This window comes from Suncus etruscus, chromosome 3 (assembly GCF_024139225.1).
Source record: "Suncus etruscus isolate mSunEtr1 chromosome 3, mSunEtr1.pri.cur, whole genome shotgun sequence".
Taxonomy (NCBI): domain Eukaryota; kingdom Metazoa; phylum Chordata; class Mammalia; order Eulipotyphla; family Soricidae; genus Suncus; species Suncus etruscus.
The window spans coordinates 70,137,882-70,249,674 of NC_064850.1; the positions used below are offsets into that span (position 1 = coordinate 70,137,882).

At 39.3% G+C, this 111,793-nt stretch overlaps 1 protein-coding gene and 2 non-coding genes across 3 annotated transcripts; 1 reads left to right on the top strand and 2 right to left on the bottom strand.

The window, feature by feature from the left end:
- Positions 1–18,178: 18,178 nt before the first annotated feature.
- GKAP1 (G kinase anchoring protein 1) lies at positions 18,179–91,569 on the bottom strand. The gene is made up of 11 exons (XM_049770704.1): positions 91,325–91,569; positions 81,236–81,379; positions 72,890–72,967; positions 59,451–59,574; positions 55,828–55,850; positions 47,245–47,397; positions 36,270–36,371; positions 30,489–30,552; positions 24,764–24,834; positions 24,043–24,120; positions 18,179–18,494 (listed from the first exon to the last, which is right to left on the bottom strand). Exons 1-11 carry the CDS (start codon positions 91,532–91,534, stop codon positions 18,447–18,449), a joined length of 1,095 nt encoding a protein of 364 aa, XP_049626661.1. The 5' UTR covers positions 91,535–91,569; the 3' UTR covers positions 18,179–18,446.
- Positions 61,371–61,477, top strand: LOC126005755 (U6 spliceosomal RNA). Its single transcript, XR_007494791.1, has one exon. It is a non-coding gene; the product is annotated as a U6 spliceosomal RNA (small nuclear RNA).
- A 3,465-nt stretch (positions 91,570–95,034) lies between the features above and the next one.
- LOC126005195 (U1 spliceosomal RNA) lies at positions 95,035–95,199 on the bottom strand. Its single transcript, XR_007494366.1, has one exon. It is a non-coding gene; the product is annotated as a U1 spliceosomal RNA (small nuclear RNA).
- Between the last annotated feature and the right edge of the window lie 16,594 nt (positions 95,200–111,793).

Here is a 111,793-nt window from a genome sequence, read left to right on the forward strand (position 1 = left end):
TCATCTCATCTTCATATTCTCCTCATATCCCATATCCCATAGAAGTTATCTTTAGCTTCTTCATTGATCTTTGCATTTATTGGTTTGGAGTGCTGGAGTATCATTGGGGTGTTTAAGAAAGTGACATATTGAGGGGCTGGAGAGATAGCACAAAAGTAAGGCGTCTGCCTTTCATACAGAAGGTCATTGGTTCGAATCCCGGCATCCCATATGGTCCCCTGAGCCTGCCAGGAGTGATTTCTGAGCATAGAGCCAGAAGTAACCCCTGAGCACTGCCGGGTGTAACCCCCAAACCCCCCCCCAAAAAAAAAGAAAGAAAAAAAAAGAAAGGTGACGTATTGAATTGTTTGTATGAAATGTGACTCAAGGTATATCTTCTTAGAGGTTATTTTTCTAAACTAGCAAGGTTGTCTAAGTATGGTAAAATATTGCATACTACTTTATTGATTTGTTCAGATGGTCTTTGAGCTGTATATTTTCTAAGAGAAAAAAGTGCTAAATCCAATCTTCCATGAAGTCTATAATATAAATTGAATTTGAAATGACTAGTGTCTGGTTTAGGAAGAGGATTGAGATGAAGGAAGGGGTTTCAGTAATGACCCAGAAGGAGACTGGGAAAAGACCCAAAAGCACAGCCCGTTTGCATTTGGTGGTAGGGATTAAGGTATGCGGTTCCATATTCCCTTCCTGATATAAACCTGGCTGGCCCCAAAGGGCAGGTCACTATGGCACAGGAACCTAGAAGGAGGCTGAGGGGAAGGATGAGAAAAATGCTTGGTGGAGGGAATTAGGACAGGAACCTCCCTGTTCCCACCCTGACCCAGGCCTGACTGTCCCCAAGGAACAAAGATTAGGCAATGGCACTGGGACCCGAAATGAGGGTGGGAAAAGACCCAAAAAAACAGTCCTGTTTGCGTTTGGTGGAAGGGATTAAGACGTTCCACTTGGTTTCTTTCCTTTTCCTTGCTATACTCTAGAGCCAAGGGTGTTTGAGGCAACTCCCATTTAGGTCATTGAATTTTTGTAAGCAGTTATTCTAAATACCACATATAAGTGATATTATTCTATATCCTCCTTCTTCTGGCTTACTTCATTTAACATACTATCTTCAAGTTCCATCCATGTTGCTGCATACTGCATGATTCCATCATTCCTTACAGCTATGTAGTATTCTATTGTACATATGTACTACATCTTCATGATGTACTGATCTGTTGTTGGACATATAGGTTGATTCAGTACAATTGGCTATTGTACTGAGTACTACACTGAATAACAGTGTGCATACATTCTTTGGGATGAATGTTTTTCTGACCTGAGGTAGATACCAAAAGAGGGATTGCTGGGTTGTATGACAGCTAATTTTGCATTTATCGAGAACCTTCAATACTATTTTCCATAGGGGTTGGACCAGGAAGCATTCCCACCCATAGTGGATGAGATTTCCATTCTCACATATCGCCAATAGAGATTGCTCCCAGTACCTGAATGTTTTTTTTCTTTTTAAACCACTGAGATTGATACTGGCTATGGGTTTGTTTTAGATGACTATTACTACTGGATCTACAGTCTGGGATTATTCCTGGTTTGGCTCTGCGTCCATATGTGTAACTGGGGATTGAACTTGGGTTGGTCATGTATAAAACAAATGCCCTACTCACTGTTCTATGCCTCTGGCACAGCCATTACTTTCTTGAAGAAAATTCCTTCCATTCCTATTTTGTTGAGGGTCTTTGCCCCTCCCCTTTTTTAGGCCACCCTTGGCAATGCTTGGATTACTCCTGCATCTGTCCTCCAGAAATTATTCCTGGTAAGCTTCGGTGATCATTAGAATGCTGGGGATAAAACCCAGATTGGCTGTGTTCAAGGCAAACACTCTACCTGCTATGATATATGGTTCTGGCCCCAGGTTTTTTGCCCTTTCTTTTCATCAATTGATATGATAATATAATTTTCATCTTGCCTTTTACTGATGTATTTAATTTTAATTGATTTGTATATGTTGAATTATCCTTGGATCCTTGAGGTGTCCCATTTGAATGTGGTACATTCTAGCCCATCCCCCCATCCTTCTGTGTAACTTGATCTTACCTGCAAGACCCATTCCTGGGAGGGGTCTTGCTACCTGTAACTTTACAGTTAGACCTCCCATTTCTGGGAGGGGTCTTGGAAGGTTATAAAAGGTTTTGCCTAAGGGGCAAAAGGGGATTAAGGAATTTGCCTGGTTGGAGGTCAGAGGAGAGATGGCTAAGAAACAAGGTACTATGCAGGGCTGAATAAGAATTCAGCATAAATGGTTATGTTAGACCACACACATGTGGTGGCTAGGGCATGAATAAAGCTGATACTTCCTGGAGCCTGCGTGTGAGTGAGATTTCTGCCTGCTGTCCTCCTGAACCTGATGACCCGCAAGTTAATGGGGGATGGAGCCACGTGGCGGGGGCTTAAGGACAAAGGCCTCCATCTCCATCCAGCTCCATCATAAGGGCCTTCTTTATATTTTAAACAACAGTACATGATTTAAAATATATATATATATATATATATATATATATATATATATATACTGTTTAAATTTTCCTCAGGATATTTGAATCATTGTTCATCCATAAGATTGGTATTAACTTTTCTTTTCAAATGGGATAGTTTGGAAAAGTCACAAGGACATATTCGTGTCCATGTGGTTCTGAGTTTCAGTGCAGCCAATGGGACCATCAGTACACTTAACTGGATTTAGAGATGACTTTAACTGTATGAATCTCTAGGGCTGACTGAAGGGTGAAGGGTAGGGCTATAGATAACGTCCAGAGACTGGGGAATGGGTCCTAAGGGCTGGTTGTGGTGGGAAGGGTAAGATTCACATTCTCGATGCACCTGACTGGATATGGATATGACCTTAGCTCATACAGATTCCTAAGGGCAGGCTGCAGGGCCCATCATGCACCCATTTTAAGAGTGAAAGTCCCTTTAAATTATTTTCTTTAGGGGATGAAATGATAATACAGCATGTAGAGCACTTGCCTTGCATGTGCCTAACCTGGGTTAGAACTCTGACATGCCAATGTTCCCCTGAGGCCACCAGGAATGATCCTTGAGCACAGAGGACTTCCTAAGCACAAAGCCCAGAGTAATCTCTGAGCATTATCAGGTATGGCCCAAGAATCAAAAATAAACTAAATACCAAAGAAAAGAAAAATCATGGTGCAGTAACAGAAAAAATTTAAGTTGTGGGGCCGGAGAGATAGCATGGAGGTAAGGCGTTTGCCTTGCATGCAAAAGGTTGGTGATTCGAATCCCGGCATCCCATATGGTCCCCTGAACATGCCAGGAGCGACTTCTGTGCATAGAGCATAGAGCCAGGAGTAACCCTGAGCGTGACCGGGTGTGACCCAAAAACCAAAATAAATAAATAAATAAATGTAAGTTGTAATATACATACAAAATGGAATACTTTAGCTTTATGAAAGGACAAAAATATTGTTTGCCAGGACATGGATGGAATATCATGCTGAGTAAAGTCAATAGGAAGGGGATAGATGCTGAATTATTTCATATGTGGATTTTAAAGATAGTAGGGAAGCAACAAATGACCATAGGCAACAGAACTGGAGAATTAGTCCATAGAACTGAATATGCAGGGTGTGAATATGGGAAGATAAATCTAAGGATCTTAGGGACTTTGGTAGAGGGAAATGGTGGGGGTATGGCGGTGTTATAATGATCACACTTCAACCTTGGTCCATAGATCATTTCCAGTCTATTTCCTATGACCACTTCATATTTTCTCCCTGTTTGGCACTCAGTTCTGATGGCAGAATGTAAAAATTTGTTTTTATTGACCGGTTTTTAGTTTGGTTTTTGATGATGCTCTGGGGTTACTTTTAGTTCTGCATTCATAAATTACTCCTGGCAGTGCACAGGAGACCACATGGGCTGCCAGGAATTGAACCTCTGTCAGTCACATGCAAGGCTAGTAGCCATCCTGCTATATTATCTCTCCAAATCCCTATCAACCAGTATTGATTCCATTATTTTGTTTCTTTATACTTCAATAGTGACAGCTATCAGTATTAGTTTCTTCTACTCACTTTGCTTAACAGCAGACCCTCTAGTTCCAATTTATATTAAAATGTAAGATTTCACCTTGTTGCTGAGTAGTATTCTATTGTGTATATACAGAACTATTTTTTAATCCATCATATCTTCTTGGACTTGAGTTGTATCTAGATTTTGGCTATTATAGTGCTGGAATCAACATACCATTTAAAATTAGGAAGTTTGTGTTATTTGTATAGTGCCAAGGAGTGCAATCACTGAATCATATGATCTACTTTCAATTTTTTGAGATGTCTTCATACTTTTTTCCACTGAGTCAGAACCAGATTAGCAATCCAAGTGAATGAGTGTTCTGTTTTCACCGTACACCCACCAGACTTTTTGACATGTCATTTTCACTGGTGTAAAGTGGTATATCATTGTTTTGATTGCATTTCCCTAAAGGTTGAACACTTTAATATGCATGTTGGTCATCCATCTTTTTGAGGAAGTGTCAGATCTTCCCATCTTGTGATGGGGATTATCTGTTGTTGAGTACGGTGAGTGGTTTATATAATTGCATATTATTCCTTTTATAGATGAATGATATGTAAACAGTTTCTCCCAGTGAGTTGTCTTTTTACTTCAGCCATTGTTTCTTTGGTAGTAAAGGATGTTGGAACACACCCAGCTGTATCCAGGGCTTATTCCTAGATTAAAAATCACTCCTGGCAGTGCTTAAGGGATCATGTTTCTGGGTGTGGAACTGGCATTGGCATATGCTAGGCAAGCACCTTAACTCCTATTTTCTCTCGTCCTACTCACTGTTTTCTAGTATGGTAATTTAAGATTTTTATGTAATTTCATCTATTTATACATTTTTTTTTGTTTTTGGGCCACACCCAGCGTTGCTCAGGGGTGACTCCTGGCTGTCTGCTCAGAAATAGCTCCTGGCAGGCATGGGGGACCATATGGGACACCGGGATTCGAACCAACCACCTTTGGTCCTGGATCGGCTGCTTGCAAGGCAAATGCCGCTGTGCTATCTCTCCGGGCCCCTACATTTTTTTCTTTACTAATGGAATTTAATCATTTGGACCCTCTCAAAGCCAGTATAGTATCTTGAAGAATTCTGCCTGTACCAGTCTCTGTTGCTGTATTTAAGAGGATTAGTCAGACAGCCTTTAGGGGGTGATAGCATCTCACCCCACCTGACAGCTGGATTCCCCCAGACCTTGCCGCCTTGCAGTTTTTGAATTCCTCAGTGTATTTTATGGACTTGGTTCTAATATTCAATGCTTTAATCCATTCTGATTAAATAACCCTAACTTTTGTGTAAGGTTTGGATAGGAGTCCAATTTCGTTTTTTTTTTATGTGGCAAATCAGTTTTCAGTAAGTACCACTTACTGAATATTCTTTAGCTTATTTAGGCTATTATAATAAATATTGTAACTACTTGAACAATACATTGACTTCTCATATTTCTGAGGGCTAGAATTTCCTCCACTATTGTATCTACTTCATTAGCCATATATATATATATATATATATATATATATATATATATATATATATATATATATACACACACACACACATACATACAGTATAATACATTTTAAATTGAATGTATAAAAACAAAAAACAAAGTTTTTCTTTAAAAGAAAACAAAAAAGTCAGGGACTATAATGTTTCCAAACTTCTTTATTTTCAGCAATGCTTTGGCCTTTGAAATTTTATGGTTCCAACAACCTTAAGTAGTATTTGCATTCTGTCCTTACAGAATGGACGTTCTGATAAGAGATTACACTTAGTCTTTATAATACTCAGGTAAAATGGTCATTTCAACAATGTTGCTACTTCTAATACATGAATACGGGATATATTATATTTATATGTCTTCTATTTTTTAGGGGCAGAAGAGGTATTTGGCCACATATACCAGTACTTAGGCCTTACTCCTAGTTTTGTGCTCAATGTTCAATTTACTCCTAGAGGTCATTGAAGAACCATAGTCCATGCCAGAGATCAAACTTAAATTTGCCAACATGCAAGGCAAATTGCCTATTCTGCTGCACTATGTTCAGACCTATCTTCTATTTCTTAGATAGAAGAGATAATATAATGCTTTATAGTCTTCAATAAATGTTTGAGTCCTTTTCTCATGAAACAAGAAACTTATTTAGAAAGAAGCGAGGGGAGAAAAAGGGAGAAGTACATGTTTGAGAGAATGAAGACTTACCCAGAGTGGAAAAAGGTGAAGATGCGTTGAGACAAGCAAGCAAGATATAATTCCCCAAAGCAGAACAGTGGCTTGAAAAGAAAATCTCAATGTTTACTGATTTCTATGCACTTGATTTTGTTTTTAACATTTAGGACACTCCCAGAAGTGTTCAGAGATCACTTAATGTAGTTCCTGAGATCAAATCAGGGTTAAAATATTATTAACAGATACCGTAACTTCTTTATTTATGCATCCATAATTGAAAATTTGGGTTGTTTCCATCTTGGCTGTCATACTAATAATGGTAATAACAATAGTGTACATATATCCATTAATTAAACAAATACTCTTTCTGTGTTTGGTGGGTGTCAAGAAGCAGTATTGCTTGGTTATATGAGAATTTTATTACTTTTTTGGAGAGATCTCCAGGTTGCTTTCTATAGAAGCTGACCTGGAAGGCATTCCCACTAGCAGAGAATGAGAATTTCATTTCACCCCAACCCTTCTGATATTGGTTGCTTCCATACTTTCTGATTTCTGTCATTCTTACTGACATTAGATGGTTTCTCATTGTGATTTTGATTACATTTTCCTGGTTAGGGGTGTGTGTGTCTTATGGTTTCAGAAGTGAGTTGTTTGCTCTAAGTCTTTGAAAAGTCTTTGGACTTTTTTGTTTTGTTGTTTTCCGGTCACACCCTGCAGCGCTCAGGGGTTACTCCGGGCTCTGGGCTCAGAAATCGCTCCAGGCAGGCTCAGGGGACCATATGGGATGCCGGGATTTAAACTACCACCGTCCTTCTGCATGAAAGGCAAACACCCTACCTCCATATTATCTCTCCGGCCCTGTCTTTGGACTTTTAATAGGTATTGCATTGAACCTTTAAGTCTAACAAAGTTGAATCTTCCAGTTTATGAGCAGGTAATGTCTTTCAAATTCCTAGTGTCATTTTCTTCTCTTTCTCCTTCCTTCCTTCCTTCCTTCCTTCCTTCCTTCCTTCCTTCCTTCCTTCCTTCCTTCCTTCCTTCCTTCCTTCCCTTCCTCCCTCTCTCCCTTCCTCCCTCCCTCCCTCCTTCCTTCTTCCTTCCTTTCCTTCCTCCCTCTCTCCCTTCCTTCCTCCCTCCCTCCCTCCTTCCCTCCTCCCTCCCTCCTTCCCTCCCTCCCTCCTTCCTTCCTTTCTTCCTTTTCTTTCTCTCCCCCCTCCCCTCTCTCTCTGGCCACACACGGTGATGCTCAGGGGTCATACCTGGCTATGTGCTCAGAAATCACTCCTGGCTTGGGGGACCATGTGGGACGCCGGGGATATCAAACCTCGGTCTGTCCTAGGCTAGCGCTGGCAAGGCAGCCTTACTGCTTTACGCCACCGCTCTGGCCCCCTTGTGTCATTTTCTGTATCTTTTAACACTGACGTTTAATTTTTTCTTCCAGTTAATTATTTGCATGCAGAAATGTCAGCTTTTTATAATCTACTACTATCTAATACATAGTGTATTGTTTTATTCTTTGAGTTTTTTGGTAGAGCTCGTAGTTTTCAATGTATATCATCTCTAATAGTGGGAATTTAAACTTCTTTTACAATTTGATCTGGGATCCCATTTCTTAACTTCCCTGTTATATGCTTCTCTTCACTATTCATCTGTGGATGAATAGCTAGGTTCTCTAGAATTTTGCATTGAGGCCCATGCATCTTATTTTGCTTTTCTTTTCCTAAAATTTTGTTGAGATTCCCAGAATTCTCAGCTTGCTCCCCTTTTGTCTTCATGGCTGCACCTTACTCTAACTTCTCTTTACTATTTTCCAAATCTGTATTCAGCAATACTGTCTCCAAAAATTTTTCCTTATCAGCTGTCATAAAATTGTATATAGATGCCAATTTTTAATTCTGGCTTTTCTTAAAAATCAAGATGTATTTTCATTTTGGTAACTCTTTAAATATTCTTGAGCAAATCTAATTTAACAAATCAAAAGCCAACTCAGTCTATCTCACAATAGTACTTCATCATCAACCTTACTAATGGTATTCTCATACTTATCTTATTAGTTTTGAGATCTTGTTTTCACTTGATGTCCTTTCTTTTTCTCACTATGTGTAAGTTTGTTGGATTCCACTCAAAATTTTTTATGCCATGTTCTGGATCTGACTCTTTAGATCAGGTGTTCTTTACTTCCTTTTTTTTTTTTTTAATTTTTGGCTTTTTGGGCCACACCTGTTTGATGCTCAGGGGTTACTCCTGGCTAAGCGCTCAGAAATTGCCCCTGGCTTGGGGGAACCATATGGAACGCCGGGGATCGAACCATGGTCGTTTCTTAGATAGCCCTTGCAAGACAGACACCTTACCTCTAGAGCTACCTCGCCGGCCCCACTTAAAAAAAAAAAAAGCTTCCTAGAAAAACTTCTACAATTTTCTACTAGTCATTTTAACTTTTTTTTTTTGTTTGTTTTTTTTGTCTTTTGTTTTTTTGGTCACACCTGGCAGCGCTCAGGGGTTATTTCTGGCTCTATGCTCAGAAATCGCCCCTGGCAGGCACAGGGGACCATATGGGCTGCCAGGATTCGAACCACAGTCCTTCCATGCTATCTCTCCGGCCCATTTTTAACTCCTTTTAAAGGAAAAATTTGATTCTTTTGATTATGTTTTTTGCTGATGCTGTGATAGTGTTCTTGCAGGAAAGTGGGTATGAGTGTGGTAAGGCTCATACATGCAAAGAATGCACTTTACCACTTGAACCATACCCATGCCACTTGCCATAAAGTTTGAAGGCTTTCTCATACCCACCAAACTATATATTTACAAAATTTGATTTAAAGCACTGTGAATTATATTATTCACAATTGATATGTAGATATGTAGTATTTAAGCATCAATCCCACCATCATTATCAACCTCCCTCCACCAACATTCCAGAGTCTATACCGTATCTCTCCCACTCTCAGCCGTTTTAAGTTTGGTTGTGAGAGTTTAGGTCTCATTTAGTCTGTCCTTCCTTAACACCACCAAAGTACTTGAATCCCCTTGACCACTGTCCTTTATTTCACATCTATTTTTCTCCCTCTCCACTGTATTTCTTTCCTTCTCCAAATGCCAAATATGTTTTAGACAACCCCAATTTAAACCACTGCATTCCATCATGCCGTTATTCTAAATATGGTATATAAATATACCATCCTGTATTTATCCTTCTTCTGGCTTACTTCATTTAACGTATTTTCCAGTTGCATCCATGCTGCAGTGAATTGTATGACTGCACCATTCTTTTTTTTTTTTTTTTTTTTGGTTTTTGGGCCACACCCTGTGACGCTCAGGGGTTACTCCTGGCTATGCGCTCAGAAGTTGCTCCTGGCTTCTTGGGGGACCATATGGGACGCCGGGGGATCGAACCGAGGTCCGTCCTAGGCTAGCGCAGGCAAGGCAGGCACCTTACCTCCAGCGCCACCGCCCGGCCCCATGCACCATTCTTTGTTATTGTTTTTGGGCCATATCCAGAAATTCTCAGGAATTACTTATGGCTCTATGCCCAGGAATCACTCCTGGTGGGCTTGGGGGATGATATATGATGCTAGGGATCAAACACAGGCCAGCCATGTACAAGGCAAATGCCCTACCCACTGTGTTACCACTCTGGCCCTAATTACACCATTCACTCATCTGTAGTTGGAAATCTAGGCTGATTCCAACTCTTACCTATTATACCAAGTGCTGCAATAAATAATGGTGTGAATTTGGCCTTTAGAATGAATATTTTTCTATCCTAGGGGAACCCCAAAGTGGAATTGCTAGTCAGATGTCAGCTTAATTCTGAGTTCACTGAGAACTGTAAGGTTTTTCATAGGGGTTGAAGTAGAATACATTCCTACCAGCAGTGGAAGAGAGCTCCTTTTTCACCACATTTCAGTCAGTATTTTCCCAGTATTTTTGTTTGTTTGTTTTTGGGTCACACCTGGCAGAGCTCAGGGGTTAGTTACTCCTAGCTCTATGCTCAGAAATCGGTCCTGGCAGGCTCGGGAATGCCCGATTCGAACCAATGACCTTCTGCATGAAAGGCAAATGCCTTACCTCCATGCTATCTCTCTGACCCCATTTTCCCGGTATTTTTGGTATGTGCCATTCTCACTGATTCAAGATGATATCTCATTGGTATGTTAATATGAATTTCCCTAATGGTAAGTGATGAGCATTTTTTTCATGAGTCTGTTGGCCTTCTGTTGATTTTCTTTGGAGAAGTATCTGTTTATTTCCTCTCCCCATTTTTTGATGGGCTTTTTAGATTTTGGGGAGTAATCTTGTATTTTGTTCTTGGTTATCAACCATGTGTTCAGTGCAAACATTTTCTCCCACTCAGTTAGCTGTCTATTAGCTTTAGCCTATGTTTCTTTTGCCATATAGAAACTAGTTTGATGAAGTCCCATTTGTTTAGTTTTGCTTCTGAAGCCTTTGCCATTGGCATATTATCATTGAAGACTCCTTTGAAGTCTAGGTCTTGGAGCATTCTGCCTTTGTGTTCTTCAGATCTGATCTCAAGGTCTTTGATCCACTTTGAGTTGCCTTTTGTATAGGTGTGCAATATGAATCCATCTTTCTTACATGTGGTTATCCGATTGTCCCAACACCATTTATTGAAGAGGCTGTCTTTATTCCATTTCATATTCTCAACTCTTTTGTCAAAAATAAGTTGACTTTAATCTTGGGGTTTGTCTGGAAAAATATTTTCTGACCTCTTGGTCAGATAATCTTTATTCCAACACCATTTTGTTTTAATCACTATGTCTTTATAATACAGTTTCAAACTAGGTAGGTAGAGATGTCTCCCAGCTTATCAATCAGTATTGTTTTGGCTATCTGAGTACTTTTGTGATGCTATACAAATTTTATAATTGACTTTTCTAAGTCCTTGAAGAGTGTTGCCTGAATTTAGATAAGGATTGCATTGGATCTATGTAGGTTAGGTAAGATGGTCATTTTGGTAATACTGATTCTTCCAAGCCACAGCATGGAATTTTTTCCATTTTCTTAGGTCTTCTTTGATTTTTTTCCCTGTGTTCTGAATTTTCTCATATGATAGAGGTCTTTTTCACCTCTTTCGTTGATTCCTAGGTACCTGATGTTTTTTGACACTATATAATAATATATAATATATAACATAATACATTATATAAAATACATACAAATACATATATATTTTTTGGTTTTTGGGCCACACCTGGTGATGCTCAGGGGTTACTCCTGGCTATGTGCTCAGAAATAACTCCTGTCTTGGGGGACCATATGGGACGCTGGGAGATCAAACCAAGGTCCATCCTTGGTCAGTTGTGTGCAAGGCAAATGCCTGCTCTGGTCCTGACACTATTTTTAATGGAATTGACTTCTGAATTTTTCTTCTGATTATATTTTTAAAGGAATGCAATGGGGGCCAAAGAGATAGCACAGCGGTAGGGTGTTTGCCTTCCATGCAGCTGACCTGGAAGGGACTTGGTTTAATTCCCGGAATCCCATATGGTCACCCAGCCTGCCAGGGGGGATTTTTTTCTGACTGCAGAGCCAGAAATGATCCTCTGAGGGCTGCTGGGTATAGTCCCCAAACCAATCAATCAATAAATAAAGCTTAAAAAAAAAAAAAGAAATGCAACTTATTTTGTGTATTGACTTTTTTTTTTTTTTTTTTTGGTTTTTTGGGTCACACCCGGCATTGCTCAGGGGTTACTCCTGGCTGTCTGCTCAGGAATAGCTCCTGGCAGGCACGGGGGACCATATGGGACACCGGGATTCGAACCAACCACCTTAGGTCCTGGATCGGCTGCTTGCAAGGCAAATGCCGCTGTGCTATCTCTCTGGGCTTGTGTATTGACTTTGAAGCCAGCCTCTCAGCTGTGGTTTATTGTTTTATTGTTTTTAGGAAATTTTGTGGACTTTTTTTTTTCTTTTTGAGATCATTTGACTTCCTCATTTCCAATTTGGATCCTTTTGAGTTCCTTCTCTTGTCTAATTCCTATTGCTAGGACTTCTAAGACAATTAAGAGTGCAGACAGTGAACATACTTACTTGCCTTATGTCTGATCTTAGAATGCTTTCAGTTTTCCAACATTAAGAATAATTTTGGGGCCCGGAGAGATAGCACAGCGGCGTTTGCCTTGCAAGCAGCCGATCCAGGACCAAAGGTGGTTGGTTCGAATCCCAGTGTCCCATGTGGTCCCCCGGGCCTGCCGGGAGCTGTTTCTGAGCAGACAGCCAGGAGTCACCCCTGAGCATCGCCGGGTGTGGCCCAAAAACCAAAAAAAAAAAAAAAAAAAGAATAATTTTGGTTGGGCTGTTGTTTCATCCCCACATCCCTTGAGCACTGTTAAGAGTCAGATGTGGCCCTAAAACCAAATAAATAAATAAAATATTGGCCATGGGCTTTTTACTATCTTGAGGAAGACTCCTTCCGCCCCTATTTTGTTAAGAGGTTTTTTTTTTTTTGGTTTTTGGGCCACACTCGGTGACGCTCAGGGGTTACTCCTGGCTATGTGCTCAGAAATCATTCCTAGCTTGGGGGACCATATGGGACGCAGGGGGATCAAACTGTGGTTCGTCCTAGGCTAGCATGGGCAAGGCAGATGCCTTACTGCTTGCACCATTGCTCTGGCCCTACTAAAAATTTTAACCATGAGTAGGTGTTTGGATCAAGTCAAAAGCTTTCTCTGCATTAATAATGGTTAAATGATTTTTATATTTTACTGATGTGGTGTATGATGTTAAATTGATGTATGTATACTGAATCATCCTGCATGTCCAGGATGAAACTCACCTGATCAAGATGCATGATTTTATTTTTATGTGCTGCTGGATTTGGTTTGCTAAGAATTTCTTGAGGATCTCTGCTTCACTGTTCATCAGGGAAACTGGTTTGAAATGTTCTCTCTTGCAGCACTCAAGGGACCAGACACATTGGATGACAGAGATCAAATCTGGTTCAGTTGCTGTGTACAAGGCAAGTGCCCTACCTGCTGTACTATTGCTCCCACCCTTACACAACTTTTCTAGCTGTTACTTTTTTTTTTTTTTTTTTTTTGGTTTTTGGGTCACACCCAGGAGCGCTCAGGGGTCACTCCTGGCTCTACGCTCAGAAATTGCTCCTGGCAGGCTCTGGGGACCACACGGGACGCCGGGATTTGAACCACCGTCCTTCAGGATCCAAGGCAAAAGCCCCACAGCTGTGCTATATTTCCGGTTCCTTTTCTAGCTGTTTCATTATTGTATGTCTAAGCCTCAGGCAAAATGAAGACATTATTTCTTCATTATACTCTTAGACCATTCATTGCATTTCTTTCCTATTTTTGTTTGTTTTTGGGCCACACCCAGTGACGCTCAGGGGTTACTCCTGGCTATACGCTCAGAAATCACTCCTGGCTTGGGGGACCATATGGGACACTGGGGGATCGAACCACGGTCCGTCGTAGGTCAGCTGCATGCAAGGCAAATGCCCTACCGCTTGCACCACCACTCCAGCCCCTTTCCCGTTCTTTATTGTTCCTTTTTTCTTGAATGTCTTCTATTCTCTAAAATTTTGTGGAAAAGCTGGTTCTCCTTTACTAAAGTACTCTTTAGTTAGTAACTTTACTAAGTAATTCTAAACATTAGTTATTCTTGTTTTTTTTTTGTTTGTTTGTTTTAGTTTTAGGGTCACACCTGGCAGGACTAAAGGATTACTCCTGGGGTTGGGGTGGGGTCAGGGAAGCTGATAAGGTGCTGGAATTGAACCCAGGCCAAAGCAAGCACCTTACCCACTGTACTTTTTTTCCAGTCCCTCTCCACTCTTATTAACTGTTTTGTTATGCTATTCTTTTTTTTTTTTTTTTTTGTGGTTTTTGGGTCACACCCGGCTGTGCTCAGGGGTTTTTCCTGGCTCTGTGCTCAGAAACTGCTCCTGACAGGCACGGGGGACCATATGGGACGCCGGGATTTGAACCGATGACCTTCTGCATGAAAGGTAAACGCCTTACCTCCATGCCATCTCTCCGGCCCCTGTTATGCTATTCTTTATTATATTCTTAATCCTTTGAAAGTAATTGGAAAAGTTTTCACTTTACACTTTAGGGGGGTTCATAGCTGGTAGTGCCCAAAGGTAGAAACTTGGGTTACTCCTGGCTCTGTACTCAGAAATCCTGGCAGGCTCTTTGGCACCATATGGGATGGTGAAGATTGAAATTGGGTCAGCCATGTGCTAGGCAAACGACCTACCAGCTGTGCTATTGCTCCAAGCCCCACAATTTGTATTTTACTCAATATTTTCACTAGCTTTGGTACCCAATTTCAATCTGCTTGTTTGTTTTTGGGCCACATCCAGTGATACTCATAGGTTATTCCTCACTATGCACTCATGAATTACACCTAACTTTACTTAGGGAACGATATTGGATACCAGGGATCAAACCTAGACCAGCACTGTGCAAGGTACATGCCCTCTGTACCATCTTTCCAGTCCCCAATCTGTTCATTTATTAAAAATCTATTGAGTTTGGGGCCAGAGAAATAGCACAGTGGTACGTATTTGCCTTGTACACAGCTGATTCAAGGACCCATGGTGGTTCAATTTCTGTCATCCCACATGATCCCCTGAACTTGTGAGGGGTGATTTCTGAGCACAGAGCCAGGAGTAAGCTGAGTGTCACCAGATGTGACCAAAACAAACAAACAATCTATTGAGGGGGCGGAGTGGTGGTGCAGGTGGTAGGGCATCTGCCTGGCGTTCACTAACCTAGGACAGACCAAGGTTCGATCCTCCGGCATCCCATATGGTCCCCCAAGCCAGGAGCAATTTCTGAGCTCATAGCCAGGAGTAACCACTGAGAGTCACCAGGTGTGGGCCAAAACAAACAAACAAATCTACTGAGTTAATAAATAATAAAAGGAACTTTACTACACCCAAGTTTCTGTCTTTAAAACACTCTACCAAAAATGTCAAAAATATTTTAATTTACTTAATTGGCTAAACTGCCAGCAGATGACTTACAAGCATTTTTTTTTTTGGTTTTTGGGCCACACCCTGTGACGCTCAGGGGTTACTCCTGGCTATGCGCTCAGAAGTTGCTCCTGGCTTCTTGGGGGACCATATGGGACGCCGGGGGATCGAACCGCGGTCCGTCCTAGGCTAGCGAAGGCAAGGCAGGCACCTTACCTCCAGCGCCACCGCCCGGCCCCAAGCATTTTTAAAGACAGTTCAAATGAAATAATAATTCAAGATACTCCTTTGAAATAGTCTGTTATTTCTGTTGTTGTTGTTGTTTTGGGGGGGGGCACAATCAGTGGTGCTCAGGAGTTATTCCTAGCTCTGTACTCAGGAATGACTCCTGGCAGGCTTGAAGGACCATATGGGATGCTGGAGGTTGAACCTGAGTTGGCTGCATGGAAGGCAAGCACCCTACCCAATGTATTATCTCTCAGGCCACTGATGTCTCTTGTTCTTGTCATCTCCAGCAGATAGTGTGATTATTTCTTTACATTTGTTTTCTTCTAATCAACTGTGGATGTACTTCTGACAATACCTGACAGTAAGTAAGCTATCAATACTTTTCATTAAACATTCAAAAAACTAAAAGAATCAAAGTGACACTTAATAAAGAGAATACCTAAGAAATCAATTTAACATACTTTAAAAATGTATTTAATAAACTGGAAGAAATCACCAACTGATCACTATGTCTAATTTTTCCTGTTGAATCCAATACATTGATCTATAAATGATAGGTTAGTTCACAGGAGTGAATATATCAACAAAAGGAAAGAACATTGAAGAGAAGAAAACAGAACTCCGAACAATGTATTTCAGAAGAGATGATCAATGAGGTAATTGTACCCAGGTGATTTTAAGTGAATGTATGCTAGCTAGAAATAGTTATCTTTTGAGTGTTTGCTAGACCCATGCTAGATGCTATACAACCTATTAAAAGGATAATGTATAGGAAAATAACTAAAAGTTGATAATATGAACTGCCTTGAGAAGTCAATTAACTATTAAAGTAATTCAGTTATCCTGAAATTACTTTTTTTTTTTTTTTTTTGGTGCCACACCTGGCAGTGCTCAGGGGTCACTCCTGGCTGTCTGCTCAGAAATGGCTCCTGGCAGGCACAGGGGACCATATGGGACACCGGGATTTGAACCAACCACCTTTGGTCCTGGATAGGTTGCTTGCAAGGCAAACGCCGCTGTGCTATTCTCTCTGGGCCCCTGAAATTACTCTTAAGTTCTGATAACTTGTTATATATTATTCTGTATTCTCTTAATGTTGCTCTGGTGAATGGGGGGGTGTCCTTTACATGACTGAAACCCAATTACAATCATATTTGTAATCAAGTTGTTTAAATAAAGGTATTAATTTAAAAAACCAAATCTGATTGTTTTCTCATTGTGTGATGAAAACTACATCATCCATAATAAAAATAAAATCAAAATATTAGGATATATTTAATAAATTAAGCTTCCATGTAACTTACTCTTGATTAAAAGAATATAGAGGCTAAGGAAAAATTATATCTAAAAATATGTAACACTAAATTAAAAAGCTATTTAGTGGACCTTAATGGTAGCACAGCTGTAGGGCATTTGTCTTGCACATGGCTGATCCAGGACAGATCTGAGTTTGATTCCTGGCATTCCATATGGTACCATGAGCCAGGCGCGATTTCTGAGTACAGAACCAGGAGTTTAATCCCTGAGCACTGCTGGGTGTACCCCAAATACCAAAAAAAAGTTATTTAGCACCTTTACTATGATATATAAAATATTAAGCACTGGGAAAAAGAGACACCATTCTTCACCATGTTAACATAATCTAATGGGAGACATAAGCATGATGATAATGAGACACATAAGCATGGTAATATTAAATACATTTTCTCTGAAGTGGGACTTTTCATGTAGTGAGTTTTGTTTTTGTTTTTTTTTTGGTTTTTGGGCCACACCCAGTAATGCTCAGGGGTAACTCCTGGCTATGCGCTCAGAAGTCGCTCCTGGCTTGGGGGACCATATGGGACACCGGGGGATCGAACCGAGGTTCATCCAAGGCTAGCGCAGGCAAGGCAGGCACCTTACCTCCAGCGCCACCGCCCGGCCCCCATGTAGTGAGTTTTGAAGGCCACGATCATTCATTATTTGTAGTTCATTTTTTTTTTTTTTTTTGGTTTTTGGGCCACACCCGGCGGTGCTCAGGGATTACTCCTGGCTGTCTGTTTAGATATAGCTCCTGGCAGGCACGGGGGACCATATGGGACACCGGGATTCGAACCAACCATCTTTGGTCCTGGATCAGCTGCTTGCAAGGCAAACGCCACTGTGCTATCTCTCCGGGCCCTCATCTTGTATTTTAATGAATACTACTATATTATACTAAAAAAAGGCCATAAGTTTTCTAGTATTTGATTACACCATTGAAAAATTTGTTATTCATTTCTTCCCAAACTTCTATTCTCAGTGTGTCACAATTCAGAACTCAAGCCTGACTATTGTTTATTTTAGTGCAGATTTTATTCCTTTTGCCTTGAATGCCTCTCAAGGAATTTACAGAAAAAGCTTCTACCCTTCCAAAAGATCTCATCCCCTGAGTTACTCTAAAGAATCAACCAATTTTCATTCATCTTGTATATCCCACGGAGTTTAACATGCAGAAAGTGCAGAGTAAATATATTCACTTGAACTCAATCCAATTAATGCTAGTGCTTTCTTGAAAAACACTACTTTTTTTTTTCTTGTTTTTGTTTTTGTTTTGGGGCCAACCTGGCATGTTTCAGAGGATACTCCTGGTTCTGACTCAGGAGTTACTCTTGGTAGGCTCAGGGAACGATATGAAATGCTGAGAATTGAAACCAGGTCAGCTGTGTGCAAGGCTGCCCTACCCACTCCAATACTACTTTCATTTTGTTTCTGAAACAACAAAATCAAAAATTAATGAAAGAGTAAATTAATTTTATTGACTGATGAAAAACTATAGTGATATGATGTAAGAATAGTAAACAATAAACACTGAATTCTTCTAGAGTTCTATTTTTTCACTTTAAGCCAAAAAGAACATAAAATTACAGACTTAGAGAACTAACATTTTTAAATTTCTAGAACAAAAACTGCAGTCTAGCAGTTACAAAGCATTAACTATATACATCTTTTTTAAAAACCCTGAAAGTTTAAATTTTTTGTATTGACCTCAAAGACTAATGTAATCACCTACATTGGTCAGATTCAGAGTTTCGTTTCCCTTTTCTGCCACCCTGTAAAGAAAAACAAGGCCCATTATTCATGTAGTACCATCTTGGGTGCATTTTCATATTAATCATGCATGAGAACAATAGAATTTTTGTCTCCTATAAGAAGGAAGCCTGAGGGTCTTTTTAACTCTACAGAAAATATGTACAACATTTAAGTGCTTTTAGTGATGAAAATCATTAAAGTACTTTAAATAGCTCTTTTTACAAATGGTTAAAGCAGGCAGTAGAAAATTTCTATTATAATTAGCATACACTTCATAACATAGCCAATATATTTTTATAGAGCTCGATTATACTGTCCAATATACATATATTTTGGGAGAGCCATAGCCAGCAGTGATCAGGGGCTACACCCAAATCTGCTCAGGGTTAGCTCTTGGGATCCTTAGAAAACTGTAACTCAGGGCCTCCTGCATATAGAGCATGCACTTTGACCTCCCAACCCCCAAAATATATTTGTTTAGATTTGGAGTCCAAATTTGGCAGTGGCTCTGTGGTTAGGGATCATTTCTGTGGTGCTCAGAGGGACATATGTGGTACTAGAGATCAAACCCTGGTGGTCATCCACATGTAAGGCAAGTGCCTTGACCCCAGGACTTTCTCTTAGTTTCATAATACTCTGTTTTTGGACCACACCTGATAGTGTTCAAGACTTATTCCTGGTTCTGTGCTCAGGGTTTGCTCCTGGTGGAGTTCTATGTATCAAGCTGGAGTCAGTCACATGCAAGGCAAGCATCTTACCCCGTACTATCTCTCAGGCCCACAAGAGTTAAAAAAAAATTTTTTTTTTGGTCATACTCCATGACACTAAGAGGTTACTCCTCGCTATGCAGTCAGAAATTGCTCCTGACTCAGGGGACCATATGCGACACCGCGGATAGAATTCAGGTCCAGCCTGGGCAGATGTGTGCAAGGCAGATGTGTGCAAGCCTTACCGCTGTGCTATCACTCTGGTCCCTGAACTATTTTTTAATTTTAAAAAAATTTTAGGGGCCAGAGAGATAGCACAGCGGTAAGACATTTGCCTTGCACGCAGCCGACCTGGGACACACCTGGGTTTAAGTCCCAGAATCCCATATGGTCCCCCGAGCCTGCCAGGAGAGCAGAGCTGGGAGTAACCCCTGAACACTGTGGGGTGTGGCCCCACCAAAAAATTTTAAAATATCTGGCACTGTGATTTACAAAAGGGCTCATTGTAGGATTTCATACACAAAACATTACAGCACTATATCCTCCACCATTGTCCAGGGATTTTTCTGTTTATTTGTTTTTTGGGCTACACCTGGTGACACTCGGGTTACTCCTGGCTTTGTGCTCAGAAATCACTCCTGGCTTGGGGGACCATATGGGACATTGGTAAATTAAACCGAGGTCCGTCCTAGGTCAGTGGCATGCAAGGCAAACACCCTACAGCTGCATCGCCATTCTGGCCCCTCCCGGTACATTTTTTAAAAACAAAAAATAGTCTAATCAAAGCTGGAGAAATAGCAAAACAGGTAGGGTTCTTGCCTTGCAGGAGGCTAACCTGGATTTGATCCCTGGCATCCAACATGGTCCCCCAAGCACTGACTACAGTGCTAAAAATAGCCCCGAGCATGCTGGGTGTGGCCCAAAAACAAAACAAAAAAAATTGATACTAATAATTATATCAATATGGTCAACACATCTGTCAATTAGGTTAAAATTAATTTGGATAATTAAATTTCTAATTTAAAGGTTTTCTGTTTTATGGTTTTGTTTTGGGTCACATCTGGCAAAGCTCAGGGGTTACTCCTGGCTCTACACACTCAGATTTCACTCCTGGCAGGCTCGGGGACCATATGGGATGCCTGGATTCGAAACGGGCTCCGACCTGTGATGACCGGGCTCCGACCTGTGATGACCGAGTGCAAGGCAAAACGCCTTGTTACTTCTGTGCTATATCTTTTTTTTTTTTTGGTTTTTGGGCCACACCCGGTAACGCTCAGGGGTTACTCCTGGCTATGCGCTCAGAAGTCGCTCCTGGCTTGGGGGACCATATGGGACGCCGGGGGATCGAACCGAGGTCCGTCTCCTAGGCTAGCGCAGGTAAGGCAGGCACCTTACCTCCAGCGCCACCGCCCGGCCCGACTTCTGTGCTATATCTGATTCCAGTATTTTATTTTCTAATTCAAGTTTTGTCTAGCTTTATTCATATCAGACAGCATTAGGAATCTGGTTTGCTAAATCAGCGAGTTAAAAAGTAGGTTAAGGGGCCGGAGAGATAGCATGGAGGTAAGGCGTTTGCCTTTCATGCAGAAAGTCATCAGTTTGAATCCGGCTTCCCATATGGTCCCCCGTGTCTGCCAGGAGCAATTTCTGAGCATGGAGCAAGGAATTTCCCCTGAGCACTGCCGGGTGTGACCCAAAAACCACACACACACACACAAAAAAAAGTAGGTTAAACTTTTAATATTGCTAATGATATACATTTATAGAAATATGTGTTTATTTTACCCCAGATATACTATAATTTTTAAATTATAAAAGTCAAAGAAAAAGGAAACTTAAAATACATGAAATGTTTTAGGCTACTTATTACATTTTCTGTCATTTTCTGATTTATGAAGAAAATACTCTTTCTTTGTATTAAAAGTATAAAGTTACTTTTAAATGGGAAGTATTATTCACAGATATTTTACCTTTCATTTTAACTATATTGAAATGTCTTTCTGTACCTTATATTTTTCCTCTATAAATTAGGTAATGGCACTCATATTTATATAAATTAGGTAATGGCACTCATATTTAGTTGACTTTGCTATATATGAATCACTTATGTAGTATTTCAAAATTTTTTCAAAAATATTTCCCATGGGGCCAGAGTGATAGCACAGTGGGAGTTTGCCTTGCACACAGACAATCTAGACAGACCTTGATTCAATCCCCTGCCGTCCGATATGGTCTCCTGAGCCAGAAGCGATTTCTGAGCGCATAGCCAGAAGTAACCTGAGCGTCACAGGGTATGGCCCAAAAAAACAAAAAAATTTCCCCAAAAGTAAACTTTGTCCTGAAGTTATTTATTTATGATTATCAGAAGTATAAAATAATAAATATTTTATATAAAAAGTGTAATATAAGAAAATAAAATAAGTATAAGAATTCAAATAATAAATTAAAAACTGGTGACAGCAAAATTTAGAATTTTCTTGTCTGCAGAAGTACATTTTTTAAAGCAGAGGCTTAAAGATAACCTAATCAATAATGTGGCAACTTCTACCATTCTGCTGCCTTTAGCCTCACTTTTTTTTGTCCACATCCAGCAGTGCTCTGGGGTTACTACTGGCCTTGTACTCAGAAATTACTTCTTGTAGGCTGGGGACCTTATGGGATACCAGGGATCAAACCCAGGTGGACGAGGTGCAAGGTATGGCTCTGGCCCCTTAAATTTTTTTTTAAAAGACACAGTGCCACCCAATTAAGGTTATTTCTTCCAGGACTGTTGAGTTATAAATACTTTTTAATTATCATGTACTAGATTTAGACACATATACCTCAGTGTATACAAATAACACTTATCTAGATACAAAGATGGTGATATGGATATTGTACTATCATTTGACCCCTAGCCTTACTTTTTTGTTTTTTTTTGGGGGGGCACACCCAGTGGTGCTCAGGGGTTATTCCTGGCTATGCACTCAGAAATCACTCCTGTCTAATTTGGGGACCATATGGGATGCAGGGGATCGAACTCAGGTCAGCCGTGTGTAAGGAAAATATCCTAACTATTAATCTATTGCTTTGGCCTCCTTAGCCTCACTCTTAATCAAAACATTTCTATATCTGGGACCCTGAGTCATAGCATAGCAGGTAGGGTCTTTTCCTTGTACGTGGCTGACCTGCAGTTAATCTCCAGTATCCCATATGGTCCACTAAGCCTGCCAGGAGTAATTTTTGAGTTTAGAGCCAGGAGTAACTCCTCAGTGCCACTGGGTGTGGCCCAGAAACCCTAAAACAAAAAAATATTTCTATATCAATCACATTTAAAAAATGTCAAATATAGATGCTGGCCTTGCAAAAGATAACCCAGGATCACTCTGGCATCTCAGGTGATGCCCCTGAATACAAGGAGTGCTATCCCGGGACACAGAACCAAGTGTTACTTTAAGTACTGCTGGGTGTGGCCCAACCCACTCTCACTTCCAATATCAAACAGAAGAAAGCTGTTACTCTCAACTGTATAAATGTTTTGCTAAGATTCATTTATAGAAAAAGGATGAGTGATCTGTGATACATAATGCCATTTATTAAGAACAGGATTTCTGAATGCAGGAAAATTAATTGATGAAAAAGTTTTCTTCAAGGTTTATTATACATAGGCTCCAATGTTTCACAGCTTAAATATCTTCCCTTGTTTTTTAATAAGGTTTTTGTTTTGGGGTTCACACCCAGTAGTGCTCAGGGGTTTACTCCTGGTTCTGTACTCAGAAACTACTCCTGGTGGTGGTTGGTGGTTGGGGGATCATATGGGATCCCAGGGATCAAACTCAGGTTGATCATGTAGAAGGCAAATGCCCTATGTGCTGTACTATGGCTCTAGCCTTTTAATAAGATTTTTAAAAAGACAGAGTGTCCCAGATAAGGGAAATTCTTATAGGACTGATGATGAGCTGCAAACGCTTTTCAATTAATTCATGTATTTTAATGTAGTATGATTTAGACAAATATACATCAGTACATACAAATAATATTTATCTAGATATATGGATGGTGATATGGATGCCATATCATCTGTAGAGTAGCATTTTCTTAATTACTTCAGATTAAAATATGATTAATATCTTATTAATAAAAATACATACCCAATCTTTACAAGCTGTACACAGAGGGGAGCAGTTAAAATAGCAGTCCAGGAGGCAAATGAGGGAGATATGAGATGCAGGCTGGGAACAGGAGTGGAGGGAGGACAACACTGGTGGTGGGAATGCCCTTGACTCACTTATGTACCTTAAATATTACTGTGAAAGATTCATAATTCACTTTGGCCACAATAAAAATTATTTATAAATATATAACTAGTAACAAAAATGTTTATTAAAATGTTTGATGAGGAGCCAGATAGTACAATGGATAGGGCATTTGCCTTGCATGCAGCCAAACCAGGTTCAATCGAAGGTGTCCCATATGGTTCCTGGAGTGCATCCAGGAGCAGATCCTGAGTGCAAAGTCAGGAGTAAGCCCTGTGAATTATCAACAATGGTCCCCAAACAAAAATAAAATATATGACGAATAAATCTGGACCTAGAATAAGAGTGCATTTATTATTAGAGTATATAACCCAAATGTCTTTATTTATGATGAAAACACTCAAAATTATAAAAGGGGTCTGAAAAAAATAATAAAAGGGGTCTGAGCGACAGTACAGTGGATAGGTATTTATCTTGCACATGTTCCATATGCATTCAATTCTAAAACCCCATATGGGCCCCCAAGCCCAACAGGAGTTATTCCTTAAGAGCAGAGCCAGGAGTAACCTCTGAACACTGCTGAGTGTGACCTTTCTCCCCATAAAACCAAAATTACAAAAACATACCTGGTATTTGGCTAATTCTGCTTGTAATACTTTCACTTTAGATCTTTCTTGTTCTAATGCAGCATGAAGTGAAGTCACCTATAATCAGTCAGTAAAAAAGACTTTGTTGTCATTTTTGAGGTAATCTTTTTATGTTTCAGAACCTTACAAATGCAGTGAAAGGATCTAACATTAAGCTAAACCCCAATCCATAATTCTTAACATTCGATTCACAACGAAAAATTTTGACTACTAGGGGAACCATGATAATATGAAAAATCCCTCACATTTTCAATTAAACATTTTTCTCAGCTGTATGTTAAAGATAGATAGGACAAATGGGAAGAGGACAGAAAATTAGGTCAAGATTAATAAGGTGAACAAAGGAAGTTCTACCTACCTTATCTATTTCTGTATTCAAATAACTATAAAATAAGCTTTATTTACATACAATTATTCAAATAAGCTTTATAATAAATAAAATACAACTTTTCCTTTCTCTCATTCATCAGGACATGCCTCCTTTCCTTACATATGAAACAGAATTTTCATTTACTAGTAAAATACTATTCATAGTGTTTCAATTATAGTAAAACACTGATTAATATAATCATTAAGTATTATCAAATTTGTATCACTTCCCTGAAATGTTGATGAGATATATTTTTGTTTAGTCAAGTTTCATAATTCAGGACTAAAAAGAATAGTTTAAGAAATTTCAGTATATTCCAGTTTTTCTTACCTGTATAGTTAGCTCATTCTTGATACTTTGTGATTCATCAACTTGCAGAAGTATTTCTGCTTTATCTTTCACTGCCAGCAAAAAAAAAAAAAAAAAGGAAAAATCACTTTTTTTCACTCAAAAACCTTAATAGTGGTTTACTGAACCAAGACAGGTAATCAAACAATGATTATCCGATTTAATAAATCTGTTTCTTGAGCCTATATAGCTCTTAGTTTTCATAGATAAATTTTGGTTGTTATATTAACAGAGAAGCTTTTCTTAATAGCTGTACATACTCTGATAAGATTTTTTTCACTCTCACTAAACAACATAAGAACAGGAGAAAAATTTTAAATTCACACAAGAAAATACTTTAAATTAATATATTTTTTTAATTTTTAAAAAAATTTTTTTAAATTAATATTTTGACCTGTCTTAAAAACAAACGGCAAGATAGAGTATTGTAGTTAGTTTGTTCCCTGGCACCATATGGCTTCCTAACTAGTATTGGTGGAACCACCACAGGATAACCTTTGTGTTTACCAGAACCATAGGACCCAATCAGCACTGCACCTATGTGCCCTAGCACTTAGCCAGGGACAGGTATCACAGGGAGTGACTCTAGGGCACCCTAGACACTAGCTGGGACCTCTGAAAATAAATAAGTAAATAAATATAATAAATAACACAAATAAAAACAGTGTAGAGTGCTTTTGGTTATTTTGCTTTGTTAAAATTGCCAGGTAAGTATCGTAAAAGGCCAACAAAATTATTTTTTATAATACTTCATACTAATAGAGTGCCAAATGTAGATCATAGGATCATCATTAGTCAGATACTATGAACAGTCTCTTAGAATTTATCAGGAATTGGGAAACACGAGATCATTTCCTAAATTTTAAAAATCTTTCACACAGCCAACAATTTTGTTAACTCATGGTAATGGCTAATACATAAAAAATATTTCTCAATTTTGAAAAAAGAGAGTGACCAAAGAGATAAAACACTAATAAAATTATTAAAAAAGAAAACCTTCAGTTATATTAAGATAGCATCAGAATGCTACAACTCTTGCATTCTGATTAGATTTTAATTTTGTCACGTTATGCCATAAAGTGAAAATACAATTATCAAAAATTAAACTAGTCTTTTCACAATCTGGGAACACACAAATTAAACTTCCTATTTCTTCATTCCCCAAATTACAGACTCACTGAGAAGCAGTGATTTTTAATGAAAATGTTAAATATAACAATTATATCAGTTCTACCTATTATAAAACTTGTTTTGAAAACATCAATTTGTTTCAACATAACTGGTATAAAGGAAACAATCTGAATACAAGAAAAACAGCATTTACTTAAGCACAATTTCATAACAGAAAACTGAACTTTCTCACACAGCTATTGTTTTCCTCCATTTACTATGTGCTTCTTTTTTTTTTTTTTTCGGGCCACACCCATTTGATGCTCAGGGGTTACTCCTGGCTAAGCACTCAGAATCGCCCCTGGCTTGGGGGGACCATATGGGACGCCGGGGGATCGAACCATGGTCGTGATCTTTCCTTGGCTAGCGCTTGGGCGCCGGCCCCTCACTATGTGCTTCTTAAGAATCATATAAACTTTACATCCTTCAGTAACATAACAGTAACAAATTGCAATCCTCCTGAAGGTTCCTCTACAAACTTCAGGTTGTCTTCAAGGTAATGTTCCACATCTATTGTATTAATGTTTAAGTGTCATTATATATAGTTAACTGTGCTAAAGGTAATTTTCTTGTAATGGTCTCATACAAAATATTGTAATCTGGATTATTATGGTATAGTATATGAACACTAATATTTTTAACTACTGATTTTTTTGAAATAAAGCTTTTATCAATTAACATTCTCGTTTTTCCACAAGTTTTCTTTGTAATTATTTTACATATTTACAAAACAATGATATTCTAATTTCTTCAATTAGAGGTATATCTTAAAAACTTTTATTTTCATAATTTTATTCATTAAATGATCCACCTGGCACTCAATCATACTACAAATCTAAATTAATTTCAGGGGTTGGAGGGATAGTACAGCACATAGAGTACTTCTCTTGCATGTTGCCAATCTGGGTTTGATCCCTAGCAACCATTTTGATCCTTTAATTCCCATCAGGAGTGATCCCTGAGTGCAAAACCAGGAGTGAGTACTAAGTACTGCCAGGTGTGGCCCAAAATCAGAAAACAAAAATAATTTCAGAATGCTTACATGTAATTCTCAAGAAATCATCTTTCCCTGGAGCTGGGAAGATAAGAGAGGGGTTGTATGCTTTTTTCACCTAATCCAATGCTTGGCCCTAAACACCATCCCATCACCACAGAGTCTGAACAGCTCTACATTCTCAGGTTCTAGTATTGAACTGCAGGCCAGTTTCCAAGTATTGCCAGGAACCATGGAACCTGTGAGCATTTCATTTTGGGAGCCCCACTCTTATAAAAACAAATTCCTATCATTCTTCAAATTTTTGTGCCATACCCAGTGGTGCCCAGGGGTTACTCCTGGCTCTTGTGCTGATGAATTATTCCTGGCAGATTCGGGGGACCATATGGGATGCTGGTGATTGAATCTGGGTCGGCCACATGCAAGGCAAACAATCTACCCACTGTGCTCCAGTCTCTATTCTTTAATTTTTATTTCACTATGGTTAAGTTGTAAAATAGCATTATATTATAAAACTAGTACAGTTATCGGTTGGACATGATTTCTAGATTTCACTCATATTGGTTTTTTTTTTTTTTTGGTTTATGGGCTACACCCGGTGGTGCTCAGGGATTACTCCTGGCTGTCTGCTCAGAAATAGCTCCTGGAAGGCACGGGGAACCATATGGGACACCGGGATTTGAACCAACCACCTTTGGTCCTGGATTGGCTGCTTGCAAGGCAAACATCGCTGTGCTATCTCTTCGGGCCCTTCACTCATATTCTTATCCCTTGCAGAAACCTGCTTCCATGAAACCTTTTATTTATTTATTTATTTATTTATTTATTTATTTATTTATTTATTTATTTATTTATTATTGGCTACATTTGGCAGAGCTTTGGCCTTATCCTGGTGTGTACCCAGAAGTCATTCCTGGCTGAACAGGGAATATGAGGGAGTATGAGGAAGCAAATCTAGGGGTAGATGCATGCAAAGGAAGTACCTCTATTCTAGTTTTCCAGATATTGAAACTATTTTTGATGACACATTTGTTTTATTTTCAAGATGAGTGTCAGAAGTTCTTAAAACACAGAAAACTGTAAGTAGAATTTTCAGGGCCAGAGCCATAGCATAATGGTAGGGCATTTGCCTTGCACATGGCCAACCCAGAACAGATCTGGGTTTGATTCCCGGCATCCCATACAGTCCCCAAGCCTACCAGGAGAGATTTCTGAGTGAAGAGCTAGGAGTAAACCCTGAGCCCCACTGGGTGTGGCTCAAAATTTTATTTTTCATAAATATTAACACTGACTTGTATTTTTTCCTTTTTTTTTATTGTGGTCGAAGTGAATTACAATTCTTTCACAGTAATATTTGAGGCACATAGTGACAATGAATGAGGGGCATTCCCACCACCAGTGTTGTCCTCCCTCCACCCCTATTCCCAGCATGCATCCCACATCTCCCTCCTTTACCCCCATAATGTTAGTGGAACTGTTTCCCCCTTGTACAGCTTGTTGTAGATTGGGTATCAATTCTGTTGTTGTTGACTTTGAATTTGGTATTCATGTCTGATCAGTTTTTATTTCCACCAAATGAACATTCGACTGTCTGGTCTTGGTACCATGGTGGAAGAGGACGGCAAACAAAAAAGAGAACAAGTAGGAGGAGTCTGTCTAGGTGTTATAAATATCCATTCAGAAGAAGGGAAAAAAAGAAGAAAAAGGTAGCAAAACAAAACAAAACAAAAACAAAATACAATGAGGGAGTAACAACAAAATTACAAAAAGAAAAAACAAAGAATAAACCAAAAACCAAAACCATCAGCTACGGGAAAAAGAAAAACAACAACAACAAAACCAGACCAAAACTTCTTTAAAAAAAGGGTCGTGTTCCTTCCTTCTCCTTTTTTGCATAGGCATGGTAAATATTTCCTTTATGTGTTTAATACCTCTATAGTAATACCTCTTAATCTGTTTATTCCCCAAAGTAAGTCAGCCTCATAAACAGCATTTTTTCTTTAATGCCTTTCTTGAATGTATTTTTATTTATTTCTTCTATTATATATATCTCTATATGTAGATATATATAATTATTTCTTTTCTCTCTTTCTCTCTCCAACCTCACCTGTTTTGGTTCTTCTTGGTACGAAAACCTACAAGTCTTGCCTGGGATAAATGCTCAGGTCAAAACCAGGGCACAGAGATTGTGCAGACTATCATTTTTACCTCTAAATCCACCAGCAATATAATATGTCACCATACCCTTTTGCATAGGCACTCTAAATAAAGGGAAATATTATGCAAAAAACAAGCTCTTATCTATTAGGGATAGGAACCCATCTTTTTTAAAAAATGTGGGTCACCTCCCACCATAAATAAGCATGTGTCATGTAGACCCAACTTAGACTCCATGTGATTAGACAGCGACTGTCCAACTCAGAACCCCAGATCCCAGACATGGAACCAACACAGGTCCCAGGAACAGCACCAGGAACCAAACTCCTCAGGGGGAAACTATAAATGTCATCCCAGCTCCAACTTGCACCAGTTTTAACATGACATCCGGACATGAGGAAATGGCAACAACTTGAGCTAAGAGAAGGCTACCCCATCTCATCACCTAATGGTAAGAAGATGCAAGCAGGAGACGTGTCATCCTTTGCCCTAAGCAAAAACCAAAATTGCTATCTATAGAAGACTGACTTTGACAAATATGGTCGAGACAGAACCTACCAAGGGACCAATGAGGAAAGTTCCTAGCCTAGGCCTCAGCCTAGGATTTGTACAAAAACCAAGATCTCTAATTCCAGAGTCTAACTTTGACTTGTATTTTATACTTAATTTTGCCTATTAAGATTTTTTTCATATATTGCTTTTAGTTTACAATTTGATTACATTTATTATCAAAATCCATTTGTTATATGTAGAAGACTTTTCATAGAACTTTTAAGCTATCAGTTATACATAGTCAAAGATGCAAATGATGATTATACAAATTTACTAATCTTAACATTTTTACTAGTGTATCCTTGGTTTCCTGTTGGTAACCTACTGTTAAAACTTTAGGGGCCAGAGCAATAGTGCAGCGGTAAGGTGTTTGCCTTGCACATGGCTGATCCAGCACAGACCTGGGGTGGATTCCCAGGCATCCCATATGGTCCCCCATGCCAGAAGTAACCCTTGAGCATCATTGGGTGTGGCCCCAAAACAAACAAATAACAACAACAAAAAATTTTAGAGTAGTAGCAAAAGCATGAAGAGGACAAGAAGAAGATGGCAAATCTAAAATTATTATAGACCTCTTAAAATAAAAAAATAAGGTTGAGAAATGTTATTGTTATTTTTCCAATAAATATAACCAAATAATTATAAAATTGAAATCTCAAGATTTTCTTGAGGTGAACAGTCATATTCAGGTACAATTATTTACTATTTACTATTTAGTTATTTACTTATAACCACATATTTAAGTGTTGAGTTGAGAAATCACTTACCTTAAAAAATCTATCTTCAAATACTTTTATATTAACTTTTAATTCTAAAAAAACATAAATCACTTACTTTCGCCTTCCTGAAGCATTTTCAGTAACTGTGTATTTCGTGCTTTTACTTCTTTATATTTTGCCTAATAGTCAAAGAAAAGTAATTTAATTCTTAAATTTTTGAAACTATGAATTCTTGACTAGTTCAAAAATATTACTTTAGAGATTAAAAATATACTCACAAAAAATATACTCACAACTACTACTTAAATTCCTGGCACAATATTACAAGTAATTAAAAAATAAAGAAGGAATTGGGCCTGGAGAGATAGCACAGCGGCGTTTGCCTTGCAAGCAGCCGATCCAGGACCTAAGGTGGTTGGTTCGAATCCTGGTGTCCCATATGGTCCCTCGTGCCTGCCAGAAGCTATTTCTGAGCAGACAGCCAGGAGTAACTTCTGAGCACTGCCGGGTGTGGTCCAAAAACCAATAAATAAATAAATAAATAAATAAATAAATAAATAAATAAAAGAAGGGATAAAAGTGTAGGAAATTCAGGATTATGCTTATTTTTCCTAGACTCCTTTACATTGTTTTCTCAAATAAAGCTATCCTTCTCTCTTAACCAAAAAATTTCTTTATCTATACCAGGAAGTTTTATTACTGTAGGTGTGTGTGTGTGTGTGTGTGTGTGTGTGTGTGTGTGTGTGTGTGTGTGAAACAAGGTAGTTTTAACTGAAACTTACTTAGAAGGATGTTAGGTGAGAGAGGAAGTATGTGCTTAACAGTGAAGGGTAAATATTTTTGTGAAATGCATGAGTAGTTTGTGTGTATGTATAACTCCATTGATACATATTTAATCAACCTGTTATTGTACACTTCATTTTCTTCCAAAATACCTGTTTTGATTTTTCTCCTTTATTAAGTAGTGCTACTATGCAGCGGGTGGGTAGAATCCCTAGTGGTGGTAGCTGGTACCTGGATAAAGCCAGAATAAAAGAACTATGCATGTAAATGCTAGGTCATCTTATCTCCCTAATACTGGATATTGTTTATCTGTGCTACTTCTTACTTTCCAAACTAAAAATAAGCAAAGAAAAAGAGACAAGTAAAGAAAGGCAGAGACAATCAGGCAAGATATATATGTTCAAGGGTTTGAAGAGCAAGCCCTATTCAAAAACATTTCCTATATGGGGCTGGAGCGATAGCACAGCAGTAGGGCGTTTGCCTTGTACATGGCCAATCTAGGACCGACCTTGGTTTGATCCCTGGTGTACAATATGGTCCCTCGGGCCGGGAGTGATTTCTGAGTGCATAGCCAGGAGTAACCCCTGAGCATAACCGGGCATGCCCCTCCCAAAGAAAACAACTTCCTGTATTTGTTATGTGACAAAGGTGACGAAGAAATGAAATTTTAACATTACTCAAATTTAAGTATACATGTAAGGAGTGACAAATTTTGTTGTTTTGAGGGCCACACCCAGCAGTGCTCAAGACTTACTCTTGGCTCTGCACTCAGGAATTACTCCTATTGGTACTCAGAGGGCCATTTGGGATTTTGGGGATTGAATCCAGGTTGGGCCACATGCAAAGCAAGAACTCTACCTGCTGATCTACCCCTTAAGTCCCTAAAGGTTAGCTTTCACAATACAGTCAAAAACATCATTTCATTAAATAATAATTTTGGGGAGGCATAAATAATATGTCAAAATATCTTGGAAATGTTTCTCAATTTCTTTTCCAAATAATGTATTTAACAACAAAAATGACAAAATTAAACTTACAAATAAGAGGAACTGTATTTTCATATTTACATCCACAGTCTATATCTTTTCCTCTACTCTACATACTCTACTTATGTAACACGATATATTCTGAATTATTTACAAGTATTTAATAATTAATAAATGTAAGTAATAACACATTCAATGATTGTCTAAAACATGAGCAGAGAAAAACAGAACATTTCAAAATTGAACATATTATCTCTCTCAACATGTATACATACATGAACATAAATAAGAAAAACTTCAATTTTGGGGGGGGAGTTGGACCACACCTGGCAATGCTTGAGTTACTCCTGGCTCTGCACTCAGAAATTAGTTTTTGTGGTGCTTGAAGGACCATAGAAAATGCTGGAGATTAAACCTGGGTTAGCCATATGTAAGGCAAAATGACCTATCTGCTGAACTATCACTCCAGCCCCCAGAAATATTTCTTATAGAATAAACTTAATGTATTCTGACTTAGTTAAATTAATATGTCTTGCAAAAAGTATTGTCCCAGATGGTCCCTCAAGCCAGGAGTGACTTCTGAGTGCATAGCTAGGAGTAACCCCTGAGTGTCACCAGGTATGGCCCAAAAACCAAAAAAAAATTTTTTTTTCAATGAAATCTTTACCAATTTCAAGAGCAATAACTGATTAATTCCTGTTTCTGTATTTCTGAAGCACTTAAACTTATAGTCTGCTTTGAACATTTAAATGTTTATCTTCCCCTCTGACTACCAGTCTCTTTATATTCACTATGCATACCATACGTTAAGTAATTAAAGAAAAAAAGAGGAAAATACAGTGTAAAAAAAAAAGCCTAAGAAACAGAGGAAGGTGGATATAGTCCAGAAAGATTTTAGCAGAAATGATTTTTATCTTTAAGAGGTAATAATGGTTTACAAGAGTAAATATTTATGTTTTATGGGTACAATGTTTTATTAGGGCTAATTTTTAGAGGGATAAAGACATGAGTATAGGAGGAAGGGAAGTATAGTAAATAACCAATGAGGCTGAAACTTAGGCTTTTTAAATTTATTTATTTATTTATTTATTTATTTGGTTTTTGGGCCACACCCAGCGTGCTCAGGGTTACTCCTGGCTGTCTGCTCAGAAATAGCTCCTGGCAGGCACGGGGGACCATATGGGACACCAGGATTCGAACCAACCACCTTAGGTCCTGGATCGGCTGCTTGCAAGGCAAACACTGCTGTGCTATCTCTCCGGGCCCGGCTTTTTTAAATTATTACATATACAGGACCTAGAACACTATTACCTGGTTTACTGTAGACATTAAACAAATGTATCAAAAGAAAAAGGATTTGTTTTTGTTTTTGGGTCACACCTGGAGGTGCTCAGGGGTTACTCCTGGTTCTGTGCTAAGAAATTCCTCCTGGCAGGCTCGGGGATGCCTGGAATATAGGATGCTGGAATTGAACCAGGGTCTGTCTTGTGTTAGTCGTGTGCCAGGAAAATGCCTTTCCACTGTGTTATCAACACCAGAAAAAGGATGTTTTTAAAAATTAGTAGGAGAGGAGTGAAGAAAGAAGTAATAGGTAGGTTCTGATTAAAGCAAGATGTGGAGAATATGTGAAATCCCAATGAATCACTGAAGAGAATAGAAATTAATGAAGTGCTGGAAAACATAATTTGCTCTCTCTTAAACAATTAAAGAAAGGAGGTCTAAAGAGTCAATGGGCATAGAACATGCTTTCCATGCAAGAGGACCTCAGGTTAGTCACTAGCATCACATATGAGCATCACCCTGTGCATTGGTTCTTGGTTATGCTAGTGAATATTTCCCAATTGCTCTGATGTATGATTGTGTACATCATCTAGCAACTTATTCTCAAATTAAGTATCTTTGAAAAATGTTCTAATATATTTGTCCACAGGAATCTATGGAAATTTGAATGCTCTAGGTTCATATTACAGTGCTCATTGTAAGAATGTTAAGGAATTTGTTTTCAAATTAAGTATATATGAAGAAAGGTTCTAATGCAGGGGTCTCAAACTCAATTTACCTGGGGCCACAGGAGGCAAAGTCAGGGTGATCCTTGAGTGCAAAGTCAGTAGTAAGCCTTGAACATTGGGGTGTGTGACCCAAACAACTAAAATAAAACAAAACAAAAAAGATTCCTTTAGGGCAGGGCCACAAAATGTTGTACGGAGGGCCACTTTCGGGTCGCGAGTTTGAGACCTCTGTAATGTTTATATTCAAAGAAGTCTATGAAAAATATTCTAGAACATGCTTAAGAAAGGATTTGGAAAAGTTGATTGTTTTGAGAATATTGTATGCACAATCTAACTTATGGTGCTTTTACATCCAAGTCTACAATCACCAGCAGTGATTATAGGAATTAGAAAATTTCCTCACCACCTTAATTGCTGCTAAAGGGCTTTTTTTTTGTTTCTATTTTCCCAGCTTTTACCATGTTCATGCAAATTAACAGCCTCTAGCACCTTTCTGGTTCCCTGCCTCTAGTGGAGAATAGAACAAGACTTGTAGCCATTCTCAATTTTTTCAACAGAAAAGGGTAAATTGTTAGTTTACACTCTGCATTTGCCCAGGGCAAAGGCATTCCCAACTTCCTCTTTATTTTCATCAAGTTTTTTGACTTGTAAAAGTCCACCTGAATTTCACTTGACCCTCCTCTTCCTGGTTGAATTTGTACATAGAATAAAGAGAGGTTTCAGTTTTGGTGGATCCAGAAAGACCATAGGTGAGAAGCCAATGACTCCATGACTCTCCACTGACTGGTTTGGTTTATAATTTGCATGCAATCCTGCTTCAGACCAGCTTTCCTAGGTCTGGAAATACGGAATGGGTATCCATTTTACAACAGAGGTCTGTGCTCTGCATTTAAGAGTGTCCCAGTTCAATCACCTCTCCACATGGATACCCAGCAATGTTCGGTGTAGTCTTAGAGACCACCCCAAGCATTTTAGGGTGTCCTGGTGATTTCTTTCAATGAGGCCAGAGTATCAGTTCATCTCGAGGCTCCTGGCATTGGACTATGTGGCCTGGTTGGCCAAGTGTTGCCAAGAATGGCCCAGGTGCTCTTCAGCCTCCGGATCAAAACTAAGAATCAATAGTAGTAATTCGAGATACCTGTTCAACAGTGTTAGTAAGAAGCAATTTCCCAAAAGTGGAAATAACATTAGTGGCCATCAATGGATGAATAAACAAAATGTAGAATATTATTTACCTATACTAGAGTTAAAAGCCTAATACAAGCAAAAGCATGGAGAAACCCAGAAAGCATTATTCAGTAAAATAAGAGGTACACAGGAAAATAGCTCTACCTTACATAAATTAACTAGAATCAATTTAAAAATTATCGAGATTATCGAGGGGCCGCAGGCAATACACAATTGCTTAATAGGTAGAATTTGTTTTTATCTGGGCTGCTGAAAAAACTCTGAAAATATATTGTGGTGATGGTTACATAACATTGGGATAGCACTTAATTTAAGTAAAATACAAATTTAAAGATGGTTAGAATGATAAATTTAATTTATATGCATTTAGTCATTAAAAAATTACTGGCTGGGAGAGATACTCATTGGTTAAGTATATGCTGTGCATATGGGAGGTGTCAGCTCAATAGTCAACAATTTATGGTCCCTCAAGCACCAACTTTCCACAAAGCACAGAGCAAGGAGTAACCTCCAAGCTTTTGACCATCAATGTGGTCATTCCAAAAATCAAAATAAGAATATAACATATAGGGGCCAGCGAGGTGGTGCTAGAGGTAAGGTGTCTGCCTTGCAAGCGCTAGCCAAGGAAGGACCACGGTTCAATTCCCCAGTATCCCATATGGTCCCCCAAGCCAGGGGCAATTTCTGAGCGCTTAGCCGGGAGTAATCCCTGAGCATCAAATGGGTGTGGCCCAAAAAAAACAACAACAAAAAAATTATAACATGTAAACACTATCATTTAGATTTTATACGCATGAAAAACCTAAATAGCAAAACATTATTTCGAGAATTAAACATATTTTTATAAGAAAAAAATGAAAATACAGAAATTCATAGAATTATTGAAAATTAGAAAATTATTTTAAGTTATAACAGTAAACAAATACAAACCTCCCACTGAGTAATCACATTTTTCAGCTTCTGGATTTCAACATCTTTCCTTTCAAGTTCTAACTTTAATCTTTCAATTCTTCCATCTTTCAGAACTACTTCCTGAGGAGAAAAAAAGTACTTTAGAATTAGTATAATTCTGAGTGGGTTCAGAGAAATAGATACAGTGGGCAGGGAGATTGCTTTGTTTTGCATGTGGCCAACCTGGGTTTAATCCCTGGAACCCCTTATGGTCTCTGACACACTGGCAGGAGTGATATCTGAGCACACGGCTAAAGAGTATAAACTGACCACCTCTAGGTATGGCCCCAAAACAAAACAAACTTTAATAATATAATTCTATCAATTCCGGCTTACAATATTCCTTCATTAAAAGTTTAAGAGGAGGGGCCGGGCGGTGGCGCTGGAGGTAAGGTGCCTGCCTTACCTGCGCTAGCCTAGGAGACGGACCGCGGTTCGATCCCCCGGTGTCCCATATGGTCCCCCAAGCCAGGAGCGACTTCTGAGCGCATAGCCAGGAGTAACCCCTGCGCGTTACCGGGTGTGGCCCAAAAACCAAAAAAAAAAAAAAAAAAAAAAAAAAAAAAAATTTTAAGAGGAGGGGACCGGAGAGATAGCATGGAGGTAGACCGTCTGCCTTGCATAAAGAAGGACGGTGGTTTGAATCCCGGCATCCCATACGGTTCCCCCATGCCTGCCAGGAGGAACCCCTGAGCGCTGCAGGTGTGACCTCCCCCCAAAAAAAGTTTAAGAGGAAAAAATACCCAATTTTATTTTCTTAAGCAACCTTTAACTATTTCATTTTCATTGTGATGAGATAATGTCTACTATTATCTAGTCACAATTATGTCCAGTATAAAAATTTTATTAATTCCTAACTATAAACATAAGAAATATTGAGAATCCCAAAGAATTGAAAACTTATGAGAAAAAAATTAAAAAATTAGTTTTTCCTATATCAGCAACTAAAAGGCTTGCTAAAACTTCTGGCAATGATTAAATGACATCATTGAGAGATACAATAGTTTTCTTGTGCTTTTTTCTTTATCTCTCTTTCCTTTCTTTTTTCCTTTATAATAATTACACCTGGAAACAAATGTATTGTGATTAACTATGTCAAAGCTGTGATACATGATGTTTAAATAAAGTAATTTATATTAAAAGAAACACATTTGACTGTTAGTCCTAATCTCCCTATTGTCTCACTCCATCTTAGGCTTGTCTGCAGAGAGAGGGACCCTCTGATCCTTCCCATCAAAAGCTGCTAGTGCCATTTCCAAAGTCTTTTCCCAATTTTCTCCTAAATCCCACTGTCAGTCATGATATCCCTGCTGTCTCTTGTCCTATCTCAAGTTTGTTTGCTGAGAGAGGGATTCTGTGGTTCCCCCCATCAAACACAGGCAGTGCTGCCTCCAAAGTCATCCCCAAGTTGCTTTTGCATCCCACTGCTTCTCCTGACCACCTTGATGTCTCTCTGTCTCAGGATTGCCTGCAGAGATAGGGACTCTCCAGTCCCTCCCATCAACCCCCTTATTCCCAAACTGAACAGATACACTAACATTTCAATTTATATCAGTTATTTCCAGGCAGACTGGATCTTTCTTTCTCTTTTTCTTAGAAAATAGACAATTAGAAATTCAGTTGAACAAAACAATGAATTAGTTGGATATATATACATACATACACACATACATATTTATATTTTGGTTTTTGGGCCACACCCAGTGACACTCAGGGGTTACTCCTGGCTATGCGCTCAGAAATTGCTCCTGGCTTGGGGGACCATATGGGACACCAGGGGATTGAACCTCAGTCTGTCCTAGGCTAGTGCATGCAAGGCAGATACCCTACCACTTGTATCACCACTTGGCTCCATAGTTGGCAGTATTTTTATTATACTTAGATAACGTCGTATGTTTAGGAAAATAACTCCTAAAGAAGGTCATACTTCTAGCCACCATTTATATAAACAATAGGTTACTTTCTTAAACAACCTGAAACTCCAGCATTAAAAACTACTAAATGCAAAGAATAAAGAGGAAACTAAGGAAGAAAAATGCAATTGAGGATATGGAGAGAACTTCTGGCAAATTTCAAAGTTCACCAAAACAACTGAGCCTTAAAGATGAGGACCTAAAGTTAACACTTAAATGCTTTAGCAACAGATATCAAGGGGTCACTAGCTACAAAACTAAGCAATCTATAGATGAACAATTCAACCAACTCAAAGAACTCTGCCAATTCTTTTCAGGCTCTTCCATAAAGAAACAGAAATATTCCCAAGCAATTTCTATGAAGCTAACATCACCCTGATACTAAAGCAGAGATACCACATGATAAAGAGAAATACAGGTTGATATCCTTGATGAACACAGATGCAAATATCCTCGACAAAATATTAGCAAATATAACATGACCTAAACCAAGTAGGATTCATTCCAGGAATCAAAGGTAGTTTAACATATGCAAATCAATCAACATAATGCACCATATCAATAAAAGAAATTGTATTAAAATATTTTAAAGTAATATACCTAGTTTTTTTAATTGAAAGAAAAATACAGAGCTTCATGGACAGGAAACAGCTTAGGGAATTCATAATGTGAAACCATTTTTGCAAGAAGTGTTAAAAAGAGCTTCTCCAAAGGACAGGAAAAACTTCCCAACATGTAGCACTGAGTATGGTACTCATTAACAGTGTTTATGGTTGCCTCCTACTAGATTAAGAAAGGTATGCTTATACTTGCTGGGGGATTTTATACGTTTTCAGTAATGAATCAACATCAATTCATATTGGTTAAACTCACTTAGTAATCAGTTAACACAATTGACTTTTTACTGATTTATTTCCTGATAATTCCATTTGCTATTCCTTTAAAGTTTTTTTGGAGTATTAATATAAAATGAAGTTATTTTATGCCTGTTGAGGGGACAGACGGGATGGGAGGAAACCTGGGGACACTGATCATAGGACCGGTGTTAGAATCTTTTTTTTTTTTTTTTGTTCTTGTTTTTGGGCCACACCTGGTGATGCTCAGGGGTTACTCCTGGCTATATGCTCAGAAATCGCTCCTGGCTTGGAGGACCATATGGGATGCTGGAATCTAACCGAGGGCCATCCTAAGCACTAACACCTCTAGCCTCTGAATTTTTTTAAACAAAATTCACATTTTATTTAGGTTGAAATAAACTATACAAAATTGATTTTCTTCAAAAATAATAGCAAAATTTTCATATTATTCCTGGGAAATCTACAAGACAATAATTCTTTTTTATATCTTTATTTAAACACTTTGATTACAAACATGATTGTAGTTGGGTTTCAGTCATATAAAGAACACCCACCTTCACCATCACAAATGCCCCCAAATTTCCCTCCTCCCTAACCCTCCCTGTCTGTATTTGAGACAGGCTTTCTATTTCCCTCGTTCATTCACATGTTATGATAGTTGTCAGTGTAGTTATTTCTCTAACTGCACTCAACACTCTTTGTGGTGAACTTCATACCATGAGCTGAACCTTCCAGCCCTCATCTCTATAAGACACTAATTCTTGAGGATTTTCTAAGTATTGCTTATAAATAAATATGAAGCAGTAAATATAGTTATTGAGAATATATAGCAGAAAACAAATCAGCTGTCAGTGTCCACAGCCTCTGACTCTATCTTGACCATGAAACAGAGATGCTGTAAGTTTATGCAGGCTCAACAAAAAATTTAAACAATAAAATGGAATAATAAAGGCAGACATGTTAATTCAAACTAATTTGTTTCTTTAAATTAACCTGATAAAGATTAAATCCATATTGAAGCCCTCCTTGGGAAAGTTCACGTTTCTGTCTGGTAATCCTCTTTATTATTGTCCACTACAGATTTTTTTTTTTTGGCTTTTGGATCACACCCGGCATCACTCAGGGGTTACTCCTGGCTCTCCACTCAGAAATAGCTCCTGGCAGGCTTGGGGGACCATATGAGATGCTGGGATTCGAACCGATAACCTTCTGCATGAAAGGCAAACCCTTACCTCCATACTATCTCTCCAGTCCCCCATTACAGATTTTTAACAGCAATATTTAGTACTCCTACCAAAGATCAACTGTGAACTTCATATATAACATTTTATAAAGTGTGCCCCTTCCTTCCACACACTAAAATTTTTATTTTTCCAAAGATATAATATCCAAAAAATTGAATCCAGTTATAATGTTATGTCTAAAATGACTTAATAAAAAATAACTCCAAAGTCCCCCTACCAGATTTCACACAGAAGTGTGATGTAGCATTTTCAACACTTTCTTTTGGAAGAAGAGTAGGTTTCAAAGTATGAGTTCAAACTAGAGCCATCTAAGCAAATTATTGATGGGTTGCTTACTAGTCAAAATAAGCAGTGACAAAGTATCATATATCATATATCAGTTTTTTTTGAAATATGTTTTCAAATTTATCAAAATTTTCCAATGGAAGAGAAAATCTATTCTAAAAGTCTCTTAGGTATTTTCATTGATTGCTGAATTATTCTAGGAAGCTTGGATTTAGTTACATAGAGTTTGATATGTGTACCCATCATTAATTCCAAATCACATTTTATATTAAAAATCCTGTCAAACAAAGCCAAGTTACTAGACCTTTGGTCTGTCAAAGTGTTTTTGAGGTAAGTTTTGAGATGCTTCCACCCATTGTTATAGGGTTCATTATAAACTTTCCTCACAGGAAGATGCACAGGACCTTCAGAAAGGCAGAAATATTTGGAAAAATATTTTCATATTTTGGAAATGTTCTGGTGTCTGGAAAATGGAAGGTTTCATAGATGGTATGAGGAGGTTCTATATATTTCCCTCTGTGTTTCCACTTTATACTTCAAAAGTGCAACTGAGCCAAGAGTTATCAGAATTCATCAAGACACTTCTTTACAAGTCAGCATGGTGTTTCTCTGATATGTTGAATTTGATCTGGCCCATGACAAGGGTACCAGAGAAAGCTTTTAAGAGTCTTGAGGTGTTCTGAGAAAACATCTTTCAGTTCCTGAATAATGTGTTCCACTGTTCGAACACTTAAAGAATTCCTTTAAAATAACTCTTGGAAGTCAGTTGAGATTCCAGGTTACATAGCTGAGCTCTCCCAAGGAGTTTCTGAAGTTCAACTTTGGTTGCCAAATTTGTGACTTCCTCAAACCAAAATTCATGATAACTTCAGTATTTTCCATCACTTCATTTAGCGAATACAGAACTGCAGTCAAGCTACTACTAGTTCCCTGAGTTTCTTGTTGAATGCAGCTATCACAAATTTTGAGCATCTGTTTTTGCTGTGCTTTGAACAGAAGAATATATTAACTGCTTGTTGTCTCAAAATGCTTTCTTAAAACCTCCTCACCAGAATTTATTTGGCACCCTAGAAATGGTTGGAAGTTTTCAGGAGTAAAAAGACCTTCTAAGATTTCATTGGATTCATGTCCATCCAAAAACATATTTAGTTTTCCCATTATGAATAAAAATCTCAGGGGTCCTAGAGAGATAGCACAGTAGGTAGGGTACTTGCCTTACATACATCTGACAAGTTTCAATTGTCAGCATACCACATGGTCCCCCAAGCCTGCTAGGAGCTAGGAATGATTCCTGAGAATGCATACCCAGGAGTCTGGGTGTGGCCCCAAAACAACAACAGCACATCAAAATTTCAAATAAATATTTTAAGTAGACCTTGTTTTCCTTTTCTTCAAAATTTAAAAGTAAAATGTCTTCATCCTATTCTTCACACCACCCCCCCACCCCACCCCCCAGCACTGCAGTTTTCAGGATTGCTGTTGTTTATTTCTTTGCTTTTGTTCTTGTTCAGATGTTTCTTTCAGGGGCCGAGCAATAGCACAGTGGGTAGGGCATTTGCCTTGCATGCAGTTGACCTAGGTTTGATCCATGGCATCCCATATGGTTCCTGAGCCTGTTAGGAGTAATTTCTGAGTGCAGAGCCAGGAGTAACACAAATATTACCCAGGTGTGGCCCAAAAACAAAAGATGTTTTTTTTTTTTTTCTCAGAGTCCTGATTTCATCTTCACTCAATTCTTTTATCTGTTTTCTAAGTCTTCTATCTTCTCCCACGGGATGTTCACGTGGCTGATAAGATCAAATATTGTTGGTACTGCATTATCTTGCACTGTTCTATAAAGGCTCTCCAAATTACTTCACAAGTATCTGCTTCAGGACTGGAGAGGTGGCACAGTGGTAAGGAGTTTGCCTTGCAAGCGGCTGACCTAGGATGAACCTTGTTTTGATACCTCAGCATCCCATATGGTCCCCCAAACCAGGAGTGATTTCTGAGTGCATAACCAGAAGTAATCCCTGAGTGTCACTGGGTGTGGCCCAAAAACAGAAAAAAAACAAGTATCTGCTTTGACTAATTTGAGAAATAAAATAATTCATTCATTCTTTTTGTTTGTTTGCTTTTGGCCCCACCTGCAGGCGCTCAGGGGTTACTCCTGGCTCTGTGCTCTGAAGTAGCTCCTGGCAGGCTCAGGGGAGCATATGCGATGCTGGGATTTGAATCATTGTTTAGTTTCCTGATACCTCTGCAAAATGTGTAGTTCTACAGATCACAGAGGTCTCAAAGTGGCATACAACTGATAGTGTTATTAGCTGATCTGGTATTTTATATTCTAAACCTGTTTTACAATTCTACAACCACTTCTGACATCTGATCTGGGCCCATGGGATTCTGAAGAAGGCATTCTTGTGCTCTTCAGTGTGCTTGTGGGAGTCCCCAGAAGTTTGCTTGCCTGCCTGCCAGCCACCGGGAACATTCCCTACCCTCCTTGCCTCTTTAGAGCAGGTGCAGGGTTAGCATGCCAAGGGGGAAGGGCAGGTACACTAGAACCCAGAACCATGAAGAGAAGGAGTTGTAGGAGAAGATTCATGATCTGAAGATAGGTTAGGGATGAGGCTCCACAGTGTGGTAAAGGGTTTGGAGGAGTTAACGTTGTTGCCACTGGTGCAACAGAGCTACCTTCTTCCCACAATGCTTCCTGGAGTGCAGGGACGACCTCTCTTCCCTGGTGTTGGCAAATTTTTATTCTTGAAAATTAATAATTTTGTATATCATGTTGTCTTAATAAAAATTAAGAAAAACATAGTTTTCATGTTAATGAAAACAGTATCATTTCAATTATTTGCAATTACAAATAATATCTACCAATGTCACAATTACTAATTAAATGATAGAATTAATGAAATAAAAACAGAAAAATAAGAGAAAATAATTACTTAAGTAATGTTTTAATAATGTATAAATGAAAAATATAGTATGTCCTAACATTCATTTTTGCCATTGTAATAAATATTTATTTTCATTATCAAAAATGGTTAAAAAATTCAATATGCATATTAAGGATTTTAACATTTACGCTCATTTACTGTTGGTGGGAATGTTAACTGGTCCAGTCTTTTTGGAAAATAATATGAATATGCCTCATAAACCTAGGAATTAAGTTCCTCCTATATGTCCTAGTAACTCCACTTTTTGGTATCTACCGCAAGGGCCAAAAAATAAATATCAGAAAATATATTTGCACTCTGATGTTTACCGCAGCACTATTCATAGTAGACAATAACAGAAAATAACCTGTCTATGAACAGAGGAATGGATAAAGAAACCATAGCACATATACACAATGGAATACTACTTGGCTATAAAAACAATGAAAGAAGATAATGTGCCACTAGGTGGATGGATCTGAAAATATAATGCTGATTTTAAGTCAGTCCAAAGGAGAAGGGCAGACACATAATAATCTTTGTCATATGTAGGATATAAAGAAAAATAGTAAGGGAATAACAAAAGCCTAGTAACAAAAAATGAGAACTATTCTTCAGTAGAAAGTTGACCACAAGAAGAGGAAGTAGGGAGAGAAGGCTGGAAGATGATGCCAGGACAATGGTGGTGGAAGAAAAGAAACACTCTGGGAGGGGTGGTGCTGAATTGTGTTACATATGAAACCCAGTCATTAATGGTATTATTAACCAGCTATTATTAAAAGAAAAAAAAGAAGAATTTAAACATTATCAATACTTTGGCATTCTCCACATGACATTTTTGATGGTAGTCCTTTCCCTTACTTCCTGAAGATATGCCCTACTATGAATTTGTGCTCGTCGATCTTCTAAAGTTAATAGTACTACAGATTTATGTGTATGTATATACATATGTATTCTAATTGATGCACTGTTCCCTGTTTATAAGATTTATATAAATAGCATCAAACTATTGTTTGGTGATTTACTGTTTTAATTAAATGATAAGCTTTTACTTATGCTTTTTATAATTTATACTCTTTATACTTTTTTATGTAAAACTATTATAACAAGTGATTTTTAAACATTCTTTTGGACATTTCTGAAGGGTTTAATCTAGAGTGTGATTAGAAAATAGTCTCAGCCCATTATTTTCAATTTTAAAAATTAATACGAGAGATTGCAAAGTCCTAAGAAACTGAGGCAGAAAAACAGCACTATGGTGCTCTGTGTAACTTAATAGTGTCAGTTTTGCACCCAAGTAAGCATCCTGAGAAAGTGTGCTCCACTTTGCTCCATTGCTGCACATTTCCTCCAGTCAATAAGCCGTACTACACAAATATTTAACACCTCTAAACTGCAAACGTCACAATGGGAAAGCAATATAGAACACCACTATGCTTTGTGAGCTCAGTGAGCGTAGTGAACTCTGAAGAACCAACTAGTATTAGGCAGCTATATAACCTCTCTGGTAAGGACTTTTGAGAGGAAATGTTGAAGATATTCAAGGAATGCAAAGAAATCATGAAATGGACAGCAAAGAAGACTGAGAGGATGTAAGAGCAGAAATGAGACAAATTCAAACAGAAATGATAGAGCTGAAAAACTTAGTATGTAAAATTTAAAAACTCACTGAAATGCCTCAGCAGTAGAAAACAAAATCAGTAAGGTCAATATCATCATGGATCAGAGGAGCTGCATAACACCTTCAGACAATAGCAGAAGATGAAAGAGTTTTAAAATAAATCAAGAGCTGATGAGAACTTTGGGATGAATTCAAAAGGAAAAACATAAGAATCATTAGTTACCAGAGGGCCAGGAGGACTACCCCTATGGAGAAACAATAGCCAGATATTTTTGCTGAGAAGTTTCCAGAATTAAAGAGAACATGTTCCCACATGCTGGATGTCTAAAGGATACCAGCTAAGAGTTCCAACTAAGAACACTTCAAGACACATTCAAATCAGAATGATAAAAACCATGAACAGAGAAAGAATACTGAAAAGAGAAAGATCAAAAAATAAAATCATGTATAAAGAAGCATCCATAAGATTTATAGCAGATTTACCAAAGGCCCTTCAGGCCTGAAGGCAGGGGTAGGATATAGTGAAAAAAACTTAAATAAACACTTCACCAAATGATACACAGCTTCACAGAAAGAAAAAAAAAAGCAAGGAAATTTATGGACTCAAAATTTAATGCCAGGGGTCAGAGAGATAACAGAGATCATTTTCCTTGCACACAGCTGACCTGCTTCATTTCTTAGTACCCTACATGATCATCCAAGTCTTCCAGAAGTGATTCCTGAGCACAGACAAGGAATAAGCCTTGTATATAGCTGGATGTGCCCCTCCCCGCAAAAAACCACCTCCAAAAACAAAAAGACAAAACTTATATATGTATACATGTATACATACATACATACATACATACATACATACACACACACACACATACAGTTTACTTTGTGAGCTGCATTCTAGGCAAGGTAAGAAGGGAAAGTATTTAAGGGGACACTGTTAAAATACCTTCAGTCAGGGAAAAGTTATGATTGGAGTAAAGAACAGGTTTATAGGTTTACTGTAAAAAGATAAAAGACTAGCATAGAGGTAAGGCGTTTGCCTTTCATGCAGAAGGACGGTGGTTTGAATCCCAGCATCCCATATGGTCCCCTGTGCCTGCCAGGGGCGATTTCTGAGCATAGAACCAGGAGTAACTTCTGAGCGCTGCCGGGTGTGACCCAAAAACCAAAAACAAACAAACAAACAAACAAATAAATAAAAGACTAGTAGTTCTGAAAACAATACATGTCTCAATATGAGAATTTTTCTTTTAAAACTGGAATATTACTTTTTTGCTTCTGAATCTTCCAAAAGCAGGCCACTGACCAAATTTAACTTGAAAGTTATACTATGAAATTTAATCTACAGGATAAATTATTTGTATCCAATTCTCATCTTACAAATTTGTCCATCAAAATCCACCCTGACCATTTACCTTTTCTCTTAAATATTTAATTTTGTATATCTACATGAATATGTATATGCAAATATATATACACACACATAATACAGTTCTAGCTCTTTGCTTGGGAATCATTCCTGCTGGTACTCAGAACACCATAGTGGTACCTAGGATCAAATCCAGGTTGGCTGCATGCAAGATAAGCATTTAGGCTTTATACTAGCTCTCTGTCCCTTTTTATCTCTCTTAAAATCTTCTCTTTAAAGGTATACCTCCTTTCTCAACTACTTTAAATGTTTAGGGAAGGGCCCGGAGAGGAGAGATAGCACAGCGGTGTTTGCCTTGCAAGCAGCTGATCTAGAACCTAAGGTGGTTGGTTCGAATCCCAGTGTCCCATATGGTCCCCCATGCCTGCCAGGAGCTATTTCTGAGCAGACAGCCAGGAGTAACCCCTGAGCACCGCCGGGTGTGGCCCAAAAACCAAAAAAAAAAAAAATGTTTAGGGAAAAAGAGTCTTACCCTACAACTTTACATTGATGCTCAATAATATTAAGCATCCATGATTAGTAATATTCATCTACAAAAATCTCTTATTTAAAAAACTAATCAAGGTAATATTACAATCGTAATATTCAAAAATGTAATTATACTGTCATAACTAACTTCCACTGTTTACTTATTTTATTGAATTTTAATTGTTATTGTGATTTACAGAGACTTTTTACTTTACATGCCTGGTTGTTTTCAAGAGCTGCACAATTATCTGTTCCATTATATTCTGTAAGTTGTTCTCGTCTTTTTTCTCTAATAAGAATTTTATGTACATCATCTTCCAGTCTGTTGAAGAATCCACTATCATGTGATAAACTCTGAGAAGACACCAATTCCTGTTAAAAAATTATTTACACATTCATTCAAAATAAAGTGTAAACGTTTCATAAATCTAGTTAATACTAGAAAGAAAAAATGAATCTAGTTAACCACTAAAATGAAAGAAAATAAAAACTGAGTCTTTTGTTTCCTCTAAATCCACACTATAAAAGGTAAAGAAACATTTATGTCTTCTTATTTCTTTTTCTTTTCTTTTGTGGGTTTTTTTTTTGTTTGTTTGTTTTTGGGCCACACTTGGCTGTGCTCAGGGGTTTCTCCTGGCTCTACGCTCAGAAATCATTCCTGACAGGCTCAGGGGACCATATGGGTGCTGGAATTTGGACCATGGACCTTCTGCATTACAAGGCAAGCGCACTACTTCCATGCTATCTCTCTGGCCCCGTTTTCTTATTTCTTAATGTTTATTGATTAAAATTTTTATTCATACATCAAGAAATTTGCCTACTAAATGTGTATATTTTAACAGCTTTTATTCACAAAAATTTGCTGTAATAACAAATGAAGTTTTATTTTTTGATCACATTGGTGGGAGGGGACACTTCTGGCAGAGTTCAGTGAATTATATGGTGCTAGGAATCAAACCTGGGTAATATATTCATTGCTTAAACATCATGACATTCAATCTCAAAAATTCTTCAACATGCTACACAAAGTAAAATTTTAATTTTAATATATTACTAGCACATAACAATATATTCTTTAGTATCATATTATCGTTAGTTACATTTAAATAGCTTTAACTGGACCTGGATATCAAAGCAGTAGGGCACTTGCCTTGCATGAGGTCAATCTGGATTTGGTCTCCAGCATCCCATAAGTCCCAAGCACTGCCAGGAGTAATTCCTGAGTGCTGAACCAGGATTTAGCCCTAAGCATCACTAGGTGTTTGTTTTTTTTTTTTCAAACAAACAAAATATCTCTTATTTTTAGTTCAATTAGAACCATCACATTATATCATTTCTAAAATCTTTGATCCAGAACATCTCCCCATTACATTTCACCTTTCTTCCTTATAATACTTTCTGTGGAAGAGATTTGGCCAGTTGTATTACAAAGTATTTAACTACTATATTTGTCTGAATGGTTTCCTTTAGGTATCACCTAACTTGTATGTCTCATCTCAAGCAAGATTTTTTGTAAAGTGGAAGGTATTGAGATCTTAAGACTTGATTTGAAAATTGAGTATGTTTAGAAGATCATCTGTGTGTTTTTTTTTTTTTTTTTTTAAGTTTTATAAAGAGCTGTCACTTTGAAATACCACTTTGAAGGCAGGACTTCCCTAGAAGTCTCCAGAGGTACATTAAAAGGTATGAAGGAGGTGGACCTCGCCCCAATCAAACAATGGCACCCAGACAAACATTTGCCCGAAAGAGCAGAGCCCCTTCTCCCTCCAGCAGAGCAGGGCACATCAATGCAGGTGATTGGACACTGCCTCAAAGGCAAAGCCAGAAAAGTGCAAGTGGCCGCACAGTACTCCTACTTAATGAAGCCCAGCACAACAGGTAGAAAACACTACACTACAAGCGTGACAACAGGGAAACAATGCAGGCTTCCACCATGCATAGAGAATGAAGATGGCAGTTCTGATGACCCAAAAAGTACCAACCACATATTTAGCCTCTCAGATAAGGCCTTTAGAGAAGAAATATGCAGGATGTTTATAGAAGTAAAAAAAAAGTATGGAATAAACTGAAAGAACCACAAATAAGAATCAAGAGGAGATGAAAGTAGAAATGAGAAAACGCCAAACTGAAATAACAGGACTAAAAAACCTGATAAGTGAAATGAAAACCTCACTGGAAAGCCTCTCTAACAGAGTAATAACTGAAAACCGAATCAGTGAGCTGGAAGATGAAATGCATAACAATTCCAAGAGACTGGAAAAGAGTCTTAAAATAAACAATTAGACAATGGGAAAAAATCCACAAAGAATGTGAACAGACAAAAATAGAAGTCTTTGGGGGAGGGGGGTGTTCCCTTTGTGATTGTAACCCAACTATGATCATGTTACTTAAATAAAAAATATATTTAAAAAGAAAAAATAGAAGTCTTTGATAAACTATAAAAATAACATGAGGCGAGAAGGTAGGAGTGGAGGTTGCAATGCTGAGTACTGAACCAGAACTACAACTCATCAGCAATTTCCCTGGTATCTAGGTTAAGGTTTTATTGTAGGGTGAAGCTGGGGTTTTGAGGCCAGATCTTGTTCTGCCTTTATGCTTAGGGATCATTTTTTTTTTTTTTTGGTTTTTGGGTCACACCCAGCAGTGCTCAGGGGTTACTCCTGGCTCTAGGCTCAGAAATCGCTCCTGGCAGGCTCGGGGGACCATATGGGATGCCGAGATTCGAACCACTGTCCTTCTGCATGAAAGGCAAACGCCTTACCTCCATGCTATGTCTCCAGCCCCTTGGGATCATTTCTGATGATGTCTTGCATGTGGCTGACCCAGACCAATGGTGGTTTGAATTCCGGCATCCCATATGGTCCCCTGAACCTGCTAGGAGTGATTTCTGAGCACAGAGTCAAGAGTAAATCCTGAGTGTCACTAGGTGTGACCCAAAAACAAAAACAAAAAAGAAATGAGAGAAGGGATGTCACAAGAGTTACTACAGAAATTCAAAGAATTGGGGCCGGAGTAATAGCACAACAGTAGGGTATTTGCCTTGCAGGCTGTCGATCTGGGACGGACCCAGGTTCTATTCCCAGTATCCCAGATGGTCTCCCGAGCCAGCCAGGAGTGTTTTCTTATCACAGAGCCAGGAACAACCCCTGAGCGCCACCAGGTGAATCCAAAAACTAGAAAAAATAAAGAAAAGAAAAAGAAATTCAAAGAATAATCAGAGAATATTTTGAGAAACTTTATGTTACAAGAGAACTGACAGGAATGGATAACTTCTTAGACTGCTATCCTCTCCCAAGGTTGAACCAAGAAGATATGGAAAACCTGAAGAGAACTATCATTTTTACACAACTTGACAAGGTAATTAAAAGGCACTGCAAAACTAAAGCTCAGGTCCAGATGGATTCACTAGTAAGTCCTCTCAAACTTTTAAAGGAAAACGAGTGTCAATCCCTTTTAGGCTTTTCCAAGAAAGTGAAGAAACAGACACACCAGTTGCCAAAATGATATAATAGTGGGTAGAGCACTTGTCTTGCACACAGCTGGCCTAAGTTCAATCCTCAGCATCCTATGTGGTCCTCCTGAGCACTGTCTGGAATAATCTATCTTTGTCTTTTTTTTTTTTTTTTGGTTTCTGGGATACACCCAGCAGTGCTCAGGGGTTACTCCTGGCTCTATGCTCAGAAATTGCTCCTGGCAGGCTTGGGGGACTATATGGGATGCCAGGATTCGAATGACCGTCCTTCTACATGCAAGGCAAACACCCTACCTCCATGCTATCTCTTCGGCTCCTGCTGGAGTAATTTTTGAGTGCAGAGCCAGGAGAAACTACTAAGCATCACCAGGTGTGGGCCCCAAAACAAACAGAACAAAAAACAAACAAAAAAAAGTAACACTCTCAAACAGTTTTAGGAAGAGAACATTATCCTAATATCAAAAGCAGAGAGACCAAAATAAAAGAGAATTACAAGCTGATATCCCTGATGAACACCATGCAGAGATCTGCAATATGATAGTAGCAAGTCGAATTCAACAGCTCATCACAAAGATCATACACTATGACCATGTAGGATTCATCCCAGGAACGCAAGGATGGTTTAACATACACAACTCAATCAACATACTAAATCATATAAATAAAATAAAAATCATATTATCATATCAATGAGGCAGAGAAAGTATTTGACAAGTTTCAGCATCCATTCATGATTAATAACCCAACAAAATGGGAACTGAAGGAACTTTCCTCAACATAGCTAAAGCCATTTACTACAATCCACATGAGCAGTAGAATGTTCATATATAATTTAGAAAAACTAAATTCTTTTTCTCTGACATCAGGCATGAGACTAGGCTGTCCACTTTCATGCTTCTATTCAGAATAGTACTGAATGTAATTACTATAGCAATCAGACAATAAAAAGACATTAAGGGCATACAGACAGGAAAGGAAGAGGCCAAACTTTCACTATTTGCAGATATGATACTATATATTAAAATTTTTTTTTTTTTTGGTTTTTGGGCCACACCCGGTAATGCTCAGGGGTTACTCCTGGCTATGTGCTCAGAAGTTGCTCCTGGCTTGGGGGACCATATGGGACACCGGGGGATCGAACCGCGGTCCGTCCAAGGCTAGCGCAGGCAAGACAGGCACCTTACCTTTAGCGCCACCGCCCGGCCCCTATATATTAAAATATTTTAATACAAAATAACTACAGAGGGTGGAGAGATAGTACAATGGTAGGGTGTTCACATTGCATGCAGCCGATCCAGGATGAATGGTGGTTTGAATCCAGACATCCCATATGGTTCCCTGTGCCTGTCAGGAGCGATTTCTGAGTGCAGAGCCAGGAATAATCCCTGAGTGCCACCACCATGTCTTATCAAAAAAACCAAACCAAAATAAAACAAAACAAAATAACTACAAAAATGGCTTCTTGAAGCAACATATTTGATTAGTAAAATGACAGGCTACAAAATTAATATGCAAAAGTACATAGATTTTCTACTACAAATAAAAGAAAGATATATTTTTTAAAAAAAAATCCCATTCACAACTGTGCCTCAGGAAATCAAGTACCTCAGAATCAACTTTCTTATCAAGGCACAGAAATGTAATGGAAGACTACATATATGAATTTTTTATCTTTTATAGTTTAGTCAAACATTTCTAAGAAACAACCAAGGTTAGCAAAAGGTCAGGTAGTCCTAGAGAAGGTGCATATAATGAGCTGAGGACTCTTAATGATAATTACTGGAACTCTGGCACCCACAGGGAAGACCCTGGGGGTGGGAGTTCTGTATACAGTCTCTTAACTGCTACCCTTCCCCAGATGAAGACAACTTCAGAGATTACACCTTAACCTCATCATTCCTTACATTCCCTTATGAAATCTTAAGACCCTCTTAGGCTTAGTTAGCATTAATTGAGAATATGTTATCTGTCCTTCTTTCTATGACTGATTATTGATGAATAATAAAAGTCCTACATGGAAGACAGTCGGAGCTCACACTCTTAGTCCACCAGGCATAAGCACCCTGACCCATGCTATCTTTCTAATGGCTGTCTTTTTCTTAGTCCTCATGGTACCTTGCTTCAGGCTCATTCACCTGGAGCTGGCCTCTGCACAGAAAGACTTACAGAAAGAAAACTCAAAACACTACTTCAAGAAATAAGAGGATATGAGAAAATGGAAACATATCCCTGCTCATGAACTGTAAGGATTAAATAATCAAAATGGCAATATTCCCCAAAGCAATGTACAGATTCAGTGCCATGACATTTTTCAAATAATAGATCAAACACTCTTGAAATTCACATGGAACAATATATCCCCCTAAACAAAGCAATCCTTAGGAAAAAAAAAAGAAGATGGAAGCACTGTGCTTTCCCCAGCTTCAAAATATACTATAAAGCAGTAGTAATTAAAACATCATAGTACTGAATTAAGACAGATCCTCACATTAATGGAACAGATTTAAATATCTTGAGAGAGATCCTCAGTAATATGTTAAGTTAATGTTCAACATGAAGTGGAGCAAGAAAAGCCTCTTCAACAATTGGTGTTGGAAAACTTACATGCAAAAAATAAACTCAAACCTCTTTCTAACACCATGGACAAAAGTCAAATCAAAATGAATTAGACCTTGGTGTTAGACCTAAACCCATAAGGTCAATAGAAGAAAATGTAGTCAGAACTCTCCATGACATTGAAGCTAAAGGTACCTTCAAGAATAAAGCACCACTGACCAAGGAAGTGGAAATAAATATTAAAACATGGGAATAGAGGGGGGTGAAGCAATAGCACGAAAGTACTTGCCTTGCATGTAGTAAACCCAGGTTCAATCCCCCAGCATCCAGTGTATTCCCCCGAGTCTGCTAGGATAAATTTCTGAGCACAGAGCCAGGAGTAATCCAAGTGCTGCCAGGTGTAGCTCCCCAATTATAGGAATACATTAAAAAAGCTTCTATACCTCAAACAAAATGATGACCAAGATACAGAAACAGCCCACGAACTGAAAAAGTATTTACCCCTAATCACTTGAGAATGGGTTAATATCAAAGATACATAAGGAACTGGTAGAATTTTACAAAAAGGAAACAACCAAACCCATCAAAAAATGGGAAGAGATAAACAGAAACTTCATCAAAGAAGAAATACAGATGGACAAAGGGCACATGAAAAAAAAAGTTCCATATCACTAATCAGGCAGATGAAAATCAAAACAATGAGATATTATCTCACAGCACAGAAACTGGTACACATCAAAAAGAGTAAGAACAACCAGTGCTGACGTGGATGCAGGAGGAAGGAATTCTCATTTACTGCTGGTAGCAATGTCGTCTGGTACAGCTTTTCTGGAAAACAATATGGATATTACTAAGAAATCCAGGAACTGAGATTCCATTTGACTCAGCAATCCACTTTTGGAATATACTCCAAGAGTACCAAAACAAAATGAAGAAAAGACATTTGCATTCCCATGTTCCTTGCAGCACTATCCACAATAGCCTAAATCTAAAAACAACATAAGTGTCCAAAAAAGTATCATGCAGGCTATTAAGAAACATGATAGAAAAATTGAATGCCCAAAGACAATGGAAATAATAAAAATGAGAACTAGTATTCAGTAGGAAACATGCTACTTGATGGGACTGGGGAACAGGATGTAGGGATGGGGGTAATGTAGAAATGGGCAGCAATTATGGGGGGAGGGGAGTACTCAACCAGGAGGAAGAGGAGATGCAGAAGGTGTTACGTTATTATGTATGAAACCCTGTTATTATGTATGAAACCCTATCAGTAGAAGTACTATAAACCACAATACAAAAAAAATAAATTAAAAAAAAAGAAACAGAAGCTGACTGGGAGACAGGAGGCAAATGGGTGTGGGTGTGGCAATGATGGAGGAAAGAGGACATGATTTGAAACATTGCATGCTTAGAATCCAATCAAGAATTTTGCTATTTCACTGTGATTAAATTAAAAAAGGAAATAACCAATAGCAAATTATATGGAGGCTACATTGTCTTTTAATAAATGGCATGAGAAATAAATGGTAAGGTCAATCTTATGTATAGATATATCACAGCCAATCTAACAGTATTTCCAAAATTCCTAAATATCTTAAAATTTTTTATTATTTTAATTTTTATTATGATGTTGCAGTTTTTAAGACTCTTAATAGTTTCTCATGCACATAATTCCAACACTAAACCCATCACCAGTGTAGACACCTTTCTCCTCAATGATTCCAATGTTCTTCACCCCAACTGAATTCTGTGGATCAGTTCTCCTGTTATGTCTTTAGCCCTTTGTTGCTACCTTGCTATGAATCTTTAAGCCCCACATATGAGGGAGACCATTCCATATCTATCCTTCCTACTAAGCATTATATTCATTAAATTCACTCAGACTGCTGCAAGTTGCATAATTTTTGTTCTTACAGCTGCATAGTATTCCATATATATGTATATACACACATGTTGTTTCAATATCTTAGCTACTATATTGAGTATGATGATGAACATAAATTTTTCAAATGAATATTTTTGTGTTTGGGGATAGAGGCCAATAAGTGGTATTAGAACTGAATTCCATGAGAATTCTTAAATATCTTAAATCATGGTTTTGGGATATTTTCTTTTCTATTTTTCTTTCTTTATTGTTTTGTTTTGTTTTTGGGCCATACCTGGCAGTAGTCAGAGATTACTCATGGCTCTGTGCTCAGGAATCACTCCTGGTGGACTCGGGACCATAAGGGATGCCAGGAATCTAACCTGGACTGGCTACATGCAAGGCAAACACACTACTCTCTGTGCTATTGCTCTGGCCCTTTTTGGAGATATTTTAATGAAGTACACACTTGGAGTGTTATAGCCCTTTCCCTTAAAATTTAAATGTACATATTGTGGCCTTTTAGTTCAGACGCAACAAATTAGGGTGTTAAAGCCAAATGAGAGACCTGAGCAATAGTATAGCAGGTAAGGTGCTTGTCTTGCAAGTGGCCGACCTGAGTTTGACCCTCAGCATTCTCTTTGGTTCTCCACCATCAATAATCCCTGAGTACTTTTAGGTGTGGTCCCTGCAAAAAGTGCCAAAAGATAGTGCACTTTACATTAATATTTTATTGTATTGTAATCCTTATTTGTCAGAAATGACTGCGTATACTCTTAAGAAATCTGTGAAATATAAGAAATCTGTGAAATAACCCTTAGTAGCTACTCTTTCAAAATTATTTATTGCTAAGCATTAAAATATATTTAAAATAAGTTTCCAGAATAAAATGGTTTCAAAAACTTACCTCAGTCTTTCTACTAACATGATCTGTGAATGAAAAAAAAGTGAGATTTCACTGGAGGAAATGAACTTTAAATATGCAAAAATATTTCAACAACCTAACTGAAAAGATTTTCAAATTATAATAAGATATACAGATATCAAAAAAAGAATTCTAGATATCATTTCTGTTTTTTTCTGAATTCATAAAATTTAATTTTCTATGACTAAGATACTAAAATTCAGAATATAGTTATTGATTTTATCAGCTTAGGGATCTAGATTTTATATCCTAGTAAATTCTACTCATACCAAGAGTATTATTAAGTATTTTTAGTATTATTAAATTTTATGGATTCCATAGAGATAATTTTAGTTCTATATAATTTGGTGGGAGAAGGAAACTAGAAATATATGTAAAATCAAATGATAAAATATTTGTAACTATAAAATTTGTACAATCCACAGCCTTTGTAGAATAAAAGGTAGAGTGGTAATTTGTATTCTTTAAACTAAATGTCTGATTTTTGATCTTAAATACATCAATCATAGTGATTTGATAATACTATGGAGTAAACTTTAAAAACATATGTGGATTTGTAGAGTAATTATCAAAAAACTTAAATAAATCTAACCAAATTATTTTATTTATTATAATCAAAAATTATTTCTGAAAAGGAATAAGAAAAAGACAAAGGGAATCCAGAGAGATATATAAAATTTTATTTTTGTTTTTGTTTTTGGGCTATACCTAGCAGTCTCAGAGGTTATTCCTGGCTCTATGCTTAGAAATCACTCCTGGCAAGTTCAGGGGACCATATGGGATGTTGGGAACTGAACCTAAGTCTATTCTGGGCTGGCTGCATGCAAGGCAAACGCCCTACTGCTGTGCTATATTTCTGGCCCCAGATATATAAGATTCTAAGAGACTGTGCATCATATTTAAATTGGTGACCTGAGGAACAAGGCAGGCATATCTATTCATATTGCTATTATTCAACATAACATTGGAATATACCCTATCTATACAAAGTAAACAAATAAAAAAGGAATTCAAACTGAAAATAAAAAACAAAAGCTTATCTTTCACTTTTTATAACTCATGATAATATACATAATACGCCTTTACCAAAATCTTTTAGAAACAACAGACTAACAGTAAAGTTACAAGTCACAAAGTCAATAGATAAAAAAATGCTCTTTCTGGGGTCGGAGAGGTAACATGGAAGGCATTTGCCTTGCATGCAGAAGGACGGTGGTTCGAATCCCGGCATCCCATATGTTCCACCAAGACTGTCAGGAGCAATTTGAGTATAGAGCCAAGAGTAATCCCTGAACATTGCTGGGTGTGATCCCAAAACAAAAACAAACAAATAAAAAGCTATTTATATGTGCAAACAACAAACTAGAAGAGAAAAAATTCAAAAAGGAAATTCCAAGCCTGGGAAATAACCTGAAGGAGTATATGGAGTATATGCTTTGCAAGCTAGAGTCCAGGAGTCAGATTCCAACAATGACTGACTGGTCCTCCAGGAACCACTCACAGAAGTGGGTGACCCTTAAGCACTACCCCTAGAGTAGTCCCTAAGCACAGCTGGATATGATCAAAAATCCAAAACCAGAAAAACAATCCCACTTACAAATGTGTTCAAAATCACCAAGAACCTAGGAATCAACAGAGGTGAAAGTCTTCTGATAAATCAAAAACTATGCCACTATTAAACTGAATGCATAAAGAAATGGTAAAGCAGTTCCAATGCAAGGATTAACATTGCTAAAATGACCAATTTACCCAAAACCTTATGATTCAATGAAATGAAGTCCCTATCAAAATTCCAATGGAATTCTTCAGAGAGACACATAGAATAAACACTGCCACAATTGTATGAAACAAGAAAACTACCTATGGGGCCAGAGAGATGGCATGGAGATAAGGCGTTCACCTTTTATGCAGAAGGTCAGTGGTTTGAATCCCAGCATCCCATATGGTCCCCTGAGCCTGCCAGGAGTGATTTCTGAGCATAGAGCCAGGAGTAACCCTGAGTAACCCTGAGTGCTGCCAGGTGTGACCCAAAAACCAAAAAAAAAAAAAAAAAAAGTACCCAGAGTCAAAGTAATTTGGAGAAAAAACAAATAGGATCACTGTGTTTCCTGACTTTATACAACTCTAATAATAAAAAGAAGTGATACTATAATAAAATCAGACTTCTAAACCAACAGAATAAAATCAAGAGCCTAGAAATAAACCCTCAGATTTATGAAGGATCACATTATAATAAAGGAGACAGGTGTGTTAAATAAAAGGGGAACTGGAGCGATAGTCTGGGTAGTGTTTGCCTTGTACGAAGTGGATCCCTAGCATCCCATATGGTCCCCTGACTCTGCCAGGAAAATTGCTGAGTGCAGAGCCCCTGCTCAGAGTAACCTCTGAGCACCACCAGGTTTAAAAAAAAAAAAAAAGTCATTCCGTAACAAAATAATACTGCATTTATAGCCAGCATCTTATTGGGGGCCGGAATCATAGCATAATGGGTAGGGCACTGCATGTGGCTGACCCAGATTCTATTCTGGTATCCTGTAAGAGTAAATTTTCTTTACTCTTACCCAAGAGTAAAATTTATTTATTTATTTATTTATTTAGCCACACCCAGTGGCTCTCAGGGGTTCCTCCTGGTTCTGAGTTCAGAAATTACTCTGGCAGGCTCAGGGGACTACATGGGATCAGTCAGCCACATGCAAGGCAAATGCCCTACCTGCTGTGCTGTATGGGTCTGGCCCCAGGAGTAAAAATACAAATTGTACCATGTAGTTTCAAATAAGTGAAAACACTATTATGAGAACAATAATATATATATAATCATTTTAAACTACTAAAGTTAATTTTATATTTCAGTGAATTTAGAAAAGTGAAAATCCAGAAATGGAAAAAGATAATTTTTTTTCTGTTTTGATTTAGTTTTGGGTCACACCCAGTAGCACTAGGGTTACTCCTGGCTCTGCACTCAGAAATTGCTCCTGGCAGGCTGGGGTACCACATGGGATGGCAGAAATTGAATCTGGGTCCAACCTGAGTCAGCTAAGTGCAAAGCAAATGCTCTACCACTGTGCTGTCACTTTGGTCACCAACAAAAAGATAAATTCTTTTTTTGTTTTTTGTTTTTATTTTTGGGCCAAACCCGACTGCTCAGGAGTTACTGCTGGCTCTGTGCTCAAACTGCAGTCCATCCTAGGCTAGGCACACAAGGCAGATTTATGCCTTGCACCACTGCTCCGGCCAGAACAAAAAGATAAATTCTTAATAAAGTTTTAGTGGCTGATTAAAAATTACTTTGACTACAAATAATTCATTTCTAAATAGGTCTATACATTTTTATAATTTAAGTAACATTTACAAAATAATTTTTTATTTTATATTAGAAAGGCACTTATAACTTAGAATAGGGTAAGAGAGATAGAACAGGGGTTAAGGTAGTTGTCTTGCATGCATAGAACCTTGGTTCAAAATCCAGGTACTGCAACTGGTCCCTGGAGTGATCCCTCAGCACAGAACCAGGAGAAAGCTCTGAGAACTGCTGGATGTAGCCAAAAAAAAAAAAAAAAAAAAAAAAAAAAAAAAGCTTTGTCAGCACATCAGATTTCATACATTACCTTCAGATTGAAAATCTTTTAGAGATACTGTGAGAGATTTGTCTTTCCCCTGATGATTCTTTCTTTTATCTTTCTTATTCATAATCTTGGACTGAATTGAAGTAGTTTCAGCAGTTTCATACTCCTAAAAACAATAATAAACTATAGTTAACACTAGGAAAATCAACACTTTGATTGTTTTTAAAATAATTTTTATTGTGACCAAAAGTGAATAACAATCTGTTTGCTTTTTTAGCTATTTTTAAAGACAAATACAAAATAAAAAATTGGAGCCAGAGAGAGAGCACAGCAGTAGGGCGTTTGACTTGCTTTCGGCTGATCCGGGAGGGACTCGGTTCAATTCCTGGCATCCCATATGCCCTCCCCCCACAAGCCTGCCAGCAGTGATTTCTGAGCGCAGAGCCAGGAGTCACTGCTGGGTGTGGCCCAACAACCAATCAATATAATGCTTTAAAAAATCAAACTTAAATTATTTAATTATATAAGAGAATACATGTTTATTTATATATTCAATTTCTTCTCTCTTAAACCTAAAATTTATATTAACAACTATACCTTGGTCTATACATCCACTCGCAGCCACTTTCTTCATTTTAAGACCAAACAAACTTAATACAATAATCTATAGCCAGATGAGTGGTTGAACCTGCACAAGAGCAACAAGGCTGTAGGACACAGACACAAAAGCTTTTGGACCCTGAGGCTGGAAAATGAGATGCATAACAACTCATACAATAGAAGAGGCTGGAAAAAGAGCTTCAAAACAAATGATAAAACAATGAGAACAGTCTTCAAAAATGGGAACTGAAGAAGTCTTTAATAAACTCGACAGAAACAACATAAGAATCATTGGAGTCCCAGAGAGAAAGGAAAAAAAAAACCATGAAGTTTCAATAATAAAGGACATCTCGTAGAGAAAATCCTAAAGCTAAAGAAAGCATGCAACAAAAAGCTACAGGCCCAAAGAATATCAGCCAAAAGAGATCCAAAGAAAAGCACCCCAAGACAAGTCCTAGTCACAATGACGAACCCCATAGATAGGGATGAAATACTGAAAGCAGCAAGATCAAAAAGGAAAATTACATTCAAAGAAGCATCCCTAAGATTTACAACAGATTTGTCAAAAGAAACCCTCAAGGCCAGAAGGCAGTGGAGGGATACAGTGACAAAAATGAACAAAATGAATGCATCGCCAAGAGTATTTCACCCAGCCAGACTTACATTCAGGTTTGAAGGAAAGATATACAGCTTCACGGAAATATAAAAGCTTAGAAACTTCACAGATTCTAAACCATTCTTAAAGGATGAACTGAAAGATCTACTTTAAAATAAGACAGACCACAAGACATACCAAACTCCTACCAAAAGATGACAATTAATCTCATAACAATCATCTCTCTCAATATCAATGGACTAAAGCACCTGTTAAGAGACACAGAGTGACAAAACAGATCAAAAGCTGAATCCAATCAATATTTTGCTGCCTACAAGAAATAAATCTGAATAGCCAGAATAAACACAAACTCAAATTCAACGGTTGGAGGACAATCATTCAAGAAAACAACTCCCTTAAAAAAGGCTAGAGTGGGGGCCGGAGAGATAGCATGGAGGTAAGGCACTTGCCTTTCATGCAGGACGGTGGTTCGAATCCCGGAATCCCATATGGATCCCCTATGCCTGCCAGGAGCGATTTCTGAGCATAGAGCCAGGAGTAACCCCTGAGCGCCGCTGGGTGTGACCCAAAAAACAAAAACAAACAAACAAACAAAAAGGCTAGAGTGGCCAAATTATTTTCAGATGACAGAGTTTTAGACTTAAAAAAGTTATAAGGGACAAGTATGGGCATTTATTAATAATTAAGGAATATACCCAACTACAATCATGCTTGTAATAATGGTGCTTAAATAAAAATTTTATATAGTGCTCGCTTCGGCAGCACATATACTAGAATTGGAATGATACAGAGAAGATTACCATGGCCCCTGCACAAGGATGACACGCAAATTCGTGAAGCGTTCCATATTTAAAAAAATTTTTTTATATAGAAAATAATTAAGGAATATGTAAAACAGGAAGAAATCACACTCCTAAAAATATGTGCACCCAATGAGGGATAGTAAAATATTTAAAAGAACTACTGAAAAACTTGAAGATATCAATAATAAAACAGTAATAGTGGGAGACTTCAACACTGTCTTGTCACCACTTGACAGGTCAATCAGACTAAAATCTAAGAATATACTAGCATTGAAAGGAGCAATGAAAAGAATTGGTTTAGTGTATATATATATATATATATATATATATATATATATATATATATATATATGGCTCTTCACCCTCAGGAAACTGGATACACATTCTTCTCCAATGCACGTTTCATTCTCCAAAACAGACCACATGATAGCCCATAAAATATACTGACATAAAATAAGAATAACAAAAATCGTACAAACTACCTTCTCAGACCAGGATGCACTGAAGTTAGAAGTGAATAACAAGCAGACATAGAAGGGAAATTTCAACACTTGGAAATTAATTTGCTCATTACTGAACAGCCAGTGGGTTAGAGACTAAATCAAAGAGGAAATCAAAAGATTCCTGGAAACAAATGAGAATGGAAAACAAATTACCAGTCTGTGGGACACAGCAAAAACTGTACTGAGGAAAATTTATCATTTTGCAAGCATTCATCAGAAAGAAAGAAGGGGTCCACTTAAATGACTTAATATCATAGCTTACAAAACTGGAAAGTGAACAACAAAATGAACCAAAAATAGGGAGATGGAAGGAAATAATAAAGTTTCAAGCAGAAATCAATGAATGGAAAATCCACAAAACAATTCAAAAAAATCAATGAAAGCAAGAGTTGGATCTTTGAAAAAATAGACAAGATTGATAAACCACTAGCAAAACTCACAAAGGAAGAAAGAGAAACTTAATAAACTGAATCAGAAATGAAAACAGGCAGATTACTACAGATACTACAGGGCTCTCATACCTCCCAAGGTTTGAACCACGATGATCTACCATATTTCAACAGATCCACCACTATTCAGGAAGTTAAAATGGTAATCAAAAGTCTTCCCAAAAACGTAAGACCAGGCCCTGATGGATTCACTAATGAATTCTTTCAAACCTTCCAAGAGGATCTACTGCTTGTACTTTTCAGGCTTTTCCAGGAAACTGAAAAATCAGAAATACTCCCAAATAGGTTTTATGAAGCTAACATCACCCTGACACCAAATCCAGACAGAGATGCCACCAAAAAAGAGAACTATAGACCCTGAGGAACATGGATGCAAAGATCCTTAACAAAAACCTGGCGAAGGGCTGGAGAGAGAGCACAGTAATGTTTGCCTTGCAAGAAGCCGATTCAGGACCTAAGGTGGTTGGTTCGAATCCCAGTGTCCCATACGGTCCCTGTGCCTGCCAGGAGCTATTTTTGAGCATATAGCCAGGAATAACCCCTGAGTGCTGCCGGCTGTGTGTGCCCCCCCTCCAAAAAAAAAACAACCCAAAAAACCAACCAAACCAAAAAAAAAAAAAACCTGGCGAATAGAATCCAATGTCTCAAGAAAAACATACACCATGACCATGTAGGATTCAGTCTAGAGATAAGGATGGTTCAACATACGCAAGACATTCAATGTACTACACCACATCAACAAAAGAAAAATTAAAAACTATATGATCATATCAATATATGCAGAGAAAGCATTTAATTAGGTGATAAACACTCAACAAGATGGGAATGGAAGGTACTTTTGTCAATATAGTCAAGGCCATTTTCATAAGCCCATGGCAAATATTATACTCAATGGGGAAAAACTGAAAGCCTCCCCACTAAGATCTAGCACAAGGCAAAGCTTACCCTCTCTCCTCAATATAGTACTGGAACTACATTCAATAGTAATTAGGCATGAAAAAGATATCAAGAGCAAACAGATAGAAAAGGAAGAAGTCAAGCTCTCACTGTCTGCAGACATGATACTATACTTAGAAAATCCTAAACACTCTACCAAAAAACTCCTAGAAACAATAGATTTAGGGGAGTCTAGCAGCATAGGCTTCGGCAGGCCTCCGCCATGCCGGAGGCCTTCTTAACCAGGCCTAGGGGCAGGACTTGGGTGACCCCAGCACTCCTCTACCACCTTGCTCCAGATCTCCAGGGCTTTCCCAGGCCACAAGCCTGCGTAAGCCAGCGAGGTGGGTCCTTTGGCGGAGCTTGAAGGTACCCTAGGCTTTCCCCCATTATCCACTCGGCTTCTTAGGGAGGGGCTGGGTGGGGGCCCTGAACTTCCCTCCCAGTTTCTTGAAGCAGTCACTGATAATCTCTTACCAGTCTGTATTTTCAAAACCGTTCGGGGGCTAGCGCCCCCGTGCACACAGTATCCATTAATAGTACTATCACTGAATTATGTTTTTATGTATGCAGAATGTCCATTTTGTATTCTGTCCTTTCGCACACACCTACAAAAATCATTTTTCTCTTTAACTTTCTCACCCCCTATCATCATTACTCCACATTTACCCTTTTTAACTTAAGTACTGTAGAGTTCTAAGTCACAGACTAAGTGGTGCCCTGGATTTAACATCTCAACTATTCCAAAAGGTATAAAAAGGACACGTATGTCTTCAGCATTTTATGCGTGTTTTTTTTTTTTACGGCTATAACTCTTGCTGAATATTTTCTTATACAGTGATGATTCCCCTCCCTCCTTTATCTTTTCTTCTCTTTGTGAACTGTTCAATAGGGAATTTGGTGAAAGAGTCCCTCAATTTAATGCTTATGTTTGAACCAAGTCATGGGTATTGTTGGACATGTTCTTACTCCCCCATATACTCTGATATGCCACGTGGTTTTATTTCTTGTTTGTATAGGCACATTAAAATGGGAAAATACTATACATACAAATAAGTTTTTATCTAATAGAGATGGGAATACACAAATCTTGTAGTGCAATGGAACCTTACACCCTGAACATTGACATAAAGACCTGGCACAGGCCTCAGAAGAATGGGCATTCTCCATCTACCTCTGATCTAGGGAAGACATCTACGAAACATCCAAGGTTGTCTATAACATCACCTGGAGGCAATCCTCTACCAGGGAAGACCCTACCGCTGCTCTGACATCAACCTACTCAAAAGAGACTTCCCTTAACACTGAGAAGACTTAACAACAATAATGACCTGCTTACTGGACAGGGCTTTCTGTATTGCCCCTTAATTGTGAGGTGAAACTAGAGGATACTCCACACCAGCCTGACTTCAATGTAGGATGTACAGATTCCAGGATCTTTAATACAGAAACCTGATGCCAACAATAGAGACTGCGTGAAAAATAAAACTGTATTGGCACTACAGACAATGACTTGGATTGAATAAACTAGTTTGCCTGGAGCCTAGAATTGGTCTTATGCCAGGAAACTTCAGGGGTAGGGTCTCCTTGTATTTAGACCAAGGCTTTTCCTTTCCATGTCCCCCATATTTTGGTGGGCCTATGCAAACAATATTTGCCACTCTAACACCGTTTTTACTGTGTTCTTTTGACTCTAACCCTTAAAAAAAACCTTAAACTTTTGATGTTAACTTAAACTAACGAGCATGAAAATATAAAAAAAAATACTATGCCTTTAATGTTTAAGGAGTCACATCTCATGGCTTTTGATTGCTTTGTGTACTGATAAGAAATGTTATAATGTACTACAATCGGGGGACTTGTGAACAAAGTAATTGTATGTGGGTTCTGCCTTATTTTTCTTATGTTCTTTGACTGTAAGTTCAATATTTAGGCATCAGCAAGGGGATTTCTTTTGAGAACTCTGTTTATGGGCGATTGTCCTTCCACTGTAACTTTACCTTCTCTTTGCATCATTGTTCTCATAATCAAAAATAAAAAATAAAAAAAGAAGCAATAGATTTATATAGGAAAGTAGCAGGCTACAAAATTTACACACAAAAGTCAATGGCCTTTTTATACACAAATAATTATAGAGAAGAAATAGACATTAAAAAACTAATCCCATTCACAATACCACAAAAATTCAAATAACTTGGAGTCAACTTAACTAAAGAGTAAAGGGTCTATAGGTCCTCAAACTATGGCCCACGGGCCACATATTGTATTTGTATCTGTTTTGTTTCTTCATTGCAAAATAAGATATATGCAGTGTGCATAAGAATTCGTTCATAAGTTTTGTTTTTAGTATAGTCAGACCCTCCAATGGTCTGAGGGACAGTGAACTGGACCCCTGGTCTATACAAAGAAAGCTATAAAACACTGCTTCAAGAAATACAAGAGGACACAGGAAATGGAGACATACATCTTACTCATGAACTGGGAGGAGTAACATCATTAAAATCACAATAGTCCCCAAAGCATTGTACAGATTTACTGCAATCCCTCTAAGGATACCCATGACATTCTCCAAAGAAGTAGATCATACACTCCTGAAATTCCTCTGGAACAATAAGTGGTCAAGAATAGCTAAAACAGCCCTAAGGAAAAAGAAGATGGGAGGCATCACTTTCACGAACTTTAAATTGTACTACAAAGCAATAATCATTCCAGCATGACACTGAAATAAAGACAGACCCTGAGACCAATGAAATAGACTTGAATGTTCAGAGAATGATCCTCAAACTTACAATCAACTAATCTTTGATAAGGAGGTAAGAAATGCAAAACGGAGCAAGAAAAGCCTCTTCACCAAATGGTTTTGGGACTATGTTGGTATTACTGGTCAGCCACATGTAAAAAAAGCAATCTCGGACCTTTATCTAACACAGGGGTCTCAAACTCAATTTACCTGGGGGACGCAGGAGGCAAAGTCGGGGTGAGGCAGGGCCGCATAAGGGATTTCACAAAAAGAAAAGTCCTCAAACGTCATTATTAACAGCTTTAATTATTTCTTCTGAACATGAATAGAACATTGAGTGAAGATCATGAACAGTTCTTCTGAACATGGCATCTTTTGCCTATTCCTTGCTGCCAGAGACTTGACAGTGCTTCTTCTCACAAATCTGAACCACATTTGGCTTTAGAGAGGAAGCAGTTGAGACCCTCAGTCTGGCTTGAAGATGATCATCATTAAGTCTAGACTTGTACTTTGACTTATTGAAGTTCAATGTGGAGAATAACTTTTCACACAGATATGTGCTCCCAAAAAGGCATGGTGCGCTTGAACATTCGGGAAAGCTCAGGGAAGCTGGGGGGCAATTATCTCAAAAACTGCCCATGCATGTCTGCTTTTCCACTAATCTCCCTGAACTTGGCTTTGAGATCAGAGTTGCACTGTGGGTCAATGAGCTCCATTTGAAGCATAGGAGGGGCATCTTGCACATCAAAGGAAAAGGGGTCCCCAAAAATTTGGAAAGTGGCTCTGTGCCTTTTGAAGTCTGAAAATTTGTGATCAAATTCCTTCTCTGTGGGCTGGGAAGGTGGCAATAGAGGTAAGGTGTCTGCCTTGCAAGTGCTAGCGTAGGATGGACCGCAGTTCGATCCCCTGGCATCCCATATGGTCCGCCCAAGCAGGGGCGATTTCTGAGCACAGCCAGGAGTAACCCCTGAGCGTCAAATGGGTGTGGCCCAAAAACCAAAAAAAAAAAAAAAAAAATCCTTCTCTAGCTTAAAAATAGCATCAATACATTTCTCACCACTGAATGGTATGCCTGCATCCACAATGTCCTTGCATGCTGGGAAATGGCAAAGGTTTGTCTGAGAGAGCTGGGATTTCCATAACACAAGTTTTGTGGAGAATGCTCTTACGTTGTCATAGGCAGCACAGATAAGCTGCCCTGGGCCTTGTAACAGCTTGTTTAGTACATTCAGCTTATGTGTGATGTCAACAAGAAAAGCTAAGTCCATGAGCCATTTGTGATCACTCAACTCAGAAACAGCATTCCCATCCTTCTCCATGAAGGCTTTCACTTCTCTCAACCCAAAAAATCTTTTCAGGACATTTCCCCTGCTGAGCCAACATACCTCGGTGAAATAGAGCACATCTCCATATTCTGACTCCATTTCCTCTAAAAAAAGCACGGGACCTCCTGTGCTTTAAGACCCTGGATCTGATTTGGTTGATGCATTTCACAAGAACAGACATCACATTGTCACACGGCAGGCATTTAGTGCAAAGGGCCTGCTGATGGATAATGCAGTGAAGAGCAATGGCCTTCTCTACACCCTCCTCTTCAAGTTTTTTTTTTGAACAAGTGCCACAAGTCCATTTTTCCTCCCTGTCATCGATGGCGCTCCATCGGTTATTATTCCAACAAACCTCTTCCATGGCAAACCTGCATTCTCAATGGCATCACACAGATGCTGAAATATCTCATTAGCGGTGGTCTGGCCATGCATTGGAATTATTGTGAGCAGCTCCTCTGTCAATTCAAAATTGCAATCAACACCATGGACATAAATTGTGAGCTGCGCAGTGTCTGTCATAGCTGTGCCCTCATCAAGAGCAACTGAGTATGCATCAAAACATTTGACTTTCTCACACAGTTGATGATAAAGGTCACTTGACATGTCAGAAATGTGCTCTGCCAGTGTTGGCAGAAAGGCTGATTTTGCTAAACTGACCTTTCTTTTCCAGACAGATAATACTTGCAGCCTGTAACATGCATTGATTAACAAACTCTCCTTCTGTGAATGGTTTCCCTGCCTTAGCAATCATCTCAGTAACAATGCAACTAACTTCAACTGATGCAACATTCTCTTTGGTTGCTTTCTTGAAGAAATCTTGTTGCCTCATTAGACATGCTTTAGGACTGGGAACCTGCTTGGCTCTCTCATTCCTTGATATTTTGCACATTCTACAGCATGTTTAGTTGAATAGTGGCATTTCAAGTTGTATTCCTTGTGCACTGCAACTTTCTCTGAGCAAATAAGACGTGCTTAACAAAGAAATACTGCGTCTCCCACTTTTCCTGAAATTATCTGTGCTCGTCATCAATCTTTCTCTTCACTGCAGGCTTTGATGAAGTCATGATGAAGGTATGACAAAATCTAATTCTGTAATAAACTTCTCTCCCTTCGGCCTCTGATAATGCAAGGGACAGCGGGCAGGAGCAGCAAAAATGACATCTGCGCTAGGAGCAAAGTATTCGCGATTATTCACTTACCAAATATTCACAATAAAAAAATCGCATTAGTAAGAAAAAAAATCACAAAAAATCGCATTAAACATTTGCATACCCCAAATAGAACTGCTCGGGGTATGGGAATGTTTAATGCGATATTTTTCTTTACTAATGCGATTTTTATTGCGATTATTCGGTAAGCAAATAATCACGAATACTGCGATATTTGAAGGCCGGCCACAGGCCACAAAATGTTGTATGGAGGGCCGAAAACAGCCCGCGGGCCGCGAGTTTGAGACCCCTGATCTAACACCATGCACAAAGATCAAATCAAAATGAATTAAAGCCCTTGATATCAGACCTAAATTGCAAGGTATAGAGAAGGAAACATAGGCAAAGCATTCAATGACATTAAAATTAAAGGCATCTTCAAGGAGGAAACATCACTCTCCAAACAAGTGGAAGCAGAGATAAACAAATGAGATTACATTAAACTGAGAAGTTTCTGAACTTCAAGGGAAACAGTGACTAGGGTAAAAAATCTCACCCATGGATTGGGAGAAACTATTCATACAACACCCATCAGATAAGGAGCTAATATCTAAAATATACAAGGTTTTGACAGAAATTAACAAGAAGGCCGGAGTGGTGGTGCAGGGCGTAAGGCGTCTGCCTTGCGTGTGCTAGCCTAGGATGGACCGTGGTTCTATTCCTTGGCATCCCATATGGTCCCCCCCAAACCAGGGCAATCTCTGAGCATATAGCCCTCTGCTCTCCTATGTTCATCAGAGCACTATTTACCATAGCCAGAATCTGGAAACAACTCAGATGCCCAACAACAGATGAATGGCTAAAGAAAAATGGTACAATGGAATACTATATAGCTGATAGAAGAAATGAAGTAAAAAACTTTGCTTATACATGGATGGATTTGGAGACTATTATGATGAGTGAAATAAGTCATAGGGAGAGAGATAAGTACAAAATAGTCTCACTCATCTGTTGGATTTAAGAAAAAGAAAAGACATTTTAATCATAACACCGAGAAAAAATAAAGATGAGGGCTGTAAGGATCAGCCCATGATAAGAAGTTTATCACAAAGAGTGGTAAGTGCAATTAGAGAAATAACTTCACTAACAGCTATCATAAAAATGACAGAGAAATACAATGCCTATCTTGAAGACAGGCAGGGACAACAGTGGCTGGGAAAGTTGCACTGGTGAAGGAGGCTGTGCATTTTGAAACCCAATTACAAACATATTTGTAATCACTGTGCTTAAATAATTATTTATCATAAACATCTATAACTAATTTATTTTCCTGGCATCTGTTATTCTCTAAAATTAAGATCAAACTCCACTTAAATACTAAATCCAAAAGCCATTAGTTTTTTTTTTCTTTTTTTTTTTGGTTTTTGGGTCACACCCGGCGGTGCTCAGGGGTCACTCCTGGCTGTCTGCTCAGAAACAGCTCCTGGCAAGCACGGGGGACCACATGGGATACCGGAATTTGAACCAACCACCTTTGGTCCTGGATCGGCTGCTTGCAAGGCAAACGCCGCTGTGCTATCTCTCCGGGCCCAGCCATTAGTTTTTCAAGTATCTTTTGGTTCTTTTACCATACTTCTGATAACTTTTTTTTTTTTTTTGGTTTTTGGGTCACATCTGGCAGCGCTCAGGAGTTCCTCTTGGCTATGCACTCAGAAATTACTCCTGGCAGGCTCAGGGAACCATATGGGATGCTGGGATTCGAACCACCATCCTTCTGCATGCAAGGCAAATGCCCTATCACCATGCTATTGCTCTGGCCTCACTTCTAATAACTATTGTCTCCTTTGGTGGCTTCTTTTTCCCAAACTTTATTTTAAAATATAGTTGCTATTTCTGGGTTTTTTTGTTTTTTGTTTTTTGTTTTGTTTTTTTTTTTTTTGGTTTTTGGGCCACACCCGGTGTTGCTCAGAGGTTACTCCTGGCTGTCTGCTCAGAAATAGCTCCTGGCAGGCACGGGGGACCACATGGGACACCGAGATTCGAACCAACCACCTTTGGTCCTGGATCGGCCGCTTACAAGGCAAATGCCGCTGTTCTATCTCTCCAGGTCCATACACTGTTCTTTTAAAACATCTTTAAACATTTATTATTTTAGAGGCAGTATCCAGTGATGCTTGGGCTTATTCTTGCCTTTATGCAATGAAATCAATTACTCCTAGTGAGAATTGATGAACATATGTGATGCAGGGGATTTAACCCAGGTCAACTACATCCAAGACAAGAATTTTATCCACTATACTATTTTTTGTTTTGTTTTGTTTTTGTTTTTGAGCAAACCTGGTGTTCATGATCACTTAAATAAGGCTCAGGAGACTGTATCTCTAGCCGCTATATCCACTGTTTTTCAAACCCACAGTTTACAGTTATTTCAGTAAACTGAGGATTTCTGTATAAAAAGAACTGGGATGTCAATAGACATTCAAGGGGTTGAAGTGGTAGTGCGGAGCTATAAGATGTCTGTCTTCCGAGGTTCGATCCCCCGGTGTCCCATATGGTTCCCCCAAGCCAGGAGCGATTTCTGAGCGCATAGCCAGGAGTAACCCCTGAGCGTCAAACGGGTGTGACCCAAAAACAAAAAACAAAAAACAAACAAACAAAAAAAGATGTCTGTCTTGCTGATTCTAGCCTAGGATGGACCGTGGTTAGATTCCCCGAGCCTGGAGGGATTTCTGAGTGCATAGCCAGGAGTAACCAGTGTGTGTGTGTGTGTGTGGGGGGGGGGGGAGTGGGGCTGCTGAAAAACCTAAAAAAATTTAAAAAGTGACACCAATGAGAATGGGATTCAGCCCCAAGGCCCTTTGCACAAGCCTCTCTTTCCTTTTTAACTGATGCCTTTCAGTTAAGACTTCTCCAGTGAACTGCCCCTGAGGGTAGGTGGGCCAACGTTATATAAGTGGGGGTAAAGAGAGATTCTACAGATGCTTGGGGAGCCTTCTGACTTGAAGGTCCAAGTGGGGGGGAGGGGAAGAGAAAGAAACTGGATATTAGATTTGGGATATTGATTTGGGTTTGGTGTATGTGGTGTGATAGCCTGGATCCTAAAATATAAAAGCATTTATACTCTTGCTACCTCATTAAGTTAAATACATGTATAAACAAACATTTGGTAAATGATAAATGAAATAGACTAAAAATGCCATTCTAAATGTTAATTACATAATATGCAGGCTAATGTATTATTTTATTGGAATATTGAATTAAAACTCAATTAAATCAATGCTATCACATCAAATTAAGCCTGGCATATAAAAGAAGTACCTTTATTCTTCAAAAATCACAACTATATCATAAAACTAATATTTTGTGGTATGTAACTCTTCCAAGAAAAGCAGCTGGAACCATATTTTATCAGCATGATCTACTCTATTTCTTTATCTAAATATACCAGCAATAATTTTACTTATTATTTGGGGTATGGGAGCTCAGGAGACCTAATGGTGACACAAGGATTCTTTGCCAGTAAGCCACTGACTCATCACAAGATTCAGGTAAGCAATGCTACTTTTGAGTCCTGCAGGACTGGGGATGCTGGAGACCTCCAGCATTGACCAAAAGGTGGCTGGAGTTGGGTGCTTGGTAGGTGTGTGTACCTTAATTGCTGCTCACCCTTCCAAGCAAAAACATAATTATTTTAGCTTTAGAATTTTAACATGTATCTATACTTTATTATATATGTTAAATATTCTATTTGATAAATTTTATCTCCTAATGTATAAGTTAAGTCAACTTTTCTAGAGTAAGTTGAAAGTCTATTTCCATAATTCTACTATAATCTTTGTGTCTAAACAGACAAATAGCAAGAAAGATCAGTATTATGAATTATTTTGGAATATGAAGAGTAAAAGTAACAAACCGGAATAAAGTTCATTTTACTGACTTTTATTTTTTAACTTCAAATAGCAAAAACAATTCCTGTAATTTTTTGTTTTGTTTTGAGAACCATACCTCGTGGTGCTCAGGGCTTACTCCTGATTTTGTGCTCAAAAATCTAAAGAGATATCAACTGTAAAATATTCATGATTCTATTTAGTTAATGATGAATGAAAAGATAGGGGCCGAAGAGATAACATGGAGGTAAAAGTATCTGCCTTTCATTCAGAAGGATGGTGGTTCAAATCCTGAATCCTGGCATTCCATATGGTTCCCCGAGCCTGCCAGGAGCAATTTCTGAGTGTAGAGCCAGGAGTAACCTGAGCGCTGCCGGGTGTGGCCCAAAAAACAAAAAACAAAACAAAAAAGAAAAGGTAGTCTTAGCTTTAAAGACTTAAAACCTCTAAAATATCTACATCAATAAATACCTTTTTATGTTCTTCATATTCTAATGTACTTAGTAACAATGCTTTCTCAAGATCGGCTTCAAACATTTCAGATGTAAGCTAAAAAAAAAAAGAAAAATTTCACAATAATGAGATTATATTATACAATTATTAGCATGATACAACAGCCAAATAACCATCACAATAAAAGAAATATTTAAAAACATCTGGGAGTCTGCATATAGCCTCAGTGGTAGAACATCATCTTTTCATGTGTAAAGTCTAAGGCTCAATAGCTGGCACTTCAAAAGTAATATTCCAACATATCAAACCTTCACTTTAAGAAAGAGAAAACTGGTTATTCCAAAATATAATAATACAAGAGGGGTAGAGATGTAGCTCAAGTAGTAGAGCACAAACTTTCTATTTAGAAATCCTGGGTTTAATTGCTGTAACTACAAGTATCCCACCTCCAGTGCTACTGGATATGACTTAAGAGCCCCAACCACGACTGGAGTGGCCCTTAAAATAATAAAAAAAATATAAATACTAAAATATAGATCAATAAGGATTACAAAACATGCTATATTTCTTTAATATAGACTAATCCTGAGTACAGAATTTTTAAGGTGAATTGAATGTTCCTGTGTATATCAGTGTTATAGAATCTTCTATTCTTTTTAGTTGTCCTACCTTTAAAATCTTCTAGTATTACCACGTTTCCCTGAAAATAAAACATCCTCCAAAATTAAGACCTACTTACAGGCTTCCTTCTAGGTGAAGTATAAGGCATCCCTCTGAATATAAAGCCCCCTCAGAATGTCTCGAAATGAAAATTTACCATGAACTGTTGCTAGGACTGCTCCAACTGGTGTCTAGCAATCAGTGATGTTACATTGAATCCTGACACCATACTGTAAATAGGTAATAAATTTCCTTTATTTTCATTTAACAATAAATGTATACCATATTCTTCTTCATGGAAAAATAAGACATCCCCTGAAAAATAGTGCATAGTGCATCTTTGGGAGCAAAAATTAATATAAGACACTGTCTTAATTTCGGGGAAACAGTGTTATATATAGTGATTATTTAACGGTCTATGTTGTTTGCTCCTTACTTTTTGATTTTGTTTTGAGACACACGCAACAGTGCTCAGGGATCACTTCTGGCAGGGCTCAAGGTGCCAGAATCAAATCCAGGTCAACGACATACAAGACAAGTGTACCTGCACATTGTGTTACCTCTCCCCAACCCCCTTCTTTTTTTTTTTCTAAACGTAGTCTTAATCTATCATGTCAATTTTGTTGACAGTTTATCTAAAAATTTTCCCTTTGACTCAGTATTCTTCATTATATACTGTTCTTTAATCCTTCTAGAGTTTTTAGTAACTTAATTATAATAGCGTCAATATTAGTTTATGGGTTTTTTGTTTGTTTTTTTTGGGTCACACCTGATGATGCTCAGGGGTTACTCTTGGCTATGCGCTCAAAAATTGCTCCTGGCTTTGGGGACCATATGGGACACCAGGGGATCAAACCATGGTTCATCCTGGATTAGCGCCGGCAAGCTCTGCGCCACCGCTCTGGCCCCTAGTTTATGTTTTTAATGTTTAAAGTCACCTGATCTCAACACCACCTCAACACTCTCAACACTCCCAATGAGTGTCTTTGTTACTTTAAAGCCCACCTTTTCAGTTTCACTCACCTCTCCCCTACTAATCTGAGTGGTAATCTGAGTTTACTATCCAAAGTCAAGGAATTTTCATTGTTCAATTCTGTCCTTTTCTCTATATTCCACAGATGAGTGAGATCATAAAGTATTTGTCCTTCTTCCTGGCTTACTTCACTTAACATAGACTATACTTTTAGTTTAACCCAAGCTGCAATTAACTGAAAGATTTTATCTTTTCTTACTGTTCATTAGTATGCCATTGTACAATGTATCACTTTTTTTCACATCACTAGATATTTAGGCTATTGCTGACTATTGTATTTAAGTGTTTCAATAAAAATAGGGGTACATAAAGCTTTCTAAAAGTTTGTTTTTGTGTTTGGAGTAGACACCAAGAAATGAAATCACTAGGTTGGTTATATAGGAACACTATTCTTGTTTTTTTCTTTTTTTAAGAAATCATGTTATTTTAAATGGAGTTGAAACAAATTCCAATCCTTTTCCAACAGTGAATGATGGTTTCTTTTTCATCACATTCCCTGCCAACACTGGCTGTTTTCAGTCTTTCTGATACAGACCAGTCTCAATGTTGAAATTAGTTACCTCATTGTTGGTCTGAGTAGAATTTCCTAATACTAAGTGACAATAAATACTTTTTTCATAAGCCTACTGAACATACTTGCCTTGTGCCTGATGTCTTAAGGAATGCTTTCATTTTTTCATCAGTGAGAATATTGGCTGAGGGTTTGTTACGGCCATTACAATCTTACGATTCCTTCTATTTTGTTGTTGTTGTTGTTTTTTTTTAATCATGAATAGATGGTGAACCTTATCAAAACCCAACTCTGCATCTATTGGTATGGTCATCTAATTTTAACTCCTTTTGTTGATATATTACATGAATTCATTTCAAGGACACTGAACTATTCTTGCATTTCTGAACTAAATCCACTTGATCATGGTGTATAATTTTGATATATATTACTGTGGTCAGTTCACTAAATTTCCTTGAGGATCTTTGTATCAATTTTCAAAGGGGATATTAGCCTGAAACTTCCTCAACAGTCTACTTGCTTTTGATATTAGTAATATTGGTGTTTCAGAAGCTACTGGGAAAGAATTCCATTTCTTTGCTATTTGTTTACTTGTTGGGGGCCACACCCATCGATGCTCAGGGGTTGCTCCTGGCTCTACACTCAGGAATTACTCCTGGGGAGGCTTGGGAGACAACAAAGGATGCCATGGATTGAACCTGGGTTGGCTGAATGCAAGGCAAGTACTCTACTGCACTCTTTCTGGCTCCGAGTTTGGTTTGGGAATTGGGTTTTATTCAGCCATAGCCAATGGTGCTCAGCAGTTACTCTTGGCTTTGCACTTTGGAATTACTCCTGGTGTGCTTAAGGGAACTATGTAGGATACTGGTGTTAAACCTGGGTCAACCATATGCTAGGCACATGCCCTACACACTGTACAATCTCCTTAATGTTTGGCAGAATTCACTGGTAAACCCACTAGATCTAAGCTTTTACTTCTTTGTTTTTGAGCCCCATCTGGGGGGCATTCAGGAGTTAACTCCTGGCTCTGTGCTCAGAAATCACTCCTAGCAGGCTCTGAGGACCATATGGGATGCTAGGAATCAAACCTGAGTCCATCCCAGGGTCAGCCACATGCAAGGCAAAAGACCTACACTGTGCTATCACTCCAGCCCTTAGGCTTTTATTCTTTGGGAATATTTTGTTTGTTTTATTTTGGGCCACATCCAGCGGTACTCGAGGTTAATCTGGCTCTGGGGGACCATAAGGGATGGAAGACATTAACCAGGGTCTGAACCTGGGTCAGTCCTGGGTCAACTGTGTGCCAGGCAAAAGCCCTATCTGCTGCTGTGCTATCATATCACGCTGGCTTAGGGAATTTTAATTTTCCAATTTCCTTATTCACAGTTGGTCTGTTGAGGTTTTCAACTTACTCCTGATTCTATCTCAGGTTTTATTACTTAAAAGTTGCATCCTGGGGCCAGAGCCATAGCACAGTAGGTAGGGCATTTGTCTTGCATGCAGCCGACATAAGTTTGAGTCCCTGAATTTCAGTCTCAGCATCCCATATTGTTTTTTGGGCTTGCCAAGAGTGATTTCTGAGTGCAAAGCCAAGAGCAACCCTTGAGCGCACTTTGGGTAAGGCCCAAAAACAAACAAAAAATATTTATAGCCATTGCATCTAGGTTCTCTAGCTTAGAGGCAGTGTCGTTTATAGTTGCTGAGATCTTTATGTGTTTGAGGTATTTGGTGAAATTTGTTTCTTCTCATCTATAATTCTATTTGTTGGTTTGTTTGTTTATTTTCTCTATTTTTCTCAGAATATGCTAAGGCTGTATTCATCTTATTCTTTTGAAAAAACAGATTCCAGTTTTACTGACTCTCTAAATTACTGTGGTTTTCCACTCTTCTCATGACACTGATTTCTGCTATATTTTTTTTATTAATTCCTTCCTATTACTTATTTTAGGATTCATATGTACTTCCTTCTCTGGTTTCTCAAGCTATGAGGTTTGGTTATTTGACCATTTTGTTTCCTGATGTAGATCTGTATTGCTATCACTTCCCTACCCTTAATACTGTTTACACAGTATCCAATAGCTCCTAATAGTATGTTTTCATTCCTATTCTTTTTCATTTGGTTTTTGGGCCATACCTGGTGATGCTCAGGGGTTACTCCTGGGCTATGTGCTCAGAAATCACTCCTGGCTTGAGACACCAGGGATCAAACCCAGGTCTGTCCTGGGTCAGCAGAGAACAAGGCAAACCCCCTACCGCTGTGCTATTGCAGTGGCCCCATCATTCCTATTCTTTTTTTTTAGGGGGGGCACACCTGGTGATGCTCAGGGGTTTCTTCTAGCGGGCTATTCACTCAGAAATCGCTCCTTACTTGGGAAACCATATGGGATGCTGGGGGATCAAACCACGGTCCGTCATAGGTTAGTGCGTGGAAGGCAAATGACCTACAGCTTGTGCCACTACTCTGCCCCCCCCAATCATTCCTATTCTTTCAACTTCCTTCCACCAAAGTTCTCAGCATGCATCTCAGACCTCCACATTAGCCCCCTAACCTGCCAGTGTAACAGGCCCATTTTAAGTTTATATTCTGGGCTATTTTAAATTATAGATTTATTTATGTATTTGTCTAAATTTATGAGTTCCTACCACTATTTTAAGATGTAATTTGGGTCTCTTAATTCTATTGTCATTTACTTTGGCTTGGGTATTTAGTTCTGACTTGTTTTTTCCTCTACCAATGCACCTAAGACCACTTGGCCCCTGAGCCCTATCCTCTCTTTTTTTCTTTTCTCAATTTGTAAAAAATTGCAGAAATATGAGTTAAAACAAAGTAACTTATGTCCCAAGGTTCTATGAAAAAGGCTGGACCCCTCACCTAGAAAATAAAAACAGAATTTAAAAAAGCGAGAGTGGCAGGTTTTATTATATTTTTTGCATAGGCACAGTCAATGTTGGGGAAATTAGAAAGAAAATACCTTTGGCTTAAAAAAAAAAAAAGGTGTTTCTACCCATGAAGCAACCTGCCATAAGACTAACTGCAGGATCCTAGTATACTAATTGTCCAGCTCCAAGTTCTTTTCATCATGGTCCCAGGAAAAATTCTACTCAATTGTGGTTGTCACAGTCAGGCTTCTGTTATTAGAGATCTTGGTTTTTGCACAGATCCTATGTTGCAGCTGTGGTGTCATGGAGCTTCTTTTAATTTCATCTCACTGTTAGATGTCTAGGCAGAGAAACCTGCCCTGAAAGCAAGTTTCTACTGTTTCCTACTCGTCAGGGTATCATGAGCCCACTCCGGGGGAAGTCGGTGCCAGGGCAGCATTAGGGCCTCCCTCGGTGGAAGTTTTATTTCTGGTGCTGGTGGACACTCAAATTGTACCCCAGCATGTAGCCTATCCTTGAGAAGAACACATATTTAGCTATTGGAGAGGTGAGGTGCTATTAATGTTTATTAACACCAGTTTATCCAATTCCTCACTTAGTGCTCTTTTTTCCTTGCTGTTCAGCCTGGTTTATCTGTCCAATAATGAGATTGTGGTATTAATGTCTCCCACTGCTATTGTGTATTGTCTCAAGTCTTAATAAACTTTGTTTTATAAACTTTATAAGCACTGCTGCCACTTAGTTTGGTGCATATGTAAGTGAAAAGAGTTAAGTTCTATTTATTTCTTCCCTTTCCAATGACCATTACTATCTCTTACTACCAATTTTTTTTAGCCTGAATGCAATTTGGTTTGACAAATGCAGTTTTTCCTACTTTTTGTAATCTACCATTATCCTCTATGATTTTTTTCCAACCTTACTTAGTTAGCAAAGCTAGTTTAGATTTACAAATGACCTCAACTCTTACCTGAGATTTTTTTTTTTTTTTTATCAATCCTTCAGTTCTTTTTTATTGATAATCTTGCAGGGTAAAAGATTCTGATTTGGAGGTTCTCTTCATTCATTACTTTGAGTATATTATTATTATTATTATTATTATTACTCTCATTATTACTACCATCACCACCACACATCATAATTGGGTTTTGGGCAACACAAGTTTATGGTGAGAACTTATTCCTAGCTCTATAGTCCTCACTCTCTATAGTGCTTAGGGGTAGGGTGTTGGGAATGAACTTGGTAGACCATGTACAAGATAAGCAGTTCTACTTACTTTGAGTATATTATTCTCTTCTCTTTTGCTTACTGTATTTGAGACTCTGATAATTTCCCCCCTTATGTATGAGCCAGGGTTTTTTTTTTTTTTTGGGGGGGGTATCACACCAGAAGTGCTCAGGAGTTATTTCTGGATCTGTACTCAGAAATCATGCCTGGTAAGGCCAGAGTGACAGCACAGAAGCAGGGCATTTGCCTTGCATGCAACAGAGGTGGGATGAACCTAGGTTTGATCTTCAGCATCCCATATGTCCCCTGAGCCTACCAGGAGCAATTTCTGAGTGCAGAGCCAGGAATAATCCTGAGCACCGTTGGGTGTGGCCCCAATCCCCCACTCCCCCCAAAAAAAATCACTCCTGGAAGGCTCAGGAGACTTTCTGGGATGGAGTATATTGAACCCAGGCTGGCCATATGCAAAGCACTGACTGTACTATCACTCCAGTCTAGGACTGCTTTAAGGAACCTGTCTTTTCTTCTTGTCATATGACTACAATGTCTTAAGTGTTTTTATCTGGGTTTGCTCTGCTTGATGTTCTAAACGCCAGTCCCCCTCTTTAGATGAGAGAATTTCTGATTTATTTCTTCAATATTAATTTTTCCCTTCCCTTTTTTCTATCATAAAGCAGTTCTTGGAATTTTGAGATTATACTTCCCAATGCTGTCAACAGCATCTCTTAGATTCTCTTCATCTTTCACCAATTTATTTTCAAGTATCTAATTTTTAATTTTTGCATCTTGTCTTTGAGGTCACTAATTATTTTTAGTTTCATCTATTCTGTTGCTGAGACTTGATACTGCTCTTTTTAGCTCCTTCTTTTCTACTTGAATTATTTAATTTTTTTTCCATCACTCTTGAAGCCTACTGATTTTCTGTTCAAGCTATTCTTTCAGATAATTTAACATCAAGTGGATTGTTGTTTTAAAGACTATGGACAGTTTAGAAAGATCTAAAGAAATTGAGGATTTTTCTAAACTTCTGGTACCATCCATTGATATGTCAGAATTCCTGTTTCTTCATTTTTCCTAATGTCTGGGAGTTGCAATCTTTAGTCAGGTCAAAGTAGTATCCAAGCCTCTATCATCTATCACCCTTAGATCTCGGGCATCTGTCCAAGACTTCTGAAGCTCCTTCCTAGGGCACAGTCTGTCTATCTGCCTGATTTTTGGACAGGGTAGTATGCAGGCCTCTTTTGTCTGCAGGTTCAGGAGAAGTGCTCTGGATTTCTGATGCAGAGCTTCTTAAAATTTTTACTTTTGCTACACCTTTCTGCCAAAGAAATTTTTACAAAAAAATACATATAGCTGATGGTGGAGAAATATGAAATAACTTTATGTCTTACTTGCTATAATTAAATACAAAAATTTCTGTATCAAAGCTAAGCTCAGCTAGCAATTCCTACTTTTGGGTTTAGGTTCATCAGTAGAAGCCTCTGAAAACAAGGTACCCTATAATCACTGGCTTTACAAAATTTCCTTTAGTCTTTCTGTCTTTGGAAGTGTTGCAGGGAAAAGGTCTGAGTTCAGATCAGTGATGGTCTCCTGGGAAGTTCTAGGTGACTAGGAGTAACCCCTGAACGCTGCCGGGTGTAACCCCAAAAAACTCTGCACCAAGAAAGGCTAGTCTCTTCTTCTAAGCAAAACTATTACTGGATAAATTAATATGACCTCTCCCTTGTTTTTTATTTTTTAAAAACTTGAATAATTTAATTTCTCTATTTCCTGTTCTTATTCAATAGTTTGTAAAAAGGTAGATGAATAAAAAGTCACCAAACAATTACTCAATCAAGTAGTAATATCAATGTGCCTTTCTAGTTAAAAAAATATAACCTTGGGGCCGGAGAAAAATATATAATCTCATTAAGGACAGTAGGCATATGAATTAATCCAACATGATTCTTAGAACAGTTATTCTGAGTTGTCCAACAGATTCAGACGTACTGTCATCTCAAAATGCATAACTTCACTAACAAAATCAAAGTGGAATAATTCCATTTAGTTATTATACCTGCTCATCTTTTTGTCTCCACTCTTGCCAATTTTCTTCTCGAGAATTCTTCTGTACTGGACTTGATAAAGCAAGTTCATGTTGAGTATTACAAATTGCATGAGAAGATTTCTGGGGAATTTTCTTAAAAGCAAGATTTCTGAGCTATGAGATAAACAAAAAGTAAAATTATAGTAAATTTACAAATCCTGGAATACTAATCCCTTTTGGAAGTTAAGGATATATTTTTATACATCTAAGTACTATTCTAAACTCCCATGGGGGCTAACTTTCACAATCAATATAATTTGTTTGATTTGGGGCTACACCCAGAGAAGCTCAGGAATCACTTCTGGCAATGCTTGATAACCATATGAAATACCAGGGTTCAAACCTGGGTCAGATGCATGCAAGGTAAGCACCCTAACCATTGTACTTTATTCTCCAGCCCTCACAATAAATTATTTGTAATTTTTTTAGTCATTGTAAAATACTATCAAAGTCATGCATTTGAGTTGCTTTTAGTGTATTCATAGATAAAATGATTAACGGGTGAACAACAGCTACACTATATTATGCTACCATTTTACTGCCTTGGCTTTACAAAAGGGAAGAAGTATACTGAAGCAGTATACAAATAACACAAGATACTAATACAAGTAATACAAGAAAAGGTCTGGAAAGACAGAACAGCAAGTAAGTAAGGTGCTTGCTTGTCTTGTATGTGGCCAATATGAGTAAGAATCTTGGTATCACACATGATACCCCCAAGCACTGTCAGGTATAACTTCTGAGCAGAGTCAGGTGTAACCCAAATTACAGGCCCCAATAAATAAAACTAAAAGACATAACTAGGTTCAGAAAAATTAAAGTTTAGGGGCTGGAGCAGTGGTGCAAGTGGTAGGGCGTTTGTCTTGCAAGCACTAACCTAGGACAGACCGTGGTCCGATCCCCTGGTGTCCCATATGGTCCCCCAAGCTAGGAGCAATTTCTGAGCGCATAGCCAGGAGTAACCCCTGAGCGTCACTGGGTGTGCCCCCCCCCAAAAAAAAACAAAATTCAAGTTTAACAAAACTTAGGAATTTTGAAGTTTTAATAGAGACAAGTGGCTTAAAACAATATCAGAATAAACTGAAACTGTACTAGCCAAGTCACTCGTCTATCTTTTTTTTTTTATAGCTACTCCCCTATCTTAAGAATCATCTGAGAAAGAATAGTAGAGATAAAAATATTGAGGGACAATTGTGGATTAAATCCTATCACCCCCCCTCCCAAAGAACACCGTATCCTTAACTGTATCACATATGTAAATATGACCTGATTTGGAAACAAGGTCTTTGGAGATGCAATCAAATGAAATTAGGTCATAATTATAGTGAAATCCACTCCAAAAAGTCAGGCATGCTTGTAAGAGATAAAATAAAGATACATAAAAGAACACCACAGGGGCCGGAGCAGTGGCGCGGAGCAGTAAGGTGTCTGCCTTGCCAGTGCTAGCCTAGGAGGGACCACAGTTTGATCCTCTGGCGTCCCATATGGTCCCCCAAGCCAGGAGCGATTTCTGAACGCATAGCCAGGAGTAACCTGAGTATCACTGGGTGTGGCCCCCCCCCAAAAAAACAAAAACAAAACAAAAAACACATAACCAAAAAGGCAAAAATTGAAATAATGAAGTCTGAAGCTAAGAAATACCAAAGAATGAGCCACCACAAGAAGCTAAAACAACTCTGAGACAACATGGATATCGTTTACAATTTTGAATCAAAATTTGGTTTTACTTTTAAAACATTTCCATCATTGTAAGTTACCAAGTTTGTAGTATGTGAGTAGTAAAATCCTAGGAACAAATAAAGAGACTAAGTTTAGATCAAAGATAAGCGGTTGTTTTTGCTTTGTTTTGAGGCCACATCTGGCTTACTCATAGGGCCATATCCATACCAGAGACTAAATCAGTCTCTTTGTGCAATGACTAGCTGCATGCCAGAAAAACACCTTAAACATTTTACTATCTTTCTGGCTCCTAATAAACAATTTTAATTGATAAGCAATAGACTAGTTTTGTACAAAGAGAGTAATGAGATAAAAATAACAGGTTATAAGTAGCTGGGTTCTCCTAGGGAAGATTATAGAGAAAGCTTGGGTGAAATCAAGCACGGGCAAATACATTATTCCTTAATGTAATGAGTAAGAGAATTATAGTTTTGTATTTGTTTCTTTTGTTTTTTTGGCCCACACCCAGATTCAGGAGTTACTCCTGCCTCTGCGCTCATAAATCGCTCCTGGCAGGCTCAGGGGACCATATGGGATGCTGGGAATTGAACCTGGGTCAGTCCAGGGTTGGCAGCATACAAGTCAAATGCCCTGCTATCTGCTTGCTATCACTCTGGCCCCTAAGAGAATTATAGTAATGAATATGGTAAGAGAGGACAGTTAAGGTTATTCTCCTCAATAAAACACCTTATTCTCTAACAAAAACTTCATGATTCCTTATTTTTTGCTTCCTCAAATCATCAGTTTCAAAGAAAAGATAAAATAATGAACAAACAAAAAAAGTTCTAGAATATTAAGACCAAGAAGCTGGAGTGCAAAGTACAATGGGACACTTGCTTTGCACACAACTGACATGGATTTGATCTCAGTATCCTATACAGCCCCCCTAAGCACTACCAGGAGTAATTTCTGAGTACATAGTCAGGTATAACCCCTGAGTATCACCACATGTGGACTCAAAATAATAATATATTTATAATATATAATAATAATAAATTTCTAAAAGAAATTATTAAAACATCTGGGACCACAGCAATTATACCATCGGTAGGACATTTGCCTTGCCATGTGGTCAACCTGAGTTCAATTCCCAGTATTCCATATGGGCTTCCCTGACCTTCCCACCTCACCCAGGACTACCAGGAGTAACTCCCTTAGTGCAGAGCCACAAGTAACCCCTGACCACCAACTGGGTGTACCTTCAAAACAGAAAAAAGAAATCAAGACATCTCAAGGGCTAGCTTGTGGGAAAAATCTCTTTAAAGTTGTCTCCAAAGTGGCAGCATTCAAATAAGATATTTAAAAAGCATAGTTGACATAAACTTACATTGAGAGAAGCCTTTTTCTAAATCTTATGACATTGTAATAGAGAAGAAAGGCATTTTATTATTTTTCTCATTAAAAATTTTTGAGGGGACCGGAGAGATAGCATGGAGGTAAGGCGTTTGCCTTTCATGTAGAATGACGGTGGTTCGAATCTCGGCATCCCATATGGTCCCCTGTGCCTGTCAGGGGCAATTCTGAGCATAGAGCCAGGAGTAACCCCTGAGTACTGCCGGGTATGACACAAAAAAACAAAAACAAAACAAAAAATTTTTGAGAAAGTCTAATACACTAAACTACTATGAAAAGGCAAGTATAGGGACTGGAGCAATACCACAACCTTGAACACAGCCAACCCAGAATTCAATTCCTGGCATTCCACATGGTCCTCCGAGCCTGCCAGGAGTAATTTCTGTTTTGTTTTTTTTTTTTTAATTTTTAATTTTTGGGCCACACCTGGCAGTGCTCAGGAGTTACTCCTGTGTGTGCTTTCAGCTACTGCTCCTGGCAGACTTGGGAGACCATCTGGGATGCCGGAGATCGAACCCAGGTCCACCCCAGGTTAGCAGCATTTAAAACAAACACCTTAGCACTGCGCTACTTCTCTGGCCCCTGCCAGGAGTAATTTCTAAATGCAGAGGCAGATGTGGCCCAAAAAAACAAAAACAAAAAACATTTGTAACAACAAAGATGTTTCTGGAGGAAACTATCATAGGTGAGATAAGTAGAACAACTTTGCATATCACGGTATATTAATAAAAAGAAAAGCATTCATGCAAATTAATGTGATATACCCCACTATTAAAAACAAATATAAAATGATATCAACTATTTCCCAAAAAAGCATTTGACAAGGCCCAACACCTATTTATGAAACAAATGTTTTAAGAAAATGTGAATAGAAGGAAATTTTCTCAGGAAAGGCTACATTTCACTAATTCACAGCTAACATATTCAATGCCGAAAAACTGAAAACATTTTGTGTAAGATCAGGAATAAGACAAAGATGTTCATTCCCTCCATTATTCAATACACTATAGTAAAGTCATGACTAAAAAAATTCTGGCAAAAGATATTATTAATACAAACTAGAAAATAGGACAAATAATTTTATTTCATAAATGACACAGAAAACTCTAATAGAGACTCCACCAAAAAAGTCCTAGAAATAATTAACCTATAATAAAATAGCAGGCTACAAAATCACTATGTAATCTGTTGTATTTCTACATGAATACCATGAGGTAAAAGAGAAAAAAAATTAATCCCATTCACAACTGATCCAACCAGATAATGTACCTGGTAATCAATTTTACAAAAGAAGTGAAAGATAAGTGAAGCAAATTATAAATCACTGTTAAAAACAATGAAACGGTGTTTGCATAGGTCCAGAAAAATGGAGAAAATGGAAAAAAAAAATCCTTGACCTGATTACAAAAAGGCCTCACCCCAGAAGTTTATTGGCATAAGACAGACTCTGGGTTCCAGGCATACCAGTCTATCCAACTCCAGTCATTCTCAAGGTCCCGGTGAAACTTTTTCACACTTTAGCTACTGTTGGTATCAGACTCTTATATTTAAAGTCTGGATTCTGTGCATTTCTTTCATCGATGTCAGGCTGATGTGGAGCATCCTCTAGTTTCAGCATATCATTAAATGCGGAGCGATCTGCCCTGCATGCAGACTGTAGCTGAGTCGCCTGGGTGTTGGGAGCACTCTTTGGAGTAAGTCAATGCCAAAGCAGTGGTAAGTCTTCTCTGGTAGAGACCTGGATCCTGGTAATGTTAAAGACAATTGTGGTTGTTTCCATAGATGGTATCCATTGTTCAGGTGTGTGTGGGCGATGCCCATTCTTCTGAGGCCTGAGCCAAATCATTATGCCAATGTTCATGGTAAAAGGCCTAATTACATTACTAAATTTGTGTTCCCATCTCTATTAGATAAGAACTTATTTACATATGTATTATTTTCCCATTTTAATGTGCCTATGCAAAAGAGAAGCAATGCCACAAGATATTGTTGGTGCATCTGGGGGCTGACGAATAAGTCCAACATTTCCCGTAACTTGGTATAAACGTGAAATCTATACAGAGTTACTCTTATATCCATATTGCTTATAAAACAGATCTCACAGGGGGAAAAATCAAACAATCAAATAACTAATCTAGTGGGCAAAATTGTCACTATATGAGGATATTCGAAAAGTTATAGATGTTAAGGGAATACATCTGAGATATACAAAAGAGATACATGTGACCCTTTTGTTTTAAATAGGAAAAAAAGAAAGAAAACAAGGGTATTTGAAGACAACAGGTGATAGCTGAGTTTGAGACATGTTTTGCGGCCTTAACCCTGTATTGTCCTTGAACTAGGGGTTTTGCTGAAGCTGATTCCGGTATCATGCGATAGTCCATAGTTTGATGGGGGCATGAGAGGCCACCAAGCATGGGTCAACAGGTGTGTTGGTTGTAGTTATTTGTAGAGGCATGAGCTGGGGACCGAGAGGGTGTCTTTCAATGAGGAGCTGGATGGTGATGTTGGGGCAGAAGGTCAGTCTTGGTGTCTACCCAATTAGGAACTGAGGATAAGGAGGGTTGAATAAGGGGAAGATAATGGTTCAGGGTTTAGGTATGAGGAAGTAGGAGAGACACAGGGGTGAGGGGAGAGGCAATACATAAAAGACTAGACAATAAAGGTCAATTTGAGTGTTTTATCAAAATCTTGGGCATTCTGATTCTATTCCTAGGAACAGTCTAGTATCAGGAACGTTTTTGGATAATGCTTAAAAAGTATTTGCACCCGCGCGTTTTGAAAAATAGTATTACTAGCAAACAAAACAGGGGGTCCAATATACATAGGTGAGGGGTTTCCCTCCTCTGCCCGCCCCCCAGGGCCCGAGTTGCCAGGGCCGGCCATGAAGACCCGCCTGGCGTGGGGGGTCCCAGTCTCCTGGACACACCTTTACTATATTTTTTTACTCTTATCCTTTAAGGAAAAAAATACAACTTACTGAACTTAAAAACAAATTACTGTAGTAGAATGCCTGTCTCGAATACAGGCAGGGGATGGGAAGGGGGGAGGGGGGAATGTTGCACTGGTGAAGGGGGTGTGTTCTGATTATGACTGTAACCCAAATATAATCATGTTACTTAAATTAAAAAATATATTTAAAAAATAAAAATAAATAAAACTGTTTATAAAAAAAAACAATGAAACAGGATGAGGCCGGAGCAAAAGCACAGCAGCAGGACATTTGCCTTGCAGGCAGTCGACCTGGAACGAACCCTGGTTCGCTTCCCGGCATTCCATATGGTCCACCAAGCCTGCCAAGAGCAATTTCTGAGCACAAAGCTAGGAGTAACCCTCAGCACCAATGGTGTGGCCCCCCAAAACAAAACAAAAAAGAAACAAGAGATACAAGGGCATGGAAACATATTCTGTTTACAGACTGGAAGAATTAGTATCATTAAAAAGACTATCCTGGGGGCCGGAGAGATAGCATGGAGGTAAGGTATTTGCCTTGCATGCAGAAGAATGGTGGTTCGAATCCCAGCATCCCATATGGTCCGCCAAGCCTGCCAGGAACGATTTCTGAGCCTAGAGCCTGAGTCAGCTGGGTATGACCCAAAAACCAAAAACCAAAAACCAAAAAAAAAGACTATCTTAGGTTTCAATGTCATAGTGTTTTACCTACGTGTTGTTCTAAATGCCCTATGGTTTCAGGCCTGATATTGCATTTGATCTTTGTGCATGGTGTTAGATGGGAGTCCGAGTTCGCTTTTTTGCAAGTGGCTTACCAACTGTGCCAACACCACTTGCTGAAGAGACTTTCCTTGCTCCATTAGTTGACCTGGCTATACTCATGGTTTACTCTTGGTTCTGTACTAAAGAATCACTACTGGCAAGGTTGTGAGTCCATACAGTATGGTGAGGCTGGAACCCAGGTTAGCAAACAACCTCCTCACTGTACTATAGCTCTGGTCCCAGGTCCGACTGACTTTATATATATCTGTATACAAATCTTCTATATTATGTAATATACATATTGTCTGCGTTTTCAGAGCCAAAACAATAACGGAAGGGGGTTTTACATGGTGAACTATTGTGAGGGTTAAGCTCCCATGAAGCACAAATCAACTCCTAGAGTCATGTCAGAGCCCCATATGGGACCTTGATAAGGGACATTATGGTTGTTGTTGAATGGGTATTGGGTGAAAAGCCAATCACATGAAAAAAGGAAGCCCTAAAACTACCATTTACTTCCTTTCTAGTCCAGCACATTCTCCTGTACCAGAATCACTTTGCCCTTGACCTGCCATTCTTCCCAGCCCCAGGAGGAATCTGGATCCATGTAAGTCTCTCACTCAATCAAGCACCCATGGCAGACCTAGCACTGGAGTTAATGCCCTTTGTCAACAACTCGCCCAATGCCCCAGTAGTATGTGACATGGGGATTTCCCAGAGACAGGCTGGGCAGCTGCAAAGACTTTCACACCACTCCTCTGGGTCAAGAGGCCCTGGACACCAGAGAAAAATCAAGAGTCACTCCAACTACCAATGGTGTCTCCCATTCATAGCATGTCAGGCTGAGCTTCTTGCTGTTCTGCTGGGTTTTATACTCAACAAAATACTACTCAGCTAATAACAAAAGATGAAATCCTGTACTATGCTGCAAATTGAATAGAACTTGAGAGTACAAGGCTAAGGAAGAGAGAAGGACAAATAACAAATGATCTAACTCATATATGAAGTAAAACAAAGCATAGTAAGGAATTAAACAATAGTCAAGATAACAGAACATGAGTGATTATAGAACTGATTTTGCTATGGTAGAGAGTGGAGGCAGACAAGAAGAAATCTAAATAAAATGGTGGAGGAATACTGGCACTTTGGGTAGCAGGTGTGGTGCAGTGATATTATATTCCAAAAACATTAATACTTAAGCAATATGTCTAAATGGGAGGAGGGGGTTGTCTAGAGCCAGCTATAACTAACTTGCAAAAACACCTGCCTTGTAAGGCAGAGGTTTGTGATGCTATATTTTCTCCCCCCACCCACCCAATGCTGAATTTTCAACACCCAACAATGCCCCACATAATGCATGCAACCTCAGTAGTTCTACCACTGGGGAGCCTGCTGTCACAAGGTGTGTGCTCTCTGGTACACAACAACCCAATGTGTAGAAGCACTATAACTAAAGTGTATAACTCCTACGAAACACTATAATCAAGTGTGTAAGAACATCAGTAAAGTATATGCAACATTTGGTCTTTAAAACAACCTCCCCCAAAGGAAAACAAAAGGAAAATGAATGAAAAATAAACTTTTAAAATCATGGGGCCGGAGCTGTGGTGCAAGCAATTAAAGTGGTTGCCTTACATTTGCTAACCTAGGATGGACTGTGGTTCGATCCCTCGGCATCCCATATGGTCCCCCAAGCCAGGAGCGATTTCTGAGTGCATAGCCAGGAGTAACCCCTGAGCATCACCAGGTGTGGCCGAAAAAGTAAAATCAAATATATTTATTTTAATAATAATATAATAATATTTTTATTATTATATATTTGAAGACACACCCAGTGGGTCTTAGGTCCAGGGCCACTTCCACTTCTACTAAAGGTTATCGTGCTGAGTTAAGAGCAAGAATGACAAATGGATGATCTTACTAATCTGTGGTACAGAAAAGCAACAAGACAAGGGAATGGAAGGAATTAAACTATTTCATCCTGGATTATAGAACTGAGAATGACAAGAAAGAGTGGAGAGGTGAGATGATAAAATGAACTGAAGGTAACAAAAAAAAATATGGAGGGTCTCAGACACTACAGTTATTAAGTTTTTAAAAACATATTTTGCTGGGGACGGAGAGATAGTGCAGTGATAGGGTTTGCCTTGCATGCAGCTGACCCCGGACAGACCTTGGTTCAATCCTCAGTGACCCATATGGTCCCCCAAACCAGGAGCAATTTCTGAGCGTAGAGCAAGTAGTACTCTGAGCATCACTGGGTTTGGCTCAAAGGCCAAAAGAAAAGAAGCAGATTTTACTGGGGGGGGAGGGGGGACCTTGAGACACTGGTGGAGGGATTTGTAGTGCAGTGATTAGTTGGAAAATTGTAAGCTTGAAACTATTAATAAAAGTATTTTAAGTCATGGTGCCTAATTTCTTTTACAAAAGGAAAAAAAAGCAGAGCTGGAGTGAAAACACAGCAGGTAGGGCGTCTGCTCTGTACATGACCCAGCCAGGTTTGATCCCCGGCATCCCATATGGTCCCCTGGGCCTGCTAGTGTGATTTCTGAGCACAAAGCCAGGAATAATCCCTGATTGGCACCGAGTGTGGCCCAATAATGAACTACCACCCCCCCCACACATAAATCTAAAAAAAAAAGGGAATAAAGCTTAAAAGCTCATCCTTGGGTCAGGGTTGTGGCACATAATGGAGTGCCAGCTTGAATGCATGAAACCTGGTTTTGATCCCTGAAATCACATGGCCCCAGTGCTGGTTAAGGTGGAACCTAAAGTAAGTATTTTTACATATCATATATTTAATGTATTACCAAAGTCAAAAGTGATTAAAGATAAACAATAAAAGTGGATGCACAAAATAACCAGGACCAAGGATGTGTCTGAGGAGCAGAGGACATGTTGTCAGGGTTAAATTCCCCCACAACTCAAAGAAAGAGGGACTTGAAAGAGCATAGAATGTAAGGTACTTGCCTGGCACACAGCTGATCCAGGTTCGATCCCCAGCACCCGATATGGACCCTTGAGCACCTCCAAGAGTGATCCCTGAGTGTAGGGCTGGGTGATCAACCCCTTAGCATTCCTAGGTTTGGACACCCTAACCCCGCCCCCCCCCCAAAAAAAAAGCCCTTTCCATTTAAGTTTAGTCACACATATGACATCTATTCTACATTTAACATCTAAACCTATATTTAATAAGTAACCATTAATAACAAAATACCACTCAAAATCTTTATCGACCATTGCAAAACAGACACAAAATATACTACTTCTTACTTCATTTGCTTCACTTTGTTGCTGTTCCTTCTTTTTTCTTCTTTTTTCTCTCTTTTTCTCATTGGTAGTGGATTTGCTTGTTTGAGACTTCTCAGTATTCTGACCTTTCCCCTTTCCAGGCTCAGAGTCAGAACCACTGCCACTATCCACTTGCAACAGGGCAAAACGAGAAGCGGTCGTGGGAACAGAACTAAGTACTGCTGAAGCCATTGTCAAAATTTTTCTTTGAAAATTCTTCTCGAGAAATACTCCTATGAAAGAATAGAAAGCATATAAACACTCTAAATTTTTTCTAGATCAGAAGTTCCTAAATTTATTGGCCTTTATTAAAAAAATTAGTCAGCAATCCCCTGAGAAATTTACTTTCTTTAACAAAACACCAAAAATGGTACTTCCCAATTACACCCAGGCTTACTATGTTCTCCCCCATCATTCTAGCACCTTGTGAGTAGACAGTATTTCCAGTTGCAAGGAAGACTGTTCTAAATTATAGAATAATAATTATACACATTTTTCCCGAGACTGAATATAGCAATATTTGGATTCATATAAAGTCTTATATGCAATAACATGCTTTTTTTGGGGGGGGGGGGGAGGGCATACCTGGCTAAGTTCAGGGCTTTCTCCTATCTCTGTACTCATGGATCAAGCCCAGCAGATTTGTGGATAGTATGGGGTGCTGGAGACTGAACCCAGGTCAGCCATGTGCAAGGCAAACACCCTACCTGCTCTACTATTGCTCCAGCCTCCTGTAATATCATTCTTTTAATTAAACAAAAATATGTAAAATATAAAATTATTCTCAGCCAACTACTGTAAGATGATTCTAGTAGTGTCTATTTTCCATATATAATTAAATAAAAAACGATTTCACTCTCTTCTGGCTAGGTCCTAGCAGCCTCTTCACTGACCTCTGCCATATTAAGAGTCCCACAAAACCAAAGTAAGTAAATAAAATAAACAGGGACCAAAGCAATAGTACACCAGGTAGGGCACTTGTCTTCAAAGTGGCTCGCCTGGGTTTGATTCTTTGCATTCCATATGGTCACGGAGCCCACCAGCAATAATTCCTGAGTACAGAGCCAAGAACAACACCTGAGCATGGCTGGATATGGCCATCCCCCCAAAATAAATAAAATAAATAAAAAGGAAAATGATTACCTATATTCAATTTTATAAAGTCAATCAGTGTGGTCAATGTAATAATGATTTTTCTGCTGTGTCTAAAGAAAGGACTAATATAGGAAATAAACAATGAGATGTCTCTGGTTAATCAAGTTACCAATGCAGAAGACAAATGACAGAGAACAACTGTCAAAGACTGATTATACTGCATGTTTTTAAGAGAACTTTACCTTCATTAACCAATTTTTCTAATTTAAAAATTATACAAACCAGGAATTCATCTATAACTTTCATTTAAACATTTTTAGTGTTTAGAGATAAATAAGTAGGCCATAAAAACATTAAGCTGTGTATAAGATACATATATCTTATATACATACATACATTATATTAAGCATATAATTAAGGCTAGTAAACTGTCAGAACAGGTGTCCTAAATTTCTGAATCTACTTCTACAGTCATAGTTTATAGAGATGTTAGGACAAATTCTATAGTGTTCTTCTCCTTCTTAAAACTTCCCATTTACGGACCAAAGTGATAGCATAGCACATAGGGCACTTACTTTGTTTTGGGGCCACACCCATTGAAGCTCAGGCTCAGAAATGGCTCCTGGCTTGGGGGGATCATATGGGATGCCGAGGATAGAACTGAGGTCAGACCTAGGCTAGTACTTTCAAGGCAGACACCTTACCTCTAGCACCAATGCTCCGGCCCCAGGGCGCTTACTTTAAATAAGGCTGACCAGGGGTTAGATCCCTGGCATTCCATATGGTTGCTTGAGACTGCCAGGAGTGATTCCTGGGTGAAGAGCCAGGCATGACTCCTGAACATTGCTAGGTGTGGCTCTCCCCAAAAATATGATTTTTTTTTTTGGGCCACACCCTGTGACGCTCAGGGGTTACTCCTGGCTATGCGCTCAGAAGTTGCTCCTGGCTTCTTGGGGGACCATATGCGACGCCGGGGGATCGAACCGCGGTCCGTCCTAGGCTAGCGCAGGCAAGGCAGGCACCTTACCTCCAGCGCCACCGCCCGGCCCCCAAAAATATGATCTTAATTAGGGTATACCATACAAAAATATAGTAGTTAGTAAATAACCTAGACAAAAATATTTATTATTGTACCTAACCCTCTATCATCTTGGTTGGCATCCTATTAAAGGCAGGGGCTCTCCTATTTTTAAAAACACAAAACCTGGCACACAAAAGACAAGTTTTTGTTTTCTTTTAATTCTCCAAGTAAACCACTATGCACTGAAGAAAGTTGTCAGCAAATGAAAATCCAGTGTGCCCTAAAGAGTCTCCAATTACCATAACACAAACATGAACTAACAAAAATTATTAAATCCAAAGTTGTTTCATTACAAATGTTATTAATCAGAACTAAATTTGCCCAAGAAATATAATTAGCATCAACGTGTTGCTTAAAAGAATGAGAGTAGGGGCTGGAGCGATGGCACAGCAGTGGGCTGTTTGCCTTGCATGCTGCCAAACCAGGATGAACCTGGTTTCGATCTCTGGCGTCCCACATATCCCCCGAGCCTGCCAGGAGCAATTTCTGATTGCAGGGCCAGGAGTGGCCCCTGAGCACCACTGAGTATGTACCAGAAACCAAAAATTAAAAGAAAGAATAATAACAAAAACAAAAAAAAAAAAAAAGAATGAGAGTAAATCAAGTGTTTTAAGTAAACTACTTCTAAAATAGCCTAACAAGAAGCAACAGGATTTCTAACTGGCTAGTATTTTCACCTAAAGATCTAAGGTCCACTGTCACTATGAACTTATCCCTCTTTACACTATGACCCAAAACTGACACACATATAAAATTCACAATCAAGAACAACCACATATATTATCGCCTTACATAAAATGAATGATAATCATGTTTCACTACCAATACTACCAACAATTTAGCCTGATTAAAAGAATAAAAGGGGACTAACACCAAATAGATGCCAAATAATTGGGGTCTCCTTGAAGCCTAATGCTGAGCTGAGTAAACAAAAACTTTAACTGGACTTAAAATGTAAGAACACTGAATATTAGAAATCACTGAATATTCTGTGAAGTTTTGAAAAATTCCCATGTTCCATTTCTTTTCTTTTTCTTTTTGTTTTGGGCCACACCCGATGGCGCTCAGGCTATGTGCTCAGAAATCGCTCCTGGCTTGGTTGACCATATGGGATGCCGGGGGATCGAAGGGCGAACCGTCCTAGGTTAGTGTGTGCAAGGTAAATACCCTACCGCTTGCGCCACAGCTCCGGCCGGTTCTCGAGTATCTTTCATGTGGCTTCTTATAAATTAAGGCTTCCTAATCAACAAGTGCCTAGAGCATGCCCAAACTTTGCTTGCACACATACTACATAAACTCCGTGTTTTCTTCCTAGCCAGAAGTACTGTCCGTTCACTCCAAATCTAAGCACAAAAAAAGCAGATAATGAATGGGGGCCTCGGGGTCACACCCATGAAAAAAAAGTTCACGCATTTTAATTTCTCTCCATCTTATTTTGTTCAAGTTATAGATTCGTGCTTGAATACATAGTAAGCCACCAGGTAAGGTGTTTTTTTTTTTTTTATTTTTATTTTTTTAGGGGAGAGTGCAAACGGAGTTCCCCACTACCACAAATTATGCAGTCGAGTTTCCCACATCTAGGGAAACCGCAGGGGTCAGCACATCCGGAGTGCAGTGTGATAAGCTTTGCCCTGGGGAAGCCACCTTTGTGATCATGGTATCTCCCCTGCCAGGTAAGTATACCAGGTAAGTTGTTTGCAATGATTTGGTGCTATTAACATCGTATATTCTAGGACCAGTGAAACCCACGATAACGTTGTAAACTTGTTAAAAAGACAAGAAGCTAAACTTCCACCAAGATTCTCAGTATTTCAGTCTGCCAAACGTTCCTCTCCGTTCCTTGCAACAGCCCAAAAGTTACTCTAGCGGCCGCGGGTGCAAATGCGCAAAGAGAAACGGGCCAAGTGGAAGGCTATCGACCAAGTTCCCAAGTTTTTTCTGAAGGCTCTTTCCCAAGTGAATAGAGAGAGAGAGCCTGGCTAAGGAAGGCCAGGAACTTCAGCAACGCTCCTGGAGAGAAGAAAGCCCCACGCAGTCCCGGAAGGCCCAGGTCGGTCGGTCGGTCGGTCGGTGGGCCGGGGCTGCTCAGCGTTCGCCACAGGCACTCCACGAGCAGAAGCGACAGACTCGGGGTGAGATCGAGCAGCTGCTTAGTTAGTTCCTTCTCAGCCGACCACGACGCTCACGCCCCCCTTCCCGGGCAGAACCCGCAGCGGGGAGAAGAGGGCGCGGAGTCGGGTCGTTTCCCTCGCGAACTCCGCAGCAAAAGACGGAGGCGACGAAGTTTCCCAAAGCCGCGGGCCGCGTCGAGCGGCGCTCCCAAACTTACTGGCACGAAGTCTGGGGCTCTCTCCGGCGGGGCCCCCCTCCGCCGAGCCTGCGAGAGGACGCGTCCCAGGCAGTCAGCCCGAGCGTCGGGGCCGGGGCTCTCCGGGCGCCCGCACCTGTTCCCCGGGCGAGCGGAGGAAGGCCGAGGCGTGGGGCCAGGGCCGGGGAGCGGCCTGCACGCAGGGCCTGGCAGGGGTCCGACACGCCCGCGCCCCTCGCCCTCCAGCCTCTGGCGACTCGGGCCACGCGTCGGGCTGCGGGGCAAGTGCGCGGCCGAGTCGCCGGCGCCGACCTCCCGCTCTCCGCGTCCGCCCTCACTCACTCACTCACTCACTCACCGGGCCTCCGCTCGCCTCCCGCGGGCTCGCTCGGCCTCGCCTCCCGCCGGCCCCCGGCTCGGCCGCAGCGGGCGTTGGGCCCGGGCCGGGTCAAGTGCAGGGCCCGGGAGCGCGCGGGCTCGCGCCGGCCTGCTCCGGAGACGCCGCCGGCACTAACGGGCCTCGGAGCACAGCGCCGGCGCTGGAGCCGGGGCCGGACGCGCTGCGCGGACCGCGGCTGCGGGCGGGGCGAGGCGGGGCGGGGCGGGGCGGCGGCGGCGAGCCGGGCGTGTGGAGTGGCGGGAGGCGGCCGGGACTGAGGGGCCGGCGTGAGGGCGGGGCGGGGCGGGGCGTGCGTGGCGCGGCGCGGCGCGTCTCGCGCAGACAGGTTTGTTTATTTTCTCGGTTGGCGGCGGCGGCGCGTGGGGGAGCGCCCAGACGCGGTGGTTGGGGAGAAGCGAGGAGACGGGCCGAACCACCTGCCCGAGCAAGGGAGCTACGGGGGCCGGGCAGGGTCCAAACGGCTCCCGCGGTGGACGGAGTCGCCTCGAGCCTCGCCTCGCCTCGCCTCGGGGAGGTTAGCAGCTGGGAAAGCCCGAGGGGCAGGAGGATGCTCCCCTCAGGGAGACGCGCAAAGGGCTCCTCGGGACCTGCCCGCCCTCTTCTTGCCCAGTGCGTCCAAGTGGGCTGGAAGGCGGTTCGAGTTCTAAGGCTCAATCAGCTCCCGCCGAAAAAATGCCGAGGCCCGGTTGGTTCTCCTCCTGACACCGCGTGCTCGACCTCGGCCAGGCCGACAGACGGACGTGACGTGCCGTCTCAACCCGCAGTATCTTCCCCACAAGCTTCGCAGCTGGCGACGACAGGCCGAATCCGGCCGGCCCACTGCACGTCTGCTGGCCTAAGGGAGCGTCGCCCAGTGTCCTCGCAAGCACTGGCTTCCAAAAGGCCGGCAGGGCGCTCGCGTGCCTCGACAAAGTCCCGGACTGCGGGGAGCCGGGGTGTCTGTGAGCCTCGCGTTCTCAGAGGAATGAGACCAAAGTTCCCAGAAAGACAAGTTGGCGGGGAGGGCCTCGCGAAATTAACCAGAGCCCCGAAGATTTTCCGGAAAATGCCGTCTTTTGGGGGGGGGTCGGGGGGTAACACCCCGCAGTGCTCAATTAGGGGTTCCTCCTGGCTCTGCGCTCAGAAATCGCCCCAGGCAGGCTCAGGGGACCAGACGGGATGCCGGGATTCAAACCACCGTCCTTCTGTATGCAAGGCGAATGCCCTACCTCCATGCTATCTCTCAGGCCCCTTTCATGGAGAGCTGGACACTTGCAGAGCCAGAAGGGACTGAGCTGAAGTGAAGTAAGAAGGGAGCCTGAAAACTTGCATGAAGGTGAATACTGTGAAAGTGCTTTCAGGGAAATGTCAATGGTAAAACTTGGAAAAGTTAATAAGTGGCAGAGTCAGAGGAGAATAAAGTTTGTGGATGGAAGGATTGGTAGTTGTTTTGAATTTTTATTGTTTTTGAGATGGCCGCTTGGCTTTTCACCTCATCTCCTTGGAAGTAGAAATGGCAATTAGACAGATAAAATTCCCTAGATAGAAGTGCAAATGGACAAATGGACCTTTACCTTCATTACCTTTGCTGCTGCTGGTGAAAGGTATGACCAAGAGGAATTGAAGATTTAGAAAGTAGAAATTTAGGGGGGGAGAGAGAGAGAGAGAGGAGGGAGGGAGGGAGGGAGGAAGGAAGGGAGAGAGAGAGAGAGAGAGAGAGAGAGAGAGAGAGAGAGCGATTTTTGAGCGCAGAATCAGGAGTAACCCCTGAACACCGCTGGATGTGACCCCAAAACCAAAACAAACAAACCCTAAAAAAAATAGAAATTTAGAATTTCTTTTTCGTTTTTGTTCAGGGGTCAGATCTAGTAATGCTTAGCAGTTACTCCTGCCACTGCCATACCTTGTGCCCCTGGGTTACTTTTATTTCTGCCAGCACGGTTATATGGATGAATTAAGTCCCTGGGGGTGTGGAAAATTATGGGTTAACCAGCCGTATAGCTGAAAGCTGGCATTCTTTACCTGAAATCAGGATGAGCCCCCACCCTGCAGAAGCCACACCTGCTTGCACCCATTACCACAATCACTGCTTCACCAATGGCCTTGTTTCACCACTCACCTACAGCTCTCTGCAGAGACAGCACTTTGACCAAGTCTCTAGGTATATATCTATATAGGTATAGATATCACCAGAACTTTTTTTGGAGTGTGGGAACCCAGACACACACACACACACACACACACACACACACACACACCTACACACACACCTACCCAACCACCCACCCACCCTCATACAATACATCTGGAAGCCCTGGCAACGAAACCACACTCAACTTCATTTTTTTTTTTTTTTTTTTACTGTCATCCCAGTAGGAACACACCAGTTTAGATGCCAACATGTGTCTGAAGTCACTTAATAATGTTCAGAAACAAATGAAGAGACTGGTCAACTAGCATCAAGAGCTTACTAAACCTGACAATGTCTTGACCTCATTAGAGATACAATGATTTTCACAAATTTGCTTGTTTCTTTCTGTATTCTTTTTGTTTGTATTCTTTTTGTTTTCCTTTTTCTTTTTTAATAATTTTGCTCCTACTTTCCTAGAAACATGCATTATGATCAACTATATCAATGATATGACATAGTTTATTAAATAAAAGTACAAATTTTAAAAAGTCTTGAGTTGGGGTAGGAGCAGTGGTACAGTGGTAGGCGTTTGCCTTGCACACGGCTGACCTAGGATGGACCACGGTTTGATCCCCCAGCGTTCCATATGGTCCCCCAAGCCAAGGACGATTTCTGAGCACATAGCCAGAAGTAATCCCTGAGTGTCACTGGGTGCGGTCCCCCTCCAGAAAATCTTGAGTTGATTAAAAGAATTGTCCAAATACATAGAGGCATCATGTGCCTGCCCGCCATCTTGGGTTTCCATTAACGGAAGGAAACATACAACGTTTTTGCTTGCGGCCCAGTCACAGCCTTGCCTGGGTTTCTACCCGGTGTCATGTCAATACCAGACAACTATTATGCACATTTATGAGACCTGCAACAGGATGTTTTTACATTAAAATGAGTGGTCATTTGGGGCTATCAAGACAACAGATATAGGGCATTTTCCTTGCACATGGCTGCCTAAGGTTCAATCCCAGACACCCTGTCTGTTCCCCATGCCTCACCTGCAGTGATCCCTGAGTGCAAAGGTAGGGGTAAGCCTTGAGCACTCCAGGGTGTGCACCCTCTCCCCAAAATTGAGTGGCCGATTGGTGCCAACAACGTATCAGACATCAATGTATCTGAGGGATAAAAACTATTTTGGTCTCCAGTGAAACCTCTTTTTTAGTATTCAGGCAACACTCCTGCCTTCACTCCTTTCTATTTGTTTTCTTTTCCTTATATTATTTACCACATGGGGGTTACAATATATTTTACTATTTCCTTAATAGGTGTTTATCACAGCCAACAGTGCTCATGGCATAGCTTGGCTCTGTGCTCAGGGACCCCAGGGCCCAACTGAGGTGCTGGGGATTCTATATTATAGGGTCAGTAGCATGCAACGAAATACTACTAGTTCTCCAGTTCCTTATATTTAAAATAATTATTCATCCCTCTCTCATGGTGGAACAAAATTCTAGGCTGATAGAAATTTTTTGTTATTTATTAGTGATACTTATTATTTATTTATTAGTCCATGCATGTCATCTGTGAATAAAGACAATGTTCTTTCTTTTGTTAAAAAAAAGAATTGTCCAGGGGACTTCTGAGAATTCTGTTTATGGGTGATTGTCCTTCCACTGTAACTTTACCTTGTCCTCTTTCTTTGCATCTTTGTTCTCATAATTAAAAATAAAAAATTTAAAATAAAAAAGAATTGTCCAAATAAAGCAGAGCTACTCAAGAACCTGGAATTTGTAATTATTGCGATTATATTACTGTTATATAATCTAAATTTCTTTCCTTTTTTTTTAAAAAAAATTTTTTTGATTAATTGATTGGTTGTTGAGCCACACCCAGTAGTGCTCAGGAGTTACTCTTGGCTCTGCAATCAGAAATAGCCCCTGGCAGGCTGGGGACCATGTGGATGCCGGGAATTGAACTGGATCCCTCCCGAGTTGGCTGCATGCAAGGCAAACGCCCTACTGCTGTGCTATCTCTCTGGCTCCTAATCTAAATTTCTGTTGTGTTGTAACCCTAATATTTTGGAGTGTATTATAGTCTAGCAGATTTTTGGGGTTATAGCAATTCATTTTACTCTAGCTAATGGAGTCACTAGCCAAAAGTCATGAGTGGGAGTTTGGAAGGGAAGAGAATAAGTGAAACAGTAATCCATGTATGTGGTGGGGGTATGATTTAACTAGGAAATTGCTGTAAGGATTCCAAGGAATTCTAAGGGCCCACCTGAGTGATCATGACTTTATCGTGGGACTCATAAACTATATTCAGTTGTAACTGTGTAGGCAGTTTTGGATTAACAAAATTAAAAAAATAACAAGATTTAAAAAAGGTAGTTTTGGATTAACAAAATGAGATTTTTTTGTTTTTGTTTTTGTTTTTTCCTTTTGCTTTTGGGTCTGAGCCAGCAACACTTAGGGGTTATTCCTGGCTCTGCACTCAGAAATCGCTCCTGGCAAGCTGGGGGAACCATATGGGATACTGGGAATCAAACTTGGGGTCCCTCTTGTGTTGGCCATGTGCAAGGTAAACACTCTACTGCTGTGCTATCGCTCTGGCCCTAACAAAATGAGATTTGACCAGGTAAGTGGGAGAAGATAGTGCAACACAGCGTGTTGCTGGTAGAAGAAATGAGGGGCCAGAGCGATAGCATAGCGGTAAGGAATTTGCCTCGCATGCAGCCAACCTGTGATAGACCCAAGTACAATCCCTGGAGCCAGCCAGGAGCGATTTCTAAGCACAGAGTCAAGAGTAACCCCTGAGCTCCAGTGGGTATGGCCCAACAGCAACAAACAAACAAAAGAAATGTGAAGCCACATGGAAGTAAGTCAAAGAAATGGAGCTAGAGTAGGAGACATGATAAAATGAATAGATTTTTGGTTTTTAGGCCATATCTATCTGTGCTAAGGGTTTACTCCTGGCTCTGTGTTCAAGAATCATTTCTGACAGGGATTGGGGGACCATTTGAAGTACCAGACATAGTACCTGGGACAATTACGTGAATAGCAAGTACCTTACCCCTGTGCTATCTTTCTGGTCCCATGTTGATGTTTCTGATTAGTTTGAAGAACTGTGGATTTGGAATACTATAGAGAATGACCTGTAAAGACAGAACAATAAATTCCATAGAAAGCAGCTTTAAATTATGATTAGAGGGGCCGGAGAGAGCACAGCAGAGTTTGCCTTGCAAGCAGTCGACCCAGGACCTAAGGTGGTTGGTTCGAATCCCAGCGTGGTCTCCCGTGCCTGCCAGGAGCTATTTCTGAGCAGATAGCCAGGAGTAGCTCCTGAGCACCACCAGGTGTGGCCCAAAAACCAAAATAAATAAATTATGATTAGAGAAGCTGGAGAGATAATAGAGCTGGCTAGGTCTTTTCTTGCACATGGCTGACCTAGGTTTGATCTCAACCATCAAATACGGTCCCCTGAGCCAGTGAGGGTGATTCCTGGGTGTGGAGCCAGTAGTAAGCCATGAGCCAGATGTACCCCCCCCCCAATTTTATTTGCTTTTGGAACTGGAGTGATAGTAATGTAGGTAGGGTGTTGGCCTTGCATGCAACTGTTCTAGGATCAATCCCCAGCATCCCACATGGTCCCTGAGCCCACCAGGAATAATCTGTAAATGCAGAGCCAGGAATAACCCCTGAGCACCACTGGATTTAAAAAAAAAAGACTGAACATGTTACAAAGACACTGTTATGAAAATATCTAGAAGACTTTAAGGCCCTGAGTCCAGAAAGATAGCTCTATGAATTGAGCAGCATGCTTACTGCACGAGGCTCAGGTTACAGTAATAAATCCTCTGGTCCTGAGCATCACAGGAGGCAAACCCTGAGCAAATCAGTAATATATGAAAATAAAAAAAATGAACTATAAAATATAAGGAAACTAGATGCTATAGAATGGACAAAAATGAAAAACTAAGATATGACAATAGAAATATGCTGTGTTTAAATGTAAAATCAGGATAGCTCCTTGGGTAAGGTGCTTGCCTTGTATGCTTTTGACCCAACTTTGATCCCCAGAACTCTATATGGTTCCTTGGCCCTGCCAAGAGTGTTCCCTAAGTGCAGAGGCAAATATCCTACCATCTGTGCTATTACTCTGCATTTCTTAAAACTAACGGTGAAATGGGAAAAGTATAGTATTTTATATCACCCAATTTAGAACCATTAATATTAAAAACTAAGTAGAATAATCATTGAGTGTAACCCTTCTCAACTTCCTGTTTCCCTAACCTCTTCTTTTGAGATGTTAACCCCACCTGGATGATCATACCTGCCCACACCTGGGATGGGCGGGCTATTTAAAAAGAAAAAAGTCCTGACTACAGAAGCAGCAGAGAGCTTGAGAGGGAGAGAAATGGGATAAGCAGCATAGAGAGAAAAAGCAAAGAGAGGGGCATAGCAGAAAGGTTAGCAGAGAAGCACATGTGAGGAAATGCATATGTCAGAGAAAGACCATGGTATGAAAGCAAGCTGACTTCGATGAAACTTTAACTGACTGCTTGTGAATTATTTCTCCACTGTTGCCCAGCTTCATCTGACCGACTGGCCTGAGGTCTTAGAAACACGGTGCCTGGGTGGCCTCGCCCAAATTGTGGACTTTATGCTTTATATTAATTTTATTCAAATCTACAATTGAGTATATTTTAAAAATACATTTTCTCCCCCAGAAATTTGAATAATTTGAAGGACTAAAAGCTAATTTTAATTCTATCTTAACAATGTCCATGCAAAAATATAATTTTTTCTGTAACTTTTGTCAGCTACTTACTCCCTTGCCCTTACTGTTTTTTCAGTTTACTATTTATATTAACACTAATTTGAATTTGGAAAATAACCTATATGAAATCACTCTATAAAATTCTATTTTATGTTCTGCTATCATTTTGGGGCCATACCTAGCAATACTCTGAGCCACCCTTAGCTTGGGGCTCAAGGACCATATATAGTGCTGACAGGGCTCAAACCTTTCTCTATTAAAAGTATGAGTTCCAGCCCATGGGCTTTATTTCTAGCTCCGAAAATTAATTTTGATAGACCCTCTTTGGGGAAGGACGAGAGGGAGGAGAGAGAGGGAGGAGAGAGAGGAAGAGAGAAGAGGGATGCTTAAGGCACTTGGCTTACAAACAACTGACCCAAATTCTATCTCTAGCTCTATACAAGCGCCCATGAGTACCACCTCAACCCAATTTATTTCATCTTTCCATTTCCTCACTTCTAAAATAGGGATTCGAGTATCTAGCTCACAAATGAGGGATTAGAATGTAGATAATTGAAGAGCCAGAGAGAAAGTACAATGGGAAGGGTGCTTGCCTTACACACTTGCAGTCCCAGCTTCAATCCCCAGTACCCCATATGGTCTCCTGAACGCTTACTAGTGTGATTCCTGAACACAAAACCAGGTATAAGCCTGAGCCCCACTGGATGTGGCTCAAACCTCTCACCCCCAAATATCACAGTAGGAAAAAAAATAAAAAAATGTATCCTTTGGGAGTTATATTGTGATTAGAAGGTATGTATAAACATGTATAAATCTATAGATACCACATAAATTATCAGCAATTAGTTTTACTTTGTGGAATTTTCACTCTTCTGCTATTTTGCACATCATTTGTACTATCTCTAAGAAAATGGTTTTGTGGCAGGAAAGGTAAATCAATAGCCATATAAATTGTACAGATAATTGCAGCAAGTTCTCCAGGCCCTGTGGCTGCTGTAATCTAAGCCACTTCCTGCCTCTTCTTCAATAATTCCTTGTACCAACAAGTCATTCAGCAAGTGGTTCCATTGAGGCTCCAATGTCCCTGGTCTATTACCAAACTGCTTGCAGTTTTTGAAGCAACTGATAATGTCTCTCACTTCTTAGTTTTTGCAATGGATTTTTCTGAACCAAATGTTTTGTTGATGAACTGAATGTTCATCCTTATACTATTCTAAAGTCAACATCCATTATGACACAGGGGGAACTTTCTTGGAGAAACTCCCTTACTGCTACAAGTAAATTTCCTTCCTCCATACTTCCATATAGTTTTCTGTATGATGTATTTTGTGTTAGTTTATGGATACCACTTTCAACATGTTCAGGTGACCACAAAACCACACTCAGCAATACTTGGATGTAAAATGATGCTGAGGTTGCAACCAGGATTTCTGCCATTTGAGCCACATCCTTGGTAACCACAAAATCAAGACAAAATCATGAAAAGTGATTAAGAATTGTTACAAAAATTTTAAGGCCACACTGGCATCGCTCAAGAGTTACTACTATCTCTGAACTCCTGGTGGTGCTCAGGGTACTTATATGGGATGATGGAGATTGAACCTGGGCTGGCCATCTGCAATGCAAATGCCCTATCCACTATTTTATTGTTCCAGCCCTGTTACTAATTTGTTGTCATGGATCACATACTGGGCCCATGCAAAAGATGTAATCTCCTGCTAACCTACATCCTTATTCCATTATTTTTTTCTGGAACCACTGTAGTATTCTTTATTTTGTGAATAAACCACTAAAACAGAAACTCTGGCAATGTTTACAGTGCCAAGTTCATTGTGCATTAAAATTGGGCATAATGTTACAGTCTATTTGTTCTTAACAGTATATGGTATATGTCAGTGACTTATTAAATGTTGTTACCTTTAGAATTTAGTACATAAAATTTGATTGAACTAGCTGATCAGAATTAGTAGTATTTTAAAAGGCAGTAAGGAATAGAGTGTTATTATAGTGAGCAACTCTGAGATACCACTCTATATCTATTAAAATGTCTATAATAAACAAAAGACTATAGCAAGTGTTAGCTGAGTTTTGTCACTATATCCTACCACTATCTTCAGGCCTTCAGAGTTAATTTTGATAAATCTTAAGCATGTTTCTTTGTATGTAATTTCCCTTTATGATTTTGCTGTTTTCAATATTCTATCCATATCTTTGGTTTCCTTCACTTTGACTAGTCTATGCCTTGAGGTATTTTTCTTTGTATCTCTTTTAGCTGGTACCCTTCAGGCATTCAGCATGTAGCTGCATGCATTCTCATGCATTTCTCAGCAATGATGTCCTTGAGTGTTGATTCTTCATGGGAAGAATGTGTCTCTGGGACCCCAATGATTCTTAGGTTGTTTCTATTGAGTTTATCCCAGAGTTCTCTTGTCATCTGCTTGCCTTTTTAAGGATTTTCCCCCCTAGTCTCTTCTGTTTCATGGAAGTATTATGCAACTCATTTTCTAGCTCGCTGATTCTATCCAAAGTGGCTGTACTCTTCTGGTGAGGTTTTCATTTATTTCACTTTCATGTTTGTTAGCCCTGATATTTCTGTTTGAAGTTTTCTCAATTCTACTCTCAGACCCTCTTGAATCTTGTTGGCTGTCTATTGCATGGTCTCTCTCTCTCTCTCTCTCTCTCTCTCTCTCTCTCTCTCTCTCTCTCTCTCTCTCTCTCTCTCTCTCTCTGTTTTTGGGCCACACCTGTTGACACTCAGGGGTTACTCCTGGCTTTGCACTCAGAAATTGCTTCTGGCTTGAGGGACCATATGTGATGCTGGGGGATTGAACTGCAATCCATTCTAGGTCAGCCGAGTGCAAGGCAAACACCCTACTGCTGCGCCACCATTCCGGCCCCTCCATGGTTTCTTTGAATATCTTGTTTTCTCTCTAAAGTCCTGATCAGAGGGGTTATGTAGGTGGTTGATGTTGGTTGGGTCTCCAGAACTAACATCTTCACTCACAAGGTGTCAGGGTTCTGCAATTTTCCCATTGTGACCTTTGTTGTTGGGTAGATATTATGTGGTACAGATCCTTCCTTTACTGTAAGTAATGTGCAGCTGCAGTACTGGTTGCACATACTTCAGTTCAATTCAAACTGGCAGTTTTTGTTTCCAAATGTCACCCACAAACAACAGGCTGCAGTGGCTAGGTTCATGTACCTCAGCTCGATTCAAATTAGGGCTGTTTAAGTCTAAACTCTGGTCATACATAGCCTACAGTCACTCTTGCTTTTGTAATTTTTTAAAATTACTATTAGGTTGAGAAAAAAATTGTGATCCCAAGTGGACATTAAACTTTCAGATATTGATATCCCCTAGTGTTTTATTTTATTGTTTTTGGGGCCACACCTAGAAATGCTCAGGAACAATTCCTAGTGGTGGTTAGGGGTCTTATGAGGTGACAGGGAATGAACCTGGGTCAGCCGTGAGTTAGACAAGCACCTTACCTGCTGTACTATTGCTCTAGCCCCATAAACTGGTGTTTTAATAAGTCACAAGACTTGGGGACTGGAACAATAGTACATCAGGTAGAGCACTTGCCTTGCACATGACCAACCTTGTTGGATCTCTGGCACCCCATATAGTCCACTAAGCCCACCAGAAGTAATCCCTGAGCACAGGGTAAGCCTTATGCACCACTGGGCATAGCCCCCAAATACTAATAAATTAAAAGTTATAATATTATAGGGACCAGAGAGGGTACAGTGGGTAGGGCTCTTGCAATGCACATTACCAATCTGGGTTCAATTCCAGGCAACCATACAGTAACAAGTTACAAGATTATGCCTAGAGAATTGCTGAAATTTAAACAACAAACAACAAACCGAGTAGTAATACAGTGGATAAGCACTGCCATGTACATGGTCAATCTGGCTCTGATTATCAGGTGCCCTGACTTGGCAGTAGTAATTCCTGAGTGCAGAGCCAGGAGTAAATTTTGAGTAGGTGTGGCTACTCCCCAAAATGTCAAAGTTCCATGTAATGCATGAAAATATGTTGACTATTGAACCAAATTCCCATGAAATATTTCACTATTATAGTTTACACTGACTTTTTTTTCCCATATAAAACATTGTAAAATCACCCCATGTGCCATATCTCCAACACCAGGTAAATGAGTCTGAATCAGGGTGGTGTATTAAGCAATCCAAACCAGGCTGGGAGTTAAACACATGTAATCTGACAGTCTTCTTCCTCATATGGAGTGCCTGCTGCCTGCCAGAACTATTGTTTTTTATTGAGTATAGAGACCACCCCAAGGTGGGGAAGCTATCCTGAGCCTGTCACATATAAAACAATCTTTGTTTTAGGTGAAACCAAGTTGTAAACTAACAGATACAAAGAAACCAGGGATGATCTTTGTTTTTGGTAAAATAGTGTGTAATCCAACAAAACATCTATCTTTTGGGATGGGGTGAAGGTAGGATTCCAAGAAATGCCTAGCTTGATAATTCATTGATCAATCCCCACAATATTCAGGTCCCATCAGGCTATTGGGGCTGCTATGTTGTGCCAGGGATCAAATTTAGGACCAAGAGCATGACAGGTGTGTGATACTCTGAGCTATAGCTCATTTGACAATAAAAAAAAAAAGGGGGTGGGTGGGACTAGAGCCATAGTACAATGGTAAGGTACTTGGTTTGCATGCAGCTGACCTGGGTTTTATTGGATCCTAGGTGTAACATACGGTCATTGAGCCTGCCAGGAGTGATTCCTAGTTCATAACCAGGAATGGCCCCTGAGCTATAGCCTCCCCCTCAAAAAAATTGGGGACAAAAGCAGTGATACAGTGTGTCTTGTTTGCCTTGTATGTGGCTGACAATGAGTAAGCCCTGAGCACCTTCAAGTGTGCCCTCCAAAAAAAGAACAAAAATTTCAGTGCAAGCGATTCTTATGTCTCAGATTCTTATGTCTCATATCATTAAATCACTGATATCATATCACTGATATGTCTCATATCACAGCCTTGTATGTGGCTGACAATGAGTAAGCCCTGAGCACCTTCAAGTGTGCCCTCCAAAAAAAGAACAAAAATTTCAGTGCAAGCGATTCTTATGTCTCAGATTCTTATGTCTCATATCACTGAAATATATCCCTAAAGATGCCCATTATTTTTTGGGAGGTAGTAAGGTAGGCCACACCCAGTTGAGTTAGGTTTCACTCCTTGTGAGACCTTGGATATCATATGTAATTGGGAGATTAAACCTGGATTAACCAACCACTTGCAAGCCAAGTATCCCACCTGTTATCTCTGGCCCTCTTAAGACTAATTTTTGTTTCAGGGTCACATTTGGAGATATTCAGAGGTTGTTCCTGAATCTCTGCTCAGAGATCACTCCTGGCAATGGTTCTCAGATCATATGGGGTGCCAGGGATCAAACCTGGATTGGCCATATGCAAGATAAGTGCCCTACCTACAATCCAGCACTGAAAACACCAATTATTAAATATGCACTTATACTTTTTGTTTTGTTTTTGGGCCACAACTGGTGATGCTCAGGGTTTATTCCTGGCTATGCGTTCAGAAATTGCTCTGGCTTGGGGGGCCATATGGGAAGCTGGGATATTGAACCGCGGTCATCCTAGGCTAGCACACTCAAGGCAGATGTTTTATTGCTTGTGCTACCACTCTGGCCCCTAAATATGCACTTCTATATTTTTGGAAGGTGAAGACCACAGCAAGTGATGCTCAGAGGTAATTTCTGATTCTGCATTCAGGAACTACTCCTGGCAGTGTTTGGGGGAACAAATGGGAAGCCAGCAATGGAACTTAGGTGGACCATATGCAAGGCAAATGCCCTATCCACTATACTATCACAGAGACTCCCACATTTAGTTTTCTACTTAGATTAATACATTTATAAATGTGTTAACATATATACAAAATATTTTACTTAAAATTTAGGCCATGACCTGCGCAAGGATGACACGCAAATTCATGAAGCATTCCATATTTTTTTTAATTTGAAGCTTAAGAAACTGGACTTTTTATCCAGGTTAGGGAATGTCTTTTGGCCAGGATTCAGAAAATTTTAAACTCTAAAAAATAAATTAGTTTGGCAATAAAAAAAAATTTAGGCCATGACTATTGACAACAAATCTGTATTAACTGAAAATAAGTGTATTTCTTCTAATTCCTTAAATTTTGAGTTCCTGAAGATTAAGCAAAAGATTAGCAAAAGGAAATATTAAAACACCAAAACACCTTCATAAAAGTTCTTGTTTATAGTTCCCATTTGACAGAATTTTCTAAACCCTTAACACTCTGGGTTTTATCTGTTTTGGGGTCATACTTGGTAATACTCAGGGGTTACTCCTAGCTTTGCACTCAGGAATCACTCCTGGAAGTGCTCAGGGGATCATATGGGATGTTGAACCTGGTAAGCTGTATGCAAAGCAAGCGCCCTACCCTACAGTGGCTCTGACCTTGATTCTTTGGAATCAGCAAAGAAACTAGTATTTTACTGAGACAAATATGTCTATTTAAGTACTCTAAGAAAAATATAACCCACCTCACAAATACACACTATAAACATGTTAAAGGGAAATGCTAGAACAAAATGTTTAGACTGAAGAGCACGCAAATTAGTATTACCTATATAAAACTGAAGCATTTGGAAAGTATACATATTCTTTTACTTATGAAAAGTATTTGAAAGATTTACTTCACTTATTTACTTCACTTGGCGAAGGTGCTTTCCCCCTCTTTGTGAAGGCACTGGAAAAGATTATATAAAAAATTGTGGGGCTGGGCCCGGAGAGATAGCACAGCGGTGTTTGCCTTGCAAACAGCCGAACCAGGACCAAAGGTGGTTGGTTCGAATCCCGGTGTCCCATATGGTCCCCCGTGCCTGCCAGGAGCTATTTCTGAGCAGACAACCAGGAGTCACCCCTGAGCAACGCCGGGTGTGACCCAAAAACCCAAAAAAAAAAAATTTGTGGGGCTGGAGCGATAGCACAATGGGTAGGGCATTTACTTTGTATACAGACAACTGGGTTCAATCCCTGGCATCCTATATGGTTTCCAGAGCACCACCAGAAATGACTCCTGAGTGCTAAGCCAGAAGGAAACCCTGAGCACTGATGGGTATGGCACAAAAACAAAAAACAACAACAAAAAATTGTACATTTGTAATTTAAAAATTCACATTTGCATCATTGAATTTAATCATCGTTAATATTATGCAAATTTTCTAATTGTGAATAGGCTCTTAGGAAAACTTGTTGGGGATGAGATTTGGAGTTGGGATTCCCATAAGTGCTTCTAGAAATGGCCTGCATGAGCCTCACAGTTCAGTGCTGGTGCCCAGCAGTGTGCTGTTCAGGGGAACACCAGGGCTACCTTGGTGGTGCTTAAAGAATCATCAGAGGAGGGCCTGGAGAGATAGCACAGCGGTACTTGCCTTGCAAGCAGCCGATCCAGAACCTAAGGTGGTTGGTTCGAATCCCGGTGTCCCATATGGTCCCCCGTGCCTGCCAGGAGCTATTTCTGAGCAGACAGCCAGGAGTAACCCCTGAGCAACGCTGGGTGTGACCCAAAAACCAAAAAAAAAAAAAAAAAAAACCAAAAGAATCATCAGAGGAGCTACATCTGGTGCTCAGGACAATGCCAGGGATTGAATCTAGAACTCAGTTTAAGCATTTGCTCCAACCCTTTGAACTATTACTTGGCTCAGGAATTGCATTTCCACAGGTGAAATCAATGTGTCCATTTCCTTGGGTAAACAGGATTTTATTGTCAGTTTTTTGTTTTTGAAACACATCTAGCAGGTACTCAGGTCTTACTTCTGGTTGTGCACTCAGAGATCACTCCTGATGAATTTGGGTGATTTTTTTGTGTTGCCAGGGATTGAGGCCAGATCCACTGTTTGCAAGGCAAAGTGCCTTTTCCACAGTACTGTCTCTCTGACCCCAGATAAAGTTCTTATATCAATTATTTCTAAATTATCGATTAGTGCAAGAAGGGGCTTACAGTTAGTACTTTCATTAATAAACATGCATTTCTCAATGTTTTTTCACTTGATTACTGTGCTTTGTTGAAGGCACTGGATTTTATAATTATCTATTTAAAAATATATTAACAGCAAAAATTCAAAATGTGACCTCAAATGGTACCTATTAACATTTCTAAATGCTATTAGAGATATACTTTCATTTAGACATTTAGATATAAACAATTCAATTTTTATAGGGCATTGCTAAATAGATTGTATAGAAAAATATCAGTTTAATACTATTAGATATTAGAGATGCCATAGATAACTTTCATACTTCACCCACATACTCCATGTAAACCAGAAATTTTTTCCTGAAAATGTTAGCATGCTTTAGTATTACTCTATCATTTTTACCCTGTCCCATAGAAATACACCTAGTTTTCCTAATTTCAGTAGTATGATGAGTTATATTGGTTAGGGCAGGATAGCAACGAAAAACTATTTTCCATAATATTAATAAGCATTAATAGGTAAAAATATTCCAGGAAAAGATCAGAAATCATATTAATGAAATCAATATTGACCACTTAATCTCTGTGGAACATAAATTCACCTTACTCTATAAATCTAGTCAATCTCAATTAGCACACAGGCTTCATCTTGTCACAAAACTGCACAATAGGTGACTCTCCCTATGAATCACTAGCAAT

Bases quoted from the DNA above. Each gene is read 5' to 3' on its own strand.
- GKAP1 (XM_049770704.1), bottom strand. From the start codon at position 91,534: ATGGCTTCAGCAGTACTTAGTTCTGTTCCCACGACCGCTTCTCGTTTT. The intron at 59,575-72,889 runs GTATTTATTGAT...TATTGTTTTTAG, and splicing joins AATATGAAGAACATAAAAAG to GAGTATGAAACTGCTGAAAC. The intron at 30,553-36,269 runs GTTTGTATTTGT...TTTGACTATTAG, and splicing joins ATGTGATTACTCAGTGGGAG to GCAAAATATAAAGAAGTAAA.